We start from the raw sequence: 103444 nt of genomic DNA on the forward strand, positions 1-103444 counted from the left end.
ACTAATTTTTTTAAAAGTTTCACTCCAATAGCTATAATCTATTTTCAAAGCGTTCCAAGTGGTATTTTAATTATAAATATGTTGTTCGTAGTCAAAATAATAATTGATTAATAATAATATTAATTAATTAACAATTCATTTTCTAGGACATAGTTTCTGCAGAGCGGCAGGGGTTCAACAGAGATTTGCCTTTATTTTGTAGGCAGGACTGTTACCCTGCCCTCATTAGCCATTTACAGGATTTTTCCAATTGCATTTTTTTGTCTTTTCCTGATTCACAACAATGTGAATAAAGCTTAACTTTCTTCTCTTTCTTCATTTTATACATGTCCTTCATCATGAGAAAAATGCTACAAGAATATGTTAAAAACACCATTTTCATCGGTCATTTAGAAAAAGAGTGACTAATCTACCAAAGTATAATAATGCATGAGAGTAAAGATGAAAAGTTTTGCAAAGTGTTTGATTTGCCCTGCAAAAGCATCCTGGAGATGAGTCATTTTCTTTCTTCATCTCATCCCTTCATCCTCTTAGAATCTCCTGTCCATTCAGTTCACCTCAGAATCAAGATCAGTCAGCTCTTTCTCTCCTCATCCCTCGCCGGCGCCGCGCTGAGGATTTAGCTCGCTCCTGATCCAGCAGCAGCAGGCTCGGCGGCCCTCTGAGGCGGCTGCAGGAAGGGGAGCTGGGGCCTGGAGGGAAGGGGAACTCCCCCACCCCCCCACGTGCGCTTAGCAATTGTTGTCGTGGTGATGGTGGCCGTAGCGGTGGTTGCCTGGGAGATGGCGGTTGCTTGTCTGACCTGTTCCCCCTCGTGCTGTCACCAGTGTTATTGATGCACGCCGTTGCTCTTCATTGTGGGAGTGCAGGAGGGAGGGCACGGAGGACAACAGAGGCTGTTCAGGAGGAACAGGGAGTCTCCTTGCTCTCCTCCTCTTCTCTCCACCCCCCCCTCCCTCCCTGCTCCCCCTTCATTTCTCATGGGCGTCTTTCTTGTGCTATAAGAATGTGGCTCACCCATGATCCATCACAGCAAAATACACTCCGAGACGCACCATGCAGCACATGCACGCAGCAAGAACTGCGCTGATGGTGCACTCACAATGCATGTTCTCCCACACCTTTACTTGAACAGCTTAACTGACTCATTGGAACCACTCCTTTCAATCTCACTTATGTACACACACACATGCACACACACGGATGCTGCCCTGCTGTTGTGCCTGAAGGTAGGAGAGCCAGCAAGATTAATAATGACCTCTGACTCCCCATGGGCCGACCCAAATAGACACAGTTTGGAGGGAGTGAGAGCAGCACCAGCACAGTGTTGTGGTGTTTAGCGCTGCTGCCCCACAGCAAGAAAGGCTCCTGCCTTGAATTTCGGTGGAGACTTCTCTGCCAATAAACCGCTGAGGATTTTTATCCCACCGTCCAGAAACGCGCATGTAGAGTTGATTCCATTTTGCCGTCAGGAGCGAATATCTTCTCATTTTCTCAGTGGTGCTTCGGGATGGTCAGGGTGCGCCCCGCTTCGATCAAAACGGAGGTGCCGGACCCTGAAAGGAAAGTTGTGGGAATAGAAAAGCGATAAATTCAAAAAATGAGGCTAAACGTGGACTGGAAACAAAGACAATGTATTCAGTTTGGAGAGCGACAAGAAAAATTAGAGAGGAAGAAAAGAAGCAAGGTCAAATGTACAACTGCTCATGAGTGATGGTGGGGGGAAGAGACAGTGTGTCAACAACCCTGATGAATTGAAATTACCCATCAAATCAAGTGTTTTATATAGATATATAGCATCCAGACTGTATTTGGCGAATGAAACAAGGATAATTTATTTTGTCAAACAGAAAACTGCAGAGAAAAAAACAACTAAGCATCGGCTATTATTTTTTATTTTGGGTGAAGATTGAAAGACGCTAATTGTAACCATTGACCAGAAAACTGGAATGAGGGGCCCCTCCCCCTGGCATTCCAAACAGGAAGTACCCGCCGGCTCCAAGAAGCAGAAACCCCATAGAGAAATAAACAGCTTTCTCAGTCATTTTATGTTTTTTTCACAATGTAGTTCAAGTTCTTCAAGTTATAAACTGACCAATCAGATGCCTTGATAAAAGTAGGTGGTACCTGCTGACCCTGAACAATCCAAACGTTTGACAGATTCTGTTTAGCGTGCTTTCAAGTGGTAGGGGTGTGGCCTTCCAACAAGCTAACTCCTGATTGGCTAGAGTGGTTGCCATGGAATTGATGACTCATAGCGACTTAGACTGATATCTGCTTACTGATGATCAACATGGCATTATCCGTATCCGAATGCCAAAGATATTTTGGTGTCATTGGCCTCATCTCAGGTGTTAAAGGGTTAATGATATTAGTTGTGCATACTGGGTGTTTCACACAGCTGCAGGACAGAAAAGACATAAATGTCTTATAAATATTTGCATTATTGGGAGTTTTTTTTAAAAATATTTGCTTTATATGAAAGCAAAGAAAAAGATTTTGAAAGCAAACACTTGATATTTTTAATTGGAAAGTTTTGTTTTTAAAACTGAACATTTTGTTTGCAATTTAAGAAAGTTGGATGTCAAAACTGTGACTTTTGTTTTCTTTGTAGTGGCACTAATATAACTTCCTATATGTGACCCTTTATTGCAGTTTTCTCTAGAAATGTAGTACCAACAAAAAAGTTATTTTTCCATTTTTGTGTAACTTGGTTAAATTAAAATGATCTCATTCCTTTATTTTAACACACTAATATTTATCGGATCCTGTCCATGATTATGAGTGAGTATAATAGAAATCTTTAACATATGTATGTAGATGTATGTACGTGTGCACACAGATCTGTGTGTGTATTTCTATATTGTCTTTTCCTTTTCGTTTTTTCATTTTTCGGTCAAATCATGACAAATTATCTGAAACAATTTCTATATATCTGTGTATTGGTATACATTCTTTTGTTTGTTTTCTTTACGTTTTTTACTATTTTAGTATCAATTGGGGGCGGCCGTGGTGCAGTGGAAGGGTGGTTGACCTCTGATTGGAAGACCTACCTTGCCTCTGGTGGACGTTTGGCGCCAGCTTTCGGTAGCAGAGCTGCCATCAGCATGCAAATGTATGTGTGAATGTGTAAATGGTACTGTGACTGTAAAGCGCCTTGGCCCCTTCGAGGAAGGTAGAAGTGCTATACAAGTATTTGACCATTTACTTTCTTTTTCATATGGATCATTTTTTAGATACATTTTGGCATACGTAAACAGCGTGGGATGTCCTAAATGCAAAAACAATTCCAGGAAATGTTGGTGTTCTGGTTCGGAACATTTCTAAGAATCTCTGAATGTTACCACAACAATTTACAACATTCAGCTCTGCCTCATCAAGTGAACACATCAAAGGTTGTTTTAGTTAGGGCGCTGTCCTTTTTTTTGTAAGGTTCTCTGAAGATCATGCTGGTGAACTTTGCAAATAAAAGCCTAACGGGATTTTTCTTGTTGAACATTTTTACCCACATAAGTGAAGGCGCTGTACTTTTGCAGTTCTCTGTCATGTGCTGCCGTTTCCCCTTGTTTTCAGAAACATGCAAACATGGACCCGCATGTGGACTCAAAAACAAGACAAATATGCAAACACACACTGGGTCACACACAAACACCATCTGGGGGTACCAACGTGGATTAATGTGTTTGGCCCAACTGTATCATTTATTATTGTCCGAGGCCTTTTGTGATGAGGGCATTTTTCAGGTTGCTAACCATTATTTCCTCCAAGCCCCCGGCTTCTCGAAGGATTGCTACCAAGTGTGTGCATGTGTGTTGATGTGAGACCCGTGCAGCTTCATGGTTACGGTCCTACCATATAGTCAGACACCCCCCCCCCCGCCCCATTTTATTCTTCAGGGGATTCATGTTGCCATTTCAAACTATACTTAAAGCTCCTTTCCCATTTGTCAACACGTGCCTAAGCTGCTCCAAGCCTGTTTGTTTTGCAGTGAAAGGTATTTTTTTTTGTACCTCTATCATACCTTGAGATATTGCTGAGTGTGCTGCATCAATCAACATATAATCTGAGAGGGAGAGGTGGAGGGAAAGCAAAAGAAGAATAGAAAGAATGCAACCATATCATCCTGCAACTGATCTTCTTTTTCTGTCTTCTTTTGTAGGGAAATGTTTTTGCACACTGCTCAGCTGTGGGACAGGTTGCTGTACACATCTGTCGTATAAACCCAGTCTGTTATCATGGGTTTGATGTTTTGATCTATTTTCAAAGTGTTCCCAGAGTTTTTTTTTTTTTTTTTTTTTTAAATTATGATGATGTCGTTTAGAGCTAAAATCCAAAAATCTGTCGTGTTCAAAGACATAGTTTCTGCAGAGTGGCAGGAGTTCACTAGAAATTCATCTCTGAATTGTGGGTGGGAGCAACCCCGTCCCCACTTCCCATCACAAATCTTCCTTTCTTGTTCACCATGCCTGGTATGACTGTGGCTGAAAACAAAGAAGTACGTGGATCCGGTTTTCTACCATGAATGAATCAGGGAGCTTGTGGCTTGCCGATTGTAATTTCTACATCACAATTATAAGCTTTTTCAAAAGGCATTCACAACCATTTGAATAGACAAATAGTCAGAAATGCAACTTTAAGATTACTTCCTTTTCCTCCATCATCAGAAAAATGTCACAAGGACATGTTAAAAACACCAAAAACTTAATCAGAGTGGGTCTTTAAAGGATTACACTAATTTAATATCTAACTTGTTGGATTGCAGTTGAATATTTGTTTTTTGGCGCCTGTGCTCAGTAATTCAGACTCAGAAAATCTGTCTAAATCTGTCCTTGACCTTTACAAACATTGCTCTACATCCCTAATGTTAAGTGATCATAAGGTGGAATTATGGGTAAAAATTAAATTGATGCTAAAACACAGATTTAGAGGGAAGATTTGGTTGTCCTCTTCCTTCCTGAACCGATGAGCAGATGGATTTGTTTTGGGTAAATATGAAGGAATTTTCTTTTTAGGCTAACACTGTCACCATATAAACAAACTGTGATGGCAAACTTTTACAAAAATGGTGAGGTACACCCAATCGATTTAAGACCCAGTTTTTTTAAAAAGTAAAATGAAACTATGGCCTCCCTGATCTGAACCGGAGCGCTGTCTTGTTGTTGTGGACATCTGTGCTCATCACAGCTTGTCCATAACGAAGAGATGGATGATCGACTCGGCAGAGCTGTCCGCCGATCACAACCTGGTGGTAAGTTGGATCGGAAAAAATCTTGGGAAACCCAAGTGTACTGTGAGGCGTCTGCTGGGAAGGTCTGGCTAAGCGTCATGGAAGGGTTTCCTCCCATTTCCGGGAGAGCTTCAAACAAGTACAGAGGGAGGTTGGAGACATTGAGTCAGAGTGAACCGTGTTTTCCACCTCTACGGTTTCTGCTGCTCTTCGGAGCTGTGGTCACAAGCTCTCTGGTGCCTGTCGCGGCGGCAACCCCCGAACTCGGTGGTGGACACCGGAAGTAAGGGGTGCCATCAAGCTGAAGAAAGATTCCTTCCAGGCCTGGCTGGCTTGTGGCAGTATAGATAAGCGGAAGAAGATGGATGGAGATTCATCCAAATTTGCCTTCAACACAACAGTTTTTTTATTCTTTTACTCCAGAGCTTTAGCTTCATGTTGACAGTCTTTCAACTACTTTATCTGTTCATGTCTGCCATTTCTTTACCTTTTGACACTCTGTTTCTGTCTAGTTTGTACTTGCTTTTTGAACATTTTGCCTCGGCTTGCACCATCTGCTTTGTGAATTTTCCCATTTCTCCATGAGCTCCAGCCTGGCTGGAGGGGCAGCACAGCCCTTTCACTTCCACTTTTTGGTTCCTGGAGTTGCACTGATGGGTCCTCCCTTTTGTGTCTGATGGATGTCGATGGGGGGATGAAAGAGCCAAAAGTGGTTTCAAGTCAACGCTTCGCCAGAGAGACGCACAAAAAAACCTGGGCAAACTACAAACTCAGATGAAAGTACAGCGTCACAACTCAGCAGTGATTTTAATCAACCTCCTAACCTCTTAGTGGCACACTTTGAACAGACACTACGCCGTGGAAGTGTCACAAAGCTGGTTTTGAAGCCTGCTATTCACAAACTGCATTTGCCGAGGCCAAAACATAAAAGATGCGGTTGGTGAAAGAAGCACAAAACCCAGAGCCCTGAGCAATGGACAGGAGCAATGTGATCTAATGAGCTGCCTTCGTGTTTCTTTATAGGTGTCATCAGAGTCTTCTGGGCCCAGTGATTCTTTTATATGGCTTTATAACAGCTAAACAACAGGAGGCCAATAATGTGTGACTTTCTCACTTTAAGAGATGAAGACATCTGTCCGGATGCGGTTATACAAACTGAATTGGGATTTCAGACATTTTCCACCACTTTTGAACAATGCTGAGCCTGAACTAACAGCAGCTCCAAAATCTTTTTTTTACTGTTACCCAGCGTTTGCTTCTTTAAAAGTGTCTATAATCAGACCATGTTTGGCATTGAAAGAAGAGCCGAGGCTGATGTGAAAGAAAGCAGAACACATTCCTAAAGCCAGCAGGTTTGTGTTTTATTTTTTTTCTGCTTCTTTGCTTAATAAAAACGGTTCCTCTTTTTTTTTTTTAAACCAGAATTGTTCTCTAATTAAACAGGCTTTTATCTCTGAGAAGTTGTGTTTAAAACTCATTCTTACCCATTTGTTTTATTCCTTCTTTTTTGGTATTCACAGAAACAATATACTCATAAAAAATACAGCTTTTGATTTGAATTAGAATCAAGATTTTCAAAAAAGGGTTGTTTTTATCTTAAAAGTTACTACTGTGGGGGGGGGGGTTTAAAGCTACAAAGAGATTTATTTCAACACGCTTTGGACCTCTCTGGTTGTCGACGGATATAAAGCTCACCTACCTTGGCAGCAGGCATGAGATTCGTGCTGCGGCTCGTGATGAACCTTTCGCCTGGGCACGCAGACATATTAGCAGCATGAGTGTAGCTTTATAGGTTTTAAACTGTTTTCACATTGTAGATAACAGTTGCTCTGGTGAAATCTTTACTTGTGAAATTTGCAGACTTGAACCAACAGGAGACGATGGTGAAAAAATGATGATTTTTATGGGTAACTTTTTTTTTTTTTAAGTTCCAGAATCTCGACCCCCCCTTCCCCTCCCCATTACCGAGAGTTCTCTGTTTACACGTGCTACCTCTAGCTTACAGCCCCTCACACCCCCCAACCAAACGTTACCAGTGCAACAAAAATGGCACGTAATATTGGAGCTATTTTCTACCAGCAAATTTAATTTGCTTAAAGGATTAACTTTAAGCAAATTGCTAATTTAACTTTTTGTCTTTTTTTTTTCCATCTTACTCGGTTCCTTAATGGATCGTACAGAAAAAAAACAACCAACAAACTTCTCTGCCAGTGAAAATGCTGCTTACGGAAACAGCACTGGCCACAGAATAAGCTCCTCTTTTCTTTCCAGTGTTCACACAACCAAAGTAAAAAACAAGAAAATGATTGCGAATGTCAATAAAAACATTAAAAAAAGAGAAAAAAAAGTCCTGTGTTATCTAGGACGAGATTCATTTTGGATCCCTGCAAAGCTGACACAATAAAAAAATGACTTTAAAGTAAAAGAAGACATGCTCAAGGACACTGACTATCTATTGGGATTAGATCCAGCAGCTCCAGCTGCCCCTTTATGTTTAGACCCTGTAGATACATTGAAACAAAAGCACTCGCACACCTTTAAACAGGATTAAGATCTGCCAACATGCTGACTGCTACAGCCCTTACTTGTGTTTTACATACTTGTCATCACCCCTCTCTGTTTGTGTGTTCATACCAGCATGAGCTCCCCTCTGGTGTGTGCGCTGCAGCTAATGACAGAAGTAAGCAGGCATGTTCAGCAGCATATTAGTGCATGTAAACGCTGTAGCTGTTCCTCCTCAACCCCTTTTTTCTCTCCACGCTTTTATCTCGCCAATCTCCAACCCTCCAAATCTGCTCATCCATCTCTCCCTGCTTCTCTTTCTGTTTATCCATCTCACTCTCCCAGACCCTTAAGCCTCCCCCCCCCTTCTCTTCTTATTATAATTTTCCTGCCTTTTTTTCTTCTCTTCTCCACCACCTCCGCTGACATTATTTATTTCTCCCTGCAACTCCGTCTGTCTGACGATCTGTCTGCCTCTCCAGCCATTCATCCACAATCAGTCCATTGCTGATGTGGCGTGATGGAGGAAGTAAATAAACAGAGCCGAAGCCAGGAGTCCTAAAAGATCTGGTCTTTGCATGAATGAAAGTAATTCATCACTACCTCGTCTCTCCCTCCCGGTTTCTTCTCTGTACAGGAGATGATTTATCTTTAATAGTAATAGTGAGTCAGGTGATCCAGGAGAGGAGGAGGGAGGTGGAGGTTAGCTGGGGAAGGGGAATTATTAAATGTCACCAGTGGTTTTGATGCCACCTGGGGCCAGGATGCCATTTTTGTTTTGGGCTCGCTGCTGGTCAGATGGAAGCTTTATTGGCAGGTATTTTCATTTCAACCGCAGCAAGAAGGTAAAGTATAAAAGGAAGGACTGGAGAAGGGACGAATATTGAGCTCTGAAGGAGTCCTGTTTTTTATTTTAAAGCCTGAATGGGGAAGATGGACGTGATGAGTGATTGCAAACAACAGGAATTGAAAAACAGGGGGAAATATTCAGCGGCAGAGGCTCACCTTCTAGTGAGACATCTCCACCAAGTCCTGCTTCCTCCTGCTTTCCCACTCCCCCCTCCCCACATAACCAATTAGCTCCGAGGCCATAATGGATGTTGTTTGTCGTGTTTCCCTGTCAGCGGATTGAATTAGCGCCTCCGTGTGCGTGCGTGTGCGTGCGTGAGTGATCATCTTATCGGCTCTTAGTACAGTAATGAAACACAGTTATAAATGGCTGCAATCCTGTTAACAAAACAGCACCTGAGTGCAGCCCGCTAGATAAATCAGAACTGGGCCGTCTCCACGTCGACCCAGCGGCTGTTGCTAAGGCGTGGAATCGCAACGAGACAATTGAATCATTTGCTCCCTGTCTGATAAAGTGTCTGTCCTTAACAGGCGCATCGCTCCTATGAAGAATAAGGCAATTTTTATCACTGCACAAATCCCTTTCACTAGGGGTGTAACGGATAATCGATTAATCGATTTATATTCTTACGATCCCAAGCAGATCAATCCGCCAAGTTGGCAAGTTGTTAAAAGTCCCATGCTAATTATATTTTGTTCTATTGTTTTCCCAGTTTTCCTTTAATTATAATTAGCCATTTTTTAGCCAAAATAGAAAAAGAAAAACAGCTGTTCATCAGAAGTTTGGCTCCGAGTTGTGGCAGTACTGTTTGCGCGGATGTAAGCCTCTACTCACTTCCCATCATTCCTTTGTTTACAAGAATAGCAAGCAATGTCCAAGCTATCCAGCCGTATAGTTTGGACGAAGAAATTAAAGATATACATGGATCAGAGTGTCTGAGCGATGTATCAGAATGGAGCAGGGCAAGAAATGTCTGGCTAACTTACAGCGTATACTTTTCGACCCTTTTCCCAACAGCATTTTTTTCATTTTCCTCCTGTTCACCACAACGTGAATAAAAACCTACTCAGAAACGCAATTTGAAGTTTTATATTTTTTAAAGGCATGGGGAGCCGGTTTAGCTCGTGCTGGTTTGCGGCACCTTCCGTCCGTGAAACCCAGGTTAGAATCCGGGCTGCTCCCTGTTCCCCTCCCCGCCCCTGTGCCAGTCCCAAACCCAGCTGCCTTGAGAGGGCTGTGTCAGGAAGGGTATCCAGCGTAAAACATTGCCAAGTTTACCATGCGACTCATTCGCTGTGGCAACCTCTGATGGGAAAAGCCAAAAGAGAAACATATTTTTTAAACGCATCCTCAGTTTTGGAGAACAATTTTACAAAAAAACTGTTAAAAACACCAAAAACACCAATAACACTGGGTCTTTAATTGAGTCAGCAATAACATTATAAAATCGTGCCAAAATAAGATTAATCTATTATTTAGATATTGGAGAGTATCATTTGGATTCAGGCATGGTAGGTTTATTTTGCTATAATGTAAAAAATGGCCATCACAGTCGACAACACAGTATGATAAAGCAAAAAAAAAAACAAAATAAACAAAATCATCAAACCATTATTACAGTCTAATGTGTGAAAACATACATACAGTGTTGTAGAATGTTCTAATAATGTTCCCTTTGTATTATTTTGATGTGGAAAAACAACTCGACGAAGCTAAAATGTGAATGGAAAATTCCTGTTTATTTGTTTGTTGTTTTAATTTACCCTCAATTATCTTGCAATAAATGCAGGGAATCTGGAAAACTTCACCTGCACTGTTCAGTACCCAGATGTTTATCTCTGAGTCACACTGGTGGAACTTTTGGTTGAAGATGTCCTGGATCGATTTAGGTCAGCAAATCAGATAGTTCAATATCAACAGTGAATCGTATCGTCAACCACAAGTTATAGTTGAAATGAATTGTTACACCCCTACTTTTCATGGATTTGGAAGAGGCTGCTTTTGTAATCATAGTGATAATGTAATAAAAGTGTGTTTCTTTGATGCAGTACTCCGGCTGTGGTTATTCTTCATTGCGCTGTGGCGATATGAGCCGTCACGCGCGCCGTCTCTTTCTTTCTCTCTCACTCACATTCTTCTGTCTTCTTGCTGGGGGACTATTAAGACAGTGTCTAATGTTGCGACACACTCCAGTGCTCACACACTTAATTGTGTTAATGTTTGAGTTCACATGATCTTTCAGGGCTGTCATTGCCTCAGATTATTCAGCCCTGTTTTCAATTACGCCGCGCGGGCCTGCAATGCATGATATACCTGTCTCTGCGTTGCTCGTGTTGTGTGCGTGAGCTAAATAGATAAGACTCAATTCTCAGGGAGGGATACTTTTCTCTTTTTATCCGATCTTTGTTTTTTGTGTATGTGAACGCTCCAACCTGATCCTCCATGGCTGCGTTCCGTTTTACACTCGACGACCACTCAGTTGAAAAATTGAACGGCTCCTCCTTCAACTCATTTTTGAAACACGTCTGCAATAGTTTCGGCTGCGGTCACTGATCACACCACCACATCATCTCGCATTGTGCATATGAGAAGAGCGAACTCTGTGAGTGTTTCCACACACTCGCAGCGGGCAGCGGAGCGTGAGCGTGAGTCAACTGTACGGCAGGAAGGAAAATAAAAAGCACATAGCGCAGTCATTACTTGCTGAACGGAGCCCAGTCAAGCAAATCCAAGCAAAATGTGCACGAGTGAGAGATGGGCTTTTTGTGTGCTTGTTAGTCATCTTTAGTGTCGTTGCTGCTCTTCTTGCCTTGGCAAGAATTTTCCTCCTCCGTGGTTTACTTACAGTCACACCAAGCAGCCTGTGCAACTACAAAACAAGGAGGATTATGGGTGGAGATCCAACTTAATTCCTATGTTCTGTGCAATTATGACAAGCTGCCTATAGCCACCCTCGTTTAGCTTATGAATGGTGCCAGCAAACAGGTGAAAGACGCACATTCCCATGTAAGCGCGGTCTGCCGTGGCTCTTTGATATGTTAGAAAGGTATGATTAGCAACGTAAACAAAGCAAAACTCCTGATTGATTGAACAAGTTTTATTTATAATAGAGGTTGTCCTTTTGCAGGTGAGTAATGGGACTGGCTTGTAGCACTGTCAGGTTGTTCATTATGGTGGGGCAGAAGGGAAAAAAAAAAAAAGACAAAAGCGTTCTCAAAAACACAGCAGGTTTTATATCTGTTCATTCCCAGAAAAAACAAAGCAGAACAAAAAAACATCCACAGGGATTTTAACCTGAGGAGCTTTCACATGAATCACAACTGACTTCCTTTTCCCAAATGGGTTGCTTTATTTGGCAAAAGTAGAAGCTCATCTTAATTTATGAGGGTCTTGGTTTCCTTGCAAGTGAACCCTGATGTGGTTTGCTGCGAGAAGAGGAACGCTATGTTCACGCCACTTCCATTGACAAGTCTATTTAAATGCGCGTTTTGGGTTTCCGCATTCAAAGCTCTCCCATTTGCACATGGCTACGCAAGTTGACAAGTCTGTTTTCGGGCTCTAGGTACAAAACTTTGACCGTTCAGGGAGTCGGATTTGTTAGTGATGTATGGATGGCGTCCGTTTGAAAACAGAAAAGTGCCAACCATTTAAAAATTGGTCATGGAGAAATTAATAACTGTGGTTTGTGCCTGGCTGGAATTGTATGACACCAAGTCTTTGGTCCATCAAAATAGAGCTGTGAAAGAAAAAGCCTGAGTGCCAGCAGGGTTTGCGAGTCTTTTCTCTTTTTCTTTACTTGACGGAGCTTGTTTCAGACAACACTGTCACAAGTTAGCAGCAGTTGTAACTGTAGGATTTTTCCAGGCAGTTTTGTCTGCTCCACAGTGGAGGTATGAAATTTTTTTCTGCATTTCCTGCTCATTCAAAGTCTTCTATGCTGGCGTGAAACCGCCTACTGAAACCTGTTCTATGGGGAAACAACACATGCCCTTTCTCCACCCACTTCCTGTTGGAAATAAATCTGCACTTTTAATGATGTGAAACCTGTCAAAGTAATTTCTACTTTTGTAAAGTGTGGTTTATGCACTCTTAAAACACTCAAACCAATTCTCTGGTTATTGATGTAGGAATATATTGTTGGGTTACTTTTTGGAGCAGTACTAATTTTTACAGTTATTGTGGATTCATTTGATCCCAACTGATGGTTTTCCCCCCCGATTTTTAACTAACCCAGAATTAAGTCAGTCCCCTTATAACATCAGAGATGGGCTAAAAACAACCAAACCTGAGTTATTTTTAGCTATGGAGTTTTTAGTGTGTGGGTTCTTTTTCCTGTTTTATTATTCTTTGTGTTTTTAGACAAATTTTGCTTCTTTTTTATGCAACATACACTAAAATACAAATTTTTACATCCTTTTTTATTTAAAAAGTAAAATTGTTGAAACTATAATATATATATATATATATATACATATATATTTTTATAGTTTGAAATAGATTTGGATGTAGTATAAATTAGCTCATGAGATTTATTAATAGCATGACGACTGTAGACTGTATATTTTAAGCCCGTAGAGTTTCTATAGTAACATTCAAGCACAGAAACAGCACCAATAGAAGCTTGATTAACATGAAGTTTGTTAAAGTGACAGTGAGTAGCTGTCATAGAATCATCTTTTAGTGTTTGGTTGAAATGTTGTTTAGGGAAAAAATTCATAAAGAAGGACCACCAGGTGAGCTTGGTACTTTTCGTTAAAGTGAATTTAACAGTCAGAAGGCTGCGTTTGGTAAAAATTTGTAGTTTAAAACATTGACAATGACAGAAAAATGTGTTTTCTTCAATATGCATTGAGGTTTTGTGCCTTATAATTTACATATTAGTACTTTCTTTGTTTAAAAAAAGATCTTTGTCATCAAATCTGCACTTATTTTTTGGTTGTTACCTAAAGATACACATCATCGGTACAGATACTGCTTGCCTTTTTGGCTTTATTCATTAAAATGGTTCCATGGCAGATACCAAGAAATGCTGATGAGTAATGATTTACAACCTCACTTTGCAAGGTATGGCGCTGTGGGCAGGGTTTTAGCCGTTACAAAAACAAAATTCTGGCATCTCTTAAAACAAGAAACAAAAAACAAGCAGACTGCTTGCATCACTCATACCAAAAATACTTTATGAAAACCTGAGTCCCCTTATTTTTTAAATTAGAAAGATCAACTGAAAGTTGGATCCTGACGCAGGACGGGGAAACATCGCGGGCCGTCGCCTGTGATGACTGATCATCTTCAGAAGTGAAGAGAATTGGCAAACCTTTGATCATGCAGTGACCTCTTCCTCTTTAAGGATCACTGAATTCCACACTACATTTTAGTTGCCCTTAACAAATGATTAACTCCTATTTCCAGTTTCTCAATTTATTCACGAGGACAGCGGGTGAATCTGCCAGGGACCCCATGTGAGCGCACACGGTTTCCTTTGTCTTACATACACCCATACATGCAAAACTTAGCTTTGGTGAGTGGTTGGGGTGTCTATATTTTCTAGTTTTGTGACTCCCTTGAAAGGAAAAAGAAAAAAAAAGACCTTTCATGAGCTTTTTAATGAGGACTTGCTTATCTTTAGGAGTTTTGTGCAGCCTTATTTGAATGAGCGGAAATTTTCCTGTGTAACAACCCCTTAACAAACAAGGATCCGCGCTCCACATACGAGAGAAAAAATTATTTTCCTGCCCCCCCCAAAAAAGCCAATGATTTAAAAAGTATTTTACATATCAGCACGGCAAAGACTTCTTAAATACATTTAATGCAAAAGACACTGTTAAGGAATCCAATTTTCCACAGAAGGATTTTGGAATGGTGAAGCTCACTGCCTTTCCATGCACCTTTCTCTTTGTCCCTTTTGACAAACTAGGTTGGAATAGATGTTGGGTCCGACCCTTTGTAAACAGACGGTGGGTCCGGTCAAGGCTGCAGGAGCCTGTTAGAAGAAGGACAGGCCGAGGAGACAACTGAGGTTGTTTGTCATCAGGTGTGTGAAGATATCTCCAAACATTTGGACCCTGGAGATAACAACATGCCAGAGAGGGGGAGGCAGAGAGACAGCCTGAGATGAGTGCATTTCCCCGGGACCACCTAAGCCGCCTAATCAAGATATGACTCGACTGCATGTGTGTATGTGTGCAAGAGTCAAACAGACTGTGTGTGCGCTTCTAGCCCGAGATAAAACGCGGTAAATCAGAGGCTTCCCCCATCCTGATCTCCCATAGCAGGTTATGAGTCTGTGTGTGTCTGTCTGTGTGCGTCTGCATTCGACAACTTGCTCCCACAGCCCCCATCACATCACCCAGACCATGGAGACCAGACCTGCACCGGAGTAATGAGCAGTGCCTTGTTGTGTCTATGCGGCTCAGTGTGACTGCGGCTGAGTGTGTACGTATTAGTATGGGGTGAGTGATAAGCGCCGGCACTGTGATGTTGCATTAATTGCGTGCAAAGACTTTGGTTTCCTCTCACAGTTAATGAAGACGCGACACGTCGCTCAGCCCTCTCTGACGCTCATCTTTGAGTGCCACAGTGGCCTCCGCTGCATTTAAGCACTGTAATTTGGCTTTTAAATGAAATAAATGAGTTATCAGGGAGATCCTGAGGATTACGATTATCATTATTTTTCCCTTAGTGACAAATGTCACGCTGTGATTGGATAATGGCTTTCTATTGAGTGGCAGCCGTCCTATGGGGTTGTCCAAAGCAGAGAAATGGAGGGGGAGTGTAAGGCGCCAATCTGCACGACTAATGAGGTGCAATTATATTCCTGACTATCTGTTGATGTGACCTCACCAAACCTTCAAAACACACACAGCAATACACACAGACACACAACCACAAGCATATTTTAACTGGGGAACAAACTCAGTCACAGAAATTCAGTTAAATACATGTCTTAGTTCTTTTTTTTGAAGGGTAAAACCAAATTTAGGCTTTCACAATACATCTTTCCAATAAAGTCACACTCCGATTGTCTTTTGATCTATTTTCAAAGTGTTCCCAGATTACTTTTATTTATGATTGTGCTGTTTTTAGCCTTAATTTAAAAACAGTCTTTTTCTAGGCCATAGTTTCTGCAGAGCAGCAGGAGTTCATTCGAAATTCCCCCGCCCCCTTCACAAATGCTGAGAGCTGTGTTTACATGCTCTCCTGCTAGCTTAAAACCCCTCATACCTCCAACCCAACGTTACCGATGCAACTAAAATGGTTGCGCACCTTTCAGTGCATCCCTCCAGGAGTCTTCACAGTGAATCCGCTTCCACTGATTCACCCTTTTGGTTTGGCAGAGATTTTTTTACCCTGGATGCCCTTCTTGACACAACCCTGTATTTTATCCGGGCTGGGGACCAGCACAGGGAGACCCGGACTCTTGGGTCCCCTTGTAGCTACGTAGTTAGGCAGTAGCGTCAAGGGTCCTGCCCAAGGACCCACACTGAAAGAAGGATCAAACCCCGGTTTCCCACTGGTGTAACTAAGACAGCCCATATCCACCACCCATAGGGGCAGTTGGGACCAAGCCTCCATGTTTTTTTTGTCACTAGAAAATCGTTCGAATTTGAAAAGAAATGCACAAGAGTTGGTTAGAGTGAACCAACACACTAAGGTAATTTAATCCATTTAATCCGTGCAATTCATTAGTGATTCGTGGACCACTTATGTAATTTTAGAAGTGATATGTGCAATGAAAGTTATACATAGGTATGCAGCGAAAACTCGGACGTGGAACATATGCAAAGCCACACATTTGTCTCTGCATCTCGTAAAAACCCCGCACAATTGCGTAAGATTAAGACAATTGTGTAAAACCACATTAAATACGCATAAACTGCGTAATCTCAACCGACCGTAAATTTTGAACAGTTCAAAACCAAATTCACTTAAAGACCCGTCAGCCGAAACTCGCCACAGACGTTTGGGCACATAGACGGATGACAAACACGATATACACTAATGAAATATGTATATCGTGCATGCATCGCGAAATTTCATACATGGCAAATGTCCAAAACGTATATAGTGGCTGCATGACACGGCCTTGAGACAACAAACCCTTAAGTTTAAAAAGGTACTTTAAGGTCTTGGGGATTTTTTTTTTAGGCGGAAATTGATTTCTGTCAAAGTAAAGTTATTTACATTTCTACATTTCTGTTTAGAAATCTTTTAATGAGAACAAATAGGAACAACTAAATTAGTTAGAAATATGTCAACGATATGATTTTTCTGAAAGCGTCGTCTGCTCTTAGGTGTTTGATAAAAAAAGAGAATTTTGAGCTAAACAAACCCTCACACTGTAGATAATAAAACAGGTAATTCAGACCTGCACATTTAAAATCCAGAGCCGCCTTTAGTTTCATGGTAACAGCACAAGGACATCTTTTTAAAATCAAGGCACATGATTAATTCCTCATGAGTGGACGTGTCTCTTTTTCCTTACCTGTAACCCTGCAGGCTTAAACATCTGCAGGTCTATCTCCAAGATGTCTGTCCTTGTTGAGGCTTTCAAATCCCTCATGAGTGGACAATTGAAAGATTATCTACAAATAACCTCTTATCGGGCGGCCAAACCGGCTTTACAACAACAGCTGCTTCAAACTCAATAAATGATTTAATTGAATCTAAAGGCGGAACGCAACACAGCGCAGCCCTTTTCATTGATTTTTAAAAGACTTCTGACCTAGTTGATCACGCAGAAAGGGAGCACAGACTTATCAGTTTGGGAGTGTTTGAACAGACTTTAAGTCTGATTCAAAATCATCCATCAGATGTTAATGTGTACTGACAGGATGTATTAGTCTAATCTACCTCAGGATAACCGAGGGCATTCCTCAGGGATCAAGTCTGGAACCACTCCTAATTCATTTTATATATGAATAATCTTAAATAAACTCACTTTTCATGAACTTTTCGGGATGTTCTGTGGTTGCGTTTACACCTGATCTGAATCTGAGTGGGTAAAAAAATCAAAGTATTGTAGCTTGAAATGCTAATTTTAAACCATCTGCCAGTTAGTTCAGGATTTAAAGTCCCACTCCGATCATCTTTTGATCTATTTTCAAAGCGTTCCCATTGGTCTTTTAATTATGATCAAGTCGTTTTTAGCCAAAACAAAAAAAAAAACTTGTTGTTTTCTGGGACATAGTTTTTGCAGAGCGGCATGAGTTCATTAAGGCACCTTCACACCGGCCGCATGTGGCGGTTTCATGGACGCGCATCCAGTCGGTGATGTTCATCCAGCGGAAAGGGTGTACATCAGGGAGAGGGATTCTTCTTCTATCGATTTTTTTTTTACTGTTTACTAGCTCAGGTCCGCCACCTACAGTGGAAGGAGGCTTGATGTGAATGTTGAAGCGGCCCAAATCTTGCTCCACAGGCTTTTTTTCTTTCACAGCTCTGTTCAGCTATACGAAAGATTTGGCACCTTAAAAGAGAGCGCAATATTTTTTTTTCTTCTTCGTGACCATGTTTACAACGGTTGGCACATCCGTGTTTTACCGTAAAAAGGCCACTATCCACTCATCACTACCAAATCTTAATCTCTGATTGGTTACAGTTCAGAGTTGTCTGAATTTAGCAGCCAAGAGGTTGAACCGGTTGAACTGCCTGCGTCCGATCAATGAACCCCTGTTTTGTTCGTAGAGCCCGCCACCAGACCCAAACACTTAAATGCGAGCATTTGCTCTGCGTTTCAGCGTTTTACTAAAAGTGGTCGTCTAGATAGCAAGATACCAGGTCATGCGAGGAAAACAAAGATGTACGTGGATTTAGTTGTAAGTGGATTCATCAGAATAAAGGAGCTTGCCAATTGTTGCTTTTACATCACGCAATTTTTTTAATGCAGCATTTTTTCAACCTCTTCTGATACACAATGATTTGAATCAGTAAGTCAGTAATGCAATTTAAGCTTAATTTTCTTTATACATGTCCTCAGTCATCAGAAAATGCCATGTTCAAAACACAATTTGTTTGAAGTAGGCCTTTTAAGATTGACGTTTTTTTTACCTTTACGATTTCTTTCTGTTGTGAGTTTAATTGAAACTTTTCTTCGAGACAAAAACATTGTGCTTCTGGCAATTTTGAGCTCAAATTGGAGAATACTTGTGTTTTACTTACATTATGTCGGATATTTGAATAGGAGTCATGTCAATACTTACTGTAAGTGAGGTTTACAGGCTCAGTATACTCAATTTGTTTATCTTCTTTATGTAAAAATAAACATCTTTTTCATGTGTTTTTAGGATTTATTAGCAATAAAAGTCTATGTTTTTGTGAGAGAAAAGGATAATTCACTGTAAATATTGTTCACCGTTGCCAAAAACCCGCAAAGAGGAAATAAAAAGTAAAAAGATGGACTTGTGCATTGATGTTCATTCATGCTTTCTTACATTCATGTTTCTATTCATCATCCTCTCAGAATCATTTTTTACTTGTCTTTGCTAGGTGTACATTAGAAGAGCTGCAGGAAGGAGCTTTTGCTCTCTTTGTAAACATATTTTTGACAGTCTTTCAAAGTCCTACCTTGGATGGTTCACTTTTACATGAAAGGAGGACGATGTCAATAAATGTTTTAATTAAGAGCAGCAGTAAAAGCCGTGGTGGAGCGGAGTTTGCAGCATGGCGGAGGCTCTGCTTTCCCTCCACCTTGATTCTTAGAAGCTTTCTTTCTTTGTCTATTTTTTCGAAATGCTTCCCTCATTGACTTCAGCTGCTTTCAGATAATCTCATTCAGACTTCCTCTCTTGATTTTCAAGCCTCCTCGTCTCTCCGTGGAGCTCCATACCGCTCTCCCATGGCTCCATCTTTTTCCCTCACTTCCTCTAAATGCACACAGTATTGATGTTTCTCCCTCCATCTGTGATGCTTTTCCTCCTTTTAGCTTTCCTCCTTTGTCTCCCACCTTTTATTTGTCAAAGGTTCTCTGCAGTGTTTTCTCCCCAGGCGCACACTGCCTCATGCACACAGATACATCAGGTTTTTAACCGCTTTCTTTTTTGTTTTCTTGCTGAACTTTGGCTCCAACGCCGCTGAAAATCTGGTTAATATGTCAGCATTAAAAAGGTCACCCAAACTACATTAAAGTAAATAGGTCGGTGCTTTTATCTTCAGCACATGCCAGAGAAGGGTTGCTAATATGAGAGCAGTACTTTTGAATTAAAACTGACAGGTAGTTGGCGAGTCTTCAGGGCTGATTTATTCAGTTACGTACAGAAACTAGTCTGCCAAGGTTTGCTGTACTCAACATTTTTTTTCCCTTATAGGTGAAAATTCACATTTATCAGCTTTAAGATGAGTTAACACATCTCTGGATTGATGCATGTCTCGTCAGAGAGTGTCCTGCATCACTTTCTGTTTAGCGATTGCTATTTTAAGTGTTCAGAAAACAAAGTGGAGCAAAAATGTGGCGTGTACAGAAATGTCTGTAAATCTGTTCACTGTCTGAAAAGCTTCCTCAGTGAGCTGATGAAATAAATTCGCTAAATATTAGAATATTTGATCCTCACATAGTTTAATGTTGATTGTGTTATTCCACACCCTTCTTTGTTAGAACACTTTAAACCAGAGGCTGGATTATTTTAATTGGCTTTTTACAGATAAGCTGTCAAGAAATGAATTCAGCTCAAATTTATGTTAGCCAGTAAATGTCAAGAACCATTGGGGTAGGAACCAAAAAAAAAATGGAGGAGGAGACCAGCATTCAAAACTTCAATAAACTTAAAGACAAGGGAGGACCAAAACTGATGACAGACAACCCGGCCAAGCTAAACTGAAAACCTAGACTCTTAAATACACCGAGGATGATGGACCAAACTGAGGACAGCTGTGAAGAATCAGCAAATGAAACCAGGTGAGACTGTGATAGGAGGGAAAACACAACCAAGACAAACACAAAAAACAAACAAAAATAAAACGGATTTTAGTGGAAAATATTCAAGTTCAACTTTGTAGATTATAAATAGATTATTTTCTTTATTTAATACGACTCTGAGCTGTTACAAATCTTTGAGGATCTTATAGTCAGCTCAGGTAAAAGGAGGAGACGCTTCTTCTAGAACTTACCTGTGAACACAGACAACAGCTAAAGTGCCTTTAGCCACTAAAAACCTTGAACCACAACATTGTCACAACTGGTATTTGATTGAATTGAATTATGACAATCTCAAAATTACTACTTAGTACTTGGAAAACTTTAGTTACATGTTTTTACTTTTTGAGTGAAAATATCTTTCTCGCCACATGGTCAAATACTCAAAAAAAAAGAAAAGAAAAAAGACATTTGCACACACCTGTGCCTGGTGAAAATGAATTTTGGACATAGTGAATGACCCCTCCCAAAAAAAAGTTGTGATGACATCACAGCGGGTGAAACCGTCAAAATAGTGAACAGGGCCAAAACATCTAACGGTGCTTAAAAAGAAATATGTCAAAATCAATGAACAAAACCAAAACACGTGTGTCAGAGATATCCAAAGGAGGTTTTGAAAATATTATAGGATGGACACAGGACCTATGGCTTGATGGCCATTTAGTGGCCCAGTGTCAAATTTGGTGTTTTTCCCACAAAATGGATAAAGAAAACTTTTGTTTGGGCAATCTTTATGAAATTTCACACACATGCACCAACCACAACTGAAGTTCCATTAACCTTTGACCTCAGAAAGAGGCCGCCATCTTGACTATTCTAAAAAAAAACTCACCTGTATTAGCAGCTACAAGTTGTAACTCCTCCTAGGGATTTTGATTTATTGCCGCATCATTTTTTAAGCATCACTGGGAAGCTACTTAGAAAAATATGTTGGTTTTCAAGATTTTAAATTTTTATTTGGAGTTAAGATGTTAAGCTAGCAAAATTGGCGTTCTGCTGTTGCTCGCACATTTTGTACCAGATTGTGAAAATGTAATACACGAAGCCTTGGCTTTAGCTGTACAAAACAACATTACATACGATATGAACACATGAGGAATGTTAGCGTGGTGAATTGAAAACCTCCGTTGCCAAGGAAATCCAAAAGTTGACTTTTGCCGATTCTTCAAAAAATTACATAGACGTGTTTGTCACCCCCAGGTAAACAAAAAATAAAATGGTCCCTATGAAGATAAAGCCAATTGAAAAGCCGCCATTTTTACTTTTTTGTCATGAATTTGTGCATCTGTTAACAGGGTAGCACAGGCAGGGGTGTGGCAGCAACTTGGCCTGTGGGGGCGGGTCTGGGGGCGCGGTTTGGGTGAGGGTGGGCAGCAGCTGCAGGCCATACAATGCTGCTTGCGACTTTAATTTCGTCTTACATTCTGTAGAACTCAAATAAGATGTTTTCCTTGAGTTGCTTGTTCTTTTTCTGTGATTTCCATTTGCAGTTCCATCTGGAGAAGCAAAGAAGGAAACATTTCACTCATTTATAATAAACATCAATTTCCATTTTGATCTTCTTCAGTAGTACAGAGAAACTCAAAACATTTTTTTTTTTATTGTTGCTTTGTGTCAAGCTAAAACCTACCACAGCTGAATGACTCACAAAGTGATCAAATAAAAAAATGATGATGTTAAGAGATCTGGTTTATTTATTTTTGAAGAGCTCTACAAAGGCGTCTGTAACCATGTCAACCTTGTCTGGTCAGAGACTCTCCCGGTACGGTGAGGTTCACCATCTACTGAAGTACCTGCGTCTGAATGACGGCTGCTTTTAGCGGTACCTCCGTCCCTCCATCTCTATCACATTAGCCAAAGGAGGGAAAAAAATAAGAATGAAATTAGAGGACCTTTTTAATGTTGTCTCCATACAAAATAAGAAATGGATCATAATGTTCGGGAGAAGGGCGCCACAGTATCTTTCAATGCGTCCGTACATTAAATTAACATCTAAATTGGACTCCCCTGCTGCGCAAATCCCAATCGGTGAACATAGCTAAGTTGGGAGACAAGCAAGCAACACTGTGAGACTTAGGGCGTATTCAGACTGGAAAAGTCTGTTGGTATGGATATGCTTAATTTGGTCCGGATCGAGTCCTAAACCTTGAAATGGGGTCTGTATTCAGACTGCTGACTACCGGACAGCAAACAAAACAAAACCACGTGACTAATGATCTTTTCAGTCACTGGTTAGGTATTACGAGAGTGGGGTAAAGCAACGAGAGAACTTTAAATTACGCGGAACAGTTTTGAATGCCTGTATCAGCGTCAGCTACAACACTTTATACTTGCTACTTTGGTTCGGTAGAGGCATGCTGTGAGGTATGCTGAGAAGACGTTGGCCATGATGGTAAGCTGATAAGTGTTTATGACATAAAGACTATCTGGAAAAATGTGTGAGAATCAATGTTTGTAATTTTAAAAGTTGTTTTAATTAGCCTGCATTCATCTGACCAAATTTCAATGACTTGTTGTGTACTTGTTGTTCTTCTTTTCTGCTTACATCCCACAATGCCCGGCTAGAGTTGCCATTTTGGTCCAGTTGCTGCGCTCCAAGCATTGAGCCTATTCAGACTGAGGAAATTCAAGGCAAACTGAATTTTTGTCAGATTGGAAACGAACCGAGACTATCTCGAAAGATGGGTCCGAGACCAGGGCCTTAAACTGAATACACCCAGGGTCCACTTGGGTGTATTCGGGTGTACCCGGCTGGGTAGCTTGGTTGGTTGGTGACACGCAGGAATCGAGGGATCGATTCTCGCGGGGAATAAAGCAAGCAATTAACATCACCCAGTGATGGCCCTTGGGCAAGTCCGTTAATGCTACTGCCTACCTGTGAATAGGCATGAATGATCCCGGTGATGGTCAGAGGGGCTGTAGGTGCGCACTGGCAGCCACGCCTCTATCAGTCTGCCCCAGGGCAGCTGTGGCTACAACAGTAGCTTACCATCACCAAGTATGAATGAGGAGTGAATGATTAATGGACACACTGTAAGCGCTTTGAGCGTCTGGAAAAGCGCAGATAAATCCAATGCATTATCATTCACACTGAAAATTTGTTACAGATTATTAGGGAAAACGAACTCTACTTCACTTTAAACAAATCAAAAAAATGTGTCCAGTCTGAATACACCCTTAGTGTTCAATCAAATGTGTATTTTTGAGGAGTTGAAGCCGATTTGACCGCCATGATTCCAGCAATATTCTCTTTTTGATAAATATAATTTAAGTGTGGTATATTAGCTTACCTGCAATAAAGTAAAGACATCCAAACCCAAAGGAACACCTGACCTCTGCATCCTTCCATGTGACGGTAAAAAGAGAGCCGCGGTCCACAACAAGCTGTATTTTAAATTGACAAGCATATCTCACAACAAGCCAATCTAAGGCTGTACCAGCAGATGAGGCTGGCTGTATCACAGCCCATGGAGTCAGCAGTGGCTCACCTTTTAACACGGCCTGTTTCCAAGCAGAAAGGATATTTCGGGAGCAGACTTCGAGAGAGATAAATGATGGAGAGACACGCAGGATGGATGAATGAGGTGGAGATGTAAAGAGAGAAGGCCGGTGTGTAAAAGAGGTCATAAAGAGTGGAGAGGGTTTGTTTCAGTGTGTTTAAGAGCTTGGCAGAAAAGCGCAGAGAAGCGGTTACAGCTACTGCGACTGTGGTTTCTGGGGAATCGATGTGCGCGCGAGTCCGATGGGGCAAAAGGATCCGAGGCATTTTCCTGGCAGTTGATGGACAGCTAAGCGCCTGGCTTGTAAAAACAGCAGTGCAAAATGTTCCACATGCCAGGAGACAGCGAAGGTCACAGACACAAACACAGATACATGCATAATAAAAGTGAAGTGCAGAGTTGCGGTCTTATTTATTGGAGATCCTGAAGTGTGGGTGAGCAGTCACTGGGCGGTAGGGCAGCTGAAAGCCAGAGAATATTTTCTTAACTTTTCCCCTTGATTGCGTCCAACGTCTCCTATCTGTAATCAGATTTTCACCATCTCCCCCAGTGGTGGGGAGAACCCTGGATCCATAAAAAACAAAAAAATCTCTGCAACTGAGCTTAAATGTCTATGTTACGGTTTGTCCGTGAGTGAAGCAATTAAAATGGGTAACTCAAATTTAGGCTTGCTTGCACAATTTCTCACTGCAATTTGACCTCTCAAATAAGTAAGAACTGCTTTCCTAATGCTTACGGAGGTTGCATAAACACGTAGCTGTATACATTTCTCTTTTCAGGTCATGAACCATGTCAACCACCTGTCTTCCTCTTGAGTTTCTTCAGTTCAGGCTAACAGGAGGTTTGACCAAAATCCTCTGGGTTCTCACATTGACTGTACGTGAGAACTAGATTGTGTGACCCCTCCTTGCTGGCATTCCAAACAGGAAGTAAAAAGTAAAAAGCTGTAATCTTGTAGATTTCTAAACATTATGTTTGTCAGAATAACCATTCTTCTTCTGGTAATTTGTTTTAACAGTGGGTCTGTGTTCCGCCCATGAAAACAAACAACATCCAAACTTTTGCAAAGATGGATGTGCATACTGTGCATATAAAATGAAAGCGTTTAGCTGATCACTGCTAGCTCCACTGAGAAAGCGGGAGTGTGTGTTAGCCTGGGGGGAGGGGCCGGCAGTGCAGACATTTTTCCTGGAAGGGGCTGTTCCCCACTTTGTGATGTCACAATGTGAGAACCCACTTTTTGTTGTTGGTTAGGAGAAGCTAGTGCGGTCAGAGCGCAGGTTTTTAGAGGAACACTCAGAGATGCATGAATGGCTCAAAAGACTGCTTTGGGGTTGTTGTTTTTTTGAGGAAATAACATTCTAATACACATAAAAGCTCAAAAAGTTGATTTTGCATGATATAAGTCCTTTAAGGAATTTTAAAACATTTCAGTTTGGTTTCCCAACACTTAATTGTCTTAAATGTATAGAAAAATACCAGTTGTATGCAACATTCTGCACCTAACCCTCACTTTTAAAACACTATTTCTTCAACCCAATTCCTGGGTCGTTTTTGTTGGAATATATTTTTGGGTTAACATTTGGGGCAATGCACATTTTTTGGGTTATCAGTGGTTTTATTTTACAAACAAAACCTGGCTTATTTCTAACTATGGAGTTATAGTGTGCACATGTTTGGAACAAACATGGAGGCATAAATGTTAAAGACATAATTGATCAGTTTCTTCTCCATTATTAAAGTTGAAAATGTGATTTTGTTCTACAAACTCACCAGCGCATACAATCAAATAAGTCGCATAAAAAAAAAAAAAACTAAAAAAAACACATATTGAACGTGCACTGCTGACCTTTAGCGAACCCATTCTTGACTTATTGATATTAAAAACAGATATAATACAGCAATGGCCTTTCAGAGATGAAAAAAAAATGGGGAAAAGTTTCATAGCTTGCAATTGTCAAAAAAATTTTTGTATTTAACAAATTAGATTTGACATATATTTCCTTTGTTTCTTAAACGTCCTCTTCTTTTTCTAAACTATGTCTTGACCTCTTGTAATAGTCCATTCTATAGATTAAGAAACGTATCATAGATTTAAACACAATTGTTATACAGTCAAGCAGGCTCTACACCTTTTCTGTGTGTTTGAATCTACGTTACAGACAGTTTTCTTGTAAATTTTTTTACATCTTTATTTTCGGCTTTATTTTTTTATGGACAGTGTTCTTTAGGTATTGGTGACATTAAGGTTAGATTTTAGGGTTTTGTGCGTTACCTTTGTTCAGATCGTGTTTATTGGTTTGATTATCTGTTCTTGCTTTTTGTGGGTCACTGGATTTTGAAATTGTAGATTCAGGTAATGAGGAACACTTTATATGTTGTAATAACTGGGGAGTAGTGAGGGAATTTGGATCGTTGACTTTTATATGAGAACTGAACTGAGCGACCCCCTCCCCCCTGTACTTTCAAACAGGAAGTGGCCGCTGACTTCTAGGGGCCAAAACCCCACATACTTCTATAGAAGAATAAAATGCTGTTACTTAGTCATTAATCCTATTTGTTTTTCATGATACTTTTTCTGTAGTGCAATTCATTGAAGTTAAAAACACCTCCATGTAGTCACATCCAACATTCCAAATATTTGATTGACAGATTCTCCCAAGCCCACTTTTGAGTCATAGGGGTGTGGACTTCCAACAAGCTCACTCTTGATAGGTGAGAGTGGTTGCTACAGAAATGATGACAGACCAGGGGTGTCAGACTTCAGGCCTGGGGGGCTGGCTGCCTTCTGGTATTCCAGAAATCCTGCCTCATCTTCTGTTAATTACCTGGATCAGGTGTGTTTAGCCAACATGGAGCTTCAATGGCAGGCTGGTTGGAAAATGTGTTAGAGACCGGCCCTCGAGACCCAGATTCAGATGCCCCTGACTTAGACCAACTCGGACCAATTACTACTTAATGACATCATCTGACTCCAACATGGTGGCCAAACAAATGAATTGACTTCATTTGGTTAAGGCCAGAAGTGAACCATGTCACGCTCACTGGGTCCAGTTCTTGGATATAGTCACTAATTTGGAAATAACCTCAGATAACTTTGGGCCTCATCATTTAGCGTTCTGTTCTTTACATATTTTGGGATTGTTGTGAAGTACTGTAAATGGTTCCAAATAAAGAAGTTCCCCTTCTGAAGTTGCAGTGTTTTGCAGATTTTCTTTGTGCAATTTGCTTACTTTATTCTTTTTATTATTACCGTATTTTCCGGACTATAAGTCGCCCTTTTTTTCATAGTTTGGCAAGGGGTGCGACTTATACTCCGCAGCGACTTATATTAGAAATAAATTGAAATAAATACATTGTTAACCCTCCTGTTATGTTCATTTGTGAGGAACAGAGATGATGTTTCTGGGTCAATTTGATGTATGAGGTATGTTAAGTGTTAAGAGTATGTTAAGTGACTCAGAGAATCAGCAAACTTTTTTTACAGTAAGATCTTGAAGGCTAAAAACATAATATTCTATTTTCCAATGATTTCATAGATTCAGAAATGCAATAAAAATGACAACTGTTTCTACAAATACAGGATGAAAACAGAGTATTAGTTGGCCAATGATGCTTCATGAAAAGAATAAATAAATAAGTTTGAGAAAAAATTACTGTGAAATTATGAGATAAACAGTCTGCTATGATTGTGTCATATAAGGTTGTGAAAGTTAAAATGCGACTTATAGTCCAGTGCGACTTATCTGTGTTTTTTTCTACTTTATAATGCATTTTTGGGCCGGTGCGACTTATAGTCCGGAAAATACGGTACTTTTTTTTTTTTACAGCATATTGTGTTCTGCATCTTGATTAGCTTCACACTGTAGTCAATAAATATCCTCCTTGCCGTGCTTCTTGTTAGCATTCGGTTTACCAAATCTACCTAAATCTTTGCAAGCAGATCTTTGGTTTCATTCTATGATACTGGACTTCTTTCTACAAAGGTTTGAACTTTGAGAGTTTCAACAAGAATAAAGTGTGAAATTGTCTGTGAGAAAAAGTGTGTAGTGAGGGGTTTTATAGCTTTAAAACATCTGTAATTATTCCGGATTTCACCTGCTGAGGGATATTTTTAGATCGTTACTCCTACGATAAATGAAAGACTTTTGTTGTTATTAAATTAATGTGGTTCCTCCATGATCGTTGCTTGACTGGCAGTTTTCACAGCTTTTCTGGATTAATTTTTGCAGTCTACACTCAAGTTTGCTTTCAGTCAAAAAAATTAAATCATTCCTGTTAATTGGAAAGCTCTTTGGATAAGGTTTTAGTCACATAAATTAAATAACAATGGTTTAAGCTGAGTTTAAGGTGCCCATACCACAGTGGTTTCTATCAGAAATTTATGTTCCAAAGTTTCTAAAAGCTTAAATACTGTCATAGGTGAAATTATTTTTTTTGTCTCATAAAAGCTGTTTTACTCCAAAAAGGTGAGCAAAAATCACTTCCAGGGTCAGTTAGTTTGTCTCAAGGCATCTGTGACATTGTGCAACAGAATTTCAGTTTTATAACTGATATTTTGCACCTCAGCACATGACTGCAGCAATTAAAAAGTCGTGAGTCACTGTGTAAACTTCCTCATAGGTAGGATTTTGATTTCACAAGAAAGGGGGTTAAATTTCTTCTGGCAGGAGACAAAAAACAAATTTTCCACAAGACGAAATGGTAGAAGCTTTGTTTTTCTGTGGAATTTTCCTTTTGATGATGAGAAAAGGTGTGGAAAACGGAATCACCTTGCACACCCCTTTGCAGCCTTAGTCCCGCTTGTTTTCGCAGAACGTCCACGGACGGCTGTTTTTACTCTCCCATACTGAACAGCTGGCACTTTGGCAGAGCATTAAGCAAATCTCCTTCAGTGTGTGGATACACATTTTGGACGGCGTTCAGCTGTCTGTGAAGGGATTTTCACAGACCGACGTGGACGTGGACAGATGATGACACTTAAAACACACTAGATGACTGTGACCATTCTAGACATGTAGACTTGTAAAGATTAATGGTCCGACATGAAACGAAGTAGAAAAGTCACTAAAATCCCAAACACCATGGCAGATCTACTTTGATAAAAATATGTTAAAACAAATTCTTACATAACCAGCATTTTTCTCACTCTATTGTCTTTGTTCAAGTAAGAGGGACTCAGCTAGAAAGGTGAGGTTACAGGGAGTAGAGGTGAAGAAGGTGGAGGACTTGAAGTAGTTAGGGTCAAAGAGGTGAATAGGCGTGTCCAAGCAGGTTGGAACGGGTGGAGGGAAGTTTCAGGTGTGACCAAAGAGTGTCATCAAGAATGAAAGGAAAGGTGTAGAAGACAATAGTGAGAGCAGCCATGTTGTCTGAGAAAGAGATGGGAGGCAGAGTTGGACGTAGCAGAGATGAAGATGTTGAGGTTCTCTTTGAGAGTGACCAGGATGGATAGGATCAGGAATGATACGTCAGAGGAACAGATCATAGTAGATGTTCTGGAGATAAATGCAGGGAAGCAGATTGAGATGCTTTTGACACTTTAAGATGATGAACCATTGGTAAAAAGATGCTGAGGTTGGAGCTAAGGTAAGAGTTCTTGAGGAAGACCAAAGAGGAGGTTCATAGAGGAGAAGAAGGACGTGCTGGGTGATTGGTGTGAGCGAAGACAATGCAGAGGAGAGGGTTGATGGAGGCGGATGAATCTCTGTGGCGACTCCTAAAGGGAGCCCATGGATCAGTACTTTCAGTGGTCCTCCACTCATAGACTCAGAAAATCAATTGTTTCCTGTGAACTATACTTGGTCATTTGTGAGAAAGTAGGTTAACTATTCATCTATCAAAAGGGCTTAATTAAAGAGAATGAATGACATTTTGTAAGATATTAGTAATAACTTAATGAAAACTGAGAACCAGTCTTGGTGGTTGTCACCAGTGATCCAGTGATTCTTCTTTTCGTAACCCCAGATGCAGCAACAGTTCCCTCCTAGCGTAGCTCCTTGTCTCTGAGCTGTTTTTTTACTCAGAACTTTCTGCCAATCAAACTGCTTCCAGCTGCAGCGATTGCACCACTGATGAGCTTCCTGGACAAGTTGGTTCAGATGGGACTGATATTTCAGCAGAGCTTGTTGAAACTGTTTTCTTTTTTTTTTTTTTTTTTGCAATGCAGTGAACACATGTAGAGGAAAGAGTTTCAGAGCAAAGGGTGCCTGCTCCACTGCAACTTTTCTTTACGGGCCAGATAAAAAGGAACAACAAAAGTTTAGCATTTATCCGAGCAGGAGTCACATGAAGGAATACAAACTATAAAATGGAGAGGAGACATCACTTAGATGGACAAAGAAGAAGTTAAGCTATACATTTATCCTACATGGTTGCGTATTAGTTTCCATGGTAACTGTCTGTAAGTGAGTGTGTTTATGTACCAAGATTAAGCTAGGGGTGTGTGTGTGTCATTGGAAAAAGAAGTGCTGTTTAGGTGCTGCATGGTTTACCACCCAATGCATTAGCGCGAGTGCTTTCAAAAGTCCCTATGATCACATGCCACATCCTGATTTTGCGTGCATGTGTGTGTGTGTGCACGTCACACACAGTCTGTGAACAGCCAGATCTTATCCTTTCAGAACAGAGCCCTTGCTTGATGAGTGATCTGCCATATGGTGTGATTGATGAAGAACTGAGTGATGAACTCATGATGAGATGAAAGGGTGAAGAGCCCATCCCACACAAACAGACACCCATCCGCACCAAGTCCAAACCATGACGAAGGCCTCACTAAAGACAGCGTGTTTGAATGGATAGTTGGAGAAACGCACACAACCACATAAGTGTGTTATTCCCACACACACCACCGCTGCCACCAAGGGAGATGAAGGGATGCTGAGAGATGAGAAGTTGTTTTTGAGCCAACAGAAGCATGACGAGAATAAAAAAAGAGGAGGATGTGCGACCAGCAAACACAGAGCCATGGACGTGGATTGAAACACTGATAAAAACCCTTTAACATACATATTCAACTGTAAGTGAGAACTGGATTTAGTGACTTCCAACCCCTCTGGTTTTAAACAGGAAGTACTATGGCTCCAAGAAGTCCTCTAGACTTCTGGTGAGAAATAAACAGCTATTACTCATTCTATTTGTCAGAATAACCTGTCTTGCTTAAACATGTTCTTGCTAATCCTAATTTTTTCATGATACTTTTTTCTGAAGTGCAAGGTATTCAAGTATAAACTGGCCAACCAGATGCCTCAATAAAAGCAGGTGGTCTCACGCTCGAAACGTTTAACTGACAGATGCTCCAAAGCCCACTTTCAAGTAGTAGGGATGTGGCCTTCTAGCAAGCTCACTCCTGATTGGTGAGAGTGGTTGCCATAGAAATATTGACTCAGACCGGCTCGGACAAATCACTGATTTCTGGTTCCAATCTGGTTCCGCATATATTGCTGAAATAACTTCATTTGGTTGGATCCAGATCTAAACCATGTTCTATTTCTATTCTGTTTAATTTGGTCCGGATCGATTCCGATCGTCGTGCTTGGTCTGTATTTAGACTGCCTTCAAGCGGTCTATTCTGTTTCGAACCGAAGCTTGTAAACAAAATCACGTGACTACAGTTCTCTTCAGTGATTGGCCAGGAATTGCGAGGGCTGAGAAAAACAACAAGAGAAAGGATAAAGGAAGTCCTTGTCAGGATAGTTCCCCTATTCAAACTTTATTTTTTGATGACCAATTTTGAAGGTCTGTATAAACGTCTAGTAACACTTTTTACTCGTATGGCAGAGGCATGCTGCAAGACCGTTACTAAGGAGATGATCACTAAGAAGGTATTCTAATAAGTATTTATACCATTTATTTATTTGTATAGCCCAAATTCACAAAAACAGTCATCTCGATGGGTTTATGACATATAGATTGTCTGTAAAACAGTGTGTGATTAATAAACTTGGATTAATTTGACCAAATTTAAATGAGTAGATGTCTCATCATCATGGTTCCTACCTTCCTACTCTGTTTACATCCACATAATGACAGACTACAGTGGCCATTTGGTCCAGTTGTTCCGCTCTGAGTATGGAGCCCATTCAGACTGAGGAAACTCAGAGTGAACCGAAGCTCAGTCCAATTGGAAACAAACCAAGACCAGATCAAAGATATGTCCAAGAGTGGTCCCTGGTCTCGAACCAGTATCCGCCTGGGTGCATTCAGACTGAAAATTTGTTCCAGATTATCGGAGAAAACGAACTCTGGTTCACTTTAAGCAAACCAAATGGGTCCAGTCTGAATACACACTAAGATTTTGCAATCTACAGAACCTGTTGTGTGGAAACATTTCAATGTTTTGTTGCAAAACTAAGAAGTTCAGTATTTAACAACACCTTCAAAAATATTCTTCACACTAGGGGGGATCTTTGGTCCCTTTTTAGATCACTAGACAGATTATTATTATTGCAAAGCATTTTATCTAAATAGGTTTCCCACTTCTGGAGCTTACTTGGGGTTGAGGTCTTGCCTAAGGACACAGTGAGAGTCAAAGCCTGTAATTTGAACCACCAACCAGTTGATTGGTGGATAGGGTTTTGCACAAAAAAACAGACAGAAACTATGTTATTTTATCCATCTCTATTTTTTAAAATTCTTTCACACCACACACACACACACATGGTCTCCTGGCACCTGAGGAGAGCGCTGAAGCCGTGCCCTGCTGTGACTGCATGTGGGAGCAGTTACAGTGAAAAAGTACCGCCAAGACTACTCTGGGCAGGGCAAACAGCTACCAGGGGCGCATGTGTGCACACAAAAACACACATGAAACCACTCATCCTAAAACCTGCAGCTTCCTTCAACCTCCAGTCTTGAACTTTTACTGCCACGACACAGCCACAAATTCTCAACACAGCCATCGCACCAACACGATTCCCATTTAATCCTCTCACACAAAAAGTCTGTGCCGAGTCAGAGCTTTAAAGATGAAAAAAAAAAAGTCAAAATATAGCAGGGATCTCCCTTGCCTGTACTCTGATATATTGGAGGCCTAACTGTTCCATTGATTTTACACTGCACCTTCCTGGTGGTTCAGCTCTGTTCACTTCGTGTGGCATCTTAATCTCTCAGGATTGCTGCCAGTAGATAAATTGTCAGTCATCCAGACGGAAGAAGGCAGATTTCGGCTTTAGGGACTGCAAGAGTTTTAGACAGAGAATATAGCACACATGCTAAATCCAGGTGACAATTTATTTATATTAATGTCGCTATATTGTGGTTTATTTTTCCTATTGAGCAATTTTGCCATTGATAGATAATTTGACGAATCATATACTGTCATATCTTCGGTATATTTGGCATTATTCCTGCTCAAAGTGGATAATTATTAGTGTTACCTGAGCTCTCGTTGGGAATTGCAATCATTTAGGAGGGTATCTGTGCTCTCATTTGCCTTTGAAGCGACCGTGAATTTGAGCTGTGAAAAACAAATATCCTGTGTAAAATGGTTTATTACTTCTTTAAAAAAACTCTTTGAACATTAGCAGTTGTAGTAATAACATTTTCATTATTTAAAAAAAAAAGATTACTGGGGTTTTCTGAATGTGGTTCTTTCCTGGACTCAAAATGGCGAATTGATATAATTTTATCAGAAACTGCAGGGAGGTAATCAGGCTACTCAGCATGGAGAGCTATTTGAAAATGGAGAGTTAATTTTATTTTTTTTATTTTGGTGTGTGTTTGTGTGTAAAAGCTGGAAACAGATAACACAATTTAGTAAACAAGTCAAGTCTTGAGTTTTATTTTAATATGTTAAAATTTTTACTTTTACAAATTTTAAGTAAAAAGTGACATTCAGAAAGATAAAGCATAATTGAAGGATTGGTGGGATAATCCAGTTTGATCTATTTGATCATCCATTGATCTACTTTCAAAGCGTTCCTAGTGGTCTTTTAATTATGATTACGCCTTTTCAAAAAAAAAAAACCTGTTGTTTACTAGGACATAGTTTCTTCAGAGCGGCAGTAGTTCATCAGAAATTCGCCTCTGAGTTGTGGGCGGGACTGTTGGCGGAGACATATCCCGCCCTCCAACCCCTCCCCGTTTAGCATGGAGCCCAGTGTATTTTGTAGGTCACAAATACATAATTTTACAAACTGCATTTTTTCGTCTGCTCCTGATTCACAATGATTAGAATAAAAAAAACCTCTGAAATGCATTTTTAATCTTAATTTTCTGTACTTATGCCCTCCATTATACAGTAAATGCCATAAGAACATGTTCAAACACAATTTCCACTAGAGTGGGTCTATATAAAAGATTATTCAAGAAAGTTTACTGATTCAAAAAAACTAAGTACTTAGTTATTTAGTAATTGAGTAATTTTTTGATTTACTCAATTAAAAATGGGATGCAGTTTAACTAACCTCATTTGTGGTAAATGTGAATGAATCGTTACTACTCACCATCACCAAATGAGTAACCGTGTGACACACCAAGACAGTTTGTTCCTCTTAGTGTAAAAACAAATTAAATCCTTTAAGCCTGTGAACATTTTTCAAACCTTTTGACTTCCACATCAACTAAACTTATTAAAAATCTCTTTTACGATTTTCCGCACTGGCAGCGACAACTTTAGTTTGTGAGATTTTTCCTTTTCCTCTTCTTTTGAATTAAAAACACTATCTTCATCACGTGACACAACTGGATTTATTCATTAAAATACTGTATACTGTATGTGTCACACTGTTGCGGTTTCACACCCCATGCAGAGGGTGGCAGTATGCACCCCCTTTTTTTATGATCCAATAAAAGATTGAAGAAAATAAGTCAAATGTGTGTTTTTTTCTCTCTCTGTTGTGTAGAGCCATTGACTATATATGAGAACTGGACTGAATGACTGTAAAAAAACAGGAAGTACCCGTTGGCCACAAAAAGCCCAAATTCCAAGTCATTCTATAACATAACATAATAACAATTCTTGCTCAGATTTTTTAAACATGTTTTGATAATCTTTTAAAAAATCGACATTTTTTCTGTAGTTCAAGTTATTCGAATTATAAACTGGATAATCAGATGCTTCAATAAAAGTAGATGCTTGCATGTTGGAATGTTCAAAACGTTTGATTGACAGATTTTGTGTGGCTTGCTTTCAAGTGGTAGGGGTTTGGCCTTCTAACAAGCTTACTCCTGATTAGCACTTGCTCAGTCCAGTTTTCATAAGCCTTGTCTTCACTGAGCAAAACGGTCTGGTATTTTGAGCTTTCCATCAGGCATGACTGAACAGTACTACATTACTACTACTAACCCTGTTGGTTGTAGGTCCATAGAAAAATGGATCAGACCAGTTAAGGCGGAGTTTCTGTTGTCACACGATGAAACCCCGTTGATTGGCAGAAAATCCTTAAGACAGTAGAAAGCGCCAAACTAGCTCCAACGTTTCCAAACATTCAGTTTTTGTCTGTCAGGGTATCATGAAAAGATACCGGCAATAAAATGGCATGGTCTGCTCGGCACGTACCTTCCCATCCATTGTTGTTGTTGATCGCTTCAGTTTTGCTGTAGTCACGCTACTATGGCGTAAAGCTTCACAATCGCTCTACAACGCCGAATGCACCGTGACGGTCCAACTTTGAGAGGAAACGCTCTACTGGTTGCCTGAATTGCCATTCTGAACCGGACCAGGCCCGACCTTACCGTCGGAAACAAGGCTTTATTCTGTCAATTCAGACCCTCAGTTAAACGGCACTACAAAATCAAAAGAAAACATCCAATAATATCTGATTTGACTTAAGTGAAGGACACATCTGATGCCCTATAAATACGTATTTCCCTTTAAATCACATTTACACATGTGAAGCCATAACTCCTCAAACAGAGTCACTATTCCGGTTTCCCTTTACGTGTAATGTTACAGGTATTTTGATGACCCCCACAGTGCAGCTGACAGCACAGCCAGAGGAAAGAACATACAGGCTGTTTGTGTGCGTTCAGGTTTGCAGCGGTTGTTTCAAATAAATATAGGTTACTGCATGTATCTTTCCTCCTGCTGTTGCTGGGTTGCTGTTGGTGGACTTGGATGGCAAGTGCCTCTCTTTGACACACACACATACTTGCAATTTCCACTTCGCATCACGATCGTATCATGAATGTCTGTCACATACACACGGCCGCTCTCGGGTGTCCACGGCTCCGGTGGCTGTGTCCACTAAGACTTTTACAGGATGTCTGACCTCTTATGATTTTCAGGGCGAGCCGGCCAAGACCCCTCTACTATTCCAAATACCAAATACCAACGTCAGTGATAACCAGCAGGAGTATGTGTCATGTTCAACCCGATACGCGTGTGGAGCCCTTGCACAAACACAGAAAACTATCTTATTTGCAGTTTTGAGTTAAAATCTTCATTTTGCTCTATTGTCCCACTCTTTACTGTGTTCTGTCTTCATATGTCACCGTTTAAAATATAAACAATAAACCAAAGTAGAACCAGTTTGAGGTTATTTGTTTCTCTTTTTACTGCTGTGATTATGACCAAGATTAAGTTGGGTCTTGCAGGTGACGGAATAAATTAAAAATAAGTTTACATTTTGACTTTTGTTTTCAAAAAGTCACATTTCATTTGTTTTTGCAACTCTGTAACTGCAGAAAATCTTAAAACTGATATCAGATAAGACCTGTTCTTGACATCTGAAGTGGTTTTTGTTTTTATCTTAGTTTAGTCATTTTCTTTATCGTTGAAAAATAAAAATAAAACAAAACTAAAGGGTTCATAAAGAAAAACTGTCTTTGCAAAGAAGTAAAATACTAAAAATATTATTTTCTGTTTGGAAAAAACAGACAGAATCATTTGGAACAGCTGATAAAAAAGAAAAAAAAATCAAATAAATGAAATTCCCGATTTAGCTAAATGTAAAAAAACAACAAAAGTTGATAATGTGAGCAAAAAAAAAAAGTTTCATAAATTAATTTAATGTACATTTTTAAAATTTTGATTCTGTACTTCAAGTTTGACCTAATTACATGAGTGTGTATGTGTGTCTTATTTTTATGATTTTTGGGATTATTTAGTGACAGCACATTAACCGATGGGACATCCAGTATCTGAAACACAAAGTGACTTCTGGAGTCTATAACAGGATTCCAAGGTTATGCCGTGACCTTAAAAGCTGAGTTATAGTTTAAATGTTGATTGCTTGAGTCAGTTGGGTTAGAGAACTTTTACTGTAAAGAGTGTCCCCAAGAGGTACAAAAACCAAAATGTGTGTGTCCGAGAAGCAGAGAGAGCTCTGTAGTGTGATGCCGGTGTCTCCAACTTCAAACCAGGAACCAGAGCCAGTTGTAATGACCAAAAAATAAAAACAATCTAACCTTATAAATAAATAATATCAGTCACATTTTCAACACTAGGGCATCTAATTCTGTACGACACTTTCTGACAACTTTTAAAATGAGATTTTTTTGTCTTGTTTTTGTTGTAACACATGACAAAAAATAATCTACATTTTCTTACATCACTTCCCACAATCCTTCTGGAGACTCACCAGGATTGGTGGCAGGTTTGCAGTACTTTTGATTTGTTGGAAGATCTAGGTTTTATTGTATCTGGTTGGAAGCTTTTTCCCTTAAATTTCAATTTATTTGCATAAACAAACGTGTACGTAAACGTTTTTGGTCAAAAGCATTGTTAGAGCTCCACACCATTAGAGTTTCTCACTTTTAAGTCTTTGATAAATTGCAGTTTTCAAAGATTAAATAAAAATCTTTTGAAACTGATGTACATCTATAAATATATATATATATAATTTTAATCCTTGTGCATTTTTTAAGTGCAGCTACTATAAAATCTTTCCTTCTTTAGTTTTCCTGGTCTTCAAAATTTTAAATATTTTACATGATGACAAAAACAAAATTCCCTCCATCTCCCATTTTTAGTAAATATAAACTAAGTTTCCAATAATGCATTAGTTGAAAGGCAGCAAAGCATCATTAAGAAATTTTTAGGTGTCCCAAAATAAACGTAAAATTTGTCAACTGCTCCCACTGCTCCTCACTTTTAAATTAAATGCACAATTTTTTCCACATTTTATTTCTTGTTGCTGTTTTCTTGCTGCCAGAATCTGTGCTATCCTAGGCACTTTCTCATTTGGAGTTGGGTCATCTAGACCCACTAGACAGTGCGCTGAACCTTTTTTCTTCAATGGTTTGTGAACCTCACTGGTGTCCATGGATTACATGAAATCTTTCCACCTTTATCCACCTTTGTCATGGTAAGGAGAACACGTCAGTGTAAGGGTGGGGTCATCTAAGATAGCACAAGGGTTAAAAAGCGTCAAAACGAGTTTCTGATGTGAACAAATTGGAAGGCAAATTTGAAATTACATCTTTATATTGCAGGCAGGACAGAAAATTATTAAGTTGCAGTGAGTTAGTCAATTATTTGAACTTTTGGTTTCCCTAAATTCATCAATTTATTTTCTAATTCATTACTTGATAAGCCAGAGAGTGTACAGGCAAACAAAAGTTTTGCAACATCAACTTTTGATTGCTTTTTATTTGTTATTTTTGCTTAAATTAGCCCAAATTGGGTTTGTTGGTGTTGACTTCTGCCCGGCCGAGAATCAGTGATTTATAGAAGTACACCATCTGTTGCATAACTACCATTAAGTAAGATTGGCTATGCAGTGAAAAATGTCATAAAGGCACACACACGGTAAAATGGATACCAGTAGCAAGCTTACATGGGCTTATGTGAAGGATGGATGAGGTGATGCAGACGAGAGCGCTGATCTCCTCGCTCTGATCTGAATATATCTCAGCGCATGCACTCATGCAGCATCCTGCTGCAGCTGGCAGCTATTCATTCTCCTCGGTGACAATCTCGCGGTGCATCTAAATGGAGAGCTTTCTCTGAATTTAAAAAGCCTCCCCCCACCCCGCCGCCTCATAACTTTACATCCAAGGGCAAAACACCTTTTCCGTCACTGTTCCTTTTTGATAAACGTGCAATTAAACACGACCAGCAGGAACAATGGAGGCATGAGGAGTGACACGCCGCAGATGTTTTGTCCTGCAGCCTCCAGCTGCGGCTGAAAAAACACGACAATAAAAGTCGCAGCACCGCTCTCTGACACCTTGACCCCTCGTGCACACATTCACCCACACACACAAATCAGCCTGCAGCCTGTTTGTTCTACTGTGAAAGCCTCTTTCATTAACCCAGAAGGGCCCCCTCCAGTCTATTGTGCCCACTATCTCCTGCGGCATTCTGGGTAAAGTAGTTTAACAATGTCAACCAGATAAGCCCAATGCAAACCTGCTGATAAGGACTCAAAGACTGCACTTAATGTCTGTGTGTGTTCAAGGCGTTGGTTGATTGAGGAGCAGATGAGGAGGATGTGAAGACCAGCACAGAGCAGAATGGGGGGGTTTGAATGAGGAGCAATGTTTCATATCACAACAGGCCAAAAACGAGAAGACAAAGAAAGAGTAAATACGCGTTTTTTTTGAACGGGTGCGGGATTTAAAACCATTTCCAAGGACCATTAGTGAAGTTAGTCGAGTTTTCCTGTATTGACAAGTGAGGAGAGTCGCAGGCTGAGGAGAAAGGAAAAAGCAGTGGAGGAGGGGCTGCCATTAAAAAACACAGAATAAAACCGAGTTTATGGCCGGTGTTCAAGGCAGTGCCGCTCTCCCGCTTCCTTTGAGCACCGCTTTGATTGTGACTGGAGGTCAAAGGTAAGAATTCCACGCAGACAAGACGTTTGTACCAAACCGCAGATACCAAAGGTGCAGGTAACAAGGCGATAAGAAGGTGTGAACATGCTGCTGCCATGAATTGCTGTGTAATTTCTCACAGGAAGTCCATAATCCAAACTGCTCTCTTGGCTGGCACGCTGAAAGAGAGCACGAATCAGCAAACAGCGAATTCAAATATTTTCAGACTGAAAGGAAATCTGCTGGCTTTGTTCTCTTAATGGTGCCGTTCCGTTTTATTGTTCGGCATACCTGACCCACCTGAGGAGCCCGAGGAGACTCTACCCTCCTCTTGTGAAACGCTGTAAGATACAGTTTCCCTTTCTTTCTCCATTCATTCCTGCCTGTCGGCTTCGGCTACAGTTTCAAATTGCTTCCTACCAACGTGGACCCCCCCACACACACACACCACCACCACCAGCCTCTTCATTCTTGCTTTCTACCTTGGTTTATATTCTGAGATCTGACAAATGATCGGCATTGATTCACACAAGGAGGCATTCAGAGAGCTCAAACTCGACACAAAAGAGAGGGAAACTCTTCAACTCATTTTGTAAGAACCATTTTTTTTTAATGAAACACAAAAAAAAGCAATAAAATTAAGATAAATATTTTTTTCTTTTTGTACATGAGGAAATATTTAAGTTATATTTCCAAAGAATGACTGAAATTACATAATATATCTTACTAGGCCATCTCAACCGTACAAAGCAGGTTCCAGTGGGTCTAAATAAGGATCAAAAACACACACAGATGTTATCTCTGCAAAAATGTGATGTTCAGAACTGAATCCAGTGTCTGTTCAACAAAATACAGCTTTTAAACAAATTAAAGACCCATTAAAGTTATATTTTATAACCGAGTTTCACATTAGATCTCATTTAAAGCTTTTGCTTTGCAGTGTAACAGCAAAAAGTGTTGTTAAACGTCAGTCCTTACAAAGAAAAAAGGCATTTATGTTCTTCCCCTGTACCTCTAACCGGTACATACCATCAGTCCTCTCAGGCTTGCATAAACATGATAAGGGAAAAAAAATGTACAAACATAATATACATCCGTTTTTGTTTTGTTTTTTTTGTTGTTTTTTTTGGCAAAGCAGGAATAAAAGTGACAAGAACCATTATTGATGATTTGATCGGTTATTTTTCTTCCTGTCTCTCAGCATTGTCCCATTGATTGGCTCTGATTGTCCTTCACAGTCACGTGATGCCATTATGGTTGCCATGGAGACCTCAAGTGCATCAGCTGGGCAGCCCCTACACAACGTCGCTGCCATGTTTCTCAGAGGCCGTCATAGCAACGCCGGATGAACGGACAGGAGAAACGCTGTCATTGCAGGGGGTCCCGGATTCAAATTTGATTGAACATTTTTCTAAAATCGTTTCCATCTAACGTGGTGAAGCGTAAACGAACCGGCGCTTTGGTATGTCTCTTTTTGCTGCCAGATATGTATCTACATTTTCTACAGAAGTACAGGCTAGGTTAGATTTATGCACTAGATTATTTTTGGATTAAAGAACAGCAGAAACTCCATTTATTTTTCCAGTCTTGGTTAATAAAAAATATAATAAACAATGAAATTAAATACAAAAAAAATTGACTTTTCCAGATTTTCTTATAAAAAAAAACATGTCCCAAATACATTTTTCGTATTCACCTTCTGCCTGAAACCACAGTTGTGGCAACAAAGTTGTCACAAAAGGTCGCAATTTGACCCAGAATCAAATCTCCAGTCCTGTTCAGTGCATTAAGAGAAAAGGAAACAGAATCCCTCCTCTGACCTCTGCTGGAGGAAGTCACCCACCGGCCCTGAAAACCAACATAAAATAATCTTCTTTTTAAAATAAAAAACAAAAATAACAATTATACTGTATATTATTTACACTGTTATTTTACACAGAAGGCTGTACAAAGCTCACGCACACAGACGCACGCACCGCTCAAATAAACAATCCTACATGTGTCTTCGCTCCTGCACAGGAGGACACCAGAGAGGTATTGACGTGTATGGCTTGAAAGGAGGAAGAAAAAATAAAAATAAAAGTTGTTCTGCGTTTGAGTCGCAACGACTAAAAATTACACGTTAGGTACTGGATCGGTTAATAAAAAAAGAGACATACTCATGCTGCACCATGACACCGTCGTGCATGACCACACACATCCTGTACAAACACACGCGCACACACATTTACAGCACTGTTTACCTAAGAGTTCATTAAAAGCCAAACTGGAACATCGCAGCCGCTCTGCAAACACACACTTTTAACACAAACTACAGTGTTTATTGGTCCTGTTGGGGATCTCCCCGTTGTCGTAGTCAGACTACCAGTATAAGACCGTTAAATAAGAGCATTAATACGAGCCAAACCAGTGTGGTTTACTACAAGTCTCTCCTTGTTTCAGAAAGCCAAGCATGCTGCTTTCTTGCTATTAAAAAACTCAAAAAAGCTACTTTACTCCAAAGTGCTCAAGTCCTTGGTTTCTGTATTTTCGTTGCAGAGACTGTATCCGTTTTGAGACAGCCGCAGAAAGGCTGAAAGCTCTCGTTGCAAATAGGAGCCCGCTGAGGAGCTTAAATCTGGACTTTTCCTTAAAACTCCCATGGCTTCTTTAAGTGCCAGTATTGTGAGGCCTTTTCCAGTGGGCGACCTCCTTCTGCTGACAGGAAAAAGATCAGCTAGAGTTCTTGATTTTGGCTGCGCCTCCTGTTCCCTGCTGAGGGAGCCACCCCGATTCTCCAGTCTCTGGACCTGCTAGGACACGATGACCATGCCGTCTGCGCTGATCAGCTGGCCTGTGGTCGGTTCGTAGGTTCCAGCAAGATAGAAGAGGTCGTTGACTGCGCTGCTCGCCTTACGTTCACGCATCAGGAGGTCATACTCAGACTTGCTGACCACCTGGCAGCGATGGGAGATGGTCTGCACGTCGTTCTCGTCCTCGTGACTTGACTGATACAAGGCATTCTGGGAAAGAGAAGAAAGGAAGAACTGAATATTGCACCAACAAAATCCCTTCCTGTAAAAGAAACAGAGGACTGATGTTTTTTTTGGAAGCATATTGCTTTCAGTAGAAAATCATATGTATTTAATGATATTTTTGAGTGTTTGTTTAAAAAATATTTCTGTAGTTTAAAAAAAATGTATATATTTTCTTTTAAATAAATGTTTGTGATTGTTTTTTGAGATAATTGAGACAAACATTTTAATTCTAAAAAATCTTTACAATAGGTCCTAATTAAAGCTTTTGCCTTGCAAAAAATATTTTTTTTTTTACATGTTTTTGTATTTAACATTTTTTTTTCTGTAGAAACTGTGAACTGTAGTCAAAAAATTTATTCTTGATTTAAATTATTTGTTTTGCAAACATTTTTGTAAATTGTTCTTTGAAATGCATTTTTTCTGACACATTGATGGACTTATCTCCGGCCCTTTTGTCTCGCTTTATGCACTTTATATATGCCATAAGTTTGAAGACAGACAATCATTGACGCTGTGAAAAATGCGGTAGTTCTTAAATTCTGAAAAAGCATTCCAAAGAATTTTCTGGAAAACAGTTTATCTATTTAAATATTGTTTTTTTCATTTTTCTATGTCTAACAATCTAGAAAAATTATATTTTACCTTAAGGTAAAATGCTAAACCAACTACAATTGTATGAACTCAGAGGAAGTTCAATCACTTCGGATCAAGGAAAAAAAAAAAAACAGCAAAGTGGTGCTTCATTTTCAGCACAACATCAAAAGATTGCTCTTTGTGGTCCTCACCTTGCCGTCGCGGTGTCGCTTCCCCAAGCGAGTCTCCTCCGGATGGTAGAACCACTTGACCCGGACCACCATGGTGGAGCTCCAGGACTCCCAGAGGCTCTCCACTCTGCCCACATAGGGCAGCTGCGGCCGGCCGGGTGATAAAAAGACGGCGCAGTCTCCGACACGCACCATCTCTTTGCCCCGCACGATGGCCTTGTAGAAAAGCTTACGGGCTTTCCCCTTCAGACCTCTCCTCTGTCACAGAAGCAAAAAATAGCAGTGGATTTATTCAGCATGCAGGGATTATTTTACCACCTCAATTATTTCAGGAATTAATTTAACTTTTTGATTGCCTAGCTAAACCAAAAACACAGAGATTTAAGGACTTTTTTCCCACCCAAAATATTGCCTTTGGCAGAAAAGTATAGTTAGTTTGCCTAACATGTTTTCAATTACGACAAGGGCAGGTTTACTTTATAATAAAGGGTAGTTTTCCTTGCCCAAGGGCACGATTTGGTCATTTCAAAGGTGGACACCATGAGAAATATTTTTGACTCATTTAAAGCTTTAAAAGCAAAATGAATACATTTCAACATGGGCAGACGATGGAAGACTTTTGAGGAATTCTCTAAACTCTTCAAGCTACGTTTACAGTACCTTCACAACATGAATTCAAGTAATAATTTCCAAATAAAAGTCTATAAATAAGCATTTCCGGCTCCTGCATTCAAAACTCTCGTCTGTCACATGCCAAGTGTGTCCGTGGCTTAATTCTCTGCGATTTTACATCCTTTTTCTAAAAGAAAACAAAGCCTTGATTCTGCTCATATGTTCACCATTTCACCTGGTCGTTTTGTGAAGGTAAATGTTGAGTTTCATCGTGTTACAACAATCTGGAGGGACCGAAACCAGAAGATGACTCAAAGCCAAGTAAAGTCCTTAAAGAAGAAGAACCGGGAAAGTTCCTTTTCATTGTTAATTTCAAAAGGAAAAAAGTAACTTAACAGAAGCTATTTGCACTATAATGATTTAATTTAAGAAATACAGCTAATCATTTATTGTGTACTATTTTTATGCCCCTATCTGATTCAAAACAAAGACTTCTGTGGACCATAGCCATTTTTTTTAATGACAGCGTCTCAGGAGCCACTTTGACTTTGCATGTTTTTGTGCCTGACTGCACCCCTCGGTCATCAAAATAAAGCAATCAGGGTGGTAAAATCAAGCCAGAAACTGTTTTTTTGTTGTTGTTATGATTGTTAATCAGAGGGTTGATGGTAGAATTAGGGGCAAAGTTTAAAGTGTTGGGCAGAACAAACAAGACATTTCAAGACTCAACTGTTTGTACAGACGGTGTGATGCAAGAGCAACTATCTTTGAGGAAGTAACTCAATCAACTGACAAAAAAACATAAATAACGATAGTGTTTTTTTTTGGCTCTAAGGGTTATACCTGAGTGGGGTTGCCAGACCACTTCCAGAGGTGGCGTCCAGGCAACAGAGGGGGCGTGTTGGGAAAGGTCTCAGGTGAAGACATCCTCTGCTTCTTGGCCGTTTGATCCTTGGAGGCAGACTTCAACTGGTGGGTCGCAGGGCTACTTGGTCTTTGGTGGTGGTTGTTGGGAGCACTTTCTTTCCTCTTCAGCTGCACCTTCGGTGTGTTGCTGTTCGTCATCATTCCTCCTTTGGACAGGTACTCCTTCCTGTCTTCTGCTCTCGCTTTTAACCCACCAACGGTTAGGCTGCTTTTCACAACGTAGCCGTGAGCTGAAGAGGAGGGAGATGAGGTGGAAGGGTCGGGGCCTTGCGGGTTAGAGTTTACGCTGTGTCTATTTTTGTGTTTGTCTTGCTGGAGAAGTGCGCGACGCAACAGCACCGAGGAGGATTCTTCGTCTGAGGAGTAAGACGAGTCGTTGTCTGAGGAACACAGAGACGATGAGGAAATTGACCCGGAGGATGAAGAGGAGGAGGAAGATGAAGAGAAGCAGATGGATGGCTGTGAAAGAAAACGGCCGCCGCGATGGGGTGTGACCGATGCTCTTCTTCTTCGAGCTTCAGCTTCTTCACCATCGTCCTCATCGTCCTCATCCAGTTCAGAGTAGGAACTAGGACAGTCACTGGGATAGTCCAACTCATAATCCCCTCCTTGTACTCCAATAGTTTTAGGAAGAAGATCCTTCCTTAGAGGTGGAACTCCCTTAACAAGAGCCTCCGACCGAGCCCCAATGTCTCTTTGTCCAGTGGAGCTCTTGCTGTCCTTCACCAACAGCGAGGGCTGAATGTATCGCAGAGGCGCTCCTACAGAGACATGGTTTTTATGTCCTCTACTTCCAGCCCCTCCAAGCCGAAGCAAAGCTTTGCCGTTCTTTGTTTTAGGAGAGGTGACTCCCTCGTGGTCGAGCTTAACCAAAAAGTGCTTCCTGTCACGATCATTCACGGCCTTGCAGCCGGCCAGAGGCAAGGGGGCAGATGAAGAGGAGTCTCTGAGGCCCATGGAAGCCATGGAGGTCACTGGCCTCCCAGCTCCTGATGAACCACCATTTCCAAAGGTGGAGTAACCATTAGCAATGCTACTGAATGAGTCAACCTTAAAGGGTGAGCCAAAAATGCTTTTGATTTGGGTCGGCGGTGGTGCTAGAGAGTGCAAGCTAGGTCGATGAAAGAGCCCCAGGTCTCGCTCTCGGATCTTCTTCTGGGTCTTACGAGAGGTCCCATTGAAGAGGAAGAAATCAACGGGTGGTCTCTTCCTTTGCTCGGACCAGCTCAACGAGGAGCTGCTGCCTTTGGGCACAATGCTTGCTCCTGAAGCAGGAATGTTGGCCATCTTCTGCACTGAGCTGATTCTCTTCGGCCTGCCGACTGAACAGGGAGCCAGAAAAGGAGGGAGGGGGTGTTATAATCAATATGAAATGACAGGTCTTAAAGGCAAACTGTGATTAATTGTGAAACTAAGAGCTTTGGTGAAACTTAATCTTTATCTCCTTGATCTTCACCTACTTTTGACATATCCATTACTCAAAGAACAACAAACCTGATAAACCTGTCTCTCTGCCCGGCTTTATTGTCGCTCCTACTTTGAGATGAGTTGCTCGTCTGTTGCCCAACTTTACAAGGCAAGCTGACGAGGCTCCATAAGGTAATGATTTATGAGGTTATATGGAGGGTAAATAATAGGCAGCGAACAATCTTAATTTACGAGAATTTCAGTTTAAATGTCTCCCCTAGCACTCGGTTGTGACATGAACAAACCTGGTAAGTGTTGACAGCTGGATTAGTAAGTATGGCCCTGCGTTTGGGGTTCTAGTAATGGGCCGTCAACTGGTATTAGCAACAAACTAAACTTTGCATCTAAAGTCTTAGTCACATGCACCCTACGGGGGGTTGACCCGTACAGATGCTGCAGATTTTTTGGGTACTGCCTCATCTTAAGGGGGGTGCAGATGTGTTTTACAGTTCCTTCGAGGCTCGTTCGGCTACCTGAAGGGATGCCATGAAAATGGAACCTACCATTGTCGTGCATCTAGTAGTTGTCTTATGAAGTATTCGTAAGTCTAATGGAAGTACCTTACTTACCCTTATATGTTGTTTAAGTGTTCCCCATGACTTGTCGCTCGTAGTATGCCCATAGAAAAAACTTTTCACTATACAGGCTTAGCGAGGGGTGTATGAGTGTAATATTTTGTGTGTGCCACCTGCACGAAACCACCTTTTTCCCATTTTTTTGCCTGTATCCACACGTAGGGGCAGTTGTGACATCGGCATAAGCAGCAAAGTACTGGACTTCTTTTTTGCTTCCTACCTCGTCTTCTTTCCTGAGGCTTCACTCCTCCCTCCTCATTGGTCAGTTTCTCAGAGGAAGCCTCCTTCTTATCCAGGGTGGAACTTCGCCGACCTCGACGGCCAAGAGACACCAGGAGAGCAGGAGATGGTTCTGCACCTGACATCAAAGATCAACCTACTTAACAGATTTATTCACCACTCGTCCTTCAGATCGACAGAAATCCACACTCACAGCGAATTTGGTATCCTGGAGGTAAAAGTCTGATGTTCACAAGGGAGATTCTTCCTCTGTCTCCATCATCAAACTCCACCATCACACTGCCCTCTTTCTCCTCCTCACCAGGACCTCCTACAATAACAAAAATGGAAAACTGAGCCATTTATTGTGAAAGAATGAGCTGCAGATTTATGGTAAACGACAATTACCTTGTTGGACGTAACCAGGGTAGAGACAGCGAGAGCGCTCACTCCAGTAGGCACAAACCCGCGTTCCAGAGGTGAGGATGGCCTCTGTTTGTGGTCGCACATCCAACACCTGGAATAAAAACACCAGAAGTTGCCAGATAAAGTCAGCCGCTTTCATCTGCAAAACCCAGTGAACAGCTGAGCGTCGGACTCACAGCTTCCTGTAGGAGCTGCTCCAGGGAGTAAATCCTGGGTCGATTGCAGCGCTCCCCATCGATGACTACTCTAAATCTGAGTAAAAAATGTGGTAAGAAACAAGAACACACAAGATCTAAGCTGTAATTTTTTTTTGGTTTTTTAGTTTAGTTTGAAGGCATTTTCTGTAAACTCTGATTTAATCAAGAGACAACAGATTGAGCATCCCAACTCCTAGCACTACGATAGAAATCCTGACTGATCTAACAGTTTAGAGTCAGATTTGAAATGTGGCCTCCTGACTCAGCAGATTAGGTGTTTCTGGATGAAAAGAAGAAAAGCTGTGTCATACATGTCGGGCAGGTCCAGAGTCTGAACACAGGCGGCGTACAGGAGCTCGTCCTCCTTGGAGATCAGGATCTTCAGTCCATCTACTAGCATTTCTTTGCTCAGCACACAGTTTGGAAGAGCTGAAGACAGAGGGCAGCGTCAGAAGATGAATGGGTGAGGCAGATGAAAGGAGAGAGACAGCATGAACTGAAAAAGTGTTGAACAATAACGTGTGGAAGATGAAGACTTGTTTGTATTTATGAGTGATGTGCCACTGCTTATGCCCACCAGGTATTCTGCAAGGCATGTTGGGAGGAAGGTGAATGAGTGAACCCTCCTTCAGTCTCTCCTCGTCCTCCTCCTCCTTCTCTCCTTCAGAAAAGCTGCTCTCTTCATCCAAGTGAAAGCCGTCATCGGCTGTGAAGCTTTGCAGGAGCCGGCTCACGCCGTGACTCTTGTCCTGAGCGGGTAAACAGGATGTGATATCATAAAAAGGATCAGGATGTTGTTACTTCACCGCTTTTTGCTGGGGGACGCTTCAGTTCAGGTATTATAATCCAAAAACAACAGACACTACTCATCCTCAGACCAGTTAAAGCCAGTTTATGCATGGATGACAGATGACTGATGATGGAAAAGTCAGCTTGCCGGACAGGTTCCTGCTTGTGTTTGAGCTTTCACAGTTTATGTACAGAAGTTTCTTTCCCAGAGGGCATGGTTGCTATTTCATTCACCACCGTCTGGGTTTGTGTAGATTTGGTTGCTGATTATTCTCAGGTTTTGGACGTTCTCACACAGAAACTCAAAGACTAAAGTGACCTTGGGGTATTTCATATTTAAAATAAGATGGGGGTGTCTCGGGTATCACCTGTTATGCATCCACAGATGCTCGTCTATTGCAAAAATTACTCAACAAAGTGACTGAGGTTAAACCTCTCCCAATAAGAGAGCAGGAGTAGTTGGTATGTTCTGTCAAGGTTAATCTGTGGAATTGACTTTACCACCTTATTGCTTAGTCAAAGGGGTCGTAGAGAGGTGTGGCCGCATCTTAAGGGGAGCACAGGTGTGTCTTGCAGTTCCCTTGAGGCTCAAACGGCCACCACAAGGGATGTCATGAAAATGGAACGTATCATTGTCGTGTGTGTGTGGTAAATGTATCAGAAGTATTTGTAAGGCTAAAGTTACATGCACTTCTGACGTGATGCTGTCGTACTGTGTCCTTGCACTACACTCTAGTTGTTAGTAAGGTGTCAATACTGGCCACTTACTGACCGTGCGCAAATGCTGCACCCACGAGGTGTGCAGGTGATACGGAAGTACCGAGCAGTTGCCTGGACTGTATGGGAGGGTTGAAAAAAGGAAAAATCCGAACAAAGTGCCTGTCGTTGAAGGCGCATTGCAGGGGCAGGTTGTATGTTGCTCAGGCATTGAACCCAGGACTTTTCACTGGTTTCCTTTGATGCATTCTTGTTTAGAAACCTGTATCTTCATGGCTCAGATTTATGACTTTTATTCTGAACTAGTATTTTTTTTTGCGTACTTTTGTGACACAAAGGCAACGATGCCTTCAAGGCGCAATAGAAAAATGTACAGTTTTCCACATCCCCAGAAGCGACTGATGAGAGGATCAAGTAACATCTGTTTGTCTCACCTTTCCTTGTAATCCCTGCGATGTAGACGTCCTCTTTGCGTCATCTTTACCCGTTCTCCTTGCCTCTGCGAGAGCTCGGTAGTTTTCACTGTTGTCCCCAAAGCTGCAGGCCAGCGGTGACAGACCCCAGCAGGGCATGGTGGATCTGCTGATGCCTGCTAGCTCTGGATATTCTCTCCCCATCATGTGAACGTTTGGCCTTCTGGATGTTTTCCTCTGATCTGTGCAAGAGGAGCTCCCCAACCCTGAGAATAAACCCGAGCTATTAGAGGTACTAATACATAAAAAATAGATTTTGTTCCCTAGCATTTCTTAAATATAAGAGTAAACATCTCACCAGGAGGTCTCGCTCTTTTACTCATGGGTCTCTGGTTTGCTTGGAGTTTGGAAGTCTGTGCGAAAAAAGGTCCAGCTGGGTTTGTAGGAACTTCTTTAGAGCTTATCTTGATGTCGCCTGCTCCATCTTCGCTGTCACAACTGCCGTCCTCCTCCTCCTCCTCCTCTGTGAAATCCCAGAGTCAGATTGATCAGCCCGAGCACTTGGAGTGATTTACATGGGAGCGCTGTTAACAGCTAACTTGACGTGTATTGACAGCCACCTCTTGAGATTCCTTTACATTTGCAACATGGCTCTCCCAAGCCTAGGGCCCTAATCTGAAGGACCGCAGCAGCCGGCGGGTCAAGAAGTGGGTCATTTTGTCACATATTAACACCTGTTGAGCAAACCTGCCCACATAATAAGGCACAGATTATTCCTTAACTGCGGAAGGCAGCGTCAATGCGCTCAAGTAGATTGTTATTGGCAGCCATGTGTCGCCGACAGTGAGGTCCGGGTCAAGTGTCATCACATCTTTGACACACTTGTCACTTCCATGGCATTCTCGTCAACACTTTGCCTCGGTTGTGCACGCGCATTTACATCCTCCGCCCTCTCCATGCTCCTAACGCCAATGGGGACATCAAACCCTCCAGTGTCTGTGACGTCTCGAGATTTTTAGCCAATTTCCCCAAAAGCCAGGATGAGTGTGATTGTGTCTCCTGGAGAAGGGGGCCTCCAGCGAGGACATTTTCATGAGGTTTGTGATGGGAAGATGAGATGGGAGGACAGGGGTGCGACATTCTGGATGGGGCTGGTGCGAGCTCATGTTACGGCGCAGAGATGAGGGCAATGAGGGGGTTGGCTGTGCTGCATGCCTGTGGCAAGTCGTTAAGGGATTTAACGGTGTGACAGACGAGCTGGGGAGTGAAAAAGGCCTCTGGTGACGGCAGACATCTCACTCTACGTTCCTGCACAGACCCGCTCTGGGTCCAATCTTGAAATTATCAATGTTCCTCAACCCAAAAGCTCAATTAATCCTGCTTGACTTGAATAATTTGCCTGTTCATTTACATTGTGGTGCTTAAGATGTTTAATTGCAAGATTACATGTTATCTAGTTGCCAAATAGGTTGTAATGTAATTATGCCACGTTTAGATGAAAGGACACCAGGCGTCTGGCAGACTCACCGTGCTCTGACCCTTCACTCTCACTCTTCTCATCCTTTGGTTCTTGTTTCTCAGCGGCCTTGTGATGCGCTCCGTTAGGGCCCACGCCCAGCAGCCCTTTGGGTTTTCGACCCCTCTTCCTCTTCGCCGTTTGAGCAGCCGTGCTGTCCTGCAGGCCTGTTGATCAACAGCAGGGTTGGGGTTAGTTTCACCGCTCTGGTTTATGGAGATCACACGGAGGTTCCCCTCAAACCGCACCTTTCCCGTCTTGTCGGCAGTGACTCTTGGAGGGCTTGTTCTTGTTGTGCAGCCCACCCGCCGATGCGCCATGCTGAGCTGCGGCCTTCTGCTTCAGCTGGGTCACCCGCCTGGCCAGCCTGGAGCTTAGGGTGCTGGGTCGACCTCTGTGCTTACAGCGCGCTTTCATCTGCAGAACGGAACAACTAATTATTGACTTCTTCCTGCTAATTGAAATATCCAGGAAGCAGAAAATGCGGCAGGAAGAGGTTGTCAGTGAGGAAGACTGACCTGTGCAGCGCCGAGGCTGTTGAAAGCATGATTGAACACCGAGTTCCTGGCTTTCCCCTCCAGTAGATTTATTCCAGCCCTGGAAAACAATAGAAATGCTCTCAAATGAGAAAGTTTTCAAACAAATCACAGTTCATCTTTTTTTTTGTTTTTATTTTTTGCTTCTTCCTCTAAATTCACGAATGTTTGTTTGCCGTGTGAAAGTGAAGCTGAATCATCACATAAAAGGAGAGGGATTATCAGGTGTAAAGAAACCGTACAAGAAAAGGGAGAAGCAGAAGGGGGAGGAGGGAGAGGAAAGGGAGACTGAGAGAGAGATGAAGCAGTCTCGGGGGAGTCTGTCCGTTGACCGGAGCTTCAGGGCGCAATCGATAAACACTAACCTCTATCGAACACTACTCCTCCCAAGCTCACTTTCTTTCTGTCTTTCCTTCAATGCATTCGTGGACTCTTACACTACAGGCAGCCAGTGCACGCACACACACACACACACACACACACATGATGTTAGCAGCTGCTGTCTGAGGCAGGTGAATCCTATAGTCCCACCGAGGGAAGCATTGGCTCTCAGCATCACTGCTCCTGGGAGAGGAGAGGAGTCTGCATCTCTCTGCAGCTTGTCTCAAAGCATCCTAATGAACCCCCGAAAAAATCTGGATCTCCAAACTGTTTGAAAATAACATATATTTGATCTTTGCAAAGATTTCAAACCTTGTTTTTAGATATTTAAGATATTTTTAAGTTGTTTTAACTTCTGAAAATAAGCACATTCCAGAATTTCTAGGATCTAGAAATAAGGAAATTATTTTTATTATACTCTTGACAATTGAAAAACTTGCAACTCAAATTGCATTGGTTCAATCTTAAGTAATTGATTTTAAAGTTCAATAAAGTTAGACTGACGTTTATTGCCAAATATTATGGATCAAAAATGTAGATTTAATGTTCTAGGAATATGTGCTAGTTTTAGATTTGATGAGGATTTCTCACGACGGACAAAACTTGTCCTAAGATTTCCGTTTTGTTCACATCTAAAATGAATCATTTCTGCTTAGTACACTGATAAAACCCCAAACATACAAACTATTTACTTAGAATTATCAAAAAAAAAAATTATTGGGCTGTAATAATGTAATTCTATCTAACAGTAAGCTTCTTCAGCTTATTTTTCCCCTTTTTAAATGCTTGTGTAGTACTCTTTGTTTCTAGCTTTAGATATATTAAAAGGTTTCAAAGTTTAATATTACTACTCTAGTAATTTTCTTCTTCAGATTAGTGCTCTTTTCCTATTTTTTGGCTCTTTTTGCAACATATAAAAATAAAATTCCCTTAAATAACTCTCTTTTCATGAACAGCAGCTTTAACTTGTTACAGATATGAATAAATTCTACTTTTTAAGCACGTTTTAGTTTTGGTAAATGGTTTATAAATCCACATTTTTAGTCTCCTGTGTTAAATGAAGGGTCGGAGCTTTAGGCTTTTAAACTTGGAAGCCTTGCTTTGGACATGTGGACAAACAAGGCAAATCGTGTTATATGATATCTCGTTAAGTATAAATGACTTGTGCATATCTGTCTACTACTTTCTAATGATTTTCTTATTAAGTTTAGTGTTCTTTTCCTAATTTTGCAGAATTGAAACATCTGCTTGAAGGGATTTTCTGAATGTGAACCTGTTTTACTTTCAAACCCAGCGTTTTTATCCCACCTCTTTAGAACCGTCTCACTTTTCCTCTTGAATCCTCGCTGGTTTAAATCTGCTGCGTAGGCACACGGACCGGCTCCACTAATTAAACAAGTTTGTTGTGAGTCTGTGTGACGCCATGTTATGACTAAAGACTTACTTTGTCATTTTCATTAGCACTTCCTAATCACAGGAACAAACCTTGACTTACAATTATCATTTCATCAAGGGTTAGCGTGTTAACAGGGGTGGAGCATCGTGAGAAAACACATCTATCACAGTGAGAATTGAATCTGGGTGCTGTTTGAAATTCTGCGTCTTGCATGTTTAAGGTGTTAAGTAATGTGTGGTTGCAGCTGGTGGTGCTGGGGGAGGAAAGGGGGGGGGGGGGGTGTTGAGTCATTTATCACTGTAATAACTGCACATCAGGACTTTGTCCAGATGTTTTAATATATGCTGGAGGTTCATGCGGAATCAGGGCATAATCAATACAAGTGATAAATAGGATTAAAAGTGATTAATGATGATTAATGGAGCCCTCATCTCTATTACCTCCTCTCATTAAAAATCACAGCCATCTCGCCGCTCCCATCACACACCCCGGTGTGCGTGCGTGCGTGCGTGCGTGCGTGCGTGCCCAATCAAGCAAATCATCAGCTATGGCGCATTTGAATCAATTCCGCTGAAGAAGAACTTCTTGAAAATCAACCGTGCTTTTCACCCAAAACACAAACAGAAATCAGGATGAATGAGCTGGGCTCGCCAATCACACTGATTATACCGACCCAGCATCAGAGCACTGACCTGAGCCTTTTGGAGCTCTCGGTGGCAGCTGGGCCGGGGGCGGACTTGCGCTTGCGGGGGCGGCCGGGCCCCCGGCGAGCGGGGCTACGAGACGTCTCGTCTTTCCTGCAGGGAATGATGGAGAAAAGGGGGTGGGGTGGGGGGGGGATTAAAAAATGCAGTCAGGAAAAAATCAGAAAAGGGGGGGGGGTTTATCGGCTACAGGTCAAACTGCATTAGGCATGAGCAGGCAGTGAGTCCTGACAAATCAGGGGGATGCGGCATGAAAGCAGAGCAGTGGATGCTGGAATGCACATCTCAGAAGCTGTGTGTGTTGTCTCCGCTCACTGGTGGTCGTGTTTCCTCTGTAGTTTGGCCAGCTCTCTCTGTTTTTCTTTGTAGCGGCGCTGAAGCTCAGCCAGCTGGACACGCATGGCCAGCTCCTCCCCCCCCATCGTCTCCATGGAGCCCTTTACGGGGCACACCTGACACACAAAGCATAGGAATTTAAATGCTGAACACAAACGTCCAACACCAACGGGCGCTGAATATGTAACCGGCTCCCGCTCGCTGAGTTGTTTTCAGCTTTTTCCCCCTCAAATGTTTCACCAGATGAAATGTGATTTAGAAAACCTTGTTTCTTTTGGGCACTGTTCCAACTAGGCATTCAATGATTTGGTTCAAACCACTGACTGAGTGACCCCTCCCGCCGGCGTTCCAAACAGGAAGTACTCGTTGGTTCCAAGAAGCTAAAATCCTGTAGACTTTTATAGTAAAATATTGTTACTTAGTCTATATATTTTTGCAGGATAACAATTTTTAACCAAAAAGTTTCATATTTTTTCTGTATTGCAAGTTATAAACTGGCCAATCAGACGCCTCAATAAAAGCAGGTGGCCTTATTTGAAACATTTGATTTTGTGTCGTCCACTTTCAAGTGGTAGGGCCCTTTCCTATTTGCCAATAGTGGTTGCCATAGAAATAATGACCAATCACTGCTTTCTGATGTCATCTGGTTCCAACATGGCGGCACAAAAATGGCGACTGAACTGGCGTTGGAATCGATTGATCGATGATTCGTGTACAAAACCAAAAGATTTAGGAATATCCTTTTTTAAATTTTGCTAAAACGCAAAAACAAATGAAGAAAGACCTTTCAGTTGGTTTATCCTAAGCTAAAGCAACACACTTTCAGTAAAAACACGTGCAAAGGATGCAGCGATTCAACGCTTTCCCCACGATTCGATTCAACGCAGTTCAGTTTTAAACCGAGAATTGTTGCATCCCTAGTTTCAACCCTCTGAAAATCAATTTTAAAACTATTTCCAACTCTCTCTTCTTAAATTTAGGATGTAATTCCTTATTTGAATGCCTTATAAGCCTTAGAAATCTGTCATTTGAAGCTGTTTACTGCGGTATTTATTGTTTTTCTAAGGTGAAGTGTTTTTTTCCTGGTGAATTGCTCCTGTGAGGGCGGCTGATTATGTGGTTCAACTGCCCAAAAACATAAAAAAACCGCAGAGTAAAAATAGCCGATATTTAGGCTCTATTTGAGATTTATTTGTTGTCTCTTTATATAAATTCAGGTGAGTCAATTGTTTTAGTCCTCACCAACCCATAATTTAGTAGGAATGATTGATGACCGGGATGCCTGAGTAGAAAAAAAACAAAACAAAAACATTCGGTCCTCACCGGCTCGTGCCGAGGGGTCCAGCTGCACTTCCTGCGCAGGTTGAGCCTCTTCCTGATTGGACACTGCTGCTCGCCCCCCACATCCACAGCCCCTCCCTCGATCTCCAAGGCCCGGGCGGCTGCCAGTGTTGCCAAACTGTGGAGGTCAAGGGTGAGCGTTTCCTCACCTGCACAGGAGATGGATTGTTTCGGTTTAGATTGCTGCGCGGCGCCCGTTATAAAACGTGTCGCACGCTGAACGGATTTATTTCCAGGCGCCTGGAAAAGTGGTGATATTTATGATATTAGCTGTGTAGTTTATTTGATGTATACTTGTGTTGGTGCCTGATCGTACACACAGACAGCGGCGAGGAGGGGGGGGGGCAATCTCTACATCTGTCACTGTCATTAACTCTGTCATTGTCACAGCAGAGGCAGATGAAACAGAATATTCATGAGAGCCTCCATGCACACACACACACACACACACACACACCTATGCAAATAGAACATAGTCATTCTGAACACACACCAACACCTACAACATTTTCGCTGAGCTACGCAGTCGTGGGCAAACTGTGAGTGTGTGTGTGTGTGGGGGGGGGGGGGGGCAGGAGAGAAGGAGAACGGCAGGTGGTAGGAGGAGGAGGAGAAGGAGGAGGACTGCAACAGAAGAAGGGAGGGAGGGGTGGGGAGTACAGGGGAGGAGAAGCAATAAGAGGCAAAGTGTTTATTGAGCTATCTATTTATTCTCCTACATCTCCCTCATTATGGACATGGACGGAATCCAATTTCCCCCTTCGAGGAGGAGGAGAAGAGCTGTTGCGTCGGAGCTGCAAGGCCTGATTCCTGACATCTGACTCGACTGAAAACCAAGTTGGATGTGAAGACTGTAACGGCGCACACGGACGCCAGAACGACAGGTAGCTCCTGAGAGAGCGATGGAGAGGCTAGGAGAGGGCCCATAGCCGTGGCTTTGTCCTGTCCCGGCTCACAGAGGTCAACGCCGTCTCATCTGTCAGCCCTCGGAGCCAATGGCACGCTCCGATTACTCTGACAGGATGACATCACCGCTGACATCACCACGCCTAGTGTAGTATTCTGGAGGACGGCCACGATCGATAGATACCTTCCGCCCACAGCATAACACCGTAGCGTGTCTCTAACAGGGTTGTAATAAGAGGCGGCACAAGGGATTTCAAGGGGAAAAAAACAAAAACAGAGCAGGAAAATGTGGATCTGCCTTCATTAGAGGCAAAGCAGGACGTTGGTTGAGACCAGCGCTGAGGAAATGTGAAGTCATTCACTGGAAAAGAAGGAGGACATGTGTCCCGATTCCTTCATATATAATTCTGAAAAGCCAGAGCTTTCCTTCTGTATGAAGGAAAAAAAACACAAAAAGCAAAAAGAAAAAACTGGATGTTGTTCAGAGCGCAGCAGCACAAGCCGGTTTCATATAAATGTGTTGCAATTTGGAGTCCGCTTTCCATGCCAAGACATGACTTATTGATTTCTCACCTATTACACATGCTAACCATGTGCATGCACGTGTAAACAAATGCAACCTCACAAACCTTGCATCTCTCACACGCGAGCACAGACAGTGGCTGAGCGACTTGTGATTTTTACACTTATTAATACCGTCAACAAGGCTTGCAGAGGCAGGATTTATACACAAGATTACATTGGTTTTATAAAAAAAATAAAGAAAAAATAGGAGAAAGAAAGAGGAGAATAATAAAGAGTGGGGGGTTATGCAGGCAGGGAGCAGACAGCCTGGTGTGGAGACACACAGACTCTGATGGAGGAGAGCAGGGATTCATCTGGGATTACTTAACAGCTTAGCCACACACACACACACGCACACACACCAGCGTGCACGTCCCACACGCATACCGGCATAAATAAAAACACTTTCTCTCAAAGGGACGACAGGAAAATAGGAGCGCTTACAGGAGAAGTGTTTTAAAGGGAAGGGTCTAATTAGCAAAGCAAGGCTCTGGAGCCTTCGGGGACACGTGGGTAGGGAGTATGGGTGTGTGTCCTGGCCTGTGTCTGAGGCTTGTTTGTCCGTCTTTGTGTTCACTGCAAACGCACACTTCCCCTGGGGAAATATGCTCCACCGAGAGCGAGAGGAGTCACAGCAAAGTAAGAAACCTGGACAGTGTGTGCGTATAATATTGGGGTTTCATTGTCTCCAGACACCTTTTAGTGACAAGAACATGTGAGCTGATGAGGAACGTTTTTAGTCACAACTGCCTTCACGGATGGGTACGGGTTGTCTGTGGGGGCGAAAAAATGGGCAAACCTGTACAAAATGTCATGGTCGTAGTCTGCTTGGTAAGCCCGTAGTGAGAAAATGTTCACGCACATTTTTTTCTAGGGGCATGCAGTGGGCAACAGGTTGTAGTGAACAGTTAAGGCATTAGTGGCGCGTTAAAGAACGTGTCAATCACGGGTTCTTGAAAACACATTTTAGCATGGTGTTCACACTGGACTGTCGCTACCTGATAATAGCGCATGCACTCACAATTAAAAGGGGCTTGGTGTGAAATGTCAAAACGGTGCAAATGCTATTCTAACGAATCTTGCTCCAGGCTTTTTTTATTTTCAAAGCTCTATCATGTAATTTACATGTCAATGCAAATACAATGTCAATACAATGCAATCTTTAATTTATTCTTCATGATTATTTTTCAAATGAAAGCTTTAAGCTGAGCCCCTGACTGGTCAAAGTTCAACCAGTTTAACTTTCTATGTGCGTTCATTGGACATGGAGCCCAAAAACGGACTTCAAACTTGCATTGTGACATGTGAACACGGGAGTTCTAACTGTGGAATCCCAAAATATTGTAGACTTTTCATTGAAAGTGATCATTCGAACATGCGTTTTCCTAGCTCAGAGTGAACATAGCATTGTACAACTCACAGGGGGGAAGTAACTGAGACACTGTTCATGTGATTGCATGAAGCTGAACTGTTAGAAGTTTGTTAGTCAGACAATCGGAGCATGGTCTGCATTGGCATCCAGCGAGTGCCCTATGGGCACTTACGTTTGTACACATTTGCATGCAGTCGGCAAGGAGTCACATCTCAGCATACAGTGTGGTGTAAGGGCACAGTTTGACAGCATTAACCGTACTTCATAGATGTGTGCAACTTCCATTACCATTATGAATACTTCATGATACATTTACCCCATGTATCACAATGGTACTTTCCATTCTTTTGACTTCCCTTAAGGTGGCTGTACGAGCCTCAAGGGAACTGCTAGACACGCCTGCGCTGTCCCTTAAGACTCAGCCACTCTTCTCTACGAACCTCCACGAGCCCAGACAACCAAAGAATCCGTAGCACTCGTACACGTCTACCCCCTGTATGGGTGTATATGGCGAAGGCTTTAGATGCATCATGTCTGCTTTTATTTTCATTTGAGTATCATTGATGGTTCAAAAGAGGATTAGGAGGAATCCTAAAGGACAGGTCTTGCCTTCATCATATGTGAGAAGTACGATGGTGGAGGAAGTGCATCAGGATATATAGTTAATAGCATTTTTAGGTTAATCATTAGGCTGCATTTAGATGAGATCAACTGACATGAGCCCTGACCATGATACCGCCCGCAAAAGCTTTCATAGCCACCTTTCTTATATGTGACAACTTTTCTTCTGGTCAGTCAGAGCGTGTTTGAAGGCTGAAAAGGTCACAGATAAAACCAATTTAGATTTAAATGGACTGAAACTTACCTTCGGGGCCTTTTCCTTCATTCTCCCTCCTCCTCTGCTGGATCTCCAGCTCAGCTAGCTCCCCAAGTATTTCCATTCCATGGTGAGATGAAGGGCATGGGTTCTGACCAGCGGGAGCTGGTGGGTGCATTGCATCTCTGGTGGCACATAAAGCTGCAGCAATTAGGAGCTCCAAGCTGCGAATGTAAGCTCCCTCAAGCTGGGCAGCTGTATTTGCCACAGGAGAGGAGACTGGTTCAGGAGACTGAGGAGGAGCGGGGGAACTGCATATTAGTTCTACCAACTCTTCCTCTGGAATTTTTCCATTCTCCTCCTCATCCTCAACTACCTCTACATTCTCTTCAGCTTTGCATCCATTCTCCTCCTCTCCAGACTCTACAGGCACAGAAACAAAACACTCAGTTGGGTCAGTCTCCTCTTTCTCGTCCTCCTTTATGTCCTCTTTTTCATGCTCCCCATCATTCTCCTGCTCTTTGGATGGTTGGGGCTCCTCCAGGCTCGCCTTCTGGCCTGAGCAACCCGTAGAGAGATCTACTTTTAGGGTTTCGCCTGCTGGGCAGGCTGGATCTGACACTGGGGATGGAAAAGTGCATGGCGGCAATCCAGAAATCTTGTTCTGAGGCTCAGAGATGAAGCATCCTTTTGTCTCCTTCCTCTCCTCGTCTGTAACTCCAATCTGGGTTTCCGCCACATCGCATTCACGACTGTCTTCTTCTTCTTTCCTCAGCTCTTCTTCCACAGTGAGAGGCTGGATGTGACGCGGGCGTGGGATGGACTTGGACTTGGACTCGGCCTCTGCTGGCTCTGCCACCGCTGAAGACTGTTCAGCTAGCAATGCTTCAGGAGGTAAGGGCCCAGCCTTGTAACCCATGGCGACCAAAGAGTAGGGATAAACAGGTGGCAGATCTGTTGGAGAGAAAAAAGAGCAGAAATCAAACACGATAACTTTTTCATAGGAAATTTAATAGAGAGCACAATTAAGTTTTGTATTTATAATAATTTCTCTCAAGCATGAAAGATGAAGCATAACCCATTTATAGGACTAAAAATAATATATGGCAGCTACAGTTATAGCATTCAATTTATTACTCTTTTTTTTAGAATCTCAGGACTGCACTGTCTTATATCTGCAGAAAGATCTCAGCTGCATTTTAAAAAAAGTTATTATATTAACATTTTGGAAAAATGTAAGAAAATCTGTAAGAAATTTGACATGAAAATTACATATTTGGGGGGAAAATACTGCAAACAATTATCTTTTTTGAAGACCCACTCCAAGGAAAATTGTGTTTTTGGTGTTTTTAATAGGTGCTTCCATCATTTTTGAAAGACATATATAAATAATATTTTGCTTTGTCTGCAGAAACTATGTCCTAGAAAACGACACAGGTTTTTTGAGTTTGCCTAAAAACAGCAATAACATAATTAAAACCACTGGGCACGCTTTGAAAAGAGATGAAAAGATGATCGGAGTGGGATTTTAAATGCAGTTAGCAGATACAGAGATTACCGTAGTATTTTATGTGTATTTCAAATGTACGTGTGTGTACGACCCTTTCCTTGTGTGTAAATGTGAGAGTATGGATCTATGTGTGATATTGATAGTTCCCCAGCTGTTTTCCTTTGGTTGCAGCACTGGCCCTGTCACCTCTCCTCTGTTATTATTGATGATATCCCTCCGCCTTCCCGACAACACGGCCAAATGAATGCGTATCCTTCCGCCTGTGCTTTCCAAGGACCCCTGAAGGATAAGTAGGCCCTGTCTGAAGACGCCACTGACCTTCCCCTTGCGACATGCGTGTGCACACAAAGAGCGCCCATATGCTGACCTTAATGGCCGGTCTGAGTGCTGTCCCTCTTTAGCTTGCACAGACAAAAGTGCACACATACTCTCTCAAGGACACACAGAGTGAGGATCAGGGCCTGCTTCAAACAATTTCTGCAGAATCAAAAGAATACCACGCTTCAAAGGCCTGAGCAGCAGTAGCCTTCATCTCTCCAACCTTTTTTTTTCTCACATCATATCTGTCTATCTGTCTTTCCTGGCTGCTGTCTTTAATTTTTTTTTTATTTCCAGGGACCTGCAAGTACAGTTCTTTAAATTCAGCATAATTTTACATGCGTATTAGCTTCTAAATGCCCCACCTGGCTCCAAGGATTGTGGGTAATCCTTAGGGGGCTGCCCTTCTCCTCTGTCGTTGCCCCCTTCCAGCCTTTTAGACAGGTGAGACGGAGCGGGGCTGAGAGCTGGCGAGCACGGAGCAGCCGCGGCGGGGCTTGGCGTCGGGGTCAGAGGATTTGGTGGGTGGGGGCGTGTGGAAGGGGAGTGGTAGCAGGGGGACTGTCGGCTGCTGGGACACAGTCCAGGAGATGGCGTGGAGGTCTTGAGCGGAGGAGGGGTGTGGGAAAAGGGTTTTGTTGGATGCGATGAGGCCATGGATGCACAGGATGACGGCGTTCTGGAAGCAGAGGATTTATTCTGGGAGCCCTCTAGAGCGACAGTGTTCTCCTCCTGTTTTCTCTTTCAATGGGAAGTAAAAAGAAAAACACGAAATGTTAGGAATATTCTCAAAAACTATTAAATTTAAAACCTTTAATTAAAAAAAGAAGCTACATTAAAACTTTTCCCCCCAAATTTAAGCATTTTATTAACATTCTAGAGTTTTCCTTTTCATTTTTTGTGTTGACCAATCAGCATAGAATGACTTATTTCTCATCAAATTGTCTTGTATGCCTTACATGTGCAAAAGGTAGGCGTTGCATGTGCTCCATGGCTCGCTGTTGCTGCAGGGTGTACAGCTCCTGCTGCCGTAAGAACGAGGAGCTGGAGTAGACTGGGTGGTGTTGCAGGTGAGAGGGAGGACCTCTAGCCCTGTAGACAGGCGCCCAAAGTCCAGACTGCTCCAAAACGTCTAGAGGTATAAAAAGAAAAAGACCAATATTTCCCAAATGTGCAACATTTTTTGGTAACTTTGCATAAAGTCGTTTTTTTTTATTCTGTAGCTATTTACATCCCCGACATGTGTCGTGTGTTCAACAATGTGCCAAACGTGGGTTCTAGAACGCGCATTTAGCCCATGGTGTTCATGCTAGACAAACAGGGAGGGGCTTCTTCTTCTTTTTCTACTGTTTGCTAGCGCATTCCAACCACCATCAGCTGGAAGAGTCTTGGTGCGAAATGTCATATCTCGTGAATTTTGCTCCAGGCTTTTTCTTTCACAGCTTTATTCCGATATATGAAACACTATGTGTCATAGTTATTTATTACTCCTCCATGATCAATATCCACAACGGTTGGCACTTTTTGTGAGTCCCTGATTTGTCAAAGTTCAACCAGTTTACCTTTCGAGGGCGTTCAATGACCACGCGTTTAGCGTAAAGCCTGAAAACATTGGTAAAGCGCAGCTGTCTGAACATGGGAGTTTTGAACGCGGAACCCGAAACGTGCATTTAGTGGCTGTTTGAACGCGTTGCCTGAGGGCAGTGTGAACGTAGCTTGCAAGTGCTCCCGCCTCGTTCTGAGTAGGGTCAGATTCCTGGAGAAAATCCCAGCTTATTAGACCACACAACCACACACAGAAACAGACTCACACTTTTGGAGGGCAATTTGAAGCCAACCTACAAGGTGTGATTTCTGGACTCTGAGATGAAGAGAAGAAAGTCCATGACTGCATGGAGAGAACATCTCCACACAGACCAAAAGCACGATTTTTATCTGATTTAATTAAAAGATCGAACTGCATGGGCTTGCATTAGTCCACAACCCCACACACACACACACACACACACACACACACATCCTCTCCTTGGCTGCCTTGTCGCTGGGAACCTTTGTTCTGTGAGATTAGCCTGAGTGGGCTAATGTTTCCCAGGGGAAGGGTTCAGTGGATGCACTTCCCCTCTCTGCAGGAACTCTCACAGAACGAGTCAAGGGAGGTGGGAGATAATTAAATTTCACAGCCTGTTTGCAAAGCAGTGTTGACACACACACCACTCACACACACACAAACACACACCCTTGTTTCCTTGGCACTTGGTTGAGGCGCACAACCAAACCTTTCACATGTTTTATTTCCCATAACTTAGGGCATGCACATGCTCCGACACATCCTTGGCCACAAGAGAGATGAGATGCCCGTCTAAACGGTTTGCATAATGCCGCACACAATCGAGGGGAGGTGGCTGCTCCCATTAACTGAGCTATAAAACATGATTCCACCGACAGAGGTTCTTAGTTGAGCGTTGATTGGCTAATGATGCTAAAACTCTGGAAGAAAAACTGCAGTAGGTTTCATGGAACCAAAGGGAAGAAATGTGAGTCGGCTATTATTGAAGGAGGAGGAGGCTCTCCATACCAAGGGGATGATGGTTTCCGGGTTCTGCGGGGAGGACGACGAGGGGGGAATTAGGATCTTGCGTAAGTGACCCCAAAACAGGCTGCAGGGAGCTGGGGAGACCTGGCGGAAAGCCTGGGCTCATTCCCACATGACTCAGACCTGGAATCAGGTGAAAACAATTAAAATAAAAAAAGTAAAACATGGAGAGCCTCTTTAGTCTACCTAGGCACTCAACACACCGTATGAATGCCCCATCCAAAGCGACGGACTTCCTGTCCTCTGCATCCAGTGGTGAGCTGGGTGAGCGTGTGCACTTGGGTCTGCCCCTAACTGGCTCGCCCCTCCGGGGACCAGCAGGTGAGAGGTCAGGTCACCATGGCAGCTGCTGGAAGGGTGAATCCTGGAAAACTCCATGCAGTCCTTGTTGTCCCTGTCAAAGCGTCAGGCAAGGTGAACTTTGCCATTATGCTGATCATGCCTCTTACCGTCATCACCGTCATTACGATCATTATTTTCCTTCAAGTCATCTTCATTACCACTACTACCATTATAATCATCAAGAAAGGGAAATGTGTGGGCAGTGGGAACAGCCATCATCTTGTCCTTGGTCTATGAGTTCTCATTATATGTTTTCTTCCCTTAATATGACTACATAATAAGAACCTGATACTTCAGAGAGGTTCGTATTAGTCCCTGTAACATTAATGCACCGCATCTCATCTCAGGAAGAATAAGAGAGGCAGGGAGCAGAAAGAGTGAGGAGCTACAGAAATATCACATCAAAGGGTGAGAGGAGTAAATGGACGAGGGGGTTGAGATAAATGGGAAACAGAGCATCGAAATGGGAGAAAGACGCCAAGAGAATTAAAACAGAGCATCTCGTCAGCGCGGCGAGCACGTGATGGTGTTTGTCATCGTACCTGATGATCACGTCTCTTTCTCTGTCCAGATGGTGCAGACCGATCTGGTCCTCCGTCATTCTTTTCCTCTCCTCCGCCTCCCGACCCAGAGGATAGACCGGCCGCGACACGCCTGAGTTTAAAATGAGACCAACATGCTAAAGATTTCCTGGAAGCCTTTCAACTCTGCAAGGTGTTTTGCAAAGATTTCAAACCTTGTTTTTAGACACACAAGATATTTTAGCAGGCTTGACTTGACTACATTTTTCCAAGCTTTTCTCAAAATTTGAGCATTTGAGAATGTTTTTGTCTCAATAGGAGCTAGCATCTAAACTAAGGAAATTATTATTAAAATAAGTCCAGATCAATTGGCTCCAGACAACAGAAAAACTTGATTTAAGACTCAAAAAAACTAATTGCTGTCATTTCTGGTTCAGGTTTTAAGGATGTTATTTTGAAGTTCAATAAAGCTACTCTGGCATTCATTGTCATTTTCTGGGAGTATAAATCTACATTTTTGTTCTAAAAAAAAAGATTGTATGAATTTTTACTAAGATGGGTCAACTTGTACTAAGTTGGTATTTATATTTTGTTCACATTTTGTCATAAAATGAGTCATTTCCACTCAGGGCCAGAGCTAGAGCATTTTATGTGGGGGGTAGAAGGCTTTAGAAGTCTGGCAAAACTAAATAAAAAAAAATAAAAGGCGTTTATTAATGATTCATTAATCTTTGTCAATAATGAGATTACTATTAAGATTGATATTGGGGGGGCAAAGCTTTATGCTGAAGGGCCAGCTGCCCCCTCTTGCCCACTGCAGCTCCACCCCTGTTCCACGTATTACAGTAGTTTTTTTTGGTCAAATCTATCAAAAATAACTTCAATTATGTACATAAAAGCTGTTAGCTTAGAACTAACAAAAAAATGCGTACTATTGTGATGTATAACATTCTATAAACTTCTTTTTTTATTGTATCTTTTTTTCCGTTTTTGAATGCCAAATGACTTGCTGCATGAACAAATAACTTATAAATCTATTTTAAGGCTACTTCTTTTTGCAGTGTGGTGGTAGAAATCATGTATTTTTTTCTTTTTCTCACAATAAAAATTGAATCTAAAGAAATTGAAAAGACCCTTGCTTCAAGATTATTTTCTATCTTGTATAAAAAATAACCTTATTAAGAAAGTTTTTCAATAGCAAAATAATCTTTTTCTGAAAAAACATGTCTGAGTGACTAGAATTTCTTTTCTCATAAAAAGAATTCTTGATTTTTCTGACCCCATTGGCAACTGTTTTGCGTATTTATAGAAAATCTGTAAATGGGGTAAGAATTTTACTTCTTTCTAAGGGGCCTTGTTTTTTAGTGGAATTTATCGTGAATTTGATGTGTTTAGTTTGTGAGTACTTAACCATAACTTTCAGATCTTTTCACCAAAGATCAGAGTAAATCACACGGAGAAAAAGGTGGAAAGATGTTTGACCTTTCACGCTCGGCAGGACCCTGCCCTGCCTGCTGTGTCCCAACGTGCTGTCTGGAGACCGATGGGGAGGCCTGGCCACTGCAACCGCGATGCCCACGGGTGGCTGCCGAACCTCTCCTTCACCTGCATCCCCCGTCTCCTTTGCACTCCTGTCGCCTTTCTCTCCTTCATTTACGGAGCCTCGGCGGGGAGGGAGAGGCTGTTTGGGAGGGTCTTGCAGGAAAGTGTTACTTTTGGCTCCTTTCTCGCCTTTCTCTGATCTATCTCCTCCTTTGCTGAGGTAGCCCAAACCTCCGAAGGGGCTCCTCTGTGGTAGAAGCTGTGGCTGCTGGGAACTGTAGTTCATGAGGTTCTTCATGGCACTTCCCTCACCATCAGTGTTGTGTGATGAGGAACAGGACAGCAGTGGAGGCACTTGCGATTGAGCTCCTTTACTAAGTGATGCATTGTGACTGCCTTTTCTCTGGTCCTCCTGGTGGCTCCCCCGAGCTCCCCATGGAGGTGCTGTGTGACTCCCCTCTCTGCTCCTCTCCTCCACACTTACTGCTTGGCTGCTGTGCTGCTGGTGCTTTATTCTTGCAACTTTTTGTCCTTCCCTTTGAGGTGCCGACCTGTGCCCTACCTGCCCGTCGTGACCCGACAGAGAGCAATCCCTGAGGGGCGGGGTCTCTGCCTCCAAGCCGTTCCTGGATGTTTCCTGCTCAGGTACAGGAGGTGTGTCCTGGGTTGTGTCTACGGGACCTGAGGGACGACCAATCTCCTCCGCAACTTCTACGTCCCTGAAGGGCGGAGATGTTTGAAGGCTGCAGGACCGCAATTCGGGTTGGGAGCTCAGGTTAGAGCAGGGCCTGTGAGGGGGGTTCGTCTGGGGGCTCCAGTCGGGGGGTTTGTCTGCTTTGCCGTATCCCATCTGCTGTTGGTGGTGCTGAGATTTGTCTTTCTTCTGACAAGTGCTAAGGCGGCTGTGGTGATGAGAGGAACTTTCATAAGTCCCCTCCTCTGACCTATCGTCCGCCTTTCTCCCAACTCCTTCTGCTCCGCGACAGTCAGGGGCCGCCACGTCCCGCTGTGGCCCTATTGAAGGCACATAAGTTGGGCCGACACCCTTTGCCTCCCTGCTGCATGGGTCTTTAGAGGGGCCAAGTGTCAGATGGGTTGGAGAGCAGTAAAAATCAGGATGTGGATGGTGGTGTGCGTGATGGAGCCAACCTCCAGTTAGCGGGGAGCCCATGTGCATGGCGTGAGGAGGAGGAGGAGGCGCAGGGGGTGGTGGCATGGAGTAAGACGAGTGAGGAGTCGGTGGGGCCAAAATCGACGTCGTTGCCGCCGCTCCTCGCCTCATACATTCAGAGGAGGACGTTGAAGATTCACTGAGCCTCATTTCGCCATTAATGGGTCCATCTTTTGATCCCCGTCTGCTGCCTCCAGATGGAGGCCTGGCCACCCCACCACCAGCGCAGCTGCTTAGTACTGCCCCCTTCCCTCCACAGCTTGTCTCTGTCACTGAACTGCTGGACAGTTTGCAGGCACTCATATGTTTCACTCCCTGACCGCCCATGTCACAGTCCCTGTAATCCTTGTGCCGCTCCAGAGAGTGTCTGTGCTCCTCATCCCGCCCCTGGAGGGCGAGGTGCGGAAGGAGAGCATGGTGGGGGTACGCCTGCTGGTGATACCCAGACGGAGTAGAACTGGAGTTATTCTGGTGATGATGAAGCTGTTTGTCTTTGCTCTCTTGGTGACGCTCCTTGCTGCTCGATCTCTCCTTTTCTTTTGACAAAACCACTTTATCACCGACATCCTTGGCGCTCCTTCCTCCTCCCCCACAACCGTCGGCTTCCCGGCTGCAAGAGCCAAGCGGGTGGCTTGGTGCCGTCCTGGACAGAGGAGGAAGGCTGTGATTGGCGGAGAGCAGAGGGGGCTGGGGGGGAAGGCCTCTCAGATAGAAGTGATCTAGAAGAAAAGGAGAAATGGTAAGTGGCGTGTACTTATTTAGCGCTATACTCTCTCCTTAGAAGGCGCTTCGCAGTCATTCGCCCATTCCCACTGGAAACTATTTCATGCAGCAAAGATTTCGAACCTGGCGTTGGATGTTCATGATAATTTACCAGGTTTGTAGTTGTGTGAACTTTTCTTTGCTCTACAATTTTTCAAAATAAGCACCATTGAGAAGACCTAGGATCTAGAAATTTGGAAATTATTATTGAAATACTCTTGACAGTATAAAAACCTGATTTAAGACTCAAAAAACTGTAATTGCACTAATTCATTTGTAAGGGGGGTTATTTTAAAGTTAAGTAAAGTTAAATTGACATTAATTTCATTATTTTTAAACAAGAAAATTAGATGTATGTTCTGATAAGTCGTTGTTTTAGATTTTATGAGGAATTAAAAAGATGGTCCAACTTGTACTAAGATCATATTCTCATTTTGTTCACATTTTATTCTAAAATGATTTCCACTTGTTACACTAGTTTTTTGTCACTATAATAAAAAGGAACTACAATTAGGTACATCAGGCATGTCCAAAGTCTGGCCCATGGGCCAAATGTGGCCCACTTTCAAATTTTCATCGGCCAGAGGCTCCCATCATGATATCAATAAAATTAATAAGATTTACCAGATTTTTATATCCTATTTTAAGATTTCTAGTTAAGACGAACCAACTTGCTGCACAGACAGATATTTTTACTACTTTCTGGTGATTTTGTTCTTAAAGTTTAATGTTCTTTTCTACGGAGCCGCTTAAGATACAGAACTTTAAGAAATTGCTCTGTACTTTAGGCTGCATCTTTTTGCACACTGATGGCAGAACCTATAACCACCACGAGCAATGTGGGGTTCAGTGTCTTGCCCAAGGACACTTCGATGCATGAGCGGGCAGGGCGGGAACTGAACCTGCAATCTCTGTTGGATTAATCCACCAAAACAAACTAAAAGAACTAAGAAGTTTCCAAAACAAAAATGCTCAGCTCTGGTAAATTAATGCTATAAAAACATACCTTTTTGAGTTTCGTAGAAGCGGTGCTGTCCATAGAGACTGTTGCTATGGTGATCCAGGGGACTTATAGGGAGAAAAGGAGAAGCAAGACTTCCTGAATAGCTGGGGTACCCTGTAAGTGGGAGGAGAGTAAGACAGAATTGATGTTTCTTCCCAGCGTTGATGTTCAGCAGCCCCAAACAGCAGTTTATCTGTACGATCCATCACAGAACGGCCTCATTTTGGGAAAACTTTTTTTTTTTTAAAAGACGACGACCGGCTACTTTTTTACTTTTGCCATATATGCACTTTTACACAAACATGCCAGCATGGTTGACACTATTTAAAGTGGTGACAAAAACCACAGCCACCATCGAGCATTCTCAATGTGTAACTCTTTTACTGAACCCATTTCTCCTCAAACCCAAGACAAATAGCACGAAGGATCACAGCCCCCACCCGCCATCACGCCAACACACACACACACACACAAGCACATGCTGACTCTTCCCAGGAGGTCACTTGGAGGTAAATGGTCGTTTCGCTCTGTTCCATGTCTTCAAGGACGATGAACTGCATCCTGGGATGGAGGAGGTCTTTTGCAAATGGTGTTGACGGGGTGAGCCCACATGCGCACCAACTTGTCTACTATAGCACACAAACACCCCGCATTATGAAGTACACAAAAAAATAAATAAAAGAAGTCTTGGACTGTGTGTGAAACTGTGTTTTCCAGCAGTTGGTTTCATGCCCCACAGAGTGTCCTTGCCGGCCTGTTAATTGGCAGCCGTTAAAAGTTTAACGGTGGTGGCCAAAGTAAACAGCACTCCATAAAAACTCATCCTACGCATTCCACAGTCACACTGCAAAACCACCAACACCCCCTCACTGCTCCCTCAGAGTTGTGTGTGTGCAGGGACAACTCTGCTCCTGCTGGAATATAAATGCAGGAGTGTGTACACTGCACTTACTGTGTGTGTGTGTGTCTGTGTGTGTGTGATTATTCTGACTGTTTAACAACCAGTGAATCTAAATGGTGACAATTAGCCAAAAGGCTCTATCAGGCATCTAAGGCCAGTCCCCCATGTAATGTTGAGAGAGAAAAGGAGGGAGGTGGATGGAGACGCTTAGTAACTGAATGAATGGGGTGACAGCAAAAGAAGAAGGGGAAAAAAAAAAGACACTAGAAGAGCAAGGCTGTCAGAATGAAAAGCCTCCGTCTTCTGGAAAGAGGAGAGGGGAGATGTGTGTGTGTGTTTCAGAGGGGAATGAAAGATAAAGGAGTAAAGGGAAGTGGAGGGCTTTGAGATGGTGGAGATGAGAGGGCAGGGGAACGGGAAGTAAGTAGATGGGGGAGAGGCACATGAGCGGGGCACAAAGAGAAATAAAGGACAGGTGTGGAAGAAATGGTAAGTGACTGCGTCGGTGTGCGCGACAAGGAAAGAGGAAAGTCGTTTTTTTGTGTGAGGTAATATGTGCGAGAATATGGCTGTTTGTGCGTATCAGCCAGGTTTCTTGTCTCCGTGCACGCTGGCTACGCTCCACTCTCTGGACCGTGGCCAGCTGGCAGACCGCCCGCCGGAGCTCCCTGGCTTGAATTCTTTAAAAACAATCATTTGTAGTATGTGAGCCCGTGCGAGTACACGCAAGTGTGTGCACGCACGTGTATGTGTTCAAACATCAAAGCCAAGCCACACAGATGTCAAATCTGTCTGATAGACACACACTTTCCCTACACACTCACACATTTTTGCTCCCTTTTCAGTCCTGCACTGCAAACTACTTGATCCTTGCAAAGATTTTAAACTTTTTTAGACATTCAGGATATTTGACCAGTTTTTAAGTGTTAAGTTCTGAAAAAAAATTATTTATAAAAAAAACAAATCCCCCTTCAAAAACCTTTTAAAAAGGGCTGCTTCAAAATACAATAAATTGTTGCCTAATTCCAAGAACGACTTAGAAAGTAGTAATTAAGACAAATATTTCTGGTGTGGAATATTCGGATATGAACTACAAACATATCTATATGCTATGTTGCAGATATGTTTAGATGAAGTACCTTTTTAAACTTTTTTAATTGTATACACAGAACATTGAAAATCTGCTGTTGAAGGTTATAAGGTTATAAGGTATTACTTTTTTACACCTAAATTGGTTTAGCAAAAAATTTAAAAGGTTGCAGCGAAACAAGTTTTCTTCTTTGTGTTTCCTTTCATTTCCCCTGTATTGGAACTTGGAACAAAATCTTTTGTTTTTGTTGATTTTTGGAAATTAAAAAAATAAAGAAGGATTAATTTTCACTTATAACTCTATGTTTTGTCACTGTAATCAAAATGAACAACATTTAGGTTCTTAGAACTCAAAAAATACAAACTATTTGCTAAGAAGTAGCAAATAAATACTTAGTGTTGGGCTGTATATCATAAAATTTGAAGTAGTTCTATCTAGTAGTTAGATTCTTAGCTTTTTCTCCCAATTTACTACATTTTAACATCAACATTCTTTCCTCGTGATTTTATTTTTAATATTAGTGTCCTTTGCCTAGTTTAGACTACTTGTTTTTTCAGTGATGCTGCCAAATGACGGCAGATACCTTTGAGGTCATTTTATTTGTCAGAGTCGTGTCCTAAAAATGAGCTGCGCCTTCCAAAATTAAAGCCAGAGGCAGGACTTGAGCCTCAATGCAGGAGAGCATCACTGCAAAAAGAGGTACTCAATTTTTAACTTAACCAGAAATCTGATAATAAAGTATGAAAATCTAGAAACGCAGAGTTCCTGCTTTGACTTGACACAGCAGGAAAGGCTCATGCATGTGGAATAACAGTGAAGTTAATTTCATGGCGGTGTTGCAGAATCAGGACTCCAGAGTGCTGAAAGTAAACATTTTTGCCTTTGTGAATACAGTGAAAAGAATGGGCAAACGTGTATTTTATAAGTTGGTCAGACAGCGCTTCCTGGTAGTAATATAATAGAAAATAATCCACAAAAAAAATTCTTTTTAGTTGTTCTTCGGGATGTTTGACTGTGTTTTAAAGTCAGACTTGGCGGACAGTTTGAGTATTCTTTACCCATCCCTTCACGTTGGCACAAAAACACACACCTGGAAAAGACAGATAACTAAGTCAAACTCCCCTTTTCAACCACAAACAGTTAACAGTTAAGAGAGGACACAATGTTCGTGGATGCGCTCATTTTTCTTTTGCTGGTTGTGTGTGTGTGTGTCAGATCAGGAAGGGGGCCGTTGGAGGTCGGTTAGCCCTGAAGGGGCCCTGAGGGTGGGGCTGCGGTCAGAGGGGGGAGGGTGCTGGTAGGAGTGAGGTGGAAATGGGGGAGAGTTTCAGTGTTTGGCTTGGTGTTGGGGGGGGGGCTCACCCCTGAAAAGAGAGATAGATGCTGACAATCTGTAGGACGTTTGCAGGGGAGATAATGCAAAGACGTTACTGGCTGAAGTAAATGGTCAAACTAGATTATAATAACTAAACAGCAGATTTGCAATCCTGGATTGTTATTTTATTTTTATTTTTTTGGCACGGTAAATTGTACATCAATTTGATTTAAGGCGCTGAAGCTGTGAACTAGAAAACAACCACGAACACGAAACCACACGCTTCGAGACAAACAGACCCAAAACTGAGTTGTATGTGTTCATACTATAAGTAGCATCATCAGAGGCATCGCTGCTGCACATGTTTGGCGTCAGCTCAGTGTTGGTTAAACCACTTAATGGCTCCATCTTAATCTAATCCCAAACCAAGACCTTGGATTAGCCAGAGACCCAAGCTGCTTCCTGTGCACTTGTGTGTCTGCGCTGTGTGTGCGTGTTTTTCTGCCTTTACCTTCGTGTGAATGGGGGAACCAGATAGGGGAAGCGCTTGAATGGGGTCCAGCCCTGTAGGAAGGGGAGGAAGGGGAGGCAGCAGGTCCAGAAGGGTGAGCAGGGTGGGAAGGCGGGGGTCCCAGACTCCGGGCCAGGAATGAGCCCATGAAGGAAGCACCTGAGTGACACAAAGAAACCTTATTAAGAAGAGAAATCTCAAACTTCCTCAAAAGTTAAAAAAAAAAAAAAATATTAGTCCAAAGGTTTCTCTCTGCTGGATTCCTGTTTCACTTCCTGCGAGCAAATTAGCTGCAATTAGGTGTTGAAAAAATGGAGGGTTGATTTGTAGAAATGAATCTCCTCTCACCCTGCAGCTGGAAATCTTCCAGTTCTCATTCGCTGATGTGTTTTTTTAAACTCCCTTCTCATCCAGACTCCAATAAGTGAGGTCTGAGGTGTCCATCTGACATGTCTCTTCTGTTTGAACACACTAATAAGATTTTGTCAAGGCTGATATTTCTCACCTGAGAGTCCCGTGTCAGGTCTTATTAGTTTAATCGTCAAATGAAAAACTTTAACGGCTGAGTGTCGAAGGCCACTTGGAGGAGATTTTAACCGTAATTGTTCAAGAGGAGTCAATGTGATAGCGACAGAGGAAACAGAAATGTCACTTGTAAATTCTGTTTTCTGCATTTTTTTAAAAATAAAAACACATCTTGAGTCATATATATATATATATATATATATATATATATATATATATATATATATATATATATATATATATATATATATATATATATATATATATATATATATATATATATATATATATATATAACTATTTTAGTAAATATTGCTTAGCTTCATGAAGGTGGGGGTCATAGCTGTCCCAGCCATTATAGGGGAGGAATCAGGACACAGCAAGGAATGGATCCCAAGGAATCAGGAGCAGAGTCAAAAGGGGGACAAGGGGGGGTTGCATGAAAAATCTTTGCATCCCACTTGCTCCCTGATTTTTGATCCAATATTAGTATCAAATATTATGACAAATATTAGGAAGTCATAAACACAAGCTTTAAAAATAAATAAATAAATAAAACTGTTCAATTGCAATGGCCTTCGACTCTAATTACCACCCTTCCAAAGTCTTCTGCCCCCCGCCATATAAAATGCTCCCCTGCGGGGAATAGTTGTTAACAAAAATAAAACGCACATAGGAAGCTGCTACGAATTTTCATACTCATAAACATAATGACAGAAAATTTGACGTCACAGAATCAACCAGTGCTTACTTCGCCCACCTTAAAAACGTGTAAAAGTGTGTTTTCATCCTGGACATTTCCTTACCAGAAAAGTTTTAAAACCAAAAAGGAAAGTGGATGTTCCCACCCACATGTCAATCAAAAAAAAAATGTCCAAATTTTACTATTGATTGAGCCCCTAGTGGTCTTTTGAAGTACTGCAACATTTGCTACATCTGCAGGAAAACCTTTGTGTTTTTCTTAGGCAAATGTCCAATCCAGCATCATTTTTACCCCTTTGTCCATTATGCAAATTAGATTAAAGTATTTCTTCCAGTAACAGTCTTAATGCTTACATTGCTTTCTCTATGCAGAGCGGTGCATTCATAGACATTAAGATGCGAGCAGTCTGATCCCCTAGAACCTCTCTGCATCTACAAATTACTAAAAAGATTTGTGCACAAACTCTCATGCTCAGGTTTAAATTATTGTAATCGGTTTCATCAAGAAGGTTCTGGCTTCAATGGATTTTTTTTTTTATTATAGATTTCACGTTTTGTTTTAAAGACCCAATCTGATACAAATTGTGCTTTTAAACATGTTGTTGTGTCTTTTTCTGATAATAAGATATATTTGGCTTGGAAGTAAACCTTTAATAAACTTTTGCCGCTCTGTAGAAACTATGTCCAGGAAAACGAGACGTTTTTGGCTAAAGACGACCTAATCTTTGTTAAAAGACCACTGGGAACTCTTTGAAAATAGATCAAGAGATGATTGGTGTGGGTCTTTAAAGCATTTGGTTTAGTGTTGATGGGCTCCTGCAAGCCCAGCCGGGACAAAACCGGTTTGGCTCATTAAGGTAAGGTTCTCATTTTTCACCATGTGATCAGCAAAATAAGGATCAGTTGTGGTTCAGCCGCGGCAAACAGTTCATCATGCAAAACGTCTTTGACTTGTGCGACATGGAAGACCTTCAAATGTGCTAAAAGTATGTTGATTTAAAAGCAACAAGCTCTTCAACGCTGCAGTTAATGGTTTGAAACTCATCTGGTCAGAGATTAACAGCTATGATCGGCCCGTGTCAGTAGAGAGTGGGTGGATATATGTGTTTTGAGGGGGGGAAAGGGGGCAGATGCAGACGCCAAAACCAATGAAACCTTAGCTCTCAGTTCATTTGGTTCCCAGGCTTTATGTAAACAGCTGTTTTGATAAAACATAATGGTCTTCCTGTTCTGTTTCTTTCGGAAAGTTGACAAACATCACAGATCTTAGTCACTCAGAAATTCCTGATCAATGCTATGTTTAACAACCCACTTGAATCAGCTTTGGAGCTAGCTTAAAAGCGTTCCCAGTGGCCTTTTAACTAGGATTTTTGGCCAAACTCAAAGGTCTGTGTCATTTTCTAGGACATAGTTTCTGTGGAGCGGCAGGAGTTTATTAGAAATTCACCTCCAAGCAACTCTTTCCCTATTGCTGAGAGCCACAAGACCATGTTAAAAGCACCAAAAACACCATTTTCATTTGAGTGGGTATCCCTCTTTTTTCTTTTACGCTCCTAAACACGCAAGTTTGACTTATTGTTGTTTCTGAATTGATTACAGGATACAAAAAAAAGATTATACCTATTTTACTGGGGTTTTAGGTATTTTGGAAATTAAAAAAGTTGTGTGCAGTGCTCCAGTGACATTGTTCATGTTCATGGTCTGTGCCTTGTTGTGGACTGCTAAAGTGTCCAGGGTGATCCCAGCCTCTCACCTGCTGACAGCTACAACAAACTCCAGCTCTGAACAGTTTTCCCAGACCAACATCAGAAAAGAGAATGTTCCAACAAACGACTGAAATATCTGACACTGACTTTGTGAGGAGATATAAAAAAAAAGAAAAAATTAAAAAAAAGAGTTCAAGCTCTCAGCTGAGCCACTAAGTTCGGTGTCAGGAAACGGAGGAAGTTGGCTGAGTTCAGTTTGGCTTTCTTTGAATGTTTCTTCACTCATTAGCCTGCTCCCATTTAGTGGAACAAACTCAACAGTTGCAGGGGAAGGAGGAAACAAATCCACAGGGAATCAGGTAATTAGTCAGTGGATGGAGAGAGGCAGGGAGGTGGCGGGCTGGGTCGGTACCCATAAATGCCGCGTTGCATCAGAGGCAATTACCACAACCACAACAGTCCACAGCCGAGCACACGCACAGCACCCACACCTCAACGACATCTCGACGCCCCGACAACCACAACCACCGCCGCCATCAGCAGCCTCTGCCAAACACACACGTGCAGACCGGAGGGAGGGCACAATCAAGAGCGAGATGGAGCAGCCGCATGTATTTAGAGACAAATCAGAGTGTGTGTACCTATTTAGACAGCTGGATCCTAAACCTTGACGCACACACAGCTCATGAAAATCTCCAACACAGACTCATAGGAAAGTGTCTTGTTTGTCCACATGTCCAAAACAGGGGTTCCAGTAAAAACAAAAGCGTCCACCCTTTTGACACAAAAGGCAGAAAATGTGTTTTTAAATCTAAATGATGACATTTATTAAAATAAAGTGCGCTAAAAAAATATGATCTATCTACATTTGTAAAAAAGATTTAAAGCTGCTGCTAATAATAAAAAAATCATTTGAAATTTGAGGACAAATTAACTTATTTAAGGACATTTACTATCTGTAACTGCAAAAAATGTCTAGAACTCGGAAGAGAACACTAATATTAAGAAGAAAAAATAGACTAAAATTATCTGCTGTCACAAAAACAGGCAGACAAGAGCATCAGAGGAGAGACAGGGTAGTCAAGATCCAGGCGAGAGTCAGGGCAAACGGTGTCAGACACAGAGTCAGGAAACAGAACCTCTTGTCCAACTACACCACTCAGTAACGAAGGCAGAGTGGCACACACAATACTTCACACGGAGTGAGGCTCAGTGCAGTGCTTAAGTATGCTGTGAGTGATGGACTGAATGAGAGTCAGGTGCGTGGCATCCAGGAAGTGCACGCCGGGGTTGCTGGGAGATGAAGTGCCTTCTGGAGACGGTTGCTGGTGACCAGAGAGGGAGACAAAGTTCTGACATTTGTCAACGCAACAAGTCATTTTACTAAGAAAAAATCTCATCAAATGTATACAAAAATCTAGAAAAAAAGAAGTGCTGCACAAGCATTCAAAAGGGCAAGACAAGCTAAAAAAAAAGGCCAACGTCTAGATCGAAAACACCGAATTGAATGTTATACAGGCCTGCATGGTTAGCGGCTTGCCTCACAACGAGAAAACCCTGGTTTAAAGCCCAGCTGGGATATTTCTATATGGATCGAGTTTGCATGGTCTCCAGACATTCCGGCTACCTCCCACGGTCTCTAAACATGGTTTACAGGATGAATGTTTACTCCTAAGTGCCTCCTGTATAGGTGTGTGGGGGGGGATTGTGTGCCCTGTGGCAGACTGGCAACCTGTCCATGCTGTACCCTACAGTAGCCAGGACAGGCTCCAGCAACCCTTTGACCCCAAATGGGATACATTGGGCTAAGAAATAGGATGAATGAATGTTATACAGCCAATAATTATTGATTTTTTGCTAGTTCTAAGCAAATACTTTGTATCGTTTGAGTTTTTAAGTACCTGATTAGAGTTCATTTTGATGACAGTAACCACATTTACAGTGAAATTTAAGTTATGTTGCATCTTAAGTCCTTATTTCCAGATCTTCTAGATCTAGATTTTCTAGATAGAAAAGCTTGGAAAGGTTTAGAGAAAAGATAAATGAATACAACTTAAACCTGGTAAAATATCCTGAACAAGGTTTAATGTGATGGTTGAGCGGATGCTTCATTTTGTGCTGCAGACTTTTCCATCCTCACTGCTTACTATAGTTGAAAAGTGGAGATATCTCCTGGTGTTTTCACTTTCTGTAGTCATAATAAAAATTTGAAGCAAAAGAGCCGTGTAGACATTTATTTTCTCTGTTTTGTTCCAGCTCTCTCTTTGAGACGGGATATTTTTACTGCTCTGTTTTTTGTTCTTGTGGTACAACTGCACATCAATGGACTTCCAGGCAGTCACAACAAAAATTCTGTGCATATACGAATCGTGTTCACAAGGCCTTTTGGCAAATCAGACGCACACAAATACACACACACACACATCAAAAACTTTATCTCATGTTCTACAGCTGCTGTTGGCAAGAAAGAGCATTTAGGAACTTTTGAAGTTTTTCTGGTCACTATTTACAGGAGGATCTGTAAAAATGATGTTTTACTGCACAGAGAAAAACCTTAAAATTAGTGACTTTTATCATAAAAAATATTGTCTTTTGTTTAATCTCTTATCTATATGCCCATCCTTTTACATTTACTCATCTCTTTTTCCTATTCCTGTCACCTGACAACACACCTTCTGTCTGTTTTCTGTTGGCAAGTTGAGGAGATAATCATATTTCCTCACTCCCTCTGCCCTGCTGATACGGAAAATCCTCTCTAAGGCCAACCACTAACGTGAATCTCCTTTCTGTCCCTGTTTTTTCTTCTTTTCTTCCCCCTCCTGCCTTTCTTCTCCTCCCTGTTTTCCGCTTTTGTTTTGTTCACGATCTGCACATTCCCTTTCCATCTGTCAGCGCTGCATCCTCCTGTAGTTTCCTGTTCTTCCACACACCAAATTATGAATGCAAACACAATAAAACTGTGGAGAAAAAAAACAACTTTTCATTTTGTAATAAGAATTGAGTGCAAAAACCTCACATTTCATAGTTGTCATTCGTTATAACTACAACGGAGGACTGTCATATTCAGTCTCTGCAGTGGTAATTAAAAAAGAAAGGGAATTTGTTTGCTTCTCGTTTTCCCAATTGGCATCATAACTTGGAAAAGTGTGTCAACATGCAGGCAGGGAATCCTCCTATGTTGACAATCCGAGGTAATTCAATCCAGAATTATGAGTTTCTATTCACAAACACAGTCATTACCCTCATCTGTACTTACGTTGAGCAGAATCCACTCTGCTTTATTTACGATTGGCTTTAATTTCATTTGCTGAGGAGGAAATCCACTTAAAAACACTTAGGCACACTTAAAAAATGAAGATGACATGTGACACAATTTCCCTCTGCTCTTTTGTTATTTTTATTATGTCTGAAAATAGAAAGTCATCTGTATTTGTTTTCTTTTTCAACTTTGAAGTCCCATATAGTTCAAATAAAAAAAAAAGTGGCTGGTCCTCAGAAATAGATCAGATACAACAAAATATAAAGAAAAAACACGTTATGTTTATCTGTTAAATTGATTTTTAAAAAATTGTACATGCTAACTTTGACGAGGAGCAATTTCAACCCTATATAACCATGCGTATAATATTTTATACACATTTATGAGAATCCAACGTCATAAGCATTATCCAAACTTTCCTTAAAGTTAACTTTCCATGTTTTCTTCCCTGTAGTTCATCGTCGTTCCACTAGGGGCAGTAGAAGGGCTTTCCTGCTCACTTCAAAATGGCTGCTTCCATGAAATCTCACTTTTGGCAGGAAACGTTTAGCTAATTTTGAAAACTTCATTAAACTCAATTTGTCATTTATTTTTTTAAAGGAATACTTGCCTTAGTGAAAAAATGAAAAATCTGTTAAACAATAATTCTTTATAATACAGTTATAGCATGTTAAAATGTGTCAATCAAATGTGTGACAGTAGGTAAATAAGGTGCTTTTTCCAGAACACTCATATCAATATTTTTATATCTTAACATTGTTGTTAACAAAAAATGACGAAAATTTCCAAACATATCATAATTGTCAAAGAATTACTAAGTCAATTCTTTGATGAAGTTGCTTCAATGGGGTTTAAAGGTTGCAATAAAAAGTGGGGAAAGTTTTTTTAACAGTGTTGTTTTTAAAAATCCTTGCATTTCTTTTGTCAGAAATACTGAAGTTTGTCATTTAAAAAAACATTTTATGTTTCTTTTTCTTCTTGTTTGCTTAGCCATAATTTATAGAAAGTTTTAAAAACTTTATTTCCACATTGCTTTACACTTTCAAGAAACACTGAAGAAACTTCTCTTGCGCCGCGTCATCAAAAGTCAAAACTAAAGCTCCAATTTTTAGTGAATGTTACTAGCCGCTGGTTTGGTGTGAATTTCTTTGTCAAAATGTTTCCAAAAAAGTTGATAAAATAGATAAAAGTTAAGTAATTGGATATAGTTTTTCTCTTTTATAGGCACCCTTTCTATTTGCACATTTTAAATAAAATGCTGGAAGATTCTACCGGCTCAACACAAAGTTGCAGAGTTGCGTTTGTGGACTCTTTGAAAAAAGAAAAACTCTCTGGCATGTGAGTTCTTTCTTTATTAAATTCCCCTTTTGTCTGACGAGTACATAAAAGACTGCCAAATGTCTCATTTTGAAAGTTAACAAGGCAAAAACCAAAAGAAACAAAAATAAAATACATTTTTTTCCTCTTTTTTGGAACAAAACATCTGGTTTACATTTGTCAAACCAGTTAATGCAGTATTGTGTGGGAAAAAAGCTTCTTTGCTCTGTATTGAAATGTATTGAAATGAAAAAGAGTAAGTGTCCCTATAGGTTCTTCATTCTAAAGAAAAGACAAAAGAAAGAAGAAGCGAATGGGGGAAATCTAAAGGTTGTCCTCACTGATAAACCAATGTCACACAGCGATGGAGGGGCGAACCCGGATGAAACGGAGGAGTGATTTCCTTTGCTGCATGGCTCTAAGTGGACTGCTGCTGATCAATAAACACACGCACACACAGGCACACACACCTGGAAGGATGATGAGTTAAATCAATCTCCATCCGATTGAAGATCAATACCCTCTTGTGTTGTATTGTCACTTTTGCCAATTAACCAAAGACTCTGTGTTTGCGCTGATATACTGAACTCTCACAGACACACACACCGTCACACGCCAGCTTAAAGTCACACTTTGATCATTTTTGATCTAGTTTCAAAGCGTCTTTTAAAGATAATTATGCAATTTTTAGCCCAAAATAAAAAAAAACAGGGACGCTTTCTCTGACATAATTTCTGCAGAGCAGCAGGAAATACACCTCTGAGTAAGCTTTCCCCCATTTCCCATCATCCCTTTGTTTACGCTTTCCCACTAGCTTACAGCCCTCAACCCTAACATTACTGGTGCAACAAAAACGGCGTGCAATATCGGAACTGTCCACTTGTAGAGTTTAGACCCAGATGCCAGCTCAGACGGGGAAAACAAAGACGTACATGGATCTATATGTGATCTAGATGCATGACATCTACAATCTTTTTCAAACGTTGTTTTTTCCCCTCCTGCTCCTTATTCCCAACAATTTGAATAAAGAAGTACTGAGAAATGCTATTTTAAACTTACATATGTCCTCCATCATTAGAAAAGTACCACAAGAAGATGTTAAAAACACGATTTTCATGGGAGTGGGTCTTAAGAGCCTGAAAGTACAGTCTCCGAGTGTGTGTGTCAGAGGTTTCGGCTCTCGTTAGCTTGGCTGTTACGCTTATTGCCGTCCACTTGGCAACCTCTCGTCAGTCCGACCCTTTCATAAGCCTCCAACCACCGAGGGTCCTGGCACAGAGCCCCCAGTCTCTGTGTGTGTGTTTTTGTGTGTGTGTGTTCAAGAGCAGGAGTCAGACTAGACCTTTCTGATCTGTTTTGACACCACAGAATTGCACAAGTGACAGGGCTGCTCAAACAAGGTGGTGGAAGCACACACAGGTCCACAAAAAGCATTGTGGCACCGGGGACACAAACACATTCACTGTGTGAGTAAGAGCCCAAGCAAAGAATACACTCGGGGGGGGGGGGTCCTTTTGCTCAACTAGATCCAGATAGCATTTTTCTTCTGCTCTATCTTATTATTCATCAACGATTCCTCTTGACTCATTCATATTTGAGAGAGAAGGGTGCGCAAGCAAAAGCATGGCATGTCGCCTGGGACAAGCAGGCTTGCTGAATCACATTACAGCGGGAAGAAGAGAAGGGACAGAGAAGAGGAAAAAAAAAAGAGAGATATGGGGGGGTGGGGGTGGCAGCGAGATGAAAGAGCAACAAATGAGAGATTTCCCTGTGAGACGCATAAATCAGCAGACTATGAACAGCACTGCTCAAAGCCTGACTCCTAGGCTGGACCGGAGCATTGCCATGCCATCCACACACACACACACGAACAGCTTATTACCATCTCAGCAAATTCATCCCTCTGCAACTACACGTGTGCTTTTACGACATCAAAAGCCAACAAGGACGCTAAAAGGAGGATCATCTTGTGGCGATGACTCCGTGAGAATTACAGGAAATAAAAGCAGGGGGGGGAATCGGAGGGACAGAGAGAGGAAAAGGTGATGCCGATGTCTACACTGCAAACTGTTGGAACCTGGCAACAGTTGAAAACTACAATTAGGTTCATAAAAACCCAAACACAATAAACTATTTGCTTAAACTTGCAAGAAAATACCTATTGCCAGGCTGAAAAACATTCAAATTGAAGTAATTCTACCAAACAGTTGGCTTTTTTTTAGCTAATATTTGCCTTTTTGTTTTTAGATTTTGATACTTTATCATAAGATTTCTTGTTAAGTAAAACGACTTGCAACATGGATTTGACTTTTTTATTTACTAATATTTCCTTTTTTCTAGATCCTAGCTGAGACAAAGTAACTCTCGGCTGTTCTGGTTTTCAGAAAAGCTTAAGGAAGTAGAGCAAAGAGAAGTTAAAGCAACTTTAAAGCTGGTAAAATATCTTGAATACCTAAAAACAATGTTTTCAAATCTTTGCAAGTACCGGCAGTTTGTAGTGTACACCTTTGGGTACAAAAAAACTAAAAAAACACTAACTATTTGCTTGGAAAAATACTTCTTGGGATGTATAGCACTTAATTTGTAGTAATTCTTAACACCTTTTTTTACCTTTTGGAATTCCTTGTTTCTACATTTTGATATCTTATCATAGGAGTTCTGGAGTTCTTCAAATGGCTTTCTGCATAGACAATTCATTTGACTACTTTCAAGTGATTGTCTTCTTAAGGTTAGTGTTCTTCTCCTATTCTTCTTGCAGTGAAATAGAAGAAAAGGGTATCTGGAGTTTTCCATCAGACCAACAAAAGGCTCCAGTAAAGTATGATTGAGGGAACTCCTCTTGCTGTTGACCACAGAGGTTTTTTTCGACACCCACCCACAACAGGAAAAAAGGCCCATATAAGGTCACGGAGAAGCCGGAACTCCCAATAGGAGTTTTTTTTTTTTTGGAAAAGCAAGACGGGTGGAGGGCTGTGAATGTAGGTTTTTCCATGTTATAGCTAAAAAAACACAAGAATTTGAGGAAAACGCAGGTCATACGAGACAGTTCCTCCTGCCCGGAATAGAATCAGACTCACAGCACGCACACACAAATGCAGACGCAATAATTAAAAGCAGAAGGCTGCTGTTCCTTTAGGAAAGCCTGCGGTGAGGGTCAATAATGCAATTCTGTCGAACTTAAGTTTGTGCGCACAGGCTAAAGAAGCCAGTTCTCATAGTTAGTCGTCACTCCTCCATGGTCCGTTCCTTCTCCAGCAGATACACACACTGTAATGATTTGAAGCTGCGTGCACTCGCTGCTGGATGAAATACATCTGGAGGTCAGGACACCTGGAAGAAGGGAGTCTGAGAGAAAACACGTCACCGCCATCCGGGAACAAAGGGGAGACACCGAGTTGGGCTTTTCCGTGAATCACACCATCATCTAAAGTTCAAAATTTACTATCTCCTGGCTACAAATTGCAGTCTGGGGCAAGCAATCCCTATTAACTTAAGTCTGCTTTTTTGCACTGTGTTGTGTGATTCGATTACACTGGAAAAACAGCCCTTCCCCCCTAGAAATAAGTCAAAATTTCTTACGTCATTGCCAGATTTTCTTTAACTAAGCAAAAATAAATTCTGCCTGTGGAGTAAGACAAATGGTTTAACCAAGAAATCTTATTTTTTAGGGTAAAAAATTGTTGTCACTATTCTGAAAAAAAAATGTCCTTTTCAAAACTAGTTAAAATATAGAAAACAAGATGTTTTCCTGTGCTGTAAGTGAAAAGATCTTCCAATGGAAGCAGTAGAATCTGTCTTGGTAAGGTTCCTTAAAATAAGTTGTGATGTCTATCCTTTTAGGACAAATTTAAATTACCTATAAACACTCATATTTAGGTATATTTCTCTGGTAATTAGAAATAATGTCTCTAAATAAAAGTAACGCTCAAAAGAGTTTTATTTCTTTTAAAATGGACATGTTTATACATTTTCACATCAAAACACATTGTATTTTAAGTGGTAAAATAGTCCAACTATCCTAATTTTTAGACCACAATCATCTTAAAGACTAAAGTTCCATGTTTTCTTTCTTTAAAATTATATATGAATTACTTTTGTGCTGTTGTTGTTAAATGCATTTGCTCTGTGTTATGAGTCAAATTAAATGTTTTCCAGTTTCCCTAAAGAGAACAAGCATGTCTCTTGAAATATGTCCACTCACCACTCACAAATAAAATGAATAAAATGAAAAAAATTTTTTGCTAAAAATAAGATGTTTTCAAAATCCTTTGACTCAACAAGATATTCAAGATTGACTGTCTTAAAACAATTTGGTGCTTCTTACTGAAGAGTTGTAATAAAAATATTTAAACTGCAGACAAAAGTACTTGGTGACATTTTGTGTTTTTCCAGTGAAAAACAGATTATTTCGCAATTGAAAAACTTTCTTAAGGTGGTTTTTTTGTAGCAATACGGAGAATATGACATTTTTTTCTAGAAACAAAGGTCCTTTTACCTTCTCAAGCTTCAGTTTTTGCATTATTACTTATGAACAATATTCCTAAAAGTAGTTGTTAGTCAAAACAATGTGAGTTTCATTACATCTGCATGGCTAAAATACTTGAAAATTTTAAATAAAAAACACATTATTTCATTAAATTAATTAGGAGGAGGTGGGGTAGATGAAGGAAGGTGACAAAAAAATTGTTTTTTTAGCAGAGACACAACACGTTGGGGAAAAAACAAAATACAAAGCAACAAATTTGATTGTTTATTGTGGTTCCATTCAATAACAGATAGTTTTACACAAATTTTTTCTCATTTTAAAGATCGTGCTAACCTATATTCTCTAAATTTTTCAACTCTGAAGCTCCAAATTCACTTTTTCCTGAAAAGGTCCGAAAAAAAATCATGCTTTAGCTGTTTTAGTGTTTTACTGCAGCAGTTTTTTGCATAATATTTCCAAAATCGACACCAAACAGGTACAGTGAAAACATTTAAATGCTAATGTAGCAGACATCCCAGCATGCAGCTTGATAATTGAGAAACAGACCTAAAAACATGGCTAATTGACTGCGTACATCAGCTCCAAAGGCGTGCCAATATGGCTACCTATCTGTAGGCTATGACAAGCTAAAAATTGACCGTTTTTTGTTTTTATACTTGTCTAATGTCAAAGCAAAATATGGAAAAGATCATGTATTTCTATCTTTGTTTTAGTTGTGCAATCTTTGCGGATGTAAAGACTTGCAAGAGAAATGGTTGATGGAAATATAAAATGAGCCTATTGGCTGACAAATCAATAAAAAGTCAGGTTGTCAAATCAAATTCCATCTTCCCTCAATGCTTACCACACATCTGAAAGGCCCTACTCTGTTTTAGTTGCCTCCCACAGTCGTTTAGTTTTTTTGGACTAATGTGAACCGAAATCAAAACACTCAAAGCTATTTCTGTAAATGCAACACAAATGCATCAGCAGTGCTGCACAAATCCTGCTCCGGCTAAAGTTAGCTCAAAAGCCAGTGGAAACAAACACACCCACGCTGCAGAAGCGTAGCAGGAGGGCGGTTGCAGCCGAGACAACATCCTTCAACCAGCAGACTCAACCACATCCAAGTCAGCTCGCTTCCATCCCACTGAAATATGCTTCAGCAAAACACTCAGTCCCCCAGCAGCTCTGCCACAGGTTTAGCTGACCGTTCATTTGGGCCTGCCAGCAGGCTCGAGACTGTGATTTCCCTGCAGGGATCAGATATCACATTATTATTGCAACATGCTACTGGTGAGCCCTCCTCAGACCCACACCAAGGAGACTCATATCGCACAGGCGGAAGATGTGTGTGTGCCTCTCCAAGTATAACTCTGTGTGTTCAACCCTGCCGTACCCTATCACCCTCCATCATCGTGAGTTGAGGGGTTTTGCTTCCTAGAGAAGCACTTTACTTAAATTAGACCCTCAACGACTCGAGATGCAGGTGTCATCGGTGTATGTGTGTGTGCCCCCGCCGCTGCGCTTGTGTCTGCAAGTAGCTGCTGGATGTGTGGGCGTCAGAAATTGACTGTGCGCCTCTGTGTGTGAGAGGCAGAAGAGACTGAACAAGAGGCGGCGAAGGGAGGGGAGGAAGCAGAGAGTCAGACACAGAGAGCAGGTGAGATTATATCGCCGTGGCGTATGCCGCCTTTGCATTCACTAATTACGGTTATATTTATGGAAGAATAAAGGTTTATTCTAGAGATCCATGACGGTGACTTGAAAAGAATATAGGAAAAATTGAAAATAATTAGGCAAATAGAGCTCAGGTAGGTCTATTTATCTAGAACTTTTGCTTATATATTGTTTAAATTCTTTACAGTATGGTGTTTTTTTTATAATTTATGAAAGAAAAAAGCATAAACTTAACATATATGTTCATATAGTTGCAGCTTCTAAAAACAAATCATTTACCTTTTCTAATATATTTTTATGGAAAGAAAAATGTAATGTTTTTTTTTTATTTTGATGTTTTTCTTAGTATTTTGTCCCAAAAAAGGAAATAGAATTCAGAGGACTAATAACAGAGTTTAAACAGGAAGCTCCCAATACTTGGTAATTTCATGGTATCTCCTCAAGTCTTTCCTGTGTGGTAATTGCATATTTATATACATATAAACATATACTTAAAATAGGTTTTTCTAGTCATTTTGATTGGTAAAAAGCCAAAAACTGTTAAATAAAAGCAGGATAATTAAAAGACAGCACCGTATTTAATAAAAAACAAATCAAATTGTGAGGTTTTCGTGTTTAGGCTTGACATTATTTCACTTATCTACAACCACCAATGGAGTCAAACAAATTTTTGGAGACAACAATTAAAAAACAACTGTAAGCCTTGGAAATACTAAAATAAAACTTATAAAACTGAAAGATGTTATCAGTATTCTGCAATATAAGCTTAATATTTATATTTATATATATATATATATATATATATATATATATATATTGATTTTATCTAATGTGTTGAGTCTTTTTAAACCTATTTTTGACAAATGCTGCTTATTTTAAAAATAATGGAAAAAAACAGGTAAACATAACACAAACAACTAACATGGAGAAAATCTTGAGCTTTCTCGTTTGTTTTGGCTCAGAATCCCTCACTTTAAAATAGTCCTCTTCCAGTTTATTTGTGTCCCTCCACAAATATTGTGTCATTTGGCTTCAGAAATAGCATTAGCTTCCATTTTTACCAATCTCATTTGATTAGCTGGAAGCTGAAAAAGGAGTGGAGAGCAACACAGACCGGTCTAATGAAGAGGCGAGGACGTGCTTTCACACAGACACATGAGGAAAGGAGTGAGCGCACGTGCAATGAAGAGTCTAGAAAAAAAATGAAAGGAAAAACTGAATCTGTAAGATCACATGCAAGCCCCTTTATTATGCATGCGCACTTTCTTCTCAACATTAGAAAAACACACATCAAAACGAGCAGAAAAGACAGTAGGTGGTATTAAAGAGACAACAGAGGAAAACAGAAAGAAGGAGAAGAGACACTTTACCAGCAATCAAAGATGCAGAGGAGAAGAGAGTTTGCTTCTAATCAGTCTGGATCCAAAATTTAGACAGGCACACATAGAGGCACGAGTAGTCCCAGTGGGATTAGGACCTTAGCGCTGTGCATGTTGAGTTTGTGTGTGTGTGTGTAGTGTGCATGTCCCACGAGACTGATTAGCCATGAATGACTGATGACGGATCTTTGTTCCCCCCCTCCCTCTACTGCTTTCTTTTCTTGTTTTCCTTCTCACAACTCTCAGCTCGGGTTTGGGAGAGGATTCTCTGTCTCCTGCACACACAAAGCAGCAGCACTCGGCTCCATGTATATTCAGCAAAGGTTCCTGAATATACTTAATGCTTTCATGTGTGTCACTGTGTAACGATCCATGCTGTTCCACACAGCTGCTTCTCTCTTTTTCTTACTCTCCAGCCCCCTTCACACACACAGACCTATTTCCCGTTTAAGAGCACATTAGTTGTCTTTCGCACCGATCTGTTCGCTCTGAGCCCAGCAGCAGAGTCATGAAAACTGAGGAGTCCTGCATTCAGGAGGCAGTCCGCTCACTTCTTTAAAGAACCAATCCTGTGAAATTTGAGTTTGTTCTTGTAGCATTTTGCCGATGACGTATATGAGAAAACTTTGCTTAAAAATTGCATTTCTAAGTCCATTCAAATGTTAGCAGGAGCAGACGAAAAGATGCTGCTGGGAAAAGCTTGTTGTTGTGACGTGCAGGTGCAGTCCCTGCATTCATCCACCTGCAGACGTCCATCATCGTTTCCCTCGTCAAAAAAGCCCCAATATTGCTCACCATCTTTGTTGCACCCCTCATGTTGGAGTTGTAAGGGGCTGTAAGCTAGCGGAGCGTGTAAACAGATGGATGATGGGAACAGTTTCACCCTCAACTCACAGGTGAATTTCTAATAAACTTCTGCCACTCTGCAGAGAAACCCCGTTCTAGAAAACGCCATAGGTTTTTTTGAATTTGGGCAAAAAATGGCTAAATTATAATTAAAAGACCACTACTTTTAATGATCAAACGATGACTGGAGTAGGACTTTAACCTCACCTCCAGATGAACCTGCGTCCCCTGCTATCCATCTAACCCCCTGACAGCAAAACAAACTGGACATAGACCGGCCTGAATGGAGTCCATTACAATATGAATGAGCCAAACAGAGTTGAACTGAATCGAACAGAGAAGCAAGAAAAAGGGGCCAAAGCAAGTCAGCCGGAGTGACGGCGAGTCATCCGCAAACGTGACCCCACGATGGGTGAAAACCGGCCCGTCTCACATGTCTGCTGAAGGGGCCTTAGCCGGCGCTGTGTGAATCTGCCGGGACTGTGACATCATGTCTAAGTGATGCCACCGCTCTGTCTTGTTGCGTAAACATGGAATCGCCTTGACCCCGCTGAAGAGGAGGGGAGGCCATAAAGAAGCAGACAATTACAGGGCACACCTTCTTCACACACGAGTTTCCATGCGGTCACACCAACAGAATGGAACCAGACTCGTTCACGAGCACACATGCATCCCTGCTTCTGCACAGACCAAGAAGCTGCTTTAGCTTTGTGCTTTGCAGGCTGTTTAAAATGTCATTCTCTTCGTTGCTCCAACTTCAAAGGCGCCTCGCTGAGTTCTTACTCCTTCTTGCCAAATCCCCCGAACGTTTCTGATTTAGTGAGTTGGCCGTGGGCCGAGCAGCAACGGGACGAGCCCATTGACGAAAAAGCCGTGTTGTGAGAAGAAGAGGGCAGGGGGAGTGCAGAGGGAAGAAAAAGGGAGAAACAAACGAGGCAATATGGAAACAGAAAGGAAGCAGGCTGAAATTGAGACAGCAGTAGAGGGAGTGCTGATGGAGGCTGGCCTGCTAACAACGCATAGAGGCGATGGGTGTGCTGGGAGTTACAGGAATGGAAGATGGATATAAGAGGTGTGAGGATTGATTGTAAAGAGAGAAGAGAGCAAGGGAGGAACATGGCAGCGAGGATGTGGTGGAGGAAGAGGGCGGGCCGGCGAAGGGGAAGCGAAAGAGGAAAGCAGAAGGAGGAAAAAGAAGGGGCAGCAGCGATTTGGAAAAAAAAAAAGGAGGAAGAAGAAAAGGGGGAAGAAGAGTGAGAAAGACACATGGACACAGGAAGTCTGGCGCTTTCCATTCACATGCCAAGTCATCAGATGGTGGTGTGTTTTCACACCCCGGAGATGTCACAACCAAAACGCACCCCTTCAAATCACTGCTACCGACAATAAGCAGCTGTTCTCGCGTTGGATGAGAGCTGGAGATGAGACAAAAGTCTTTCTGTCGCGCTGGCACATGTGCCTCAGAACAAGCTTTGCTCAAAGGTCCCACATGAAAAAGATCCAGGCTGGATATATTTTTTATCTTTGTTTCTGCGTGACCTTTCGGGCGGCTGGAATCTTGGTCACAGTTAGCCCGAGGTCAATCTGATTGATGGCAGGGGGACATTCAGGACTGCGTCCTGGTTTGCTTGAACCATCAAAGCATACACAAGAGGCTAATTAGGAATGGAAATGATTCTAATGACTTTACTGGTCCTCTTTAATGACTTAATGCTTCTTATGTGACAGCAAATTTCAAAGAGGCACATTCATTTCTCCAGTTTCTCAGCTAAAAGGAATGTGTTTGTGTCGGTTTACCAAGCGGCTAACGCCAAATGTGTTTTGGCAAAGTTTAATTTAGAAAAGAAAAAAAAAGTGGTAAATCTGCTTTGATGCAACACAGAAAAAAAACAGTTGCACATTTATTTAAAAAATGTTGGGCTTAGTGTGGTACAGTATGATCAAATCGAGGGATTTTTTCTATTTGAGATGCACTGAATTGACAGTTTACACTCGTCTCCTTCCAGCCTCAGCTCAGCTGGCCGCAGCCTTCGCCAGCTGTCTCCTCCAAGCAGGGGGCCGTCTTGCACGCTTCACCCGAGATGTGCCCCTGGTGCCCTGGTGGAGATGGGGAGGGGGGGGCTCTCTGACTGAGACTCATCCACTGCTGACTCATTTCTCTTTTTCTCCCAACAGCCGAGCCTCTCCTGCTTTCACTCACTCACACTCTTAAGAGGCAGAGAAGACGCGAGGCTGGGGAGTCGGGGCTAGTGGCTGCTGTCAGGCGGCGGTAATCTGAGCGGATTACCAACCAGGTGGAAACATTCAGCCCATCCACTCGTCCTTCTTCCGCTGCTCCATCCATCATTGCTCTCCGTTTTTTATTGCTGAATCCTCGGGACCTTCAAATCCCAAATTCCACACGCAAATCCGTCCTATTTGTGCGGTGCGCACAGGAGAGGTGATGCTACTGATGTTTTACGCGATACATGACAAGTCTGAGCAAGCGGGACAGGAGGGAGGAAAAGGGGGCAAGAACAGGAGGAAGGTCGGGGCAACGGGACTGAAGGGGAAGGAACAAAAAGTGAGGCACGCATGCGTGCACACTGGCTGTTTTCTCTCCCCTGTTTGTAGGTCACAGACAAACTCGTACAAGCGCGCAAACAAAACCCGTCTGCTGTCTGGGAAGGGACACACCTGTTCAATGACAGGCAGCCACACCCACCGCACACCTGCACCACTCCAGGCCCAAACTGACCCCGCGCGCACAACTACTGCCCCGGAGGCCACGAAACGGCACAGATGACAAAAACAAACTAGGCTTTCCCAAATATGCGTCATGGCTCACCGTCAGGAGCGACCAAATTCAAGCATGCCAGAGATTTCAGGAAATGTAGATGCATTTATTAGTCCCTTTTCGTTTGAATATTCATTAATCTGTCCGAGACTGTAAATAGTGTGTGTGTTTGTAAGTCCGTGTGTGCACAAAGACCTGCAGCAAACCCCTGTCATGACCCCCCCCCGCCCCCTGCTTTGCTGCGTCCAGTTCCACATCATACCTACCCCCTGTGCCGAGGCTTAGGACCAGCTTTCCCAATCTCTAAGGGGGGCAAGGACAAAGGTAAGAGACCCCCCCCCCCCGCCTCCCTCCCCATTTCTAACCTTCCAGCAAATACAGCCGAGCGGGTGCACTCCCAAACCCCCTCCTCCCACGCAAAAACAACAATCCACTATGCCCATCATGTCAGTCAAAACCCCATAAGGGACATGCATGGAGAGTCTGGATATCTGGAATCTCAATACAGTGTCATGCACCTTGAGACCCAGCGAGAGGCCCGGTCTTGAATATATTACAATAGCATTATCGGTGCGCATTACTATGCTTACCCCCCCCCCCCTCACACGTTACAGAATCATCTATAAATTGGGGCGTAAAGCGTGTCGGTGCGCAGAGAAATGAAGGGATGTTTGCGATGCTGCGCAGGACAGATGACTGTTAATCACCGGACAGGAAATGACAGGGACGCAGAAATACACACAAAAAATAGAAGTAAAATAGGATCATACAACCCCCACTGCAGCATGCATATAAACTATATTGGCGATGCAAGTTATATAAATATGATTCAGGAATAATTTGGAAGGAAAATGAATCAAACATCTTAATCAGCATTTTTGTAAGAAAAAAACATTTCTAAACCTGCATGGAAAAGAATCCACCTGTTTTGGTTTTTTTGTGAAATAATTTTTTCCAAGCTGAACCTTTTTTTTATTATTATTCTTTTCAAATCACAAGCGCACGGGCGCACGCACATCCCCCCCCCCCCCTCCCTATTGAGACAGGATACCAAAGCTACTTGTTAAATCTAATGCATGCACTGTCAACCCATTCTCACCCCGTCAAGTCCCCGCTCAATATAGAAACCGGATTTTCTGGTATTACCCGCACCTCTATCAGCCAGAGCCTCACTTACCTCCCCACCGACCCCCAGCCTGAGACAAAAACCAGCATGTGCCCCGAACCCATCGGCACCACAGCACCCAAGCACAAAGGAGAGGGACTGGCGCGCACATTCACGCGTGTACATTTCATGTTTTGTTCAGCTAAAAGTATATTTTCATTGAACTTAATTGCAAATGGCAACGATTAGTATCTTACTTTACTAATTGATGAACCCTAATAAATATGTAACAAGATTATTCCACTGGAAACAGCTAATAATCCCTGTTAAGGAATTAAAAACTGCGTTCATAAATTCTCGTGTGGATTCATTTCGCAGAATTTCTCATCTCAGAATTTCTCAGATTTGTGCACCACCATTGTTCTGTAAAGGTTAGGCGTTTTCTTTGCATTTTGACTGGTAAGTATCAGGCAATGTCATGAACTCCAAAATTTAAAAAACAAAATATTAGAGAGGAATTCTCTAAAACTGTGCTTTCCCCCCAAGAGGGAATAAAATCCCACAAAGTTTGCAAGAATATGCCTGCGCTGCACTCCAAAGATGCATGTTCCAACACCGCATGTGTGATAAATCCACGGTAAAGTATCACATTCGCCACTAACCTGAGTGCGGACCCATGGAGAGGTGAGATGAGTAATATTTCCCAGGCTGAAAGTGAGCGGGGTGCTGCACGGAGCCGTGGCCGCCTGGCGCCATCCGAGACGCGGCGCTGTGAACCAAAGCGCTCCGCTCCGTCAGGAGGTGGTGCGGCGGGGCGAATTCGCGGCTTTCCATGGCGATGAAAAGCGATAAATCCCAGATCCAGAGTAAAATCCAGAGGCAATGAAGGTCTCAGGCACCCAAAACTCAAATAATCCTTTTTATTTATTAACTTTCTCCTCCTCTTCTTGCGGAGTTTTGGCGTTGCGGGGTTGGAGCGGAGTCCCCGTCATGTCCTACAAAGAGGAGAGACAAGTCAGAGCGCTGACAAGGAGCCAAACAGGGAGAGCGCGCCGGAGAAACGCCTGTGAGTGGGTCAGTGCTTCGCTTCAAACCAAGACTGTTTCAGCTCACGAACTCTGTTTCAGTCTAAAGAAAAAACAAAAATGCACATCTTACTACTGAAAAGTTTTTAAATCAGAAAGAGCTACAAGGACAACGCGAGTCTTCCCTGCAAAGCATGACTGGCACCAACATTTGACACACACACGAACACACACTATTCCTACTTTAGCCGAGCAATGCAAATACAGAGAGCTTTCTTTATCAGTGGAAAAAGAAGAGAAAGGAAAGGAGACATCTGACACACAGGCAGGTACAAGCAGTCGTTTTGGCACAGTACTTTACAGCTCCTTAAAAAGTCATCTTCAATTGAAGAGATGTCGATTCTGGACTCAGCAAGGACGGATCATAAAACAAGCTGCGGACCTCGGCGCTCCAGCATTGAAAACAGTGAGAAAACGCTCAGCGCGTAGGCAGCTTCATCCTCGCTGCGATTCCTGACAGGCAGGAGAAGTTTTCACTGATCTGATTGGTGCCAATTTAAATAATCCGAATATTTTCGCTGTCCAAAATATTCAAAAGTGAGCCAAAATGTGCGTAATATCTGTTGCTTTCATAATCTCACAACTGATTTAATTTGTTAAAACACAGTACTGCTGTTATACTTTGCAGCAGTTGTGAGGAAAAATGTCATTTTTTATTTTTTATTTATTAAAAAAAACAACTGTATTTGAGTGTTTACATTTTGTAGTTTAAAACTCTGTACAGCTTTTAAATTAACTCCTCGTGCGTAAAAGAGCAGAATATCTGAGACAAAACATTTTAAATCTGCCTCCAGGAGATATTTTCTAAAAAATCTCGTGCTCTCCACCCAAACACTCCCTCCGTGGTCCATCTCTGGGGCTTCTCAATGGAGCGTTAGGTGGACGCTCAGTAGATGCAGAAGGCACCTCCCAGGCATCGCGATAAGGGAACAAAGAAAATATCAAATGCTCTGGATGAACCAGGGGCTCGTGAAGAGCCCAAGCTGCGTGCATTCTACCGATCAAGTGTTTCAAACACGCACACTCTACTAAAACACTGCAACTTTCTTTTTTCTTCTTCTTATTTTTAAAAAATCCAAACTTCGGCCGCTCTTATGGTGCGTCCGCACGTGAACAAGCATAACAAATGCTTCCCATACGAGCATTTTTCCCAAACCTGCAAGTGCATTTGAATTATTAAATTTCCTTTTTGTTACTTGGTGCTGCGTTATCTCTTTGGAGCACATCTAGTCGACAGCGCTGGGAGAAACCAAGGGAGGGAAGGCTACTGCAGGCGCACAGGGAAGGCAAAGTGGGCTCTCCCTCTTGTCCCCTAGGCTGTGAGAAACAATGGCCCTTCTCCACGGGGGCATCAATCATACACCACTCTTATCTGACATTTGTCCGTGCGTTTTTTACATTTTCACGCCGTAAACACTCGCCTTGGAGTCACCATTAACAATCTAAATGCTGCTTTATCCACGCAACAAAAGCAGATCTGAGCGAAAACACTGTTTGTGTGTGCAGCCAGCATGCAGGCGTGCAGACGTACTTCTAAAACACACACACACCTCCACGAACACACACATCCACCGTCACTGCCCTGCTAAGGGTCAAACACGAAAATCTCCCCACAAAAGTACCCACTGCTGCTCAAAATGTCATTACACGAACTTTGCACAAAAGCCATCAAATGCGCAAACAATTCCGCTTGTCAGATCTCGTGCAGTTGAAGTCTGATGCTGAAAAATAAACCCTTTATCATATATGAAGAAAATGTAACTATTTAAATGAAAGAAAATAAGTATATTTATTTTCATCAAATTTTGGAAGTGAAGGAAGTGTGGCAGGAGATGCGCACGAACTCCAGACACTGTGAGCCCGGCTGTGCGGCAGCGGCGAGCCCGGCTGAGGCTAGGCAGCCCGGCGTCTGCAGAGCCCTCACACCGAGGCAGGACCGCAGCACATTTCCGCATCGCTTCTATCTGTAACGCGCTCTTACAGCAGAAAACAAGCGCAGACGCAATAATTAAAAAAGCGGCGACGCGTAAAGATAAAGAAAATAAAAGAGAAATGAATTAAGTATAATAGAGTTGGAAATAAGTGACAACACAGAAGAGGGTCCTCTTAAAAATACAACATCCAGATCTTCCTCCTTACAGTTAATGAATAAAACATGGATTTACCACAATACTCTGAATATTAAGAGCTTTAATCATGTTGTTGTCTCTTTCTTAAAGGTAAGATGCCTGACATTTAATTTATAAAACACCAGAATTTAATCCATCAAAATAAAACTACAAATTGGGTCGATACTGTGATCCTTAAAATAAAAAAGACCAAAAGCGCCATTAGCCAAAATTACAATGAAAAGACAACATATTTTCCACTTACTGATAAGTTGGATCCTTAGCGTGGAGTGTGTGGTTTAATGAAAGAAAAAGTACAAAAATATTCAAAGCGAAAATCCCCGACTCGCAGAGATGAAACATGTGGGATTGATTACATCCAGCGCTGCTGCAGACGGTGCTGTGCAGTCAGTTGAGGTATGGCAGAGACGCATCGTAGAAGTTCAGGCTTGTAGTGAATCGAGGTTCGTTCACGCAGCCGGAGACTCAGACACGCCGGGAGGAGGAAGAGGAGGAGGAGGAGAAGGTAAAAGATGAAGGGGTGTGTGCGCGGAGAGGGGTGGACGCGCAGGCCCTATTGGTTTGCGAACGACGATGTGAAAGCGTGCCCCTGAACACTCCCCTACACACGCACGCACGCACGCACGCATGCACGCACGCCCTCCAACACACAACCGCCGCCTCCTTGACAGTAAACAGAAGCGGCTATTGGCTGCAACTGGGAGCCAATGAGGGAGCCGCCGGAGCCGCCGAGCAAAACGGCGGGCGTTTGATTTCCAACCTTCGGCGCACTGAGTGCGGGAGTAAACGCAGGGAGATAGGCGGCACAGCGGCGCATCCAGAGCGGAGTGGAGAGGCGCGGACCTGACGCACTCTGCATGTTCATCTTCTAAGTCTTGTGCGCTTTTTTCATTTTTATTTTAGAAAAATTAAATGTTTTTCTAACTGTTCTAAAAAAATAACTCCGTTTTTATATATTTACATCTAAAACAACCAGCTAAGGAGATGTTTATGGAATTAATTACACAATCTTATACTGGTATAATTGCAAAACAAATTTTTAAAATAAGAATATTTTCAAAGTTATTGAATCCATTAATTGAAACAAATGTAGTCATTTTTAAAAATGTTTGTATGTATGAAAAATATATGGAGAAATGTTCCTTTTTACATTATATGAAAACCTATACATTTTTCAACGCACCACAAATTGAATCTGCTTAATTTGAAGGCAACTTTCCCTGGGGTTAGTCCTGAGCAGGGTTCACATATTTAGCCAATTAAAATTGGAAGGATACACGCCGAATATATACGAGCTTTACGCGCGGACTAATATTCTCCTGCAGGTTTGTTTATATGTGCCAACAAAGGGTTAAAACTCACGGATTCGCTCTCACCGACGCTCCTGATTGGTTGGCACTTTGCCATGGAGCTGTCAGTCACAGAGTGTAAACAAGGCTCTGATTGGCTGCTGGCCAGTCCGCACTGGGCTGCCTGAAAAAAGCAATTACTGCCCCTGCGGTTTCAAGGCGGCCCCGCGCTGAACGATGAAAGGAGATAAGGAGGGGCGGTTTTAAGGCGCCCCCCACGGCGAACCCCGTTGGCCCCAGAGCAAAAGGAGAGTCAAGAGTGACTAAATCAAAGGGAATACGGCAAAAGGAGGGAAATTACACGTTGAATTAAATGTAGAGGCCAGATTCGCAGAAACAACTTGCTGTTTGGAAAATGGAAGCGAGAGCGGCAACAAACACAGGAAGACGGACGCTGCGCAGCCGAGAAAAGGGCTCTTTTTGGTTTTTAAACTGAATCATGTGGGGGGAAAAGTTATTCTTCTTGCTATAAAATATGAAAATGAAAGAAGAGACACGTTGCCACGTTTATTTTTACTACCCTAGCCCCGTAAAAATGAATTAAATATATATGTGCATATATATATATATATATATATATATATATATATATATATATATATATATATATATATATATATATATATATATATATATATATATATATATATATATATGCGTGCACCCATATGATGTCTTAAAACATTAAAACCCAAGCTATGTGCAATGAAATCCATACAAAACACTAACCAAAAAAAGGAAAAAGGGAAGCACACTTACAGCAGAGTGATAGGTTTATTGGAGTACAACATTTACATCTTATTCTGAAGAGTAACTAATACATACATCTTACATGAAATAACGCAGAAACAAGCAGATGTATCACTTCATTTCCCATTTAGCCTCCGTAGAAGATTGCGTGTCCATGCCCCTCGTTCAGACACCGTGCGTGCGTGTGCTTGTGTGTAGCACAGTAGCAAGAGTCTGCAAACTTCCACTGTTCATCAAACACATTATTAAGAAACTCTAAACAACAGATGCATACATTTAGGTTTAAATGATACATACGGTTTTAAAGTTGGTGTATACTTGGGAGAAAATAATTATAATATTTATATTAATATTCCCTCTTGGCAATTTTAATACTTTTTCTTCTTAAAAAATATCAGTTTTAGGGTTTTTATTGAGGCAAAGGGATGCTTGTTCTTAAGACTTTAACGCAATTAAAAATGTTTTTAAAAAATAACAATTTCTAGAAGACAGTGGCAGGAAATGTGGACAGACTCAATATAGAGGGGTATTTACCGTGAAATGGCTCGGTTGCCCGTCCTCTCCCCTGACAGTGTTGTCCGCAGCACTAATGACAAGACCACAATAAAGAATCCTGTCCCGCGCCTCACAAAAGGGGGCCGCCACTTAAAACAGAAATCTGCATTTAATTTATTTAGTGACAAGGAAAAGCCTTTTATTGCTTGATTTTTATTGGTTCTTTTTCACCTCAAAAGGTGGGGGGCTGGGTGTGTGTGGATGGGAGAGAAAGCATAACACGATGTCAACCCCTTGCGCGCACAAACACAGCAGCCTCCTTTCCCTCCGTGTGCTAGCGTGAACCGTATAGTGGGGGGAGGGAAAGACCTGGAGAGGGGGGGGGGGGGTAATTAATGCGGGTTGACTGATTGCTCTTGAAACGGACCGGTCCTGCGCGCGGATTGTCCTCAAGCAATGAAGCGTTCCTGACTGACACTTTCCACCGTCCCTTCTTCGCTTCCTCCTCCTTTTTGCTTCCTTCTCCGTGATGCCCGGCAAGAGTGTCGATCGTAGCCGCTTTTCAGACTTCCTTCTCGGTCAGGCTTGTGCGAATTTCTCGTAATTCTGTTCCAAGAATGGCGCCGACGCGCAACTCCAAGCGTTTTTTTGACTTTAGTTCATTTCCAATCTTTTACGCATTTTGATGCGGGACATCTAACATAATTGTGCGTAAACTGGCATGCTTTTATAAAATGTATATATATTTTTTTGCATTTGGGTTTGACTCTCCAACTCCCTCCCAAAATATCAGAGCTACAACGTGAAACTGTGAAATTTGAAAACGCAGAAATAGGCAGAATCCGAGTCCCAATGGCGAGCCGTTATGAGTGGACCACGACTCCATGATTACATTTCCACCAGCATGCTGACCACTGACACGCCCCAGCTATCTAAAGGTGATTCGACAGGAGACAACAGAGCCACGTTGATGTGGAAAGAAAAGCATCGCTGCCAAGCTTATGAAAAAAAGCTGACCTCTCTGGACGCGGAAGCGGCGACGTGGCCACAGCATCAGACTCCCTTCCTTTTCTTTTTTCTCCTTTAGTTCGAGGCCAAAAATGCTAACTAACATGTTAAAGATGACTCATTACAGAGAGGAGTGTTATGATTTTTGTCCATGGTTCTGTAGGACATGTGTATGTTGTTGGATGATTACAGCCCAAACGCTTTAATAGTTTAACAAGACGACTAGATGGCTATTTCCTCGTTTAGGGGAACTGCTGATACAGATTATGCAGATTTTCAGACACTTTTAGATCCGGACAGTGATTGCTGAGCTGCGAAGAAAGATGAGAATGATGATGGCGATGGAAGGAATAGTTTTGGCACCAAATTAGGATCTGTGCGCAACCATATATCTATCTTAAAGCACCACGAAGTCTGTCTGTATGGATCTTCGGACAGCGCAACCATCTATTTCTGGACGACCTAAACAGACAGGCAAGGGTCTTTAATTAACAAAACCTTCTCAGGAGTCACACACCGTGCCTTCCTGTCGTCTTTTTTTGCAAGCAAACCATCCGTGGTTCAGCCTATGTTCTGGATGCCAAGAGGAAATCTGGATATTAGAGCTCATCAAATGTTCGCCACTCAAATAATGGGATTAAATCTTCTGAGTGTTTGGCGTGTCTCACACCACGCCAGACCGGTGCCACCTCAATTTGTGTATTTGTCTTTCAAAGTTTCGACAACACTTCCTGCTCTGCCAACATGTATATACTTGCGCGCTCAGGGGAGCTTGGAAATGAAAGCAGCCTCTTTGTATGCTTCTCGCAGACCATCGTCCAGTTCTGGCGGATCCGTGAGCGCCCAAATAGTCCTAGTGCAAAGAATTGAGAGGGCCAAGGCAGCCTTAAGGGGGTGGAGGTCATGGGTCACCTGACCTCCTGCAATTGATCATTCAGCATTTTAAGAAAACCCACTCCAGGTTTAAAAGAGGAAAACACTAAAGTGTTGGAAACGTTCTCTTAATAATACAGATTATGCTTAAGAACAGCAGCACGAGATGCAAAGATCTTAGTCCAATTTTGTAAGTTTGATCAAACAATGACTTTAAAGAATACATGACATTTGAGTCTGAACTTAAAGCAAATCCAACAATTTAGAGATTTCATCATGATATATTATAAATTAATTAAAAACGCATAGATTAGTTGGTTCTCTTAGTTTAAAAACGCTCAAATTTGATTTATTTATTTCTATTATTAGTATTGTTTTAGTTACAGACATGAAAAAAATGCTTATATTAAATATCTAAAATAAATAAAATCCTTTTTTTCCCCTCTTTTGTTTTCATTTTTTTTCTTTTTTATCTCGCTGGTACCTAAATGTACAAAACATTTAAGAAAAGTTTTCAGGTCTTTCCCCTGAGCTGCCTCTTTCCAAACAAACATTTGTTGTTTCAAAAGATTGAGGAAAAAAAATTAGAGTTTCCTGTCTTTTTATCAAACCCCAAGATCAGATAACTGCTTTGTATTTTACTTCCACTTTTCTAAACTTACAGTTTGAAATCTCTGATTCAGCAACGCGCGTGTTTGGCTGTGTGCGCCCGCGAGGAAGAAAGCAAACTGGCCTCTGGAGCGCACTCTGAATTTGTATTTAATACAAACCCAACAAAAACAGCAAATCCATTCTCTGTTCAGCAGCTCCGGGAAGTCACACGTTCTTATGCTGCAGCCATGCGCGCGTGAAGCATGTGCTTCATATCAACAGAGCAAGGGGATTGGGGGGGCATAAAACTTTTCTAACTGTTGCAGTTTTGCCTAAACTGATAAAATCGTGTATCCATCTCAGCACTATTCGTCCTCTGACAGGGATAGAAGTGTTTTCTGCAATGGGAGGGGGAGGGGGGGTGCTGCTGCGTGTTTTAGTAGCGAATGAAAAATGGACAAATCCAGGTAATCACTTTCATGCAAACGTATATAGTCTGGTATTGTAACGGCTCGCCTTGAAGTGAAAAAGAAAGACATCACAGATTGCTTCAGCAAATTGACAAACTAATTAAACCAAAAAGTTTACGCAAAAAAAGTTTTAGATTTTAAAGTACAGGCTAAAAAATGGAAGTTTTCTCACCCTAAACATGAGAAATACAGAAAAACAAATGATGGAAACCATTCAAAGACTTAAATGGCGATACTTTTACTTCACCTTCTTGCCGAATTTATCCACCGAGGGATTTTCCCCGACTAAAAGCTTCTCCTGCAGGCTGAGTCTTCGTGAGGCCGCTTTACCAGCAAATGTGGATCTGAGTGACGCGTCCTCTCTCCCCCACAGTGGAGCTGGAGCGCTGACATTAAACAGAAATTTGATAGAGAAACTCTCCCTTTTCCTTCTTTATCTTTGCCTCTCAGTCTCCTTTTGGAAAGTAGAGGCTTCCTTGCCACCCCCCCCCCCTGCTTGCTTCTCATCAGGGGTGGGGGAAAAGGGACATCAAGCATGCTTATGGGTTACACATCATGGAACACACGCACACACCCCTTTTCTCATAAGTGCCGGCCAGCATTTACTCTCACTGTTTTGCTTTCATTTGTGTTTGCACTGAACCGGATCTGTGCGTGAAGGAGGACCAGGCCTTCCAAAAACGCACCTATCCAGGACAAAAATTATTCAACGAATCTCTGCATCCCCGCCTTCCACTTCTGCTTAAGTGCGCTAAAAAGCTGCGCATTCCAGACACTGCGCTTTAGGCTACGGCGCAAACCAAATTCAGAGTTTTTATTGGAGTCAGACATAAGAAAAAGGCTATCAGACCTTCTCAAAAAGTGTATTTATATTTGTTTATAGTGGCGGTTATTTAACAAATGATAGGCCTGATTACCGACTGGAGGTCACGGTTTATCCACCTTTCTGAAATTCATCACCCCCTTCATCAGAGCCTCTGTGAGAAGCTGCTTTCCACAGCTTTCCCTGCCCTGAGTGGGACGGCAGGAAAAACAGCCCCCCTGCACACACGGCCTCAATTAAAAGAGGGCTATAAAGATTTAGCACATGCGTTAAAGAGTCCGCGGCATTTCTGCGCTCTCGCCCCGCAGCCTTTGATCGAGTCCAAACGGTTCAGACAAGTTTGCGCGTAAAAGTGAATTTAGCACCCGTTCTTACTCCAGCAGCAAAAAAAGGGGTTCAGCTTGCCTCGCCGTGACGTGCTTTAGGCTGATGTAAGCACGATTAAAAGAAAAAGGAAGCACGCGCTTGACGGATCAAGAGGACAAACAAAAAGACAAGACGCAGGTTTGGAAAAAAAAAACCGCGAGCTGAAACTTGGACAGAAGTTTGATGGTGGTTGGGAGTCTCTTCCCCTCCTTTCACCATGTGCAGGACCTCGGCCTCGGCTTGATCCTCTTCTCTCCCTGCAGCCCCCACCGGCTGCCCCGCAGGTCACCGCTTCAGGAGCTCACGTCACCACGTTAACCCCTGCATCGCCGCGCACAGGATAGAAGAGGGGGTCGAGGGGGCTTGTGGGTTTGTGCAGAGCAGAACGCAGAGGAGGGGATTGTGGAGCTGGGGTGCAGGGACCCCCAGGCGCCTCGGAGGGCGGGTATTATGATGTGTCTGGTAAAAATGAGGGACACTTTCTTCAAAGT

At 41.9% G+C, this 103444-nt stretch overlaps 1 protein-coding gene and 1 long non-coding RNA gene across 4 annotated transcripts; both read right to left on the reverse strand.

Moving 5' to 3' along the window:
- Window positions 1-19703: 19703 nt before the first annotated feature.
- On the reverse strand, window positions 19704-24345 carry LOC110017224. 2 transcript variants are annotated; one of them, XR_002872184.1, is made up of 4 exons: window positions 23976-24345; window positions 23778-23871; window positions 22281-22329; window positions 19704-21983 (listed from the first exon to the last, which is right to left on the reverse strand). It is a non-coding gene; the product is annotated as an uncharacterized LOC110017224 (long non-coding RNA). The 2 variants fall into 2 exon arrangements; XR_002292549.2 differs by lacking the exon at window positions 23976-24345 and having other exon boundaries at window positions 23778-23940.
- A 15996-nt stretch (window positions 24346-40341) lies between these two features.
- bahcc1 (BAH domain and coiled-coil containing 1) lies at window positions 40342-103169 on the reverse strand. 2 transcript variants are annotated; one of them, XM_023949737.1, is made up of 28 exons: window positions 102012-103169; window positions 93677-94009; window positions 73255-73413; window positions 69441-69551; window positions 66442-68391; window positions 64981-65092; window positions 64300-64490; window positions 64079-64219; window positions 62463-62635; window positions 61869-62244; window positions 59724-60629; window positions 55999-56165; window positions 54655-54791; window positions 54328-54432; window positions 51841-51919; window positions 51571-51739; window positions 51334-51489; window positions 50165-50329; window positions 49828-50072; window positions 48465-48636; window positions 48199-48316; window positions 47867-47942; window positions 47673-47781; window positions 47479-47595; window positions 47266-47403; window positions 44920-46325; window positions 43486-43722; window positions 40342-42685 (listed from the first exon to the last, which is right to left on the reverse strand). In XM_023949737.1, the coding sequence occupies exons 2-28, from the start codon at window positions 93846-93848 to the stop codon at window positions 42476-42478; spliced, it is 8097 nt and encodes a 2698-aa protein (XP_023805505.1). In that variant the 5' UTR covers window positions 93849-94009; window positions 102012-103169; the 3' UTR covers window positions 40342-42475. The 2 variants fall into 2 exon arrangements, with proteins under 2 accessions (XP_023805505.1, XP_023805504.1); XM_023949736.1 differs by lacking the exon at window positions 102012-103169 and adding an exon at window positions 96473-96748.
- Between the last annotated feature and the right edge of the window lie 275 nt (window positions 103170-103444).

Source organism: Oryzias latipes, chromosome 19 (genome assembly GCF_002234675.1).
Source record: "Oryzias latipes chromosome 19, ASM223467v1".
NCBI classification, from domain to species: domain Eukaryota; kingdom Metazoa; phylum Chordata; class Actinopteri; order Beloniformes; family Adrianichthyidae; genus Oryzias; species Oryzias latipes.

Excerpts from the sequence above, each read along its gene's own strand:
- bahcc1 (XM_023949737.1), bottom strand. The coding sequence starts at position 93,848 with ATGGAAAGCCGCGAATTCGCCCCGCCGCACCACCTCCTGACGGAGCGG. Across the intron at positions 65,093-66,441 it reads GGTCCTGCCGAGCGTGAAAG|GCGTGTCGCGGCCGGTCTAT; the intron begins GTCAAACATCTT and ends TTTTAAACTCAG. Across the intron at positions 51,740-51,840 it reads ACAGCCTCGGCGCTGCACAG|ATGAAAGCGCGCTGTAAGCA; the intron begins GTCAGTCTTCCT and ends TCCGTTCTGCAG.